Raw genomic sequence first — 121,896 nt, 5'->3', positions numbered from 1 at the left:
ACGCCACTCTCTCACTTTGTCACAGCTTACCCTTCCCCCCCCCCATATCCTCAAGTCCGTTCTCTAGTAGGTCTGCATCTTTATTCCCATCTTGCCCCTAGTTTCTTCATGACCATTTTTTTTTAGATTCCATATCTATGTGTTAGCGTACAGTATTTGTTTTTCTCTTTCTGCCTTACTTCACTCTGTATGACAGTCTCTAGGTCCATACACCTCACTACAAATAACTCAGCTTTGTTCCTTTTTATGGCTGAGTAATATTCCATTGTATATATGTGCCACATCTTCTTTATCCATTCATCTGTTGATGGACACTTCAGTTGCTTGCATGTCCTGGCTATTGTAAATAGAGCTGCAATGAACATTGTGGTACATGACTCTTTTTGAATTATGGTTTTCTCAGGGTACATGCCCAGTAGTGGGATTGCTGGGTCGTATGGTAGTTCTATTTGTAGTTATTTAAGGACCCTCCATACTGTTCTCCATAGTGGTTGTATCAATTTACTTTCCCACCAACAGTGCAAGAGGGTTCCCTTTTCTCCACACCCTCTCCAGCATTTGTTGTTTGTAGATTTTTTGATGATGGCCATTCTGACCAGTGTGAGATAATATCTCATTGTAGTTTTGATTTGCATTTCTCTAATGATGTTGAGCATTCCTTCATGTGTCTGTTGGCAAGCTGTATATCTTCTTTAGAGAAATGTCTATTTAGGCCTTCCGTCCGTTTTTGGATTGGATTGTTTGTTTTTTTTAATGTTGAGCTGCATGAGCTGCTTGTAAATTTTGGAGATTAATCCTTTGTCAGTTGCTTCATTTGCAAATATTTTCTCCCATTCTGAGGGTTGTCTTTTCGTCTTGTTTATGGTTTCCTTTGCTGTGCAAAAGCTTTTAAGTTTCAATAGATCCCATGTGTTTATTTTTGGTTTTATTTCCATTTCTCTAGGAGGTGGGTCAAAAAGGATCTTGCTATGATTTCTGTCATAGAGTGTTCTGCCTATGTTTTCCTCTAAGAGTTTGATGGTGTCTGTCCTTACATTTAGGTCTTTAATCCATTTGGAGTTTAATTTTTGTGTATGGTGTTAGGGAGTGTTCTAATTTCATTCTTTTACATGTAGCTCTCCAGTTTTCCCAGAACCACTTATTGAAGAGGCTGTGTTTTCTCCACTGTATATTCTCGCCTCCTTTATCAAAGATAAGGTGACCATATGTGCATGGGTTTATCTCTGGCTTTCTATCCTGTTCCATTGGTCTATATTTCTGTTTCTGTGTCAGTACCATACTGTCTTGATTACTGTAGCTTTGTAGTATAGTCTGAAGTCTGGGAGCCTGATTCCTCCAGCTCTGTTTTTCTTTCTCAAGATTGCTTTGGCTATTCGAGGTCTTTTGTGTTTCCATACAAATTGTGAAATTTTTTGTTCTAGTTCTGTGAAAACTAGAACAGTGGTAGTTTGATAGGGATTGCACTGAATCTGTAGATTGCTTTGGGTAGTATAGTCATTTTCACAATGTTGATTCTTCCAATCCAAGAATGGTATATCCCTCCATCTATTTGTATCATCTTTAATTTCTTTCATCAGTGTCTTATAATTTTCTGCATACAGGTCTTTTGTCTCCTTAGGTAGGTTTATTCCTAGATATTTTATTCTCTTTGTTGCAATGGTAAATGGGAGTGTTTTCTTAATTTCACTTTCAGATTTTTCATCATTAGTGTACAGGCATGCAAGAGATTTCTGTGCATTAATTTTGTATCCTGCTATTTTACCAAATTCATTGATTAGCTCTAGTAGTTTTCTGGTAGCATCTTTAGGATTCTCTATGTATAGTATCATGTCATCTGCAAACAGTGACAGCTTTACTTCTTCTTTTCCAATTTGGATTCCTTTTATTTCTTTTTCTTCTCTGATTGCTGTTGTTAAAACTTCCCAAACTATGTTGAATAATAGTGGTGAGAGTGGACAACCTTGTCTTCTTCCTGATCTTAGAGGAAATGGTTTCAGTTTTTCACCATTGAGGACAATGTTGGCTGTGGGTTTGTCATATATGGCCTTTATTGTGTTGAGGAAAGTTCCCTCTATGCCTACTTTCTGGAGGGTTTTTATCATTAATGGGTGTTGAATTTTGTCGAAAGCTTTCTCTGCATCTATTGAGATGATCATATGGTTTTTCTCCTTCAATGTGTTAATATGGTTTATCACGTTGATTTATTTGCGTATATTGAAGGATCCTTGCATTCCTGGGATAAACCCCACTTGATCATAGATGTATGATCCTTTTAATGTGCTGTTGGATTCTGTTTACTAGTATTTTGTTGATGATTTTTGCATCTATGTTCATCAGTGACATTGGTCTGTAGTTTTCTGTCTTTGTGACATCTTTGTCTGGTTTTGGTATCAGAGTGATGGTGGCCTCACAGAATGAGTTTGGGAGTGTTCCTCGCTCCGCTATATTTTGGAAGAGTTTGAGAAAGATAGGTGTTAGCTCTTCTCTAAATATTTGATAGAATTCACCTGTGAAGCCATCCAGTGCTTTTAATTTTAAGTTAAATCAGGGACTGAGATTGGGTTGAAAGCTTAAAACAAAAACCTAAATAAAACAGAGCAAGAACAATTACCAAACTTCCCTCCACCCAACACCACAGTCTCATTAAAGAACGCAAGTCAAAACACAACAAGAGAGGAACCGCATACTCTCAGTGTGGAGGGTATTACTTTAAGCTGAATCAACTTAGCTTTGTGAAAAACTCATTATATTTTCTTTATTTTTTACATTTTGCCTTAGACCAGGGAACACTTGCTTCTTTCTTCATTTTTTCCACATAGTCCGATGTTTGGAAATCAATTTTTTAAAGCACGTAATGGGAAAAAAAATTAAAAAGCCATTATGTTAACAGAGTCATGCCAATGCCCAGATTCCTAAGGCAGCGGTGGGAGCACATAGAAAGAATGGAGAAGGACTAGATTTGAAAGCTCTGCTCTTGGACTTGGCTTGTTTCAATTCTGTTTGAATATTCAGCCTCTGTGGGCTCAAAACAACCCCTGATACAGGCAGGTACCTCTCTTGCACCTTCTTTAAATCCAAGCTCATCTCTCCCGGGTAGAGACTAGACGGAAAGCTCTTCTTGTCCTCTGCCTGCAATGTCCTCTCTTCGCACCTTCCCAAAGGTGCTTTGGAGTCCAGCCCGGGTCCTCCCCCCAGGGAGCCCTGGGACCTCCCTCTCCACTTAGCCAGCCCCTCTTCCTTCTCAACTACCTCCATCCCGTCTCACATCCCTCACAAGGGTGTCCACTGGTCGAGAGCTAGTGACGACGTCACTCACCTTCCTCTAGGAGAAGGAGGGGAGGGGCGTACTCAGGCTTAGGCTGCCTTCTCCTCCCCAGGTGGACATGGGCAGGGCTTAGACTGGGGACCAGACTGAGATGCCCTGGCTGTCCCGCCTACCCTACTTGGAGGTGGTTCTCTCACTTTAATCCACATTCCTCTCTGGTGTGTTTCTGCAAAGTCTCTGGTCACACTCCAGCACTGCCATTACTGCTGATGCCATGTCTATAAACATGATGGTCCTGGGGCTATATTAAGATTTTATGAGTCTCTTTGTAAAAACAGATGAAGAGATTCAGTGTGAAATTCTTCTCCTTTTTAAAGTTTCCCCTTCCCCTCAGCTCCCATCAGGCACACCAACCCTGGCCCCAGTTGGCTTCTGCTCTGTGATTTGCAAATTAAAGTAAATGCTGCTTTTTCTGGAAAGAGATGGGGTGGGCTTCCCTCCCTTCTCATCCAGTGTTACTACAAGATTGGGTTCCCGGTCCCATTTTTCTTGGCACACAGGCATCAGAGAGGCTTTCTAAATGGTGTGCTTTTCCCTCCCCAAAGCAAGCACGGCCCAACAGCCAAGCTGCACTGTGAGAATGTGCTAGGATGACCAGCTGGCCTTGCTTGCCAGCGACACCCCAGGTTTCAGCACTGAAAGTCTCGTCCGGTAAACTCTGGGTCCCAGGGAAACCTGGGAAGCTTTGTTGTCCTAGAATAAAGGCTTGTTGCTGAATCATCAAATGTTAGAGCCTCTGAGCTCCAAGGATTTCCAAATGATAGAGAGCTACAGAATCCTTCTTCCAAATGAAAACTTACAGGAAGAACACTAAGCAAACAGGCTGGAGCGCCTCCAGTGGACAGAGGGCAGGAGCCTGCAGACCATCTCACCTCCACTCTGTGGTCCTGGAAGAATAAGGCATCAGCTGGGACACTAGGACTCCTCTGACATCATCCAACCCCTACCGGGCCCCCAAGAAGCCCAGCGGCCCCAACTCACCCCAAACTGGATGAGAAACCGCAGCCCCCAGAGGGAAACGCTTCCCCGTGGTTGGAGACCGTGGGGCTCAGACGAAGGACTCCTCTTCCTTAAAAAGAGGCACCGAGATGCACCAGCCCACACCCTTTGCCAGTGCCCTCTCCGACCTCCCACGCATCTGCTTTCTAAATTTGGAACAATCCATGCGCTCCAAACCCAGTCTCCGAGACACCACCACCTAAAACCCTCACACAGACATACCCCCGGGGCCGTGGCTATTTAAGGGGGGCCGGCCACCCCGCTGCTCAGGGACTCTGACCGGCCATGGCTTGGTTTGAACAGATGGAAGAACAGGCGGTGCAGGGGGTGTGGTCTGCGTGTCTACGCTGGGCTGTCCGCACTCTGCGTCTCCAAGGTTAATATCCACCTTCTTCCAAAGGCCGTGGGTATCTACAAGCTTCTGCTCCCACCTGATACCCACATCTTCATGTTCTCCCCACACGAAGCCTCAGCACGGTGCTGGGTCTGTTCTCTCTGCACTTCAGAAGCGGCTCCTAGCTTTACCCTGAACCTGGAAACCTCCACCCTCAGTCCACTCCCTGGCCAGCCCTGCAGAGCCTCCATAACAAAACATGGCCTGATTCTCGGATTTCGGGAGGACTGGCCAGCCTGCGCATCTCCCAGCCTTCACTGCGCTGGCACTCAGCCACAGACCCTCCTGCCCTGGAGGGGCCCTGGGCTGGGGAGCACCCCTCGGGCTGAACCTGCAGCTACTTCAGGGCAAGAGCAGGCTTTCTTGGAAACATGCATCCAGGGTTGACAACCTCCTCAAGGGCTCTGAGCAGGGGCGCCCCCTCTCCATCTCCCCTGGGAGTCCTGCTGTCCCCACAGGGCTGGCCGAGGCTGCTGTCTCCCTGAGAAAGGTGCTTAGTGGTAAAAGATAAACGAAGCACATTAGAATTTTCAAGAGTTTATTTGAGCATACATTGATTAAAATCAAAGGGGTTAGGAGCACTCCACGGACAGGAGCAAGGGAGGTTTTCATAGAGAAGATGTGGAAACAAAGCAAGGAAGTAATGAGACTGGCTACAGCCTGCCTCACTGGCGAAAAGCTAGTCGGCTGTTTGGGGTCGGTTGTTCTACGTCTCATCTTCTCCTATTCGAGTGCATTGTCCCCGGCTTAGGTTTCGGCCAGCTTACCTGGGCTACCGGTCTAACGGCCTCCTTGTTTAATTACTTTTACATCAGTGACATGAACCTTTAATTCCTCACGCTAACCCTCAAATGGTCAGGACCTGTGAGTGGATGTCATGATAAAAGAACTGTGAAGAAATCTCAGAGATTTCTTTTTATCATGACAACACCGTGAAACAAGTTGCAGTATGAGCCCCTCTTCCGTTTGTAGGTGGAGAAACGGGGGTCCTGATCTGCCCGAGCACCCCGCCCCGCCCACCTCCCCGCGCATGCGTGAGTGCCACGTGCCTGACCTGTGCTCACGGGCACCGGCCACCAGCGCCGGTTCCACTTTGTAGTCTGAGGTGAGCCTCTGCGACCGGCAGAGCCCTCGCGTCACCCCTCCCCCAGCCCATGTCACCCATGACCCCAGGGTGTCCCTACGATGAATGACTCAAGCAGGGAAGGTAGGAATCTGTTTCTCCCCCCTTGTCCCACAGCCACTCCAAACAGTGGCTTCTCTCCACCCCAGGCTTCCTTTTCAAGAGGGTCGGAGCTCCTGCCGCGGCTCCCGGATTAACCAGAGGCTTCCTGCGGGCCTGCGTCCGTCTGGCGCTTTGCCACTTGCACGGAAATCGGTACCAGAGACGGGGGCCGAGTCAGCAACGGAATCGAAGGAAGCCCCTGGGACCGCAGATGGGTCTCTGGAGGCCCCGGTGAAGCCCCCAGCCCCACAAGGGGCTGGGAATCCGGCCAAGTCCCTCCCCCCACCCAAGGCCTGTTTCCTCCCTGTTAGATGGAAAGCCAGACCAAATCACGTCCACCTCTCTGCGTCTAGCCTTCTCGTTGTAATTAATATTTCAACTGATCACATGAGTCAGAGGAACCTAAACAGAATGAAGATGATGAAGCCAGAAAGGTTTGGTATTGGAACTCACCCAGTGCACACACCATGGGATCATTCCCCCATAAAAAACCGATCGAGACGTGGTCCGACTCAGCAGAGGCCAGCCCGTATTGTTTAAGCAGAGAGGGAACGGGAGCTGCTTCCAGTGAACTTTGTTGGAAAGAATGGCCTGCCCAGGATGGGGTGGGGTGGGTCGGGTCTCAGGGGTAAACACCGGCTGGGGGACTAAAGGGGCCTCGTGCAGGGTCCAGTTTGGGTCCATTGACCCAAACGGAGGACGCTGCTGCCCGGGCATCATGGCATCCTCCGCCTCCTCCAGGCCCCGCCCACCTCTGGACACGGCTGAGCCCCGGAGGAGCAGCCCCTGCCAGTGCCCAGGCCATCAGGGCGGGCAGTGGGGAGGCTTCCCGTCTCCCGGTAGCTCTCAGTAGCTTTGCATATCTCTGGGGACTTCTGGAAAGATCCAGACCTATATACAATTTCAGGGTCTCCTTACTTTGCCAGCATCTGAGACTGAAATTCAACCTCTAAGCATTTAAAAGAAACAAGAGGAAAACTCAATCCCCTTTCCTTCCATAGCACGCTGGGACAGAGCTTTGCGGTTTCAAATCTCCTCAAAGAAAATACAGCAACTGCGGTGGATGGAGAAGCCCAGAGAGCCAGGAGGGGGGCAAGTGTTGCCGCCTCTGCCTGCGGGCTGGCAAAGCCCAGGCACAAGCGGGTTTCTGGTTGTGGAGTGGGTCAACCCTGGCTCAAAGCGTCAAGTGGAAAAACAGAACGTTCCACAGTTTGAGAAGACTTTGTATCTATTGTGAATGAAAAATGTCGCCTGCAATATCAGTAAACAAGGGCTGTTGCAACCATGAAGCCACTGCCGCTGCCCCCAGCGGTGAGCCCTCAGGGGACTCAGGATGGGAAGGAACAGAATACTGGCCCTAGACAGCTAAGGTGCACATCAAGGAAATGATTTCAGTGAGCCCAGACGCTTGCATCTTCCCATACACAGAAAAGTGTTAAATTCATTAACTTGAGTTATCTGGTTTTCTTTTAATTAACAATAATCTTTTGATGTTTCGACTACCCGGTATTTGTTGCAAAATCCCCTATATATCCTGGCTCTTCCCTTACCTCTTGGGAGCAGTCGCTCTGAGCGGTGTGAGAAGCTGCGTCCTGGGCTTAAGTCCTCAGTTTGGGCTGCCAAATAAAACATAGTTCTCAACTTTTAGGTTGTGCTTTTTTTTTCAGTCGACACTATCCATCCATCTCTCACAGATTACATAACAGGTACTCTTCTAAGCATTTCTCAAATGTTAACTGATTTAGTTCCATTTTACAGATGAGAAAATCAAGGTGTGGGGAGCTGAGGTCCCTTTGCTACTGGTGGAGCCAGGAGTTGAGCGCAGGCAGGTCTAGAGTGAGGGCTCTGCCCTCTGTGCCAGGCTGTCTAGGCAGCTGGGGCCTGGAGCCGAGGTGGGCAGGGCTCGCTCAGGGCTGCCACGTGGGCTCAGCGCCTGGAGCTGGCTAAGAGACACAGACACAGCGGCGACCAAGTGATTTGGCCTAGAAGGACAGCAGGAGGGAGGGAAGGAGGGAACAAGCCCTCTCACAAGACTCCAGTCCAGTACCCCAGGCCCCAAGAGCCAGGCCAGCCAGGACCAGGTGGTGGTATTGGACAGGCACTGTAGGAAGGGAGGGGGACCTGGCTGAGAACTGCCAGAGAAGATCTTCTCTTTGACGGGGAGCAAGTCTTTGGAGAGAGATTCCAGCATCCTTGGACTCTGCCTGGGAAGCAGCTGCCTCTCATTCCCAGCAACTCCAGCACATTCCCAGGTTCAGCCTGCCCTCTGCTGGGCCTGTTGGGGGACGAGAAGACAGAGCATCCTCGGGTGGCTTCTCAGAGGCCCAGGCTCGTAAACTGAGGGGTAATTCAGAGAACTGCAGTACAGTACTGCTTACACGTTTATCACCATTCTAACTACTTATTTGGACTGAGAACTTTTAGTTTATTCCGCTTGTCAGTGAAACCGTTGCTTGAATTGTATAAAATGTGTGAGTGGCACATTTCTGTCACAGCTGGGGTCAGGGAGGGGAGTGTTGAGGGGCAGGGGTTAGAGCATTGGGCTCCAGGTCACCTCCCCACCCCCAGCATGTCAGGGCCATTCAGATTTACATGGAAACAAGGGTATTGCTCTGCTTTCAAAGTTAGAGCCACTTGACCCCCTGCTGGCAGATCCTTAATAAGGGACCTTGTGATGGAAGACGTGGTCCAGGATCCAGGGCCATTGACAACCAAGACCTAAGAGCCCAAAACACTTGACTTGGGGCTTAGCTGAACCCTGGGGAGTTAGGAACAAGGGTGACAGTGTGTTAAGGCAACAGCATGTTGCTAGTTGTGGGAGATTTTCCGCCCTGGTCATGTCACTGTTTAAGTCTGGCTCCATCTTTTCCAAGCTCTATAAACCCACTCTGATCCCACAGGATGGTTACAGAGGATCAGAAGTCCAGCTGACTTGCCTCTTTTCATGCCCCAAACTTAATCACCAATGAAATCTCAGCTTCCAGACAGACTGGCTTCCAATCAGCTGCTAATATTTGAGTAACTGTGGAAGAAAGTCTAACTTGGCATTCCCTCAGCCAGGACCCTGGGTATTCGTTTTCTAAACCTAGACTTAATTTGACAGTCAAGTCCCTGTTTACCTAAAAGCAGCGAACAGAATCCCATCACCTCCAGGAGGGACCCTGTGTCTCAGCTCTAGAGATGCTTTCTCTTTCCATGGTCCCTGTCTCCTCCTGGCTCACGTCACACCTTTGCTTAAACTCACCCATCATGTATTCCAGTGACCAGAAAAAAAATTCCAGTTCCTTTTGTGACCAACCAGGCCTCATGTTCATCCAACGTTCAGCAATATCTTCTGAGCCCCAGCCATGCGCCGGGTGCTGGCCTGGGAGCTTGCAATAGGAAATGTCAGGGAGCGACAGTCCAAACTCCCCCCTCCGTGGAGCTATTTAGTGGGAGATGGGAAAACAGTAAGCCAACTTCATGAGTAAATGATGAGCATACAGAAGACGAGAAGTGCTGGGACATAAAGAAGCAGAGGGAAGCAGCACTATTTACAATAGCCAGGACATGGAAGCAACCTAAATGTCCATCAACAGGTGAATGGATAAAGAAGATGTGGTACATATATACAATGGAATACTACTCAGCCATAAAAGGGATGAAATTGTGCCATTTGCAGAGAAGTGGCTGGACCTAGAGACTGTCGTACATAGTAAAGTCAGAAAGAGAAAAACAAATATTGTATAACATCGCTCATGTGTGGAATCTAGAAAAATGGTACAGGTGAACTTATTCGCAAAGCAGAAATAGAGACACAGATGTAGAGAACAAACTTATGGATACCAAGGGGGGAAGGGGGGATGGGATGAACTGGGAGATTGGGATTGACATATATACACTACTATATATAAAATAGATAACTAATGAGAACCTACTGTATAGTACAGGGAACTCTGCTCTGTGGTGACCTAAATGGGAAGGAAATCCAAAAAAGAGGGGATATATGTATACGTATAGCTGATTCACTTTGCTGTACAGCAGAAACCAACACAATATTGTAAAGCAACTATACTCCAATAAAAAGTATTAAAAATTCAAAAAAAATTTTAAATAATACAATTTAAAAATTCAAAAAAAAAAAAAGCAGAGGGAGAGGGATCCAGAATGCCAGGGGATGGCCAACAGGTGGCCTTGCTGCCAGGTGACGGGGCACATTAGCAGTGCAGAGACCCCGAGATGTGGACAGCCCTGGGGACTGAGGACCAGCCAGAGCGCCCGGGGGCCTGGGTGAGGGCGTGAGGGGACATGGCAGGAGCCAAGGTCGCAGAGGATGACAGCAGGCCACGCAGGGCCCCGGGGACCACAGGAAGGACTCAGCAATCATCCAGGCGAGGGGGTGTCTTGTCAGGGTCCCAGCAAAGTGACAGCCCCCAGCTCACCTCTGCCAGGCTCCCTCTGGCTGCTGATTGTAAAGGCACAGGGGTGGGTGCTGAGGGCAGGGAGACCACTGCCCAGCTACTGGGGAGCAGCGTGGACGTGATGAGAGGGGGTCAGAGTCTGGGCTTAGTTGAGGGATGTGCCCACGGGATCCCCGGCCAGAGGGGTGTGGCATGGGAGAGAGCCGAGGACGGTTCCCTGCTGGGGGCCTGGGCCACGGGAAGGACAGAGGGGCTGGCCCCTGAGGCAGGGAAGGTGGTAGGCTGGCAGGTTTTCGGAGCGGGTGATGGGGAAGGTCAGGAGGCTGAGGTGCCCACTGGACCCCTGCGGAGGAGGCGGCCGCTCTGGAGAGAAGTCCGCGCCCCACCTGACACGTGGCCTGAAGGTTAAGTGTCAGCCCAGGCGGCGTCCACTCCTCTCCCTCCCCTCACCCTGAGCCTGGCCACCCACATGTCCTTTATCACTGCAAACGTCCAAGCTCACTTCCCGCCCTGGCCTCCCGTCCAGGCAGCCCCCCATCCACCCGTGCTCTCCCGAGGCGCCCCGTCTCCCAGCTGCCGTAGCACCCGGTAGCCCTTGACGTGACCTTGAGTGCTTACACGGTGGTGCCCAGCACCCGCCCCCAGGACAGCATCGGCTCCCAGAAGACAGACACTGGTCTCGCTACGTTCCCGCCGCCCGTGGACACTCAGTGGCTGAACACGGCCCACCGCCCCCCGCAGGCCTCTCTTTGCCCTCTTCCCCTACAGCCACCTGCTGCTCGTCTGCCAGAGCATCCCGGAGGTGACCTGGGCTCCCGCGGTGAGGCCCAGGGACCCAGGTGGTCACCGCTGCTTTGGGGGATCCTAATGAAAAGGGACCTCCTTCCCGCACGCTGCAGGACCCTGCCCGGCGGCCTTGGGGTAGAAGACCTCGCCATACACACTCACACGCACATTCACACTCACACACACACACACTCACAGGATTTAACTCTTTTTTCCTCCTCCCCCTCCCTTTCTCAGCCCTGGCCCGAGGGTTTGCTGGGGGGAAGGGACTGGAGAGGCCTGAAAACCCAGCTCTACCCGTGTGCATTTTTTAAACGTAATGCAGTATGTTAAGTATCAATTATGAACTTGATGTGTGATGGGGAGTGACGTTGACACTACTTTAAACAGTGGAACCACTGAACAGGGACACAGCAGAGGATATAAGCTTGGCCTTTGGGAAGTGTGTCCTGTCCAGATCCCCGAGCCAATCCCACAAATCTCTCAAATTGTCAGGAAGACATTGAAAATGAAAACAAACACAATAGGAACAGTGCAAACGTATATAAATATATTTTGGGAGTGAGGGGTGGTAAGGATGTTCTGAATTTCAGCATCCCATTGTCACTGCAAACCCCTGACGAGGGAATACCACAGTGCTCAGGGCTCCGGGCTCAGGGCAGGAAGCTTGGCCGCCAGCTCGCTCCTCGCAGACCACTTCCCAGGCCCCTGAGGTCTGTTCTCTGCGGAGAGGGGGCCAGCTCGGCGCACGGGGTGCTGCTTCATCTTTTCTCCTGGCAAGGACGGTCAAACTGTTTGGGTGCTATTTTTAAATATTTAAATAAATGTCCTCTATTTCCCAGCCTAGGAAGCAGCCTCGGGGCAGAAGGGGAGGGGGTCTTCTGTGCCACCGTCCCCCCAGGCCTCCCCGCCTTGCCTCACACTGGAGACACAGTGGTGAGGACAGGGGCCTGAAGATGCTGGGCACCGAGGGATGTGCATGTACCACCATGAGCTGCAACCAGGGAGGTGCCTGCCTTGTCTGAGAACCCCGCCCTTTGCCCTGCTGGTCTGTGTTTATGGAAAGCTTTCCATCAAGTCCTTGTCCCTCCACATACACTCAGGCCACACAGATTTCCTTCCAGGTGTCGGACGGGAAGTGGCAGCAACGAGAAGAGGGACTCTGTCCCCGTGCTCTTCAGGGACCAGGCTTGTCCCCCAAACGCTGCAGGTGCCCCCAGCCATGGGGGCTGCTGGGAGGCCTTGCCCCTCGAGCCCCAGCCCACAGCCAGCCAGGTGAGCAGGACCCAGCAGAGGGACAGAACAGGAGTCCATGGCTCTCCACTGTCCTGCAATTCCAGCCACCAGGCCAACCGGGTGACCGGACCAAGGGGGTTTCCAGAATGCAGGACTTTCAGTGCTGAATTCAAGAAAGTCCTGGGAAACCGGGACACGTAGGTCACCCTAGGGCCGACCTAGCCTCCAGCCACCCCAAATGTAACTCTCGAGATTTTGTTTCTCTTGGTCTCTCTTTGTGTGACTCTTTCTGGATCCCGGCGAACTCTACTGGGGCAAGAATATGCCTTTGATGCTTATAAGCCCAGAGCCACTTATAAATTCCTAATTTGGGGCCAGCGGTTGCTCCAATTTAGCTCCTGGCACCAGGCCCGTTCAGCTCCTTGAAGTTCAAGGTTACTGCAGACAGAAGGACGAAGGAGGCCCTGTGCCTTCTGCCTGGGTTTTTGGCAAGCTCTCAGCGCTTCTCCTGAGTGCACCAGGCCTGGTCATCTTCCACGAGGACGGTCGCTGCCTTTGTTTCCAGCCCCTTGCCTGATGCTCTCGGTGAAGTTGACATGCTCGGTTCAGGAGCACACGTTCCCCGTTCAAGTTCAAGTTCAAGTTCAAGTTCAGCTGTTGAACATCCCTCTCTCTGCTCCTCCTAGGAGGTCTGGAAGGGAAGTTCCTGTTGATGAAAGAACACGTTGTTGCGTAAATTTCTGAATTTTTTGTTTATTCCCAGCCAAAGGCTCTTGAAGTTAAAAGCCAGGATTTTGCCACCTGCACACTTTCCTTTGTGACCTGCCCCCGGGGCAATGTGGGCCTCCTGACCAGCAGCCCAGTTCAAGGGTTTGGGGGTTAGAAGGAGCCCATCTGTTCATGTATCACAGGTCATCCTGCTGGCATGACACAGGAGGGCTCTGATCTATCTGCCCCCCTGGCTAACTGAATGATTTCTGTGTCTTCTCCTCCCTGAAACAGATGAAATGCAGTGATGTACCCATTCCTCACCTTTCCTGTACCTGACCCTTTGCCATGACACTTTCAAGGCCCCCCACTGTGGGCCTGGCATCCTGCCCCAGAGATTTCAGTCTCTGCCCCATGACTTGCTTTTACCAATGGGATTTTAGCAAACATGACAAAAGCAGAAGCTTGAAGAAACACTTGCATCTCTCCCTCACCCCCTTTTGCTTCTCAGCCTTTTCCACAAGAACATGCCCAGGACAGCCTGCCGGAGGGTGGGCCATGTGGGGTAAAGCCAAGGTCACCAGTTGTCCCAGCTGTGTCCACCCTGGGTCTACCAACCTGCAGCCAACTGGCAGACATGTGGGTGAGCCCAGCCACAACCAGAAGAACCGTCTGGCAGAGCCCAGCCTAAGTCACTGACCCCCAGACTCATAACCTGTTAAATCAATGCGAACAGTGTGACACTGAGGTTTGGTAAGGTTTTTGTTATGCAGCATCATCGTGGCAAGTGATGACAGATTCACTCCAACTCCAGCTGCCAGAGGAAGCTTTCAGTTTCTCTGAAGTCTCAGGACCCAGCATGGTGCCAGGTATGGTTTGAGGCTGAAGGTGGAGATGGAAAGAGCCTGGGGTCGGGCAGACCAAGAGTGTGGACCTCAGGTATGACTGTAGCAAGTTAGTTAACCCCTCTCTAGACTGGGGGCACTACTGATACTACTGATCCTAAAATTCTAATGGCTACAATGTATCGTGCAGTTATGCCTCTGGAATAACGGTAAGAGCTTTACCGTTGGATTTTCACCACAACCCTGTCACGATATGCCTCTTTTTCAGAGGAAGAAACTGGGGCTCTATGTGGTGAATTGGTTGGGCCAGGGGCACACAGCACATGCTATACTAAGTTTTGTTTTATGTGTGTTTTGCTTTGAGCAGCATATAGAATTGTCTATATAATATGACTCAACTAATCAAAAGTGTAGAAAAATAAGATTGGAAAAAAATATGACGATAGCAGTTGCCACAGAGTGCAAGGGCTTTTTTTTTAAATTTAGTTTATTCATTCATTTATTAAACAAATGTGTTTTTTAATTTTTTTTAATTAATTAATTTATTTATGGCTGTGTTGGGTCTTCGTTTCTGTGCGAGGGCTTTCTCTAGTTGTGGCAAGCGGGGTCCACTCTTCATCGCCGTGCGCGGGCCTCTCACTATCGCTGCCTCTCTTGTTCTCTGTGGAGCACAGGCTCCAGACGCGCAGGCTCAGTAACTGTGGCTCACGGCCCAGTTGCTCCGCGGCATGCGGGATCTTCCCAGACTAGGGCTCGAACCCGTGTCCCCTGCATTCGCAGGCAGATTCTCAACCACTGCGCCACCAGGGAAGCCCAAACAAATGTTTTTTTAAACACCTGTTTCTTCTAGGCATTCTTTCAGGCATTGGGTATGTGGCAATGAACAAATATATATATACGTGTGTGTGTGTGTATGCATACATGTGTTTATAATATATGTATAGTGTTATATGCATAGTGCTGGGTGTAAATGCCCTCTAGAAACTCCCATGGGCCAATACTTACAGTGATTTGTTGGATAAATGGCGTAACTCCCTGATTCGATGAATGCAAAACGCTGAGCTTTGTGTTCTACGCCAGGGTCCAGAGTCTCCAACATGAGCAAGCTTCATTGGCTTAGTACAAGGTCTTGACATATTTTTCTTTATTTTTGTAGTAACTTAAAATGTTTAATAAATGTGTATTATCTTTTTAATAAGACATATCATTTTTAAACATTTCTCTTCACACGTACTTAACTGTGTATTCTATACCACGTGGCCAATGACAGTACGTCCTTCATATTTTCTAATTGTAATCAGTATAAGGTCCTTTGGCTCAACCAACTGGAAGACTAGTTATTATGGATGACTTCCTCCTAAAAATATATAGAAATGCTGGTAAAATATGTATTAGGATAGGAAAGGTTGGGGTAACATATAGACCCCCAAATATAAAATGGTTGAAACATAATACAAAGGGACTCCTGTTTCTTGGAGATCTTGCAGAGGACCAATACTGAGGACAACAAGAAGGCTGATGGCACACCAAGAAACATTTGTTTGAAGGCATTGGAGAAGCAATCAAGCCTAAAAGGCCAAGGTCCTGCACTGGCACCTTGAACAAGCTTCATTTGCTGAGTATTAGGTCTTGACATTTTTTTCTTTATTTTTGTATTAAACTTAAAATTTTTAATAAATGTGTACTTTTCTACTCAGGGCACTTGGGAATCCTGGACAGAGCAAGAGGCAAGGGGTCCAGGTTAGAGCTACCAGGGGAATCAAGGAAACTAACAAAGACGCTGGTAGGCTTATGGACCTGGAAAGACAAAAATGAGATTCTTGGGGGTGGCAGTGGGGCAAAGAACTAAGCCCAGCTCTCAGTCAATTTCCCCCTCAAAATATCTGAAGATTTCTGAAGCTGAACAAGATGAAAACTAGAAAGGTAAACACAGAGCCTGAAAAGTAAGTGAAGTTTTTTAATTTTCTCACTGTGCTGAGGACACAAGGACTAGAGTTCAGGACCTATCATGGGGCAAGAGCCCTGATGAACACACCTTAAAACCATGCTGTAGGAGCAGACATGAGCAGAGGTGTTCCAATCCTGCCACCCAGCCCTGAGTAGCAGTACTTGAATAGCATCCACTCAGTTCCTGATTGGATTAAGATGACTAAGTCCCACCCCTACACACACAGTTTATCCACCCATCAGAGAAAAGGATGAATGATGCCCAGAATTCAATGAAAAATTACTAGGCATGCCAAGGAACAGGACCAAATGGCCAAATACCAGGGGGAAAGGGAAGGGGAGCAGACAACATTAAATAGGTACAACAAATAGAAAGCAAATAGTAAAAGTGTAGCTATAAATCCAAATATATTAATCGTTAAATTAAATGTAAATGGACTAAATACTCCAAATAAGACTAAAACTTCACATCAGATTTTTAAAACTTGTTTATATTTTGGTTACAAGAGATCTACCTCAAAAACAAGCAAAAAATGGTGAAAGTAAAGGTTGGGGAAAAAAACTATGCCAGATAAGCACTAAACCAAAAAGAGAAAGAGACAAATCTATAATAATGTTAGAAGACATTAGCACATGCCTCTCAACAAAAATAGGAAAGCAATAAGGATATAAGTGTGAACAGCACAATTAGCTTGAACTATATTACATCCAACAATGACAGAATACGCACTCTTTAAATGCACAAATATTTAAGAAAATGAACCATATGCTGGGTCACAAAGCCAACCTCACAAATTTTAAAGGATTTACATCATTCAGAGATGTCTTCTGACCACTGCAAAATTAATCTAGGAATTAATAACAAAAGTTGACTAGAAAATTCCCATCTCTGCCCTGCTAGCCATCTCGGCACCCCCAAAACATGTCAATTTCTTTCTAATTCATAGGCAAGTTTGAAAGAAGGAAGGAGGGCACTTCTTGAGCCAGAAATAAAGTAGGAACCGCAAGCCAGAAGGATCATTCATGAGCCAACACCACAGAAGCCCAGGGAGGGGTCGAATATAAATATGTGTCCTAAGGGCTAGGGGCTGGGTTTTAACACTCAGGGAAGAGAGGAAATACATCCCTGACATAGAAGAGGCAGAGGTGAACTGGGTACTCTGAATAAAGTCAGGTCCCTGGAAGACTGGCCCTTCCTTATAAGAAAGACTCAGAAAATACAAGCGCAATCTCAGGAGCAAAGCTTGACTCTGCTCAGAAAAGATGAGGGTGCATAAAAGTTCCCATTAAAATTGGAAGCTCCAAAATATTGGCTCTCAACTGAAAGTAGATATGAGGACCAATGCTATTTTAGTTAATTGAATGTTAGACCGCCACACTGTAGGAAACAAATAAGTATCAGATAATAACCATCCTCTCACTGGGCTTTTCAGTGGTTTTACACATTATGGACAAATGGAAAATGGGATAAATTGTGCCAGATTTTTTCCAGAATAAAACATTTTTTGGAGAATAAAACAAACAAAATGGAAGCTCCAAACCCACCCCACCCAACCAGATGGACAGTTTCAATTTATACTTCCCATAAAGCAAGGACATCTCAAACCAAAAAGTTATTGCAAAATTTGTTTTTAGAGAAATGATCCCTTGGATCCAGACCAAAGCAAAGATAAAATCCTTTCCTGGAAATACCTCCCATCCCAGGGCATGTGGGCCTCCCCTAGAAAACAAATGGTAATACACCCCAAGAAAAACTCAAAATAATTTTTTAAAATCACAAAATACACAAGGAAACAATTCACAAGGGAAAGTCAGCAGATTAAAAAATAAACAGAATGATTAATCCCCCAAGCACTTATAATAACGGTTCAAATGAAATAATAAATCATGTTTAAAATGTTTAAAATGATTAAAGACATAAAGAAGGAATTAAAAACCATATTTAAGGGACTTCCCTGGTGGTCTAGTGGTTAAGACTTTGCCTTCCAATGCAGGGGGTGCGGGCTCGATCCCTGATTGGGGAGCTAAGATCCCACATGCCTCATGGCCAAAAAACCAAAAAAGCATAAAACAGAAGCAATATTGTAACAAATTCAATAAAGACTTTAAAAATGGTCCACATCAAAAAAAATCTTTAAAAAAAATCTAAAAAACAAGGTTCTATGAAAAAATAACAGATGGACTTGAAAATGAACCAAATTGACATTCTACAATTGAAAATCACCCCCCAAAAAAGTCACTTAAAAACTAAAAAATTAATAGTTTAGAGAGCAGAATTGGTGACGTAGAGAAATAGAAAGATTTGGTGAACTGAGACATAACTGGAAGGAAATTTCACAGAATGCAGTGCGGGTATAGAGGTTAAACATCCGAAAGAGACTGACAGGTGGGAGAATGGGTGAGAAGGGCCAGGGTAGAATCCAGTGGGGGCCCTGAGGGAGCTGGGGGACACTGAACATGCCCCGCCCGACATCAATTCTCCATCCAGCTCATAGCAGCCTGCCCATCCCGTGGCTGGAGGGGGGCACGTGACAAGTCCTGGCCACTGAAACATGAGCAGCCTGGACAGGGTCACCTCACAGCTGAGGCAGGGGCTGAGAAAGTCACATGTTCCAGAAGGGGCAGCCCCCAGCTGGGGAGGAAGAAGCCCCCCCTGGAGCTTCTGGGATGGAGAAGCCCGAGGAAGAGAGCTGTGAAGAAGCAGAGTGAGGGGTACAACTGCGGCAGGTGCTAATAAAGTGGGCTGGTTCTCTTTGCTTGTTACCCAGTCCTGAACATCCTGGCCCGGTGAGCACAGCGATGTATCCGGGTTACGCTAAGCATGGCTTGTCATCGAGACCCTGGACCTTCCCAGAGCTGCACCGTGGCAGCAGCTCCAGACCTGCCTGTTGGAACCACAGCCCCAGCCCAGCACAGCCTCACCCTGTCCGGCATGCACCTCACTGCTGGAGGAAGAGCAAGCCGGGAGGAAGGAGGAGAAGGGATGGAGAGAGGAGAGAGCAGAAACAGCTGGAAGGCAAATGGGACAGGGGAGAGGTCAGGTCTGCCTGGTAGACTAGGTCAAGAAGAGGAGGACCGGGCTTCCCTGGTGGCGCAGTGGTTGAGAGTCCGCCTGCCAATGCAGGGGACACGGGTTCGAGCCCTGGTCTGGGAGGATCCCACATGCCGCGGAGCAACTGGGCCCGTGAGCCACAACTACTGAGCCTGCGCGTCCGGAGCCTGTGCTCCGCAGCAAGAGAGGCCACGATAGTGAGAGGCCCGCGCACCTCAATGAAGAATGGCCCCTGCTCGCCGCAACTAGAGAAAGCTCTCGCACAGAAACGAAGACCCGACACAGCCAAAAATAAATAAATTTAATTAATTAAAAAAAATAAAAAAGAAGAGGAGGACCCACTGCCACGTGGAGGTCCCAGACCTCAGCTCGTCTACACTAAGGCAGGACGGAGGTCAGCACAGGACACCCCGGGAGAGGGGGTCCCCTAGGACCCCTGTGCTCCTCCCCCACATCTGGGAAGGACAAGGGTAACAGAGGAGCCTGCCTGCGTAGGGCTGAGAGGCCACAGAGCACTGCTTATGGAGGTGGGGCCTGGAGCCGGGAGCCAGGAGGGCCATCTTGCAGGCAGGAGAGAGGAGAGCCCAGGAAGGTGGTGATGCTGGGAGGAGTGGAGAAGGCAGAACAGGGACGGGTGAGGGTGGAGCTCTGCAGGTCTGCAGGCAGAAGCTTCAAGCCCAGCCCCTTCCCGTCACCAATACTCCCGCGTCTGAGGTCCCCCTGGGGCGGGTGAGGGCTCCCCCAGGGCCCTCTTGAGCCATGCACAGTCCTAGGAGGGTGCCCGAGACCCAGGTTCAGGTCAGCTCAGGACAGGGTATTAGGAAGGGTGGCACAGAGGACGAGGGTTGAGAAGGGGAGGCCTACGCGTGGGAAGGATCAAGATGGGGAGAGGCTGGGGAGGTGCCTGACCACTACCAGTCCTAAAGGGGCAGAAGGGTCTCAGCTCAGCCCACTAGGAGCTGTGCTCTGGCCGCGCCAGATAGAGCGGCGGGAGCACCTGACGGAGAGCCAGGCTGGCCCTCTCCCAGCCGTCCTTTCCCTGCAGGTGCTGTGGGTGTGATCCTACACGGCCTGCAGGCCACTCGGCGGAGGTCGGGGCGGGGGGAGAGCCTGGAGACCAAGAAGCACATGTGAACACCTCTGGGGGCTCCTACGACCATCCTTCTTGCCACATAATGGCACCTCCAGAACAAGGCTCCTGGTTGGCTGATCTGAGACCACAGTCCTTCCACCCTCGGACGCCCTCTTATTAGGGTTACTGCTAGTCCCCAGGAGCTCCCTGGCCCAGGTGAGCGTTGAGCAAGAAGGCAGCGGAGGGTCAAGCGGGCCATCCAGATTGGTGATGTGCATCTGCCAGGGTAGCCCTTGGAAAGGCGGGCTGAGACAGGCCCCCTGGGTGCAGTGCCTAGAGAGGACACACGGGGGCAGCACAGGGCTGTGTTTCGGTGCCTTCTGCTCCCAGGGCAGCCATCCTGGAATCCCAGAAGAGTGGGGGGGTGGGGGGGGGGCTTGCCACTCGCGGCCCAACCCCTTCTCCAGACACTTCCTCTGCAAAATACCTTGGGCTCGTAAGCAGCGTGGGGAAAGTGTCAAGTCTTCAAAAGGCGACAAAGAGTAAGGGCAGATCTGAAAGGGCCCCTTGAAATCCTCCAGGCCCCCACCCTGCTCAGTAGCTGGGGAAACAGGCTCAGAGAAGTTAAGTCACTGGCTCAGTGTCATCCAGATCCCTAGCTCCCAGGTCTCTCTCTCTAGGCACTCACTGCCTGCCTCTTGGGGACATCACTCCACAGCTGGGGTATCTGAGGGTGGGGGAAGGAACAGCCTGTGTGCCCCCAGGATTTGCTGTCTGGGTGCGAGATGAAAACACACAAATGACTGCAGAGTCACGTAAAAAGTAATCAACACCACACAAGATGGGAGAGAGACTAAGAAGGGGAAGAGGCCTCAAGCAGGTCAGGAGGTGGGAGGCAGGAGGCAAGGTGGAATCCAGGAGGCCAGCATGGAGGAGGAGGTAACACTTGCCCTTGGCCCTGGGGTGGGATAAGAAGCTGGCTCAGTTGAACAGTGGGGAGGGTGGGCCCTCCTGGTGGTGCACTGGCTTGAGCAAAGGCACGGAGGCAGAAAACGTGGAGCAGAGGAGAAGCATGTGCTCTCTTAGGGGAAGAAGGAGATTAGAGGCCAGAGAAGTTCGCCTGCATCCTGAGGTCTTGTGCAGGCTGCCTGGGTTGCTGCCTTTAGAACTGGAGGCTGGCCTGGCCGTGGAATTTTCCTGAATTCCACTATGTTGAAAGTGTAGAAAACGGCAGTTCTGCAGATTATCTCACACGGAGGCGGGAGTACACAAAAGATCTCCATGGTGACCGTGGCCCCTCATTTGGGACGTCCAGCTGCCCCTCGGAGATGTGGAGGGCAGCTGCCACTCCCCATTCCTCAACCACAGCTCCAACCCACAGCAGCAGCAGCAGCGGCTGGCCACGGGGGGCCACGGCGGGCCACAGGGGGCCCCTGAACAACCTCAGAACTGGCAGGATGGGACCAGCCCAGGATTCCCAGGCTCTGAGAAAGCCTCAGACGGTGAGACGGAAGGGCCCCTGGAGCAGCTGGTCCCACCTGTTCAACCTCCCAAAAAGTCAGGGGCTCCTCCTGAGGGTCAGCACACACGCAGCTCAGCTTCCTCCCATCCAGGTGGACACAGGACACAGAAGGGATGCAGTAAGAGGGCGGCAGAGGCCAGGATCGAGTCCCTGCCCAAGGGCCCCTGCAAGGCTGGGCACCGACGGGGTGCCGGGAGGTGGGGTGGGGTGCTGTCTGGGTCAGCTCTGCTGCTTCCACAAGAAAATGACCTTGAAGAGGCCACCTGGCCCTGACCTCGTCCCCAGTGCGTGTGTCGGCCTCCCAGCCCAGACTGTCCCAAAGGTACCAGCAGCCCCCTGATTTCACCTGAGGCTCTGCCTCCTTAGAAACTCAGAGACTTCAGGGACTCAGAGGTGAGAAGTGCGGGTGAAGACTCGGGCCCTGGAGATCAATAGCCCTGAGATCAAGGACTAACTCTGCTCCTTAGGGGCTGCGGGCCTGGGGCTCGTTGTTTGGCCCCTCTGAGCCTCAGTTCCCCCACCTGTGCAATGACAGAACCAGAAGAAAGATAGGGCCTCTCTCCTAGGGTGGTGGTGAGGATCTAAGGCAACACGTGGAGCTGCACTGAGCCCGGGGCCTGGCGCTCAGCCTGTGCTCAGTAAACAGCTGGCACCCGTGTTACTGCTGTCACCACTTACGCCGTAGATACCTCTTATCCGGCCTCCCCACTGACAGATGCCTGCCTCCTCGTCCCCTAGGCACCCTTGCTGATGTTCCGGGCATGCTCAGTGCTCTCGGCCGTTCTGCAAAATGCCCTCCAGTCAATTCTGAGTTTATTACAAGTCAGTTATGTTTGTTCCCAAGTCTTTCTTATGCCAGTTGTGCTTGATATTAGAAATATGTGATTTAATAAATATAGAAACCAGCAGTTCTCAAACTGTTAAGAATGAAGACTCCTTTACACTCTCAAAAATTACTGAAGATTCCCAAAGAGCTTTTGTTTAGGTGGTTCACATCTATCAGTATTTACTATATTAGAAATTAAAGCTGGAAGAATTTCAAAGCCCAAGCACGGTCCACCAGGCATCAGAGTGGGCCTCAGCCGCTGGACATGATCACTTGTACATCATGAGGGAATGAGGGGATAAAGGGCGAATGACGTCTTGGTATGGGCTTGCAGAGTCTTAGTTTTGACTGGTGGATCTCCCCAAAGGGCCTCGAGGGTCACCCGCATCCTTGGACCACACTTTGAGAACCACTGATGGAAACAAATGAAATACAGGTACAAAACATGAGCCAATCTCTAGCAACCAGGTCAGAAGCTTCGGAAAGTCCCAGCACACGAGGGGAATAACCACACATACGACGCAAGACTGTTTTCAGAGGCTTCGCAAGGGCCTTCCTGTTCTCAGCCCCCTTTAGAGAACCGAAACCGGAAACCAGCGCTGATGCATCGTGATGCAGTTTCAGCCATAAAGACGACCCCAAACTCCAATCTGCAGACTTACGTTTGGGCAAAAGGCTTTGGCCCTTTTATCAAAAGACAGACAAATTAGTGTACTTTAAATATTTTAAGGAAAAATAAAAGGTTTAAGAAATGTATGCGTGGTTCAGTAGGATTTACAGATGCTCTGAGAAGTCTGACCCAACCCAGCCCGTCCTCCCCAGCGTGGACACCAGCTGCACGCCTCAGCCTGGCCTCTGACCATGTGGCCTTTGGCCTTCCCGCCTCCCGCTTCACGCAGACTGGGCTCCACGAATATGTGGTGAAAGAACCAGTGAAGGAATCACTGAATGAGCAGACGATCAGCCCCCACCCACCCTAATGCCTGGCCCAGCGCCTCGTGCAAAGGAGACGTTCAGAAAACCCTGCTAAAAAAATTAAATTTTGACTCTTTGCAGACTTTCTAGCTGAGTGTGTTCCCTGGTGCCTCTGAGGCCCACAGGAGGGGCTGAGCCCAGGGTCAGACCATCCACTTCTGATGTGACTCTGAAGCCCCCCGCTACAGCCAGCCCGAGGTCCTGTGAGGTCAGCCTGGTCCTGGGAGTGGAAGGCTTAGCCGGCCAGGGCAGGGAGGACGCCTCTGGCAGCAGGACTCTCAGCTGCGAGACCTTTTTGGCAAAACAAAGCCACGTTTATTTCCCTTTGTTTTCCCTAGAAGCCCCAGTCACCACCTAGACCCCTGGATGGGCAGGTCTGCAGAAACCTCTGCCCCAGAAGACCCAGGAACTGCTGCCCCATCCTTAAGGGCATCTGAGATGAGAGCTGACAGGTGAAATGCAGACAGGCTGCTGGGGATGGGAGCCTGATGGGGGAGTGGGGGGGGGGTGTACGCTGTAGCACCATGGTTAAAATCATTGACTATGAAGTTAAAAAGTGAAAAATCTGAGTTGACATTCTGCTCTTTCTGGAGATCGGAGCTGTGTGACCTCAGGCAGGTGTGTAGCCTCTCTGATCGTCACTTTATACTTTCGTGTACCATTGCCTCGTTAACTCCCAACACCCACTCATGAGGCCCACAGACCTGCAGATGTGGAAGGGACCCGCAGTGTCCCCAAGGTTATGGGGTGGACACAACCCAGACCTTGAACCCAGCTCATCTGGCTCAAGGCCCAAGGCTCACCCCTTCCCCACACTGTCTTGGGGGAGCCGAGTTTGATGGGTGCAAGTCAGACTGTCCCTTTTAGGAGAAGACTGGTGAAGAAAGATGGCTCATGACTCCAGGAGAAGATGCTGGAAGCCTCCCCATCTCGATTCCCTACACCCAGCCTTTCTCTGCTCTGTGAGAAGGGACTTGTTCAGGGAGCTGAAGTGCTGGGTCCCCACTACCACCTCAACGTGAGGCCTTGGGAAAGTCGTGAGACTCAGAGAGGCCCAGGCTGCGGACTCACCTACTTCGAGATCTGACCGGGGCCTGATCTCAGAGGGGCTGCTCAGAGCACACAGAGCCGGGGGTGCCCCAGAAAGCCCCAGGAGCCCCAGCGGCCTCCGTGCTCCCTGTGCCACTGTACCCACGGGGTCCTCCACCGTGGGAAGGGAAGACCCCTTCCTACTCTCCTCTGTGCCCCAGACTCGGAGCTGGGCACCCACAGAGCAGGGCGGTCACACGGGATGGACCACCCTACTCCTTGCTTCGCCCCAAGCGTGCGGGTAATGAGCACAGGTGCAGTTTGGGCGGGTCCTGGGCCCCCGGCAGGAAGACTCGGACACTCCCAGCTGGCGGCCGAGGAGAAACTGTTCTTCCTCGGGGGCCTGCTGCAGTCACTGCGATGCCACCACTTCCGCCTCTGTGGCGTCCTCGTCACCTGCAGGCTTTCAGGACAGCAACCTGCAGGCCTAAGAGACCCAGGACTGCCCAGCCTCCGCCCTGCCACTCGGAACCTGAGCAGGGGCAGTTCTGCAAAGGATGGGAACCCCGAGGGGGAGGGACGGGAGGGCTAGGGACAAGGGCCAGGCTGACAGCACGGGGCTTCGGGAGCAGGGACAGGGTCGAGGTCGCGGAGTCAAGGCCAGCTCGGGGGCCATCAGGCACGAGCACGGAAAGTGAGGTTGGAGGTTGCCTTCCAAAGGCATCCCTGGAGCAGGGGGCCACGAGGCCACTGGCCCCCGAGACTCTCTCAGGGGCCCGCAAACATGCTAACCATGTTTGCTGTTTTCACAAGCTGCTCCCTTGGGAGCATAACTCACTCAGAAGCAGCTGAACTGGAGAAACTCGAAACTGCCCATGTGGCTTCTGTGGGTCTCCTGAGGGAGAAAGAACCCTATCCGGGCCTGGGGCCACCACTTGGCTCACTCGGGAGAAGCATACAGAACAACAACTTGCCGTTCACCCCGTCCCCCTCACTCCAGTCACAGGGTCCTGCCTGGACAGGAAGATTCGCCACCTCAGAACAGACGTGTCGGGAAGCTCAGCCCTCTGCTAGGCACTCAGACCTGCGTGGGCCCCTCAGGGCACAGCCGAAAGGGACAGACCAGTGGGCACCCACTCCATCCTCTGACTGCCGACCAGCCTACTGGACCCACCCCCCTATTGCTGGCTGAATAACGGCTCCCAAAGGTGTCTGCGTTCTAATTACTGGAACCTATACATGTTACGTTATCTGGCAAAAGGGGCTTTGCAGATGTGACCTTGACGATCCTGCGTTAGCATCCTGTGGACCCAGAGGCATGGCAAGGGTCCTTGCAAGAGGCCAGAGGGGGAGAAGCAGAGAAGGTGACAAGACGAGGGAAACAGTGTCAGAGAGAGTCTCAAGGTGGAGGAAGGGGCCACATGCCAAGGAATGCAGGTGGCCTCTAGCAGCTGGAAAAGGTAAGGAAACGGATTCTCCCCAGAGCCTCCAGGAAGCGCCAGTCCTGCCCACCAACATCCTGACTTGAGCCCCGTGAGACTGAGCTTGGATGTCTGAGCCCCAGACCTGTGAGGTAATGGCCTTGTGGTGTTCGGTTCAAGCCACGCGGTCTGGTGTAACCTGCTGCCGCTAACTTAGCTCTGCAGGCAGCCCTGCCAGGAGCAGCTCTGGGAAAGTGAGGTCTTGAGCCCAGAGTCTCAGCAGGATCTGCCCACAGGGAGAGGATTCTGGAGCAACAGAAAAATACCCGCCCACACGCAAGGCCTCTCACGGCTGGACGAGGCCCAGCTTCCTCCAGCAGCGCGTGGCCTTTGCTTCAATTCCCAAACTGAGTCATCTGGGGAGAGGTCATTCCGAGGGGAGGTTTACACGAAGACGGAGGTTATCCTCGTCAGGACGTTCCCTGAGAGCTGGTTCCCGAGTCAGGGCGGGAGGTGGTCCCACAGCAGAGAGGGTTTTGGACAGGCCCCGGGGGAGGGAGTCGTGCCATCAGCCCTCCACCCACCCGTCTGTCCCGACCCCTGTCTCCCACCGGCCGCTTCTCCTCCCAGGCACAGCATCTTCCCTGCTGAGTGAAGCCGTCCCTGGTTTTGCCATCAGAGCTGGGGTCCTCCTCATTTCCAGGCCTGGACTCGCCAGCCCCTCTTCCCCCAGCACACAACCATGGGGGGCAGTGCTGGGGAGACACTCGCCCAGGGTGAGTCTTCCCAGAATTCGGGGACCAACCCAGGCTCCCCGCTGCCCCCAGGATGGCCCCGGCTTCCAGAGCCCCGAACTTGAGAGGACCTCATCTCTCAGGCTTGCCCTGGCTGCACTGGGGGCCTTGAGCGTCCAGTGACAGTGCCGTGCACCCAGTGACACCAGGGGTCTCAAACTCGCAGCCCCCAGGGGCCAGGCGGGCCCCGGGAATGAGGGCAGCAGCCTGCTGGGAGCAGCAGGTCCTGCGGTCACCTAACCATCAAATCTAAATGTCTGAGGATGTCGTTAGGCCCGTCTGTGGGTAGGGCTGGACGTCGCCGCCCTGACTCCCGCCCCTGGCTGGCCTCACCAGGGCGTCCGTGGTAACGTCTGATCTCTCCCGCCTGCTCTACTCTCTCGCACCGTCACCACATGCGGCGGGTCCCCTGCGTACCGGGTGCACATCACACGCAGGTGAGACACAGAACTGCTCCCGTGGTTCATTCACGCACAGTGGACGCGGCGGAAAACCTCCCACAAGTGCTCTGACGGCTCATGAGGAAGGGCATGCACCCCGGGTCCCAGTCACAGGGGCCCACATTTAATTATGTTCAATATTAATAAACGTACAGCACAACAGTGGTTCATTAACATACCTTACGCGACTAAGGGAGTACAATTTGATACAACCCGATGCACAGCTTTGGGGACACAAAGGAACTTCCAGACCGGGTCGTGAGAAATCCTCCATTTCACTTTCGTTCGGGATGACAGGCTCGAGGACCACGGCTCGAAAGGGCAGCTGTGCTGTCACCAAGAGTGGGGCCTCGAGTGAGAGAGAACAGAGGAAAGCAAAGGAACAGACAGACAGCCCTTTGGAGAAAGGCCCCTGGAGACACCGGGTCTGCACGGCGCTGATCGGCACCAAGGGATCGTCTATAAAAAGATTTGTATAGTAAACCAAATAATATTGGAAATAAGACTTTCAGTAGTACTTCTGTAAGAAGCAGAATTACGTTACATGTTGTTCACATGCACGGGGGTGCGTAAGAAAAGTCCTTGTAATTACAGTCGGGGCCGAAGAGCAAAAATCTGGGCTGAAAGTGACAAGCGAACTGCAAGAGAAATCAATCCATGAAGGGGTGTGTCCAGAGCGGAGAAAGCTGACCAGCAACAGAACTGAAGGGAGCCCACTCAGAAACGCACACACACACCCACGCACACCGCACCTGCACTGCAAATAAATACACACGCACATGCAAGTGACGTCCCCTACGGCACCTTGTGCTCAGGCCAGGTTTGCCTGCTGGCTGCTGCTCCGAGGGCCACCGGGAGAGAAATGGGGGCCTGTCCCTGAAAGCGGGTGTTCAGGCCCATGGCTCCTTCACAGCAGAAACAGCCCGGCCGTGCCATTCAGAGCCCTCCACACGCCTTCAAGTGGGCTGAGCATCCCATCTCCAACGGCACTAGGGCTGGACAGCTCAGCAAATCCTCACTCCCACGACTGGCGGCTGGGAGTGCGGGCATTTGCATTCTCTGACTGGTGTGCATCCGGGACCTCGACTTGGGGAGCTCTGATTCGCAGAAGCTTCCCTTGACGACCACGTGCAAGGCTTGGTTGGGGTCCCGCCTGGGGCTGTGCGCAAGGACTGTGTTCAATCTTTCCCATCACCTCCAAGTAACAGCAAGACCTTCAGCCCATCCAACAGTAAACCAGGATGCCAAGTGGCCCAGGAAGTTCTGTCAAGGACACAGGTCCCGGCATTCTCGTTCCAAATCCCAGCACAGCATGCCTGGCCCAGGCATAGCTCACGTACTGTGCTTCCGAATCAGAAAAAAGCATCCTACAGTTCGTTGAGTGAGGAAGGACCTCTGTCCACACACGGCGGAGAATGTGCTAACAAGTTCACTTGGGAGGAAAGGCAGAGCAGCGGAGCCTGTCGCACCTGCAACTAAAACCTCAAACGGCTGCGGTTCTCTGAGGACCTCAGATGCACGGCGACGGCCAAGATGCCCAGATTTTCCATCAGTTCCTTCGAGGTGCTCAGTCTGGCATTAACAGCAAAACTTTCCCTTCCGATTTTAAACTGAAGTTATATTCCAATTAGAAACTGAAAAAAACCTTGAGAAAACATCTAAAGGGCCAGAAAAGAAAACTCCAGCCAGTGAAACGTAGAAAGTGGTTTGTTTTAAATGCGTTCGTTTTCTGTTAAACATAAGTGAAGTCCACAAGGCCAGAAGGGGAGGAGGTCCCAGACACAAATGTGCTACCAAAAATCGACTTTTGTCTTTTTTCTCGTCAACAGTGAAGTTAACAGGGTTGAAATCTGAAGAGACGGAAGGGCTGACGTTGGGGTAAAAGGGAAAAAAAAACGAGAGCCGCCATTCTCCGCCAAAATGAGGTTAGTGATCCAGACAGAGGGTTTCGAAGCTGAATGTATAGTGTACGTCTGGCCAGCCCCGGGGCGGGACCTCCACCCAGAACTGTCAAAGCCCAGACTCCACGCTTCCCTCCCGGCACCCAGCCCAGCGTCCGCCGGCCTCATCCCGGACCCCAGCCACTCTCGGAGCAGAAGGGGACCCTTTCCCAGGTGGAATTTCCAACAGCCTCCATCCGAGGCTCGGTGAAGGGTCCATCGCCGGGCTGTTTAACATCACAAAGGAAATTCTGAACTGGTTTCCATAAACGTGGGCCGGGGAAGGGTTTTCTCCAGGCTCTGAGCGAAAGGGTTCCCCACCAAGAGAGATTTTCAAAGCATGGAAATCATGGTGGCAGCGGGAACCCGGCGTCACGTCTTCTTCCACAGGAAGGCCTCGTCGGCGAGGACCTGCGCCAGCCGGGCGTTAAAAGGCCCGTAGAAGTCCCGCAGGAGCCTCTGTGTGACCGGCCACATGGGCCCCAGGTTCCGGTCCTCGGGACGCCGCGCGTTGGATGCGGGGCTCTTGGTCATCAAGGCCTCTTGTTTCTCACTTAAGGGCCCTGGAACACAAAGGAAAGAGCCTATGAGGCAGGAGGCAAAAGAAACTTTGAGAAAATCCCAGCCGTGCTTCCTGTTGAGACAGGAGTTTCCCGTAAGAATGTGTTTGGAGGTTCAAATTCTTTGGCTGGATCCATTTCTGAGTGGCTGAGGGTGGAAGGTGGAAATTCCAGTGTGAAAGAGCAGAGATTCTGTGGTCCGGTGTGTTACCCCACCCTTGGAAGCAAGGCTGGGGCTCTGGGGCGCAGTTTCATTTCCAACTGCCCGTCAACGGGACCCAGCCTGTCCTTGGGTAACTGGGCGACCTGCCACACACAGTCCCTGCACGCAGCCTCTCCTGCTCACCAGCCACTGGAAGTCTGCCCCCACTGCTTCTACTTCAGGCCGATGCAAAGGGCCTCCTGATGGGCCCATATTTCAGCCTGTGTGTCGTGCTGTGAAGTGGCCATGGGGGAAGGGGAGAGACCACCTGTGCCCAGAGACCCCCCCACTGGCTGAACCTCCACCTGCAGCAGGCATATCCACGGGGAGAGGCCGGGAACCAGCCAGCTTGTGCTGCCCCCCGAGGCTGCCACTTCCACCCTCAGCCCTCGGGACCGCAAGCCTCTCACTGGCTTAACCCCCGGGACCACTGCTCAGGCCTCTGTGCCCCGGGCCCTCGCGATCAGTCTGAAGTCCTGAGCCCATGCACAGAAAAACTACATCCCAGTGTCCTCGGGTTACGTGACAGGGAAGGAACAGAACTGGCCTTACTGTCCATCTTAGGGATTAAAGACAAGCTCATGAATGTGACAGAGTCTACAGGTGGCCAAATCAAAGAAAAATGGTTCTAGGCCTTACAAGGAAAAAGTAATCACACTCCACCACGTTACAAGCTCTCCAAGAAAAGGAAAAAGAAAATCAAATGACAAAAGGGTCCCGAGTCCCAGTGGTGGGCAAACAGATTTCAGGAAAAGTTCAATTAACAAAATTCCCAGGCAAGCTCATGAGACAGGGCCGCAGGGGCTTCTGGGGAGGAATGTGCAGGGTGCCCCAGTCTCTCCAGCGGTCCTGGGTGCCGCCTACGGGGGAGCACCCTGCACCCATGGACACTCCTCCACCAGCCGTCACCGCGGCCAGCGACTTGGCCTGCTGCCACAAAGTGCCCCTTGGGACTCTGGCCGGGGGCAGGCTCCCCTCCCTAGAGGCCCAGGAGCCCAAACCCAGCCACATGGCTGTGCCTCCAGGGGTTCCCAGCAAAGCTGAGACGAGCATCGACCTGCCCATCCCCCCCGACCCCCAGGCCCTGAGGCCTCTGCGAGACGGTCCCAGGAGCCCAGACACCCTGTCCACCCTTAAGGCGCAGCTCACACCCTCCCTTCCAGGATCGCTTCAGCGGCTGGGCCCCCAAGTCACGTGTACGGACCCACCGTGAGATCGCTAACCTCCCCCACGTCACTCTACCAGTTACTCGGTTATTCGAGCCTCGGCTTCCTCCTCTCCCTCCAGTGAGGGAGCTCCCAGACGAGAGGCCACCTCTTCCTCCCCAGAGACGGCTCCCCACACCACACGCGAGGCCCCGTGTGCACGTGGTGTTTGACAAACAGGCACTAACTGGCCTCCCGGCTCAGCCCCGCCCTGCTCGGCTCAGGGGTCTGCGTGGGACGCGGCGAGCGCCTCACAGAGCCGGTGTCCTCGGAGCTCGCGCCCTGCTCCGTGGGCCTCCAGTGCGACATTCATACCGAGGCTGAGAAACTGGAAGACCCTGTGCATGGTGTGCTTGACGTTAGAGGCGTGGTCTTCCAGGCGGAGAATGAGGAACTGTTCTTTATTAAAGACCGTGAGCCAGTCCAGAAGGTACACGGCGTACAGCCCGACCTGCAGCCTCACCTAGGACCGAAGAAGGCAGGCGTTAGTTCAGGGGTAATTCCTCTGACACCGAAGGCGCTTTTCCAAACGTATTACACACGTCATTATAAACCAACAGTGAAGCGTTGTCCCAGCGAACAACTGCCTTCAGAAGTTGGATTTTTTTTTTTTTTTGCGGTATGCGGGCCTCTCACTGCTGTGGCCTCTCCCATTGCGGAGCACAGGCTCCGGACGCGCAGGCTCAGCGGCCACGGCTCACGGGCCCAGCCGCTCCACGGCATGCGGGATCTTCCCGGACCGGGGCACGAACCCGCGTCCCCCGCATCGGCAGGCGGACTCTCAACCACTGCGCCACCAGGGAAGCCCCAGAGGTTGGATTTTAAACGCCACGTGTTCTTGCTTCTCCATGCTGGGTTTGGTGTCCCCCGCACAAAGGATTCCCACCTTCAGGGTCCCATGCCATCCTCAGGTCAACCCTGCAGGTAGCTCCACACCACTTCATAGTGAGGAGTGGGGAGAATGGAGAGGCCAAGGTCACACCCACAGATGGCGCGAAGGTTCTTTGCACATATCCCGGCTGCCTCAGCTCCTATGCCCAGCGCAGCACCGCCGTGAGAAACAGCGGCAAATGCTCCAGCAACAAGCCCCGAGAGGGAACAGCCAGACGCCTGGCGCCACACGGACGTCCCTGACCTTGAGTGTGTGAGCACACCCCAATATAAGCAGAGCTGTACGAAGCCATCCCTTTCTGCCTACGCGTCGGGGTCCGTCCTCCTCCTGTGCCTTGTCTCGTGCCAAGCTGCAAGCATGCGTGGTGAAGCACGAACCTGACCACAGAGAGGTCTGGCCCTTGTCCTCGGCTCCTGGAAGATGATCTCTAGGCCACCTGGAATGTCCTGCCTGGTAAGGGTATCTTGCTTGCCTCGGGGGGTCTGGCCACTGGACAGTCTAACAGTGTGAGTTATGATGCGGGCTCTGGGCCACGCAGTACCGGCCTGACCTCCAGGAGGGGCTGGACAGTAAAGGTCGGTCAGGCAGGTACTGCGTGAGGGAGCCTCAAGAAGTGCTTGGGACGCCAGAGGCTTGGGTGGGCTTCCCTGGACGGCAACACTCTGCGTGTATCATCGCATGCTTACGAGGCTGAGTTCAGTCTGTGACCCTTCCCTGCTGTAAACCGCAACCTCGAGTGTGACAGCCATCAGCGTGTCTCGTGATTCCTGCTAGTGAATTACTGAACCCGACAGTGGTTTGGGGGACTGCACCCAGCTTGCACATGGTGTCAGAAGGAAGAGCGTCTTGGGGACTGCCCCCTCTAACTTCAAAGTGGGCTCTAAACTCTTGGCAAGCTCCAAAAAGGAACAGGCCCCTCCCTCTCTGCTCTGAGGCCCCCCTTCTCCGGCGCTCCCACCCCTGCCCCTACCCACCACGTCCTCTGGGACCCGGCTCCGTGTCCTGCCTCTGGCTCTGCCTCGCTGTGGTCTTCCCAATTGCTTCTCATTTGCCCCCGTCTCGTCTCTGTTCAGGCCGCATCAGCGCCTGTCTGGCACTGTCACAGCCCCCTGACTGGCGCTCCCACCTCTAGTCTCTGAGCGTGAGCTTCCCACGCCAATGCCTGGCCTCGCCTGGCTCTCCACGTGGGGCAAGTCCCTGGTCTGACTGGACTCCTGGCCCACCCCCTCCCAGCGCCCAGTCTCAGTTCCTGCAGCCGACGCTTTCACATCCTACTTCCTCTCCTTCCCAGCTCGACCTTGAGCTCCTCCAGGGCGGGGACCAGGCTCTTCCATCATCCCAGCCGCAAGTGGCCTGCGCCCAGCCACTCACACTGAACGCGGTGGCAACAATAAGACGGTGAAAAATAGGTACAGACGCTAGTTTCATCTCTCCTAGTCTCACTCCATTTCATTGTTTTTCTAATTGTGTGGGAGGTGGTGGAGGAAGAAAAACAATTAGAGGGGAGAAGCTGTCTCCAAAATCCATCAGCTGCCTACAGCCCTCAGGTTGTCACTACCCTGGACACCAGCTCAGGAAAAGACGTCAAGCTGGGCCAGAGCTAAAGAGAAAGTGAGCGCGTGCCAGCCTCGGAAATAAATACCCGCGTCGCCTCCAACACAGACAGACCGCTGCGAGGACACCTCCTTGTTAAGTCCTCGAGAGCTGTTCGGCTCTTCGTCAGCCTCCCAGGCCGGCCCCTCCCAGGGAGGACCAGCCCGATGAGCTTTATATCTTCCGGGGAACCCGCCTTTGCTGCTCAGAACCTTCTAGAAGGAAAGGAGCTGGGAGTTTGCGGCAGGATGAGGGTGTTTTAAAGTAGCTGCCGAGGTCCCTGCACCTGTCCACGGGTGACAGTATTTCCCTGAAAGCGTGTCTGTGTCTTCGTGGGGGGAGCCCCCTCCACTGGCCCAGGCCTCCAGTAGCTGAGTCTTCTTTGCCAGGAGGGCTGGTCCGGCAGCGGAGGGGCCGTTGGGGGCAGGCAGGGAACAAACCTGGGGGCTCTTCAGGGGAAGAGAGGTGGGGAAGCCTCCCCTGGCCCCCTGAACACTCCATCCTCTGGCTCACTCCGACCCCCAGCCCCCTGACCAGTTAAGGGAAGCGCCGCTCACCTCAAGTGACAGTGTACAGTGTGCGCAGCGTAACTACTAACAGACCTAGGACAGGCCCACTCGACACTTTTTCCGCACCCTTCCCCAGTATCGGCCAGAGAATCAAAATGGAATGAACATAAAAAGGGTATTTAGGGGAAGTGCCCGATACATTTAAAATTTTAAAACACCAGAGCGGAGAGAAGCCTTTGAGGTTACCTGCTTCAGCCGCCTCTTGATGGAAAAAACAACCAAGGCCTAGGGAGTGCGGGGTCCTGCCTGCCCAGGGTCAGCGGAGAAGACCCTCCAGAGCCTAGTCCTGAAGCCAGGTACTTGCGCTTGGGGCCTGTCCCCCCCGTGCTGGGAAACAGCTGAGGAGCCAGTGCAGGGTCTCCCCTGACAGGCACATGCCAAACCTCTCTGGTCCCCATTAGGGATTTGGTTGGAACTCTCTACTCAGCCTCTCCACTAGTTTCACTAACTCCCCATTCATTCATTCTGCAAATAATCTAGTGCATCCTGCACGCCAGGTACCCTGCTAAGCAATGGAGAGACGTTGCTATGTAACAGATGTGGCCCCTGGCCACGTGGCGCTTGTAATCTAGTGGAGACAGAGCTAAAATGGTGAAGAAACAATGATCTATAATCGCCAGTTGTGACACATGCTGTGGGGAAATGAATAGTGTGGAGAGAGAGAGAACAGAAGGTCAGATTGAAGCCAGACCTGAAAGGTGAGGAGTCCTGCAAAAACCAGGAGAAGCATGTGCCGGGGAGGGGAGTGTGGAAGGCTCTGGAACCAGGCTTCTCCAGGCCAAGCACAAAACACACCCACCTGGAGGGCTGTTCAACAGACTGGACTGATGGGCCCACCCCCAAAGTTCCTGATTCTGGGGTCTGAGGCTCAACCTGAGACTTTGCATTTCTGGCAAGTTCCCGGGGGGACTGATTTTCTTGGTCCAGGGAGCACACCTTGCAAAGCCCTGCTCTGAGGCACGAGGACCTAGCAGGAGAGAGCGTGGCTGGAGAGCAGCAGTGGACAGGGAGGCAGGGGAGGTGGCCTGGAGGAGGTGGACAGGTGGGCGGGGCGGGCTCGTGCGCTCAGGGGCCACAGGAAGGCAGGGAAGATCTTAAGCGGGGTAGCGCCCCTCTCCACGTACATATGAAAAAGATGGGCCTCCCCGCACTGTGGTTGAGCTGGGATTCACAGCTGGAGGGAAATTGCTTCTCTCATCCCAGAAATGAAGATTCACCCCGAAGAGGAGGGTTTCCAACCGCTCTTGCCTTCCTGGCTCTTCCCACTATGCAGGAGCTCTCCAGGGACCGAAGGGCCACAGCGATCCGCATGACCTCACGGCCCCGCCATCGCCATCCTGTCACTGATCCTGCCCTGGGGTCTCATTCTGACCAGAGATGCCTCGTCATCCTCAGCAATTCATGGAATTGAATTAAAAAGTATGTGTCTCCCGCCGGTTCAAACCCTCCTTTTTAGGAGCCAGCTAGGGAAGGTGGAAATGCCGTGAGCCTCATCAAAGGCCATGGGACCTGGGATTAAACCCTGAGCCTGCCCATCACAAGCTACGTGACTCTGGGTGGGAGAGTTAACCTCTGTGAGCCTCTGTGTCCTCATCTGTAAAATGGGCTTGGATTTCAGGGAAACGGAGAGGACTGAACAAGATGATGCCCTGCAAGGTGCCCCTCATCCTCTCTCTAGCAGGAAGGACAGAAGTTAATCACTGGGGACAACTCTAGACCCTGATCAGCCTGGAGACAGCACCAAAGGAGTCCACATGACAGACCTTGCTAAAACTAGCCCTTATTGACCACTGGCTCCCACATACATCTGTCTTCCCACAATTTGCCACCCTAGAAAGTCAAAGTCCTTTTCCTTTGTCTTGTCACTTCTCTACATATTCATGGTTCTCTTGTTAAGACGCTATATAAGCCCGAGTTCTAACCACCCGCCCGAGTTCTAACCACCCATCCGAGTTACTCATCACCGGGGCTCCCGTGGATATGTGCACGTGTGCATACGCATGTGTTAATAAACTTCTGTTTGCTTTTCTCTTGTTTATCTTCCATCAGTCTAATTTACAGGGCCCCGGTCAACGAACCTGAGATGGGTAGAGGAAAAGGATTATCTTCTCTCCCCCTACACGCGAATGAACTACCGCTCTCTAACCCTTACCACAGCCTAGTAAAGCAGTGCTATTACCCCATTTTATGATGAAGCAACTGAGTCTCAGAGAAGCTAAGACAACTGCCCAGAGTCAGCTGCCCGAGTGGGAACTGAACCCACACCACTCTGGCTCCAAAGGCCACTCCTTCTACCCCACACCCCCAGCCAGATTCTGTGTCGATCCTCTGTGTGCATCCTCCCTGCCAAACTATAAATTCCAGCGGGACAGCCTGGAATCCTACCTACGGCCTCTGTGCATCCTGCCAGATAAGATGGCCTAGATAATGAGGAAGAGGGGGTGAACCCTCTTGACTTTGAACCCCACCGCACCTGGGGGTTCCCAAGCCTCCACCTCAAGCAGATCTCACCACATGGCACGCTCAGCAGAGCAAGGCTGTGGACCACGCTCCGGGGCAGGTGACATATTAGCTTCGCTGAAGAAGGCTTACCCACTGCGGCAAACCTGCTGCAAAGGCACTTGGGACAACCCCGGGTGCTGTGCAGCAGAAAACCATCCCTTAGCTAAACCGTGCTGAATTCACCACTAACAGCTTCTTGTGCTTAAAAAAAAAAAAAAAAAAAAAAACGGGCAAGAAACTTACAGCTATATTCCTGAAGGCAAACAAGAACAAAGAAAAAAGGGATCAATGGAAAATATGTTTCCATTAAGACCCTGTCGGAGACACTGAAAGTCACTGGTGGGTAATTTTTTAAACCAACAAAACAATCCAGCATTGGAGAGAACGCTCTTAAGACAATCAGAGAGTTGGTCTGCCAATCCTAATTGCAGGGTGTGCTCTCGGAGCCTCACTAAATAGTAATCTTCCTAAATGCGCCCTCATTCTTTCGCAGAGGGAGGAGAGAGCATTGTAACTGGGAGATCGGCGCGGGAGAAAGCAGGGAGCCAGCTGAAAGGTCCATCAGCTTCTACAGTTTTTACAGCCATGAATATTTGTTTTGCATTAGCCACCGCTCAAAGGCACAGGGAGAGGCATTTGCACATTAAAATGCTTCTCTGTTTATCTGCTAAAATCCCGACGCACAATGCCCTCGCATGATAACCGCCGAGCAGCCCCTCCGCGTACGCACAGGCATGGCGTTGTTAAGAGTGTTGTTGTAGACACAGGCGCGCAGTGAATAACCCAGCACGCAAGTTTCAAACAGCTGCAGCGCTTCTGTCACTTTCTCATGGAAGTCATCTGCAGATTTATTCGAACTTGCAAAGTAGAGATAGTCTGAATACAACCTGTGAATAAAACAGATGGGTATCTTTTACCACCGGGAATGTGAAATCTCGACGTCTGAGTGACAATGGAAATCTACAAGCAATTACATGACCTCATTTGGTTCATTAAAACACAACCATTCCTCTCGCCACCCCCCCCCCCCACGCCCCACCGCCCCGGCAGAGAGCCACTTCCTACCACCCTGGACACCCTCACCCTTCCCAGGGCCACCCGCTCTCCTGGCCCCAGACAAGCCACCCGTAGTCTCTGTGGTTTCTTTTTTTTTTTTTGGTTCTTTCTAGGCACCTCAGGCCGTGACTGTTTTCACAGTAACAGTGAACTTCGAAACACCAGATTACAAAGACCGTACAACAGCAGAGAGAGGCCGTGAAAATTTTATGTCCCCTCCGGTTCCTCTCTCCTCTGCTGGCGGCAGTAATATCGGAACAGCTGTCGCTCTCCCCGTATTACAATTCCGCGTGAAATTCCCAGCCCTTACCACAGACTCTGAACGTTAAAACAAAAATTATGAAACGTATCTTTCTAGGTTGATAGGGACCTATTTTTTAACATAGTGTAAAAATACCCCCATGTACGCATGCAGAGGCCTGTAGGCCTACATGTGTGTCCACACACATGGATCTGTTCACACAAACCCCACCGCACGTATGTAAAAGTCACCCCTTTGTTTCTGTCTTATGCCTTTTTCAATGCACACCCTCTAGGGCCCCCCACTGCTCTGCCCGACACCCTGTACTCACACTCAACCCCCAGCTGCCCAGAAACCAGTGTTTTCACACAGGAGCAGACAGCGTCTCTCAGGTTCCTCTGAACATTCTTCCCAACATGGCCTTGAGTTTTAGACTTCCTTGTGGGTCTCTGTATCGCCAAATTTCAACAAGAATCCTGCTAGGTCCGTTTAGCCAACCCCGCCCCCCTTACCCCTGCTGTTTCTTCTTAGTAACTTCCCATCCACCAACCCACATCCTCCTTGGCTATAATTTCCCACTCTTCCTTGTATTTGGCGTTGGCCACAATCTCATTCCCCTACTGCAAGACCCGACCACAGTGGTCACTACACCTATTGCTACAGCCCTGAATAAACTCTGCCTTTTACCATTCTTTAACACGAGTCAGAATAATTTTCTTTCTTTCTTTCTTTTCCGCAAATCTTCTGAAAATATACTTTACTGGACTTTCAACATTACAGACAGATACTTTCTTTTACCATGGGATAATTCTTTTCTTATATCAAATAAACAATAAGTAAAACAAAACAAGTTACAGCACTGTAATGAGCACAGCTTTGTTTTAACATTTTTGGCCCCAGTTTCCCCTGTGGTCTAACTTTTGATGCCCAGGCCCGCTCTCTCTCCCGTACTCCAAGTCATAGCGGGGAGGCGGTGTCTAGCATTAAATTCGTCTGTAAAACAGGAGGACTAATTGTGCTTTCCTCGTGGCGTAGAAACAAGATAATCCATAGAAATCCCAGGGGTGACCCTCGTTATCAGCTGCTTATATATCCTTCCAGAAGTTTTCCGTGCACAACATATATCTGCATATTTTGTATTTTTTTAAAACATAGATGTATCAGGTCATATTGGATGGGATCAGTTAATGTATCTATTATTACAGCACTCCCCTATTTATTTAATTTGGGGGAATTTTGAACATCCGTAAAAGTAGATAAGATAGTACATACACAGCAGCCCAGTATAAACCTTATTCCATTGTCACCCAGTAATTTTTTCTTTCTTTTTTTTCGGAAGGGGGGCCACGCCACGTGGACTGCGGGATGTCAATTCCCTGACCAGAGATTGAACCCGGGCCACAGCAGTGAAAGCACCGAATCCTAACCACTAGACCACCAGGGAACTCCCCAGTCTTTTTTTTGCGGTACGCGGGCCTCTCACCGCTGTGGCCTCTCCCGTTGCGGACGGAGCACAGGCTCCGGACGCGCAGGCTCAGCGGCCATGGCTTACGGGCCCAGCCGCTCCGCGGCATGTGGGATCTTCCCGGACCGGGGCACGAACCCGTGTCCCCTGCATCGGCAGGCGGACTCTCAACCACTGCGCCACCAGGGAAGCCCCCCACCCAGTCATTTTTTACATTAACAGAACTTCTGAGTTCTGTTGTGAGTGTCCTATGCCTTTTTCTCCTCTGTTTCTGCAGGCAGAGAGGGTAAGTCTTTATCTTTTTTTGCTTTTCAAAAGTCACCCCTTTGTTTCTGTCTTATGCCTTTTTCAATGCACACCCTCTAGGGCCCCCCACTGCTCTGCCCGACACACTGTACTCACACTCAACCCCCAGCTGCCCAGAAACCAGGCTGATTCAGAGCTCCCTGCTCTGTGGTGTCACGTTTCTCTCTTTCTCAGCTCCATACTTTCTATTCTGCCAACTTCTCCAACCTATAGCTTCCCTCTTTCCAGGGAAGGAAATTCAGCAAATCGTATTAGGTACCCACAGGTCTGGGGATTATAGATGTGCACTGCTGACTGCACCCAGGGCTTCCGTCGTGGCACTCAGCCAACCTCACCCCTGCAGAGACGGCAGTGCCTTTGGTGCACGGGGCAGCTGCAAACACTCCTTCTCCAGCACCCCTCACCTCTCGCTACAGCTGTAGGCGTTTCCAAAGATTTCCTAAAAAGAGCAGAGCTTCTCAGGGACCAGACTGTCTTCCCCTCTGGCGTTTGGCACAGTGCCTTCTACACGGCCCTTTAGAAATCATCCGCTGCCAGTGTCCACAGAGGACACCTCTGAGAAGTCTTGAGATGTTTGGGATCTGCTCACAGATTGCCTAGAATCCGAACACACACTGGAAAGTGTTCGTACATCTCAGCCTGGTCAGCCAAACCTCCAAAATGACTTGCTTCAAGACGAGTCGTTAGAGATGCTCAGGTGAGTAGATCCTCCCCCAGATCCATGTTCACCCAAATACAGGACCCAGATGACACTACATTTGTCCCCCCATTACAAGTGTCCCCCCACATTGGCTGTGCTCTTTTCCCCCTTCAAAAACAGGACCTCCATCAAGACAAACATGGCACCTGTCACTGCAGGGTCGGTCGTAGTATAATCTAAAAGCTGATGGATAAACGCCAAAACCAGATTTGCACGGACCTCAAAGTGCAGCTGAGCTGTACGCAACTGGGCACCTTGTGGCAATGGGTCTGAGGGAGGTCTCTTCTGGCTCACACATTTCCTAGGAGTGCCGTCGATACTACGACTTTGCCCAAGAAAGACGCCTCTGAAACTGTCATCAAAATCTGTGCCTAATTGGAAGTCCAGGTCCAGAGTTCTTACCAAGGACTCCCACACAGCTATCCAAATTCGCTGGCAGAACTGGAATTCTATCACGTAAACTGCCACTTAAAAACCCACCCCTCGGCTCAAGCTTTCCGTGCTGAGTTTATTTTGTGGTAATAACATTTCTTGTAGGCGTGTGGCTCATAAATAAAACAAGAGCCTCTCAACCTGGCTGAATTTTAAACACACAGTAACTTCATGAAGAATAGTAACTTCATGAAGAATCTCTCCATACAATTCTTCAGAGATCAAGAAGTAGTTCTAGGGGACAAACTGGGACGTGTTCAATGGTCCAACCAGGCCAGCCCAGGCCCACCAGGGTGAGAATACTGATCGTCGTCTGTTTGGGGTACAGTGAAATGAACTCAGGACCCCACCTTCTGTGAATCAGGTTCATGGCCAGGCCCACCTTCTCGGGAGGGTGAGGGGAGATTTCTCCTGCCCCTCAGTCCCCCAGGGACCCTGGATCTGCCCACAGGGTGGGTGGGGGGCTTCCCAGAGCCCACACACATGCTGGGATACATGTCTGTAACAAGTCCTTCATGCCCTGTTTGAGCAGGGCCCTCTCCCCTCCCCCTCTCCCACTTGGAGTCTACAGATTTCCCAAAAGATAGGCCCAAGTCCTAACCTCCAGTACCTGCAAATGGGATCTTATTTGGAAATAGGGTCTCTGCACACCTAACTATGTTGAAGACCTCCAGATGAGATCATCCTGGATTTACGGTGGGCCCTAAATCCAAGCACTGGTGTCCCTATAAGAAGAGGCTTGGACAGGGACACATGGGGCAAAGGCATGTGAAGACGGAGGCAGAGACTGAAGAGTTATCTACAAGCCAAGGGATGCCAGGATTGCAGAAGCCACAGGAAGCTGGGGACCCATGGAATGGATTCTCCCTCAGAGCTTCCAGGAGGGACTAACCTTGCCAGTACCTTGATTTTGACCTGTGCCCTCCAGAACCATGAGACAATAAGTTTCTGTTGTTTTAAGCCACTACATTTGTGATAATTTGTTACAAGAGCCCCTAAGAAACTAGTCCAGATTCTCAACCCTGATTCCCGAGGAGTCATATTTGCCAGCCCTCTCTCCCACCCTGAGACCCTAGAAGAGTGACCTGTGTGTACAGGAGGACGATGGCCACGTGGCCAGCTCTTCTGCAGAGAAATATGAAGGAGGAAAAGCAAAACAGGACCCTTACTTTCCCGGAGGGCACTACTGGGTCCTCCCGAAGAATCAGGCTGGTGCTTCATAAGAATGTCTTCAATGAACAATACTATGATTTCCCCACAACTACTCTCTAGAGAAAAAGAGTCAGATAATGACCTTGGATTAGTGCAAGCCACTTGGATGGACTAAAACCATTCAGAAAACGTTGAGAAGGACAGCAAATATATCATGAATAAGTATCCAAATGGACCTCCAAACGCTAGAGTAGGCATGAAACGGAGGAGCACCCGAGGGTCCTCGCCCCCCGTGTCCTCGCCCCCCGTGTCCTCCGCCTGCCTTTTGTCTGTAACCGAAGAATAAGTTTAATCAGAGAACTGAGAAAATGCAGAAACAAAGGAAAACAGTCCAACAGACTAAGTAATACCAGTTTAGTCATAAAGCAAAGCCAAGGACCTTTAGTTCCTCCTCAAGGGCTACAGATCATATTCTGAGCCACATCCTGCGAGCTGTCTTATAGATACTGAAACCCCCGCCAGGTGGAGGAATGATGACCAGACTGTACATGATGACCAGACTGTAGCCACGACATAAGCTGCCACAATTCCGAGAACTGGCCTCAGGAAAATGGGAACAAACCGACCCTAGAACTGAAGATTAACTGTACTTAAAACAATCAAGATGATGCTGGTCAGACCACCAATGACCAATTTCAAGATGACTGTCAGAGGTGGCTGTGCTGTTTCTGCACGCAGCCCCCTCCCTCCATCTATAGAAGCTCTTGCCCCCGATTGTCGGGGGAGGGGGAGTTGGCCTTTGGACAGGCGTCCGCCCTCCCCCACCCCGCTGGTTGCCGGCATCCAAAGTAAAGCAAACTTTCCCTTCCACCAACCTGGCCTCTTCATTGGCTTTCGAGCAGCGAGCAGCCAGACCCCCACTTTCGGTTACAGGCGCACTCACGTAACAAGTGGAAACGTAAAGAAATCAGCCTAAGTGTCCACATTTGAGTCTTTAAAACCAACTGTACAATGATGAAGTAGGGGAAAGAGGCCAACCTGGAAAATGCACAAGGGGTTTAGTTGACATAAGTATATAACGAATCCTCACAGAACTGCAGGGACACTGACGTGACTCCGGATGCATTAATAAAAGTACGGCCTTGAGAATGTGGGAGGGTGTTGCTTCCTCCACCCTGGCAGGTCCCAGCCCCAAAGGACGCTTGCCTTCAGTGCTGGCTGACAGACAGTAAGGGGGAAGGGGCCGTTCCATCTGGAGAAGCAGGACTCAGCAAAAGGGATGCCAGCTTCAACAGCTAAAAGGGTATCCGGAGCTGGGAGAAGACATGTCCCAGACTCCTGAAGGACTGACCCTAGGTAGAAGGGTCAGGAAGAAAGGCTGGTTTGATCCCGTCCAGCATGGCGGAAGCGGCCCCAGCGGCAAAGGTCAAGGCTGGAGGGGCTAAGAGCTCCCTGGCTGGGTGAGGGCCAGCTGACCCGATCCCCGCCCCCAGCCCTGAGTTTTGGTGCTGCCAACCCCCCTCCTGCGGGACCACCTCATCTTCTGACTCTCAAACCCTCCCAAACAGATGGGTGTTATATGTGGCCAGAACTGTTTCCAACAGCAATTCCAAATATAAGTCCAAAGATATTCCAGGCCTCTGTGCTGCGGTTATGTTGAAGGCCACTGGGGCGGCCCTGGGACGGCAGGCCTGCTCATGGGGGTGAGGTGCCTCTTCTGTGCGGGGCAGAGGTCCCGGGACCCCAGCACTGCTGGGAAGGGGAGTGGATGTGGCAGGGGCTCCCTCCACCTGGTGCCTCTGGAAGGGATCGCGTCTCTTCCCAAGGGAACAGAGGAGTGGCCATCAGTGAGCTTGCAGGTCTCAACATGTAAAATCTTGGTGGTTACCCAAGGTCACAGCTGAATGCACCCAACAGTGACAGGGCACTGCTCTGAGCCCAGGTGAGCAGAGATGGGTGTATTGATCATCTGGAAAACAGGGGCAACCACTACTCCGTGGGCCCCTCCTCCAGCCAGGCTCACTCGAGTGCTGTACAGGTTCAGCTCCCAGAATCCTCTTGGTGTCCACCCGCCGCGTGCCTGCTCGTGGCTACTGGGGGCTGCCCTCCCCCCGCCCTGTGCTCGGCACTGCACGTGTATCCTCCTTCCCCGTTCATAACCAGCCTTTGAGATGTGCACAGTCGTTACCAGTCTTACAGAGCTTCCTAAGGTCATGCGGCCCAGGAAGCCTCAGGGCTGGCCCCAAACCCACCCAGGCCTGCCTGACCCCAAAGCCCACTGACCCAGCAGGACCTGGCCCAGCCTCACAGTCTAGGGATGTAGCCAAGTCAGCAGCTGACTTGAGTGGGGCACTAGCCAGCTGATGCTCTGGGGGTTTTGTTTGTTCTTAAGATTTTACTGTTTTAGGTGCAGAGTGATTTGGAAGCAAGAGTCAGTTCTGTTACAGAACTACTCAGTAAGTTACAGGAGACTGAAGAGCAGTCGCACGTGTAATAGAGCAGCAAACATTCAGGACGAACAGGAGTGGCGCTGGCGTGACCAGGAAAAGCAGATGCGTTTACGGAGCACCGCACGGGCATCTAGAAATCACAGCAACAACAAACAGAGGTTCAGGTACCTGTCACAGTTTCCGTCCTCACTTCCTGACCTTTCATCACTTGGATAAGCTACCATTCATTGGTCACTGCAAATAGCTCATTCGATTTTACCCGTCTGGCTCTGAGAGGACAAGGTACACGTTGATCGGCCTTCCCTCAAGGCGGGGCCCCTGCAGGTTCCGGCTCGTGCGTTACTTGTTCAGTGAGACCACCCCCTACGGCGGGTTTCTCCTCCTTTTGTGATATTTTTGTTCATACCATGTTTAAATTGAGAGGTAATCCACACACTGTAAAATTCACCCTTTTAAAGTGAACGATGTAGTTGTTTTCAGTAAATGCACAAACTTGTGCAAACACCAGCATCATCTAACTCCAGAACATTTTCATCACCCCAAAGGGACTGATGGCTTTCACCTGTCAGTCCCCAGAGGGCCTGGGTCAGAAGTCGCTCAGATCCCCCAGCCCAAGAGGCCCCCAGAAGCTCGAGCCTCAGGGTCAGGTCCGCCCAGCCAAGTGCAGGCTGTCGGAGGCCTGGAGCTTCGCCATCTCTCCTGGCTTCCGCTCACCCCTCGGCCGTCTCAGGGAGGCGTGCTTGGAGGAAAGACCCGGGGCAGATGCTGAAGCTGTGGACGGCTGGGGGAGGCCACGGCTGCTGGATGGGCTCACCCCAGGCCATGCTCGCCCCGGCCTCCCTGTGCTCCCGGAGCACCTGCCGGCCAGCCACATACGTGTGAAAGGTCACATTTCATCACCAGCAGCCCCGCAGCGTGGGCTCACTCACATCTTCTAATCCACCCCCTCCCCCGTGAGAGCACAGTGTTCCGCAGCTGTGGAGGGTCACATACACATGGTTACCAAAGTGACAGCCAGAGCAGCCCGACATTACTCTCCATTTGCTGGCGTCCATATCCAAATCACTGATTGATCACTTCCCGACCTCCGATACGGTGTCATCAATAATGATCATATTTATTTTTCCTACAGGAGAAAGTACCCTTTAATGTAGCTGGGAAGGAGGCCCTTTCGTCCACTGAATCACACACCGTGAACATCTCATCACGAGGAACACTGAAGCAGGACTGGCCAGAGCAGCTTATTTGGAGGAAATGTCTCGAGTCACCCAGGCTGTGCCTGCGGGTGACACTGATGAAGTTCATTTTCTGCCAGAGAAGAACATACAGGCTTGGGCCTAAAAAGGTCCAAAGGGATGCAAAGCTTCTGGTTCATGGAGGCTGCCTGGGCCAGGTCTTCTGCTCCCCTTCAGCACGAGAGGGGTTCTGGGTCACCCCCACCACCACCGTTTCTCCCTGAGCATCCAATCACGGGGCCTTGGTGCACATCCACAGAGGGAGGCAATGCCAACATCCTCTCTACCTACGAGCCCGGTATGTCTCACAAAGCACTTTCACTTGATGCGCCCGTGATCCCGACACCAGGTGTCTCTACAGGTGAGGAAAGGCAGGCGCACAGAGGACAGGTGGGGTACCCCTGGGTAAGGCAGCAGCGAAGCCAGACCTAGATCCCCAGGTGGCGGACCTCATTGCAGAGCGATGGCCACCACTCCCCAGGCTGGCCGGGCTGTGACACGGGCCGCGTTCACTCATCAGCCCCGCACTCTGGGTAGCAGACGTCCCTGAGCTCCACCTGGCGGCCCAGAGTCAGCGCTCCGTGCCCGCATCACCTTCCAATCTCTGCAGACCGAGGACAGCGCTCGTCAGCACACAGAGCCTCCCTCTGCAGACCAGCCATGTGGGAACACTCAGGTCTGCCAATGACTTCGTAAACACTTCCCCCAAAATAAACAGCATTCCACACACAGGAATTTTCAGCACGATGGTTTTTCTCCCACCAACAAGAAGATGCGGTCCCTCCCCAGGCGGTCACTCCTGAACGGCTTTCAGAGAACAGGGCGCGTGGCCCCAGCCCGGAGCCAGCCAGCTGCCCCTCCCTGCCCTGGGCAGCTCACAGCGCAGCTCTATCAAAGTGACCTCACATACAAAGGGCCCATACAAAGGTGTGTCAGTGACACCCAGACGGGCAGCTTCTGAGAAGCAAAATGCCTGAATTCACCAGGAAGTTAACAAGCAGCTTAGGACGCCCCCCAACAGTCTTCCTCAAGACCGCTGCCTTAGGATTCCTAACCCTCCAAGGTCTTAAAGCGGGAAGAGAGAAGAGAGCAGGACCTGGAGGGGCGGGGGAGTGGAAATTGATCTGTGGCTGTCGTCACGGCCTTTATACTCCAGCGCCCCTACACCCCGCAACTGCATCTCTTGCCCACAGGGGAGCTCTCCTCATCTCCCTTTGAGAGAGTTTACATTAAAAATCAATCTGTCGGTGCTTTTTAATCCTCGTGCAAATCTGTTATAGAGAAAACATCTCACGGCCTTGGAGCGCCAGAGCTCCTCTTCTGCCTGAGAACACGTCTCTGGCACTAAATCGGTGCTTCCAGAGACCTGGAGAAGTTGGGCTGTTTGGAGAAGGTTTTCGGCACCTGTTGAGTCACAAGAGAGATTCTCGTCCGGAGTCAGAGGTCCACAGCACTTCCGAAGCTTCGATCCGGCTCAGCTCCCTCCTACAAGACCTGGTTACTGCCCTGGGTCAGCATCCTGATGCCGCTGATACGGAGATAAGTGAATGAGCAGAGTCCAGGCTTAGGTACCTACACAGACTGGCATCCTTACTGCTCACAGAACTTTGCAGAAGTGGGGAGCCATCCTGGTCCTGGCTGCAGTTCAGTCCCTTCACTGAAAAGCCCTGCCCCACCCGAGGTTCAACCTCCCCAGGTCAGACACAGCCAATGGCTGGTGGGTGGGAGATGCCTCGCGCAAGGGCCATCTCAGCTGCGCAGCTCCCGTGGGGCTGGCTGACACCTCTGTTGTGACCCCTCCCTCTGTCAGTCCTGCCCTGTCGCCCCTCACAAGGTTGTCCCGAAAGCACCCATAAACCTCCTGTACACAAAATGCTGTCTCAGAGTCTGCACCCCACTAACTGACCTACAACAGAGGTGGAAAGCTTGGATCCTTGGTCAGACTGACATGGGATTGAATCCCGGTCTGGCCACTTATTAACCAGGTGACGGTGGATAGGTGACTTAACCCCACTGAGCCCACACACCTCACCGGTGACGCATCATGACAGCCCTCTCACCTGCTTGCAAAGTTCAAAGGAGGCGATGCCTGAAAAGGGCTTAGCACAGAGCCAGGGTGGAGTAAGTGCTCAGTTAATGCTAGGTTCCCACCCCTCCACTGGATGAAGACTCCAGGAGGGCAGACAGGAAGGACTTTGCTCTCCAATCCATGCAGTGCATCCAGCACATCAAGGTGCTCAATAAACGTCTCGTGAGTACATGAGTGCTTAGTTTGGTTATTGTCATTATTTGCCACTAATGTGGCCTAACAATAATAGCTAATAATTATATAATATTTACCATCTGCCCAGCACTGTTTAAACATGCTACACGCATTAAGTCATTTAATTCTCACAACTCTAGAGGTAGGACTATTTTCCCCCATTTCACCGATGAGGACATGAGGCACAGAGAGGTTGAGTAACTTGCCCAAGGTCACACAGCCAGTGAGTGGCAGAGCTGGGGTTCAAATACAGACCATCTGGTCCCTGAGGCTGTTTCTCGACCACAATGATCCTGGGTCCTTGTTCACCACCCACACATGCCACCAGCCACTCTGGAGATGGAATGAAATTCATGAAAGGTTCAAGGTTCTAGTCCAAAGGTTCATCCCCACTCATTACTCTCTGTTTGAATGAACAACGGTACATAAATGGATGCATTTCATTTAGAGCTTCATTCCTTCCATTCCTAGTTTACCACCATAAGTAGAATAATTATTTAACCAGCCCAGTGAGTTGTTAAAAGAAATCAGTTTATAAAAGCACAGGAAGAAGAAAACTCCTTAGGTTCCAAGGTTCAAAACATTTGGGTCAAAATCAAGTTCTACTCTTAATGGAGCTGAGCTCTCTTCCCTTCTGACTTACCTTCATTAACCGTGAAAACCAAAGGCTCCTGAGGTGGTCATTTCCATGCACTGTGGTAAGACTACACCCAGAATTAAGACCGAGACACAGAGACGGTAAAGTCCGTGACCGATGGCGCAGGACCACTCTCCGAACGCCTTCTGAATGAACTACATTGGAGACAACCACCTCTGCATTAAGAGTCAGCCTCTATCAACCGTCTCACAAATGAAGAGACAGGAGGCCAGTGTGAGCACTGTTGAAAAGAAGTCTTTTCCACTTAAGCACTGAACTAAATGAAGGAAAATCCTGCTTGTAATTGGTGGCTTCTTTTTAATTAACTGGGCCGATTTAGCCTAGTTAATTCAAATTAATTAACTTGAATTTTAAAGTATCGTTATCTCTAACATAGAGAAACTTGCAACAGGAATTCCTGGCTGGCCCTTTTGGCCCTTAAGAAACATCCCATCCGCTTTCCACTATTCTCTCTTCCCCTCCAGAAAAATAAATGGACTTGCTGTTTACAACCTCCGCTGGAAACTTGAAAGTGATTGATTTGATTTTGCTTACAATTCTAACATTTTCAAACCCTCTGCCTTTGATCAGTTATAGAAATAAAGGCTAAATGTCAATCTAAAACTAGAAATAAAGGTTTCTCCCCACTCCTCTCCGAGCCTACCTGTAGAAAGAAAGAACAATTTGGTCCAATCCCACTGGCAGCAAGCCACTCAGGGAATCTCGCACTTGCAGAAGTGCAAGGTCACGGAATGGCTGAAGTGGCTAAAGGCACAGGACCCAGTTAGACTAATAGAAACCTGGGTCCCAAGTGTTTGTTTCTTCAAGAGTGACCTAACCACCCAGAATTTATCATCCTTTCTGGTTGGGATGGGAAATAAGCCAGTCATTTCAGGCCATGAGTCACGGAGTTCAAAAAAGAAGAAATTCCTATTGTTACATACTTTTATAAATGTTTAAAAAGCAATAGAACAGCTGCTACTGTCGGTAACCCACACAGAAAATACACACATGCACACACGCTCCCCAACGCGTGTGCGGGCCCTGCCACTACACACGGTGCTACACCGGTACTTGCTCTTCTTCCGGCTCTAAGGGTGTGCTTTCCTGGAGGAACAGAGAGCGGCATGGGCAAAGGAGGTGTGCAAGGTAACTTCCTTTTTAAAAAAAAATATTTATTTACTTATTTATTTATTTGGCTGCGCCGGGTCTCAGTTGCGGCACGCGGGATCTTTTAGTTGCGGCATGCGGGATCTTTTAGTTGCAGCACGTGGGATCTATTTCCCTGACCAGGGATCGAACCCAGGCCCCCTGCATTGGGATCGTGCAGTCTTAGCCACTGGACCGCCAGGGAAGTCCCGGGAGGCAACTTCTAAGATGGTCCCCAAGAGCCTCACTTCTTGGTATTCACTCCCTGTAATCTCCTCCCCTTGACTATGGCCTGGACTTCGTGACTTGCTTCTCATCAAGAGAACGTGGCAAGGGTGATGGGCTGTCACTCTGGTGCTCAGATTACCAAAGATGAAGGCTTCCAACTTGGTAGCAGCTCTCTCCTTTGATGACTCTGATGGAGCAAGCAACCTCTGATGTTGTTGAGGCCCAGTGGCAAGGTACTGAGGGAAGCCTCTAGCCGACGGCCAGTAAAGAACGGTGGCCCTCCTTCCAACAGCTCTTGAGGAACTGAATTCTGCTAACAACCACACAAGCTTGGAAGCAGATCCTTACCCAGTCAAGCCTTCGGATGAGGCCCTGCCCTGGTGACACACTGACTGCAACCTTGGGAGAGACCCTGAAGTAGAGGATCCAGGAAAGCTGTGTCAGGTGCCGACGCACAGAAGATAGTGTGAGATAGTAAGTGTGTTGTTTTAAGCAGCCAAGTTTCTGGGTGATTTGTTACGCAGCAGTAGATGACAAATACAGTAGGCAACCCCACGACTGGGTCAGCTTCCTGATGAGGCTGTCACCATGGCAACCTGCCCTTCTCCTTGGTACCATCACACGCATCATGAGAGTCAATGTCTCGCTTTCCTGACAAAGTACAGCTCCTGGAGGACAGGCACCTACACATGTCTGCTCAGCACCGAGCATGGTGCCCAGCATGTGACTGGGAATCGGAACATTTTAACTGATGAGCTCTTTCTGTTAAGTGAGCACCAGGAAGTTAAGAACCTTCAGTTTCTGGTATAAATAGAGTATCTGTTCCTCAAAAAAAAAAAAAAAAAAAAAAAGGAAACAAGAGGACACCATCTTGGGCCCAAGAGCCTTCTAAAAGGGGGATTTTGGGCTGGAGTCTGAGAGGAGAGTCAGGCAGGTCCAGCTCCCCACTCAGTGCCTGAACCCAGGCAGCATGACGACCCTACCTATTAAAGGCTCGCCTTTATGGTGCGTGTGTCCTCAGAGGTGGACTCAGGACTGTGGAGAGAAAGGGACACACTCAGGGAAGCTGGCCCCGCTCTCCAAGAGAACATGCGGTCCTTCCCTTCGTGCTCTCCATTCTCCCTACTCAGAACCCTCCTTCCCCTTGACCACCTTGCTACTCTGTTCACTTGGCAAACTCTTACTCAGCCCTCAAAACCCCGCCTGGCCTCAGCTCCTCCAGAATGGCCTTTCTGGACCCCCGACTAGGAGCTCCTTCCCTCTTTGGTGCCACACTTCGCCCTCCCTCCCCACCCAGGCTGAACCGCAGACGGTAACGACCATGGCCACGCCTGTGAGCACCCCATCCCCAAGCCTCCCACCTCTGTGCCCAGGGAGTGACAGAGGCTGAAGTTTCACCCTCTTGGCCCTCTGGAGTCAAGGCAGTGTGACCTCCCACAGAAGGAGGAACAGGGAGATGTGACAGGAAGACACTGGACGAGCAGCGAGCACCCCCGAGAGAGAATGTTCCGGCCTCGTGAACTGCAGCAGGGGCGGCCCGGGGGCGGGGGCGGAGGCGTGGCAGAGCAGCGTGAAAACACCTCAGTGGGCAGCGTGGGGTCACTTCATCACCAGGCCTTTCAAGGCTGACGGTTATGTAATCTTGTCCACACAAGAATATGACTGGTTTGTGTCAAGTGTTCTCAAGCCGTGGGGGACCAGCCCACGCTCTGAGCAGAAGGGTCAGATTCCTGCCTCCCGAGGTATGGGAACTAGCAGGCAGGACGTGGCAAGCTACTCCGAGGTCAGGGCTGCCTCCTTAGCAGAGCGGACGGATTCCCGAGGCTGAAGGAGGTGCAGCATGGAGACAGGCCCCATGGTGCGACACAGGAGGGCTGCAGGGGTGGAGACGGAGCAAGGGCCATCCAGCTCTCTGACCAGATGACTGTGGTGCGCGGGGGCCATTCGGAGATGCCACGATGGGGACAAGGAGGTAAATCAACAATTCGAAGTGAAAGAAGCAAGATGTGAGACTGCACATTCACACAGCTGCACACCACACGCACACACACACACACACTACACTTATCTACAAAGATACGTACTTTGGAAGAAACTAAGCAAAATAAAAATAATGACTATCTGGGTGGGAGATTATAGGTGTTTTTAAAATTGTCATCATCGGCAAGGCTACGGGGCCAGGAATGTATGCCATCCAAGGAAGGAACTGGGGGGTGTTAGCGTCCTAGGGCTGCTGTAACACTACCACAGACTTGTGGCTTATTACAGCAGGAATTTCTTCTCTCACAGTTCTGAAAGCCGGAAGTCTGAAATCCAGGTGTCAGCAGGGCCGGTTCGCTCTGGGGCTTCTGAGGAGAATCTGTTCTGGGCCTGTGTCCCACTGCTGGGGCTGCCGGCCTCCCCGGGCAGGCTCGGCTTCTGGCAGAATCACTCCAGCCTCTGCCTGCATCCTCACATGTGTCCTCCCTGTGTCTGCAGGTCTCGGTGTCCAAATGGTCTCTTCTCATAAGGACACCAGCTCTTGGATTAGGGCCCACCCTCATCCAGTGTGACCTCATCTTAACCTGAGTCCGTCGGCAAAGACCCTATTTCCAAACAAGGTCACATTCACATACATCTTTGTGGGCAAGGGTGTCATTAATTAATGAAACCCATAACAAGAGGCATTTAGCTCAAAGGAAAATAAGACACAGGGCTGTGGCCGCCGTCTTCAATGTCTGGCAGGCTCTTCCGTTTAGAAGGATTAGACGTGGCCTGCGTAGGGAAGAAATGGGTCCGACGTGTCGATGCTTCCAAAAGACAGACTTGGGCTCAAAACAGGAAGGATGCTCTCTCAGAGCTGTCTGAGCAGGACTGGCCATTCTGGGTGGGGAACTCCTGGACCACACTGGAGCCTCTTATCTCTGGTGTAGGGGTACTGGCCGGGGTGGGGGCGGGGGGCAGGGGTGGACTAAATGGTTTTAAAGTCCTGGCAGCCCTAAGACTCTGCCATCCGCACAGGCGTCGTCAGTGACTCAGCATCACCCAGTGCCAGCCTGGCCACCCTCAGACAACCCTCGGTTCAATACCGCGCTAGCCTGGCCTCATCTGCACCGGGCACCTCCTGCCCTCTGCAACAAAGCAGCTCTGTCTGTCGTTTTCTGCCTTTTGGTGTCTCAAGGAAAGGTGGAGCTTGCACGTTCAGAGCCAACAGGATAAAGGCATCAATCAAGTCGGGAGACAAGGAATTCTAGGAGTTAAACCCTGCGGAGAGCTTCGATATCCCCAATTCTAAGGGCATTTTTCATGGCCGGACATCACCCAAGGGGCATGTCCCGAGGTCAGACCGGCCGAGGCCGCAGGCCCACAGACCAGGGTCAAAATGGCTAAGGAAAAAATCCTCAGTTTATTTAGATGCAGTGAACATTGCCCCAAGAATAATGTTTACATAAGCAACAGCAGTAACATTGCAAGTTAAGCTTGTTTATTTAAAAAAAAAAAAAAGCAGCAGCAGCAAAATCTTGTTTCTGATGAGAAAGAAGACTGTTCTTCAGAACTGCCTTTTCTTTTCCCAGAACGAAAAATCTACACTGCTCACCTCTCCACAGGGTCCCTCAGCATGACGATCAGTTTCACGTCTGGCTGAAAGGCGTGGATGAAGTCCTGGGTCAGAAAGGGGGGCTCGCCATCCGTGCTGTTGTCGTAGAAGAACGTCCAGGCGTTGTTATCCCACATGGTGGAGGCGCTGGCCTCCCCTGGAAATGGAAAACGAGTGAGCAGTGCTGAGTTACGGGCTCCCACAGAGCGGCCTGAATTAGGGGCCAAACCTGGCTGTGATACCTTCTTAAATAGGTGTTAGCGGGTGAGCTGGTCTGCCACGCTGGCAGACGGGACTCCGGGAAAAGGAGGCTGATGACCACCCTCTGCTGCCGTGTCACCCCCTCCCCTCTGTGACCTCCATCTGGAGATCGAGGTGATCCACGCAACACTGAGCACCCCTCTTCCTCCCAGCTCCTCTCTCCAGGATGTGCCAAAAAACCTCTACTAGCATCTGGCCTCCCAATTTCACGATGTTTAACTTGCTAACGGTGCATAGCCCTGTGGCATTTTAAGGGCCCGCTGAGACTGTACTAGATGGTTCCCTTCAGAAAGTATCAGGGATGAAGGAGAAGTTCGGGGATCCGAACTTCTGGGTTAATCATTTTGCTCCTTGAAATTGCTGTGGCGGCCTTTTTCACTGATCATTTACTTTTCTCCCTCTCAATGACAGTTACTGCTTCCGGCATTGTTTTTATCCTCATTTCTCATTAGGAAACTGCACGCAATCTGCATCAATCTTCCCTTGAAATCACAAGGGTCGGTCCCAGTGCACACTCTAAGACCAAACGAGAGGAAGGCTTTGCGGGAAGGCTCATGCGACCTCGGTCCTGCGTGCCCATCCACCCCGTCACCCTGCACACAGGTGGCATTCACTCAGTGCTGACTGCGTGAGCAGGAAGCTGGTTCTAGCCCCTGTTTGATCACAGTCTGTGTGAATGAAGCATGATAACGTTAAACACACATTCTAGGACAGGGGAAAGGACAAGACACAGACATTTCAACATTTCTATCTCAGATAACTGAACCAATTCCCTGACTTTTTTTTTTCAGGACCATCTTCAGAGACTTAGAAAGAAAACAAATCAATCAATTAATTATACCCTCGATTTCCCAACACTTTACATGGCATTATATGATACATCTCCAAGTCACTTATTCAGTGAAAATCTGAGCCAAAAGACTGAGTCTCTTTGATCAGTGATGAGCACATCACAGTCATGCAGAGTGTTAGCAGGGCCCAATTTATTCTGTTGGATGTGCAATCATGTCCAGGTGAGCATTACTATTCTGATCTTTATTTCTATTTTTTTTAAGAGATAATACCATAGAATACAGAAAAAACAAGTCAATCAGAAGTCCTTTGAAAATTCTACTCACAATGAATAAGGGAATATTAGGACAAGGGAAGTATCTAAAACTTAGTTGGCACAAATTTTGTCAGTCCCATAAATGAACTGGTTCTATGCTTGTCCATCCACCCATCCATCTATCCATCCTTCCTTCATTCATCCTTCATCCATCCAGGCAGAAAGCTCTGATTTGGTGTCTAATATGTGCCCGGCACTATGCTTGGCACTGGGGATAGATGCAGGAAACAAGACAGACCCTTCCCTCTCGAACCTCATAATCTAGGGGAAGATCAATAATTCAATAAACAATCAGAGCCCCACGTGAGCACTTTGACAGGGCAGAGCCGGGTGGCCATGAGAGCAGAGGCAGGGGCCTTTCTCTGCACTGGGGAAAGGTTCTCTGGCCTTTCCCCAGCCCAAAGAACCCAGCCACTTGAGTCCTTCATGACTCCAGCCATTAGCCCAGACCATTGAGAAAAGGCCCTCTCTGACCCATCAGCCAAGATGAAAAAAGACCAGTATGCTTCTACCAAGGATCTAACGAAAGAACTGAAGCAGAGTTCAATCACATTTCAGGGCTGGGAAGAGCCCAGAACTGATCTGGCCCAACAAGCCCATTTTACAGATGAGCAGACTGAGTTCACGAACACAAAGACCGACGTGTCACATGGCACAGAGCTGGCTGGTGGCGCGATCAGAGCTGGATGCCAGCTTTCCATCTACCGTAAAATTCAATAAACTCTGCTTCAAGTGAACATCAGAGCTGTAGATATATTCCTTAGTTTTCATTTCTAAATCCAGAAGTAAATAAAATTAGGAAACCAAACTGAAGCCTTCCTTTTTCATTCATTATCTTAGGCTCTATTTCTGGACCCTAGGATGCATATTTTTAGCTCTTTCCTAAGAACATGAGATTTTCCCAGAGGCATATGGTATGGGAGTCACAGTCAAATATTAATTAAGATTTGTAATTTGAGGTGTTAGAACTCAAGGCTGCAAGAAAATAGCTAGTAGCCAGTTCACACTGGGTGAGAGGGTGTGATCTCATCTGGCTCCTAGGACCTGATTTCTTTGAGTTAAAAATAAATAAATAAATTGGGGCTTAGGCATGTAAGCCTGTCCCCCTGGATATGGGAGTCAAGTAAACATCCATCTTTCAAATGGTTGATTCCAATTCCTTTTAGTCACTAATAGAGTCACTGAATTTAGAGAATCAAAACATAACAGATTTAGGAGAATAAAAAAATAGATCACTGCCTCAGGTAATCAATTTAAGCAAAATATGTGATCAATTTCTCCCTTTCAGAGGTGTAAGTGGATAAATGTCTTCTCCTAAGCTGAATCCAATAGAGAGAGTGAATAGATATGTTTTTTATAAAACACTCTTGTGAATTTTTTTAAATGACTATTAATCAAACCACCTCATTTTGAATGTCTAAAGGCATCAGCTTGACAAGGCCTAAGCTTTTTCAACAGCAGTTAGTCACCCACGATGCAACAGGGCGGCGTCTGTTTCAGGAGAGGCCACCTCCGTCTTTGCAGGGTCCCAGCGGCCAGGGAGTACAAAAGCCCCAAGAATTAAACTGATGACTAACTGGTTCATTTTACATTCATGATCCCCCAACCAAACGTACTCAGGTGGGTGTATCATGAAATCAAGCATGCAAGCTTAATTCAAGTAAACGCAAAGAAATGGCAACTTTTCCAAAAAGCCAGTTCCGGTGTGCTTGAGTCTCCACAGAACTAGAGTCTACTAAACATTTCTGCTTTATTGAAGTTGCACGAGCACTATGAACCTTTTACACGGGGGTGAGAGTGATGGCTAGCGGGGAAGTGCATGCACGGCAGCTGCCAGCAGCCATCCTGCAAATGCTCGCAGGTGTAGTGAAGCCCGGCCTGGCCCGGGGCAGAAGCAGGGGGGCCCTCGCGGGAGTTACACAGACACCATACCGATAATGATTCTATTCATCTTGCTCTGTTCCTTTGCAGAGCTGGCCTGCAGTCCTTGATGAATCTGGTGTGCAGCCAGGTCAAAGAGGTCCAGATAATCTTCCACGGGATAGCGGTCCCGCAGACCATCTCTCAGGCGGACGATTCCTACAAGAACCAGGAAGCAGGAGTTAGGACAAAGCTGCCACGGCTGGGCTGATGGCTTCTGGGGAGTGACCACAGGGGATGGAAAGGTCCAAGGGCCCAGCTGCAGCAGCCAAGGCTCAGCCTGAGGAGCTGCAAGAGAGGGAGGGGCGTCTGTGAATGGGCCATGATCCTTTAACTCACGTGCACTTCGAGGGGTGGAATGCACCACCATTAAGCTGCACGGTAGCCACTGAAAGGCTGGCAGGCCTGTTCAAGAACTAGAATAGAGTCTACTCGGAGGGACAGAGAGTTTGGGGCCGGTTAACACGTGCACCAGGTGAGGCCCCCCCAGGGGCGGGGCAGCAGCGGTGTCAGGATACACACATTGGATCAAAAGAAAAGGCAGCCCATCGGAGGGGCGGCATCCTTTGAAGCTCAGATGAGCCTTCTACACCAGGGCCGAACAGCATCTTCCTGAGGTTCTATTCCATCAAGCAGTCTGTCCACCTGTCCAAACAATAAGGGGAATCGACGGTCCCCGGACGGACACCTGGGTTATTCTGGCATCAGCCACATGCAGCCTAAATTCTGCCCTTGCCTCTGAAGTGGGTACATTTCACTTGAAAATGTACTGACAACACACTGCCCTAAACCCCAGCCACCAAGGTTAATGGAAAGTGGAGAGAGAGCATCCGGGGCAAAACAGCAAGAGGTTCAAAGTGACACTGGAGCCCAGACTCCAGAGGCCCACATGCCCCCGTGCCTCTCTCTCCTCTGCCAGTGGGAACCTGGTTTTCACGGGGGAAAATGGTGAGCTGCGTAGGGGAGGCCGCTCTTCAGACGAGTAGAGAAACCCTGGCTCCCACAGCTGCCGCCGCCAAGCACAAAAGACACATGTACGCTTGCTTCTGTTCACTCCAGGAGGAACAGCAAAGGGATTAAGTCAAACGTTTGTCGGGAAACACATTGAGACCAAACACAGAGTTGGTCTCAACTTAGGCTGTACTACGGAAAACGTTCAAAATTCCCTTCCAAGCAACCTAGGTCCTTTGCACGGAAACCACCCTCGACGGCTTCCCGAACTTTGGCGTTTGTCATCCCTTACCTCCAGTGACCAAACGTCTCCTGGCATAAGGGAAAAGGTTAAGGAGAGGAAACAGTGACCCAAGAGCGGATGGGTGGCTCGAGCAGAAGGCAGCCTGCATGCCAACCCCGCGGGAAAGGGGTGGGGTGCTGTGAGCAGGGTCTCCCAGAATTATCTCCCTGGGGCTTTCATTCTGACCCTGCGAAGCCGAAGGGTCAGGTCAGAGAAAAGAAGCCCGAAGCAGCTTAATGACAGGCTCAGGGCCCTGGGATGAACCGGCAGGAAGCGGAAGCCCCGCTCATGCAGCCGTCTTTCTCTCTCCTGCCACCTCCGGGGGTGGGTGTGTGGGTGCCGGGCTCCAGCAGGAACAGCACGGAGTTGGGAGCTGGATGCGCAGCCCCCGACAGACGTTCACGCGGCCAGCACTCACCACTCCCGGGTGCTGCGTGTGCCCTTCCGAACAAGAAGAGCTGCTGATCCTGACCCCTCGCCCTCGCCCTCCCCACCGCCGGGGCTGCATACATGCTCACCGGGTGGTCGGGAGCTGGGTGCTCGGTCCTGCTGGATGTCTGCGTGGGGATCCCTAAACCAGAGAATTGTCAGATCTCTGCATCTTGGCATGTTTTCTCCTCTCCCCGCCCTGCATCCCTCCTGGGGCCTCGCACAGCCCTGCTCGGGTCAGTCTCAGGGCTCCCACGCCAACCCTGACCATGACCCCGAACCTGACGGTGACCCCTGATCCCGCCACCGACGTGCGTGTAAGGAGCGACTGGATGAAGGAGGCAGATGCACCGGGCTTGGTGAGAGACCTCCACGTGCACCGTCACCACGGGGACCGGGGACCGCGCTGGCACGCACCGAAGCGCTTCCGGGTCCACCAGTGCGGCTCCTTGATGGCGGAGAACTTCACTTCCGGGTGCAGCCGCAGGCGGTCGTAGAGGTCGGTGGTGCCGCACTTGGGCTGCCCGATGATGTAGAAGTGCGGCAGGCAGCGGAGGCGGAAGTGCTTGCCGTGCGCGTGGGACAGGTGGCCCCAGAAGGCCTTGCGCAGGGCGTCGAAGGTGGAGCGGAAGCGCTTGGAGTAGAGCACGTAGGAGTTGGTCAGATAGGGGTCGGTGGTGTTCCTCCCCGTGAACTCCTCGTACCAACAGGGGCTCTTACTGTTGGGGAGGAATTTGTGCGGGATGACTGAAAACATCTGCGGTCAAAAAGACAAAAAGGGGGAGAGACGCACCGAGGGGAAAACATTAGCACAAGCACATTCTGTCCACAGTGTGATCCTGTCCTGAGACTTATTCCAGCGTTCACATTGAAACTATTATTGGATGACGACTAAAGACTAAAACAAAGCAAAACTTGGTAAACAGCCAATGACCATGCATTTCCTTAACCCCAAATAAAAATAAAATTTGGAGAGAATGAAAATAAAAGTTCAATCAAACTCCATTCTACCATGATTTACCTTGCACACACACACGCACACACACACGGCAATCTAACTAAATTAAAGAGTTGGAACTTTTGACTATGTAGCTGGATATTTAAATGGCCGTTAGAGGCAAACACTGTGATTAGGACAGACTAGAAACAAGATGACGGTAATCTACAAAAGCAACTTTAACTGCCAGGGCCACATTTCAAGCAAAAAGTCCCGGGAAGGAATTATTAGGAGGGGCGTCCTTCAACATTGCTTGCTGCGCCATTCAGTACAGACTTCCCTTCTCTGGGCTAACTGCGTGGACACGGACCTCCCAGTGAGCTCTCATCCATAAGGCTGTCAAATTACCATTGCTACACTTGAGAAATTTTTGGTCATTTTCTTCCCAAAGGTGGTGACAGGAAAGGAAGCAGCAATTTTTTAAAAATCAGTCCACAGAAATGAGCACCAGGCTACTCACGTGCAATTCCTGCTTCTTGAGATCTTCCACGTCTGGGAGCTGTCTGGTTGTGAACTCAATCCTGGCTGTGATGCTGCTGATAATTAATTTAATGCTTGGATCGTCCTTCACGTACGAAATATTATTTACAGAGGGTTGGTGATGATGCTCTTTTGTGTCACTCGGATTTTCACCATCCATCAAGCTGGGATTGCTGGGGAGGGCTCCGTAATGGAAAGGTGATGAGATCAGAAGCTCTTGGTGGACCCCAGAAAGGATGTAAGAAGCCATCACCAACGTCATTATTATCAATCCAAAAACGAGGCTGCATCGCTTCCCCTTCTTGAAGCGCAGAAACCCACTCCAGCTCTCATTCCCTTCAGCCCTCACTTCGAGAACGGCAAGCAAGTTCATCTGCTTACCGTCCACTCGAAACACAATTTTGTTTTCTCCTTTGCACATGGGGCACTCCTGGCGACTGTGATGGGGGCCTCCTCGGCAGCTGACCTGCTGTGTGTGTGCTTCGTCGGGCAACAGCTGGATGCAGCAATTAATGCAATGCCTCATCGTAATGCCCTTGGGCTGCTGGCCCGCCGAGCCATGGGCGAGTCCCCAGGGAGTCCGGATGCCTGCAAGTCGTGCTGGAAAACTTCAAGGACGTCTCGTGATCACATACAATGGTTGAAAGGCACAAGCAACAGAAACAAATATAAAAATGATCAGGCGCTAAAACACCAGAGAATGAGGATGCGTGTTCTTTGGTTCGACTCCGAAAGACAACACGAATGATCTCCAATTGTCATGGTCTGTAAGAGCCACTGCAATCCTGGAAAAAGCCACAAGGTCGGGAGCAATTCTTCCTGTCCTTCAGGTTTTTCCCATGGCACCAAATGAAGTGGAGGAGTTCTCACTGGAGAACATGGGAACACCCCAGGGATTAGAAGATCTCATGGCCTCAATGAAGGATGGATTGGCGCACCACCCACACAGAGTCCATGAAGATTTCTTCTTTTACAGCCTGTGTTCCTTTGAAATGTTTCCTCTTCAAAACCTTTAAGATGTCAGATTGCCTAAATAACAGAGAAAAGAGGTTGTATTACATTATGTGATGATAGCAATAACCCTGGGACCATCTTCCAAGGAGAGACGTTCACGCTTCTTTTCCACTTCTCAATTTTGGCCAAGCTGACTGGGTCACAAGCAAGTTAATCATATAGGATATATGAAAATCATATAGGATAAAGGGAGAGGTTTCGGGTCTTTGGTGCTTGGCTTTGGAGTTCAGTCTCTGCCTCCAAATGTGGCCCCAACACCAGCGCCACCAGCACCATATTAAACACCTCCTACTTTGCACAACCCACATATTCTGTTATGCCTTTGCCTTGACACATCTAAGTGACTGGATCCCCCTGTCCTAGGACTTGCAGTCATTCTCAGATTCATGCACAGTCAGACTATGAATTTGAGGGATGAATTGAAATATCAGTGCTGTTAAGTCAACAAAAAATCCAAGAAGGAGGATGTTTAGGGTGGGAGCAGGCAGAGAAAATGGTTTTTACTCTCCCAGTAGCACCAATAGTCTCTTAACCTAGAGCTAACATTTATTACTAGCTTAGGACACAAAAGTTAATGAAAATTTAGAAACACTGAAATGATTCTCTCCTTCAGTAGAATGTATCATATTAAAAATTTTTTTTGACTTTAAGTAATTAAGCAATTAAATCCAACGTGCAGTATTCCCCTGAGCAACACAACACTTTAGACCCTAAAACAATTTTTCACTTTCGTCATCCTGGGGAAAACATGACTCTTCAAAATCCATTAACAGAAAATCCTGCGGTTATAAAATGTATTGTTGCCCAAATGACACTTCTTTGTGGATGTTGTAAAAAGAGCAAAGAAGGAGACCTACTTAGTTTGCAGCAGTGGTATAACAATGCTAACCAGCTAGCTATGTGACCTTGAGCCAGCCATATAAACTCTCTGAGCTCTGGTTTCCTCACCAGTCAAATTAGGATAAAAAGTACCTCCCTTTCAAGTGTGTAACAAGTAGTATATCAGCTAACGCATGTGAAGACTTTGCATAATGCCCACACATATTGAGCATCCCATGAAAGGGAGATAATAATAGCATCATCGATGACTATTACTCTTATTTTTTAATTGTCAGTGAATGCCAAGAACATCTGAAGTGAATCAAGGATGGGTAATCCCATCCCGTTATTTTTCCTTAGCACCTCAGAATCACCCAGGGGTGGCAGACTCACCTCCAATTCTGCATACACACACCCCTCCAACAATCCTAGAGAAGGTGGTATTAACTATCCCTGCGTTAAGCCCCCCTCCCGTTGGCTGAAAGGCTGAACAATCAGAACTCACCAGCAGAAATATTCCCTCCCCTTGGACCGAAAGGGCCATGTCTTGTCAAAACACAATGACCAAGAAATAGCCAAGCAGTTTCCTAAAACATCTTCCACAAAATGTCCTGCATGTTGTCCATAGGTCAGTGCTTAAATTACCTGGAGAAAAGGTGAGATGGACCAAACTACACAGACTTCTTTAGAGTAGGATTTTTCACAGGAGAAGAATATAATACACAACGTTTCCAAAACATAATTGGCCAAAGAACTCTCACTACTGTCTCAAGGAAGCAGTTTGAGGAATGCTAGCGAGCAAAGGCTGAGATACGGGTCAGAGCAGTTCTGAGAAGTGCAGAGGAGCAGGGGCTGTGGGAGGGTTCGGCTGGAACCAGGCCAGTGCCTCGGGCCGCCACCCACTCATCCCAGAGAGCAGTGGGAGGACGTGCCGGGAACCTCAAGGCTCAAACCTCTGCCCCCAACTTGTTCAACCACCCCTGACCCATCACTGGGTACAAACAATTCTCCCCAACAGGAGAAACAAGAGGGCAAGCTCCCCTACTTGGGAACCCACTCACTAGGCCAAGAAAACATTTTTCACACGCCAAAAACAAGGCCACGTGGGGTTAAAATAAGGCTCCAACCAGCATCGCAGCGGGGAGCTGGTCGCACCCTTCTGTCTCTCTGGCTACAGGAGGCCTAATTCAATTTTTTTCCAAACATGGTCTTTGAAGCTCCAAGACAAGAATGTACAAAATCTGGACCCAACAGGATGGGCAAAACATTCCTCAACAAGAACAAAGGTTTCCTTTGACAAGCAAAATAAACAAATAGACCTGAGTAGGCAGAGACGCGGACAGTCTCAACCGAGAGGCCTGGGACGTGGTGAGCCAGAGGATTTGTCCCCTGGGCAGGCTGCACCCTCCAGCCAGACCTCCCACTCCACGTCTCACTTTTTTTTTTTTTAACATCTTTATTGGAGTATAATTGCTTTACAATGGTGTGTTAGTTTCTGCTTTATAACAAAGTGAATCAGTTATACATATACATATGTTTCCATATCTCTTCCCTCTTGCGTCTCCCTCCCTCCCACCCTCCCTATCCCACCCCTCCAGGCGGTCACAAAGCACCGAGCTGATCTCCCTGTGCTATGCGGCTGCTTCCCACTAGCTATCTACCTTACGTTTGGTAGTGTATATATGTCCATGCCTCTCTCTCGCTTTGTCACAGCTCACCCTTCCCCCTCCCCATATCCTCAAGTCCATTCTCTAGTAGGTCTGTGTCTTTATTCCTTTCTTACGCCTAGGTTCTTCATGCCACGTCTCACTTTTTAAATGTAAAACGGGGAGCAGAGAACTGGGGAGACAATTCCAGATGCCTTAAGGGCCTCAAAGAAACACTCTCCTATAATTCATTCATTCCTCCCTTCTGTGATTCACCAGATCCCTTCTGAAGGTAGATTGTGCACTGGGCACTGCCCGAGATGCAAGTCCAGGTGTGGAGGCCTGAAACCAGCATGCGATGGGGGCTGTGATGTCATAAAAAATACATGTTCGGTCTTTGTCCCCTGTTCCTGGCGCAGAGCTTCTAAAACGCTTGGAACTTCCTGAGTGATAGGGGTGACAGGGACAACACCTTTTGTTATTCATAACAAGCCCCTTTCAACCACACCTCAGTTTATGCTTGTGAGGTGACTATTGCTGGGGCCCCCAGAGAGCTTCAGGATGGGGCTGGTAGCCAGAAAGACCAAACCTTGATTAGAAGCTTGGAACTTTCAGCCCTGCCTCTCCAGCCTCCAGGAAAGGGAGAAGGGCTAGAGATTGAGTTAATCACCAATGGCCAAAGATTTAATCACTCATGCCTACACAATGGAACCTCCATAAAACCCCCTAAAAGACAGGATTCCGAGAGTTTTCTAGTTGGTGAGCTCATGGTAGTGCTGGGCGGGTGGTGCAGCCAGAGGGGGCGTGGAAGGTCCAAGACCCTCCCCGCAGACTGCCCCGTGCGTCTCCTCCATCTGGCTGTTCTTGTATTATCTCCTTTGTAATAGTCAGTAAGGCACTCTCCTGAGTTCTGTGCATTATTTTGGCAAATTATGGAACCTGAGGAGGGGGCTGTGGGAACCTCTGAATTTGCAGCCAATTAGGACAGAAGTGTAGGTAGCCTGGGGACCCAAGACTTGTGACTGTGGCCTGAAGTGGGGGCAGTCTCAGAGGACTGAGCCCTTGACCCGTGAAGTCTGTGCTAATTCCAGGGAGTTACTGTAAGAATTCAACTGAATTGTAGGACACCAGCTGGTGTCTTAAGAGTTGGAGATTTTGCTGGTGTGGGAAAAAACCCCGAGGGTGCTCTCTTGGAGGAAAAAAATGTAAAACTATCTTACACTTACAAATTCTATCAAGACATATGGCCAGCGTATAGCATGTCAAATACTTGATTGAAAACAACAGCCAAGGCTTCCCTGGTGGCGCGGTGGTTGAGAATCCGCCTGCCAATGCAGGAGATGCGGGTTCGAGCCCTGGTCTGGGAAGATCCCACATGCCGCAGAGCAACTAAGCCCGTGCACCACAACTACTGAGCCTGTGCTCTTAGAGCCCGTGAGCCACAACGACTAAAGCCCGCACGCCTAGAGACCGTGCTCCGCAACAAGAGAAGCCACTGCAATGAGAAGCCCGCGCTCCGCAGCAAGGACCCGACACAGCCAAGAATAAAAAATAAATAAATAAATTTATTAAATAAATAAGTAAATATAAAAACAACAGCCCATATAACCAGGTGAATACATTGCTGTGAGCCTTTGTAAGTGCAGGACCTGGAGCTTGGAGGCTTCCAGGCCACCCTTGTCAGCCTCGACAGCAATGGTGCCGGAGTGACCATGACAGGGAGGGCTTTTCTCCACCAGGAGTTAGGGGCTGCAGGGCAACAGACAATAAAAAGTCACAAATGAATAACACCATCTCAGATGCTAATAAAGGGTAGGAAGAAAATATAAAGGGAGAAAACAAGGAAACCCTTGAACAGGAGCTCTCAATGCCGCACCAGGGCCGGATAATTCTTTGTTGTCAGGGGCTGTTCTGTACACTGTAGGATGTGTAGCGGCATCCCTGGCCTCCATCCCCTGGGAGAGCTGATGCCTTAGAGGAAGGGGAGATAGAGTAGAGAGGATGGCCAGGGAAGACCTAACTCAGGAGGGGACCTCGGAATGATGAGAAGGAAGCCAGCTACGTGGAGATCAGGGAAGTAAAGACCCCATGAAGAAGAGAAGCTGGAGATCAAAGCCCATGGGGACCGCCAGGAGAGCAGACCGCTGGACTATGCGGCAGGTGCGGGCGGGGGAAACGGATGGGAGAAAAGGCAGGGGCAAGACTCTGGAAGGCTGGGTCAGGGCTAGGATTTGTCCAAACACAAAGAGTATTTGTATTTGCCCAAATACATAGATGCACACTATGTATGGTTTCAAAAAGATCTTTAAAATAAATATAACTATGAACATAACTCGGTGAAGAAAAATCAAATTCACGTGACTGGACTGAAGGGAAAATGGATTGCTGCTTTCTTCCTGGATTGGCCTTTTCCATATGCCACCAATCATCCCAAGAACAGTCATTCCGAAACCTAACACCCAGGTTATTCTTTCTTAAGAAATAAGCAATGGATATCACTGCACTTCACCTGTCTGGAATGTCCACGTTTTGGTGCCAGTGGACTCAGATGAGAGAGGACCCTTGGTGCTCCCATTCAGGTATTAAACCAGAGTTCTCAGGTATACATTTCAGTGAGATTGCTCCCCAGCCTGGGCTCAGCACTGTGCCCTGTGCATGCAGGCTGTAATTGTGGGAACCTAGTACCACCGTAAGAGATCACATAACTGGTCCCAAAATAGAAAGCGTTCAATTACCCAGCCCTGGCTAGGATGGCCCCTATTAACCTAGGCACCCCGAGCATCATTAGCAAGCCGTTTATAACAAAGCTGTAATCGAGAGACCCAGATATACCACTTCAGATTAAGTAATTGAATGCCCCCTCAGTGTAAGATCGATAAAGGGCATCCAATTTCACCCCAGGAAAAACTTATTAAATTATTGTAGCTCGAAGCTGATATGGCAGAAGAAAGATGTACAAAACTTCCAAAGAAATCTGGATGAATTTAAATAAATAGCTTCATTTAGGTGGAACATTTACATCTGCCCTCTGGGAGTAGAGAGGAAAAAAATAGCTAATTACATTATTTTAGTTTAATGTTTTAAAGGAAAAAAATTGATGGGTCTTAATTAACCTTTACTAAAACACAAAGCCTTTTTCTCATCAGTATGTCTAACTGCTGACACTTCTCTTTGGGCTATGCATATGGAAATAAGTTTTTTTCAAGGAATATTAATCAACAAGTGACAAAAGGAACATCTTTCACATTTAGAGTTTGTCACTGGGACTGAGACGAAAGCTAACAAGACTGGAGGGTTCTGGACAAACAACAGATGATCAGCTTCAATCTCATACCTGGATTTTATGCCTTTGACCACATCACAGTCAGTGAACAGAATAAGGCTACATTCCTCAATTAACACTCATTGGCCGACAGCACAGTGGGAAGAATACAGCCAGCAGTTACGTGGGCCAGGATGCTAAAGTTGTGTCCACCTAGTGACTGCAGACAAGTCCCTTAAGTGATCTGGGCCTCTGTACTCTCAAAAGTCCTTGACGATAGTAACAGATCACATACAGCGCTGGAGCCTGGGTGCTCACGCAGGGTTACCCGGCTTTGACCTTGAGCAAGTCTACTAAACCTCTCTCCTCCCGTTTCCTTGGATGGAAACTGGGAATAACCTTAGGGTCTATATCATAGCACTGCTGTGAGCATTACATGAAACAATTCACGTCAAGTGCACAGAAGTGTCTGGCTCACAGTAAGTGCTAAATAAATGTTAGTTATTATTATATATACGTAGTCCTGGCCCACAATAAGTATTGGATAAGTAGCAGTTTATTACTATTCACGGCAGATTGCATTTTGGTTCCAGTTTCTTATCTCTCCCTATATTTACCACCTTCACCACATAAATGACATTGCAGCTCCTCCGATCAAAGGAGTGGAATACATTTCTCCAGCCTTTGGCTTGGGTTTGGAAACTGCTTTGGCCAACAGAATGAGGCAGCAGTGATAGGCCAGTCCCAAGCCCAGGCCTTAGAGGGGTCGAGTGTGTCCGCCTACCCTCTGCACCTTCACCCTCGCTGTGGGAAGAACGCGGCAGCTTGGCCAGGAGGATGAGAGACCCATGGACCGGAGCCGCCTGGCTGAGCCCAACCTGGAACAGCCAATACCCTACTGACCCCCAGCCAATCTCTACAGACATATGAGAAATAATAAACGGTTTCTGTTTTAAGTCACCGAGTCTTGTTTTGTTATGTGAGAAATGTTAACCGAAGTAAGATCCCAGGAAGAGGGCTGGGGTTGGCGGTGTGAACACAGCCTGAAGGGGGCTAGTGCACCACGGCTGGCCGGGAGGGAGTCCGGGGAAAAGTCTGGACCTGCCTAAGAGGCAAGAGACCACTGTTTCGGGGCGCGTGAGGAGAGGGGATTCAGAGCACCGCCTAAACGAGCTCCAGAGACGGGCACGAGCCGCGGCTATCAGCGTGGACCCCAGAGACGGGCAGGAGACGCTAAGGCTGCTGCTGCCGCCACCCAGAAGCCTGTGTGCGAGCACAGGTCACTCTCCACACCCCCCTTCCGGGGAGCCTGTGCAGCCCGCCACTGCCAGGGTCCCGGGACCCAGGGACAACTTCCCCGGGAGAACTCACGGCGCGCCTCAGGCTGGTGCAGGCCCTCCCCGCACTCCGTACCCCTCCCTCCCCCTGGCCTGAGTGAGCCAGACCCCCCTAATCAGCTGCTCCTTTAACCCTGTCTGGTCTGGGCGGGGAACAGACGCCCTCAGGCGACCTACACGCAGAGGCGAAGTCAAATCCAAAGCTGAACCCCAGGAGTTGTGTGAACAAAGAAGAGAAAGGGAAATCTCTCCCAGCAGCCTCGGGAGCAGCGATTAAATCCCCACAATCAACTTGAGGCACCTGCATCTGTGGAATACATGAATAGACAACGAGTCATCCCAAACTTGAGGCGGTGGACTTTGGGAGCAACTGTAGACTTGGGGTTTACTTTCTGCACCTAATTTGTTTCTGGTTTTATGTCTATCTTAGTTTAGTATTTAGAGTTTATTATTATTGGTAGATTCGTTTATTGATTTGGTTGCTCTCTTCCTATATCTATATATAGATATAGATTTTTTCTTCCTTTTCTCTTTTTGTGAGTGTGTATGTGTTTGCTTCTTTGTGTGATTTTGCCTGTATAGCTTTGCTATAACCATTTGTCCGAGGGTTCTGTCTGTCCTTTTTTTGTTTTTTTGTTTTGAATATAGTTTTTAGCACTTGTTATCATTGGTGGATTTGTTTTTTGGTTTGGTTGCTGTCTTCTTTCTTTCTTTTTCTATTTCTTTTCAATTTTTTAACAATTTTTTAAATTTTTAATTTTAATAACTTTATTTTCTCTTCCTTCCTTCCCTTCTTTCTTTTTTTTCTCCCTTTTCTTCTGAGCCATGTGGCTGACAGGGTCTTGGTGCCCCAGCCAGGTGTCAGGCCTCTGCCTCTGCCGTGGGAGAGCCGAGTTCAGGATATTGGTCGACCAGAGACCTCCCGGCTCCACATAACATCAAACGGCAAAACCTCTCCCAGAGATCTACATCTCAACACTAAGACCCAGCTCCACTCAATGACCAGCAAGCTACAGTGCTGGACACCCCATGTCAAATAACTAGCAAGACAGGAACACAACCCCACCCATTAGCAGAGAGGCTGCCTAAATTCATAATGAGGTCACAGACACCCCAAAACACACCACCGAATGCGGTCCTGCCCACCAAAAAGACAAGATACAGCCTCATCCACCAGAACACAGGCACCAGTCCCCTCCACCAGGAAGCCTACATAACCTACTGAACCAACCTTACTCACTGGAGGCAGACACCGAAAACAATGGGAACTACGAACCTGCAGCCTGCAAAAAGGAGACTCCAAACTTAGTAAGTTAAGCAAAATGAGAAGACAGAGAAACACACAGCAGATGAAGGAGCAAGGTAAAAACCCACCAGACCTAACAAATGAAGAGGAAATAGGCAGTCTACCTGAAAAAGAATTCAGAGTAATGATAGTAAAGATGATCCAAAATCTTGGAAATAGAAGAGAAAATACAAGAAACGTTTAACAAGGACCTAGAAGAACTAAAGAGCAAACGAACGATGATGAACAACACAATAAATGAAATTAAAAATCCTCTAGGAGGAATCAATAGCAGAATAACTGAGGAAGAAGAACAGATAAGTGACCTGGAAGATAAAATAATGGAAATAACTACCACAGAGCAGAATAAAGAAAAAAGAATGAAAAGAATTGAGGACAGTCTCAGAGACCACTGGGACAACGTTAAACACACCAACATTAGAATTATACGGGTCCCAGAAGAAGAAGGGGGGAAAAAAAGGGACTGAGAAAATATTTGAAGAGCTTATAGTTGAAAACTTCCCTAATCCCTAATATGGGAAAGGAAATAGTCAATAAAGTCCAGGAAGTGCAGAGTCCCATACAGGATAAATCCAAGGAGAAACATGCCAAGACACATATTAATCAAACTATCAAAAATTAAATACAAAGAAAAAATATTAAAAGCAGCAAGGGAACAACAACAAATAACATACAAGGGACTCCCCATAAGGTTAACAGCTGATCTTTCAACAGAAACTCTGCAAGCCAGAAGGGAGTGTCAAGACACATTTAAAGTGATGAAAGGGAAAAACCTATAACCAAGATTACTCTACCCAGCAAGGATCTCATGCAGATTCAATGGAGAAATTAAAACCTTTACAGACAAGCAAAAGCTAAGAGAATTCAGCACCACCAAACCAGGTTTACAACAAATGCTAAAGGAACTTCTCTAGGCAGGAAACACAAAAGAAGGAAAAGACCTACAATAACAAACACAAAACAATTCATAAAATGGTAATAGGAAATACATATCGATAACTATCTTAAATGTAAATGGATCAAATGCTCCAACAAAAAGATATACACTGGCTGAATGGATACAAAAATAAGACCCATATATATGCTGTCTACAAGAGACCCACTTCAGACCTAGGGACACATACAGACTGAAAGCAAGAGGATGGAAAAAGATATTCCATGCAAATGGAAATCAAAAGAAAGCTGGAGTAGCAATTCTCATATCAGACAAAATAGACTTTAAAATAAAGACTATTACAAGAGACAAAAGAAGGACACTACGTAATGATCAAGGGATCAATCCAAGAAGAAGATATAACAATTGTAAATATTTATGCACCCAACATAGGAGCACCTCAATACATAAGGCAAATGCTAACAACCATAAAAGGGAAATCGACAGTAACATAATCATAGTAGGGGACTTTAACACTCCACTTTCACCAATGCACAGATCATCCAAAATGAAAATAAATAAGGCAACACAAGCTTTAAATGATATATTAAACAAGATGGACTTAATTGATATTTATAGGACATTCCATCCAAAAAAAACAGAATATACTTTCTTCTCAACTGCTCATGCAACATTCTCCAGGATAGACCTTGGATAGATAGATAGATCTTGGGTCACAAATCAAGCCTTGGTAAATTTAAGAAAATTGAAATCATATCAAGTATCTTTTCCAACCACAACGCTATGAGACTACATATCAATTACAGGAAAAATGTAGAAAATACAAACACATGGAGGCCAAACAATATGCTACTAAATAACTGAGAGACCACTGAAGAAATCAAAAAATACCTAAAAACAAATGACAATGAAAACATGACAACCCAAAACCTATGGGATGCAGCAAAAGCAGTTCTAAGAGGGAAGTTTATAGCAATACAATCCTACCTCAAGAAACAAGAAAGATCACAAATAAACAACCTAAACTTACACCTAAAGCAATTAGAGAAAGAAGAACAAAAAAACCCAAAGTTAGCAGAAGGAAGAAATCATAAAGATCAGATCAGAAATAAATGAAAAAGAAATGAAGGAAACAATAGCAATGATCAATAAAACTAAAAGCTGGTTCTTTGAGAACATAAACAAAATTGATAAACCATTAGCCAGACTCATCAAGAAAAAAAGGGAGAAGACTCAAATCAACAGAACTAGAAAGGAAACAGGAGAAGTAACAGCTGACACTGAAGAAATACAAAGGATCATGAGAGATTACTACAAGCAACTATATGCCAATAAAATGGACAACCTGGAAGAAATGGACACATTCTTAGAAAAGCACAACCTTTCAAGACTGGACCAGGAAGAAATAGAAGATATAAGCAGACCAATCACAAGCACTGAAACTGAAACTGTGATTAAAAATCTTCCAAGAAACAAAAGCCCAGGACCAGATGGCTTCACAGGTGAATTCTATCAAACATTTAGAGAAGAGCTAAACCTATCCTTCTCAAACTCTTCCAAAATATGGCAGAGGGAAGAATACTCCCAAACTCATTCTATGAGGCCACCATCACCCTGATACCAAAATCAGACAAAGATGTCACAAAGAAAGAAAACTATAGGCCAAGATCACTGATGAACATAGATGCAAAAATCCTCAACAAAATACTAGTAAACAGAATCCAACAGCACATTAAAAGGATCATACACCATGATCAAGTGGGGTTTATCCCAGGAATGCAAGGATTCTTCAATATATGCAAATCAATCAATGTGATACACCATATTAACACACTGAAGGAGAAAAACCATATAATCATCTCAATAGATGCAGGAAAAGCTTTCCACAAAATTCAACACCCATTTATGATAATAAAAAAAAAACTCTCCAGAAAGTAGACAGAGAGGGAACTTACCTCAACATAATAAAGGCCATATATGACAAACACACAGCCAACATCGTTCTCAATGGTGAAAAACTGAAACCATTTCCTCTAAGGTCAGGAATAAGACAAGGTTGTCCACTCTCACCACTATTATTCAACATAGTTTGGGAAGTTTTAGCAACAGCAATCAGAGAAGAAAAAGAAATAAAAGGAATCCAAATCAGAAAAGAAGAAGTAAAGCTGTCACTGTCTGCAGATGACATGATACCATACATAGAGAATCCTAAAGATGCTACCAGAAAACTACTAGACCTAATCAATGAATTTGGTAAAGTAGCAGGATACAAAATCAATGCACAGAAATCTCTTGCATTCCTATACACAACAACAAAAAATCTGAAAGAGAAATTAAGGAAACACTCTCATTTACCACTGCAACAAAAAGAATAAAATACCTAGGAATAAACCTACCTAAGGAGACAAAAGACCTATATGCAGAAAACTATAAGACACTGAGGAAAGAAATTAAAGTTGATACAAATAGATGGAGAAATATACCATGTTCCTGGATTTGAAGAATCAATATTGTGAAAATGACTCTACTACCCAAAGCAATCTACAGATTCAGTGCAATCCCTATCAAACTACCAATGGCATTTTTCACAGAACTAGAACAAAAAATTTCACAGTTTGTATGGAAACACAAAAGACCTCGAATAGCCAAAGCAATCTTGAGAAAGAAAAACGGAGCCGGAGGAATCAGGCTCCTGGACTTCAGACTATACTACAAAGCTACAGTAATCAAGACAGTATGGTACTGGGACAAAAACAGAAATATAGATCAATGGAACAGGATAGAAAGCCCAGAGGTAAGCCCACACACGTATGGTCACCTCATCTTTGATAAAGGAGGCGAGAATATACAATGGAGAAAAGACAGCCTCTTCAATAAGTTGTGCTGGGAAAACCAGACAGTTACATGTAAAAGAATGAAATTAGAACACTCCCTAGCACGATACACAAAAATAAACTCAAACTGGATTAAAGACCTAAATGTAAGGCCAGACACTATAAAACTCTTAGAGGAGAACACAGGCAGAACACTCTATGACATAAATCACAGCAAGATCCTTTTTGACCCTCCTCCTAGAGAAATGGAAATAAAAATGAAAATAAACAAATGGGACCTAATGAAACTTAAAAGCTTTTGCAAAGCAAAGGAAAACATAAACAAGACAAAAAGACAACCCTCAGAATCGGAGAAAATATTTGCAAATGAAGCAACTGACAAAGGTTAATCTCTAAAATATATAAGCAGCTCATGCAGCTCAATATCAAAAAAACAAACAACCCAATCCAAAAAGGGGCAGAAGACCTAAATAGACATTTCTCCAAAGAAGATATGCAGATGGCCAACAAACACATAAAAGGATGCTCAACATCACTAATTATTAGAGAAATGCAAATCAAACTACAATGAGGTATCACCTCACACCGGTCAGAATGGCCATCGTCAAAAAATCTACAAACAACAAATGCTGGAGAGGGTGTGGAGAAAAGGGAACCCTCTTGCACTGCTGGTGGGAATGTAAATTGATACAGCCACTATGGAGAACAGCATGGAGGTTCCTTAAAAAACTAAAAATAGAACTGAACTACCATACGACCCAGCAATCCCACTACTGGATATATACCCTGAGAAAACCATAATTCAAAAAGAGTCATGTACCACAACGTTCATTGCAGCTCTATTTACAATAGCCAGGACATGGAAGCAACCTAAGTGTCCATCGAAAGATGAATGGGTAAAGAAGATGTGGCACGTATATACAATGGAATATTACTCAGCCATAAAAAGAAATGAAATTGAGTTATTTGTAGTGAGGTGGATGGACCTAGAGTCTGTCATACAGAGTGAAGTAAATCAGAAAGAGAAAAACAAATACCATATGCTAACACATATATATGGAATCTAAAAAAAAAAAAAAAAAAAATGGTCCTGATGAACCTAGGGGCAGGACAGGAATAAAGACCGAGAGGTAGAGAATGGACTTGAGGACATGGGGAGGGGGAGGGTAAGCTGGGAGACAAAGTGAGAGAGTGGCATGGACATATATACACTACCAAATGTAAAATAGATAGCTAGTAGGAAGCAGCCACATAGCACAGGGAGATCAGCTCTGTGCTTTTTGACCACCTAGAGGGGAGGGAGGGAGACGCAAGAGGGAGGGGCTACGGGGATATATGCATATGTATAGCTGATTCACTTTGTTATACAGCAGAAACTAACACACCACTGTAAAGCAATTATACTCTAATTAAGATGTTAAAAAAACCTTATTAAAAAAAAGAAAAGAAAAAAATGTAGGGAGATTTGGTTAATCTTTAAGATGTTACTGGATAATATAGGACTGATAGTGGGTGGTTATTTTCTGTTCCTATTAAGGGAAGAACAAGTGTAAATAAGCTTTATTATCAACCAAAATGATTAAATTTAAAAGAATCGCTTAACTCAAAAAAAAAAAGTTAACTGATACACTCTTCTACAGGTTACAAACAATAGATGTTACTAAATTAAGCTGGTATAATTATACATTTAAGAGTTCCAAAAAGTGTCTTTATCTGAGTAAAGTGAGCAATTCAGGTCAAAGCAATTCATCCAAAGACCCAGTGAATCAACTGAACCAATGCTGTGGCCTTGAAGGATGCTTTGGCTAACACCAGAAGCAGATATGCCAAAATAATGCTGGAAACCCAGATGGCAGCTGTTCCCAAATCAAGACAAAACCACCCAAATGTCACACATCAGGTTATTTTCTGGCAAAATGTGTATTTACAAGAACCACAGCTGTTATGTTTTAGTTATCAGATGACTGACCACATTTTCCCCAGTCCCCGATGAAGAACCTTCCTCCCTGCCTATTTTTAGAGTCACTATAATTTCCTCCTTGCTCCTCTCCTTGAGCAAGCCCTTCCTGCATCCTGTGCTCATGCTTTCCTTGCCAGGTTTCGTCTTTCCTGATGACTAAGACACCTTCTGCATGCTTTGTCTAAAACAGGGATTCTCAAACTGTGACCTGCAGGATCTTCCTGGCTCACTCAAAATGTGTGTCATACAAAACACAGGCAGTTTTTTAAAGTTCTTTTAAAAACATACTTGACATTAAGTTCATCATCAACATTTTATTTGTGAGTCATGACCACTTCACATGTTTTACAGTCTAGAAGACACATTCTAAACTCTTATTTCATTACATAAAATATATCTTTAAGAAACAGGCATTTTCTCTGAGACCAATTCTCCACAAATCTGCAGCCAGCTCCTCCTCTGCGTCTGGCCTAGGGAACCAAATGATTTGCAACTCGGTAGAAAGTTGGGATGTAGCAAAAACGTTCTCTGGGCAGTCATAACAAAGCCTTACAGGAGTCAGACTGCCCAAGGTCTCAGGCAGACTTGCATTTCAATCCGACTCAAGTCTGTGCCAGCTTTATGATCTCAGGTAACTAACTTCACCATTCCGTGACTTTACTTCCTCATCTGTAAAATGGGAATAAAACTATCTCCTCCCAGCATGGATGTGAAGAGGAAATGAGATAATATACAGAAAAATGCTTAACCCGGCATCTAGCACACACCAAGCCACAATAAATGATACGTATTCTTTGTATTATTATAGGAGAGGCCCTCAGACCTTCACTCCAGGCTACCTGCTTTCAGTGTATATACAGTTCTAGCATAGATGTCTCATTTTCCTGTCTGCAGCTAATCTGAAGTAATGAGTGAAAAGAGGCAGGTGGCAGCTACAGGCAGGCACACAGATGCAGGAATAACAGCGAAGTTTTATAGTAGAAACAAGATGTTAAAAAGCAGAGCTGACTGGGATCATGCAGGTGCCTCAATAACCAGGGTGGGGAGCCCTGGAGAGCCTGGGGCAGCTGTGGGTGTACCCTGGGAAAAGCTTACCCCCCTCACAGTGACCATCTGTCTCCAACAAGGCAGCGCGCCACGGGGTGTGGCCCCTGAACTGAGATTCCCAAGCGTGGTCCCCATCCGACCTGACATTCACCTGGCTGGTAACCCCGGACAAGTCACTGCATCTCTGAACCTGTACCTTGTACGTAAAATATGGAGTCGGGACTACCTCTTTCAGCCCTAACACTCCTGAGTGGATGATTTGCAATTAACTGCTCCCTAATAAAAACCCAGTATCGTCATCTATGATGTCTTCCGGCTGCTAAGAAGCCAACAATTTTGCAGCCAGCACTGAAAAGCGGGTGCAGTACTTGCCTTACGCTAGGCAAAAAAGCTGGACAATTAACCCCCAAACACACAGTGCAGTCTCCTTGTTAGTAGCCCACACCGGTGAGCACACGTTTATCAAGCACCCACGGTGTGCCGGGCACTGTGTTTGTTGAAGCTACAAATATGAAAAATGCACAACCCAGGTCCTCTGTTAACATCCCATCTAACTGCAGAACAAGGGCTCCAAAGGCTCCAGAAGAAAGCCCACACTCAGAATCATAGATCCCTTCCAAGGGCAGCCCCAAAGCCCACCAGCCCCTGAGCATCTGCAGAGCTGGGAAACCAGCGCTGGTTCAAAATGTACCCTAACAATGGAGCCGCCTCATTGACCCATGGGATATCCGACAGCTGAAGGCGGGAGGGCAAATGGGATCCTTTTACTATCCCCTGGGATGGCTCACTCTCCCATAGGGTAACCTGCTCCAGCACCCTCGTGCAACCACCAGATGTATGGATGACACCCAGACAGTGCCCCAGTCTCTCTAAAATGCACAGAACGACCAGCGGCAGGGTGAACGAGAGGCTGCCACTATGTTCACTTTGCACGGTCATCCAGCAATCTCAATGGGCACGAGATTCTAAAGGTCTTTGTGACACAACCGACAACTTTCTTTTTCTGAAAGCAAACGGGAGGAGAAACTATTTCTAACCACTCATTTTATTATTTCCAGTAGTAACTGTAATGTAAATTGGTGCTGGATTTAGGTACTTGATCTTCCACTCAAGCCTGTACACCTACGGCGGTGGTTTTCCATTAGAGTAGAACCTACTTGAGACAAGCTTACCAGGTTGCTGTGAAACCCACCCACCTACATGGCTCTCGGCAAGAAAGCAAGGACAGTCCTATAACGTAAAGCACGTCAAGGAAGCAATGTGCAGTCTGTTTGAAGACATTTGAAATTAGAAATGAAATATCACTCTCTGTGCAGACGAGGATGTATACTTCGAAACACGGGCCCAGTTTAGGGTTTTAAGTGACTCCAGGGACGGTGAAAAGAGAAGGTGACAAATGTTGATCCAGCCCCTGCCACGCACTGAAGCACCACGCAAGGTCCTTTCTTGATGGCAACCCTCTGAGGTCAGCACTGCGACCCCCAAGTTAAATGCAGGAAACTGAGGCACCACAGGGTTAAAAACGTCCCCGGAACCCCATGGCCAGCCAGTGGCAGAACCAAACTCCAACCACAGGTCTGTTTTGGCTGCAAAGCCTACGATCCTTCCCCATACCACACCATTATGTAAGATGGCAGCTCCGGGGGAAACCTGCTCAGAACTCGAGGCTCAAAGAGCAGCAAGGTCAGCTTTCACCCAGCCCACCGGCCACCCTGTCTCCCAGGCAAGGAGGTGTGGCTGGAGCTGGGGACTGTCCGATTGGACTGTCAGCTCTACAAGGACAGGGTCAGTGATGCTCAGCCTGAAATCAAATCAGTGTAGGTACTAGATTTCCTTGTACATCAACCATGCCTGGCACGGGGGCGGGTGCTCCCTGAATAGTTCTTAAATTAATGAGCGAAGGAGCAAACTCTTGGCAGAAATCCAGGACGGGGCTCTTGCCACTTAGTGACAACAATAAAAGTGACATGAGCTACATTTATTGAAGGCCTTCTGGTGTCCAGACACCAGGCTGGGATTTATATGCAGAATCCTGTCTATACTTCATGATAATCTAAAGGAAAGCCCAATTAGTACTCCCATTTTACGGATGAATTTAATTCTATACACCTCCTCCCCGCCGCCCCCATGACTCAGAGTATAGGACAGAGAGCGGGCCTGGGGATCAAAAGACCTGGGTGGACCACCTGCCACACCTACTAACCAGCCATGTGACCATAAGCAAACCCCAGCACCGCTTAGACCCTCATCCTCGTTTTCTCAAAGTACGACAGAGTCCAGTGATCTCAGGAACACAGGTATCTGATAAATTCTCTTATTATTCTTTTTGCACACTTTCAAGGATTCAAACATCTGCAACAAAAAACCTTAACTACTGCGGGGGGGGGGGGGGGGGGAAGTCACACATTTTCAGACTAGTGTGTCCTTTTGGCTCTTGTGTAACTAGACCACAAAGATGAGGGGTAGATTCTAGCTGCCTTCCAACAATTCTTCCTTAACAAACAGGAAAATGAATGAAAAGGAGAAGTGGTTCTAAGTATAATGCAGAGACTAAGTATTAGGGCCAAAAGGAGCAAGGGGCTCTGCCCCCCCTCACTTGGGTGCCCAGAACCCTCTCACCTGCTTTGATGTGACGTCAGGAAGAGTGAGGAGGCTGCCAAACATCGGAAGATGACCAATCCAAATGTCCTTCAGGACGGGCGGAGGAGACAGGTCTTGCCCAGACACGGAGCTCACTGTTCAAAACCAACTGCGAATAATGATTTCGCAGCTGTACGAGGGACCTACAATGAATACATTAGAGGCGGCACAATGAATGGGGAGCAGCTGCACACTCCCCACCAGATGGCCTTGCTGATCTGAATAGTTTTAAACATTGTTTTATTTCCAAAGATAAGCAAAATAAGAATCTGGTTAACCCTTGAACAAGAAGAACCGCCTGAAAACACTTCTTTGGAATTTATGTCTTTTGGATGGAAAAAGTGAGCCATCTGACTGAACTGCAGTGTCCCCTGGAGGGTTATAGAACAAGGTGAGGGTAACATGGGATTTCTCCAGGACATCCACTGTCTACCCACAGACAGGTCTAGCTCTCACGAGGTGTGGCAAGAGGCAAGGACAGCAACTCCAGCACCGACACCAGCTTGGGTGTGTAGACCCCAGGGCTGTGGGGAGGTGTGTGCCAGGCCCCCAGGGCTGTGCAGAGGTACTCCAGGAAGCTACAAGACAGTTTGAAGCTTCCACCTTTAAAATATTTAAGCATTTGAAACATTGTTTTTAAATTGTTATGCTCAGATACAGAACTAAGATACAGAACTAAGTGACACAAAATCTACAATGTTGCAGCTTACTTAGGTGTATGCAAGCTGCTTGCCGGCAGCCTAGGGCACTCCAGTGAGAATTCATTATCTTCTGCCTTCAGGGTCTCCTGGAGGTGAGTTTGAGAAGCACTGATACAGGGCCGGGGCGGGGAGAACTAACAAGAACTGAACACTTGTTCCACGGCAGGCACTATGCTGCCTCTCATCTACCCCGACTTTGAGGCGATGCTAAAAGTAGATGCAATTGCTCCATTTTGCAGGTAAGAAAACTGAGGCTCTGGGCAGCAAAGTGGCTTGTCCTAAATCACACAGCAAGTAAGTGGCAGATCTGGATTCAGACACAAGCTGAGGGACTTCCCTGGTGGCACAGTGGTTAAGAATCCGCCAGCCAATGCAGGGGACATGGGTTCGAGCCCTGGTCCAGGAAGATCTCACATGCCGTGGAGCAACTAAGCCTGTGCGCCACAACTACTGAGCCTGCGCGCCTAGAGCCCGTGCTCTGCAACGAGAAGCTACCACAATGAGAAGCCTGTGCACTGCAAGAGTAGCCCCGCTTGCCACAACTAGAGAAAGCCCACGCGCAGCAACAAAGACCCAACACAACCAAAAATAAATAAATAAATAAATAAATTTAGAAAAATAACACAACCTGAAGCCCAAACTGCCCCTCCCCGCAGGGAGGGTGGGACCCACATGCACATTACAGTTTCCAATCACTCTGCTTCCAACTTTACTTACATAGTGTATTACTTTTATAACCACGAAGATGAGAAAGATGAAACAATGATAATAAATACTGACAAACAGGAATGGCAAATAGAAAACGGGCTGGTCAGTGCCTTGTGACCACCTAGAGGGGTGGGATAGGGACGGTGGGAGGGAGACGCAAGAGGAAGGGGATATGGGGATATATGTATATGTATAGCTGATTCAGTTTGTTATATAGCAGAAACTAACACAACAATGCAAAGCAATTATAGTCCAATAAAGATGTTAAAAAAAAAAAGAAAGCTAAAGAAAAGAAAATGGGCTGGGCCAAGCTCCCCAGGACACGAGTTCCCATCTCTGAACCTCAGTTTCCTCATCTGTTGAAAATGGGTGCACTCTTGCCTCTCTCTGCAGATCAGGTGGCACAAGGGGTGACAATGAGGCTGCAGGGCTATACGAGGCAAGGTGTCATGGCACGGAAGGGGTCTATGCAAACTGCCAAATGGCAAGTTACATCCAAGCCCCACTTTATCCCCTCACTTCTCAAGTTATCTCTGCATTAATATCCCCCCCACCGGATATACTATAATGCTTGACTGTTGTAAAAAAAAATCCAGTTCCCATCGAACTAAGAATGACATGCCTGGGAGTGAGTCCAGGAGGGACATCTCCCTTGCCCTCTCTGCCACAGCCATGAAAATCCTGGAGCCGACCACAGAATTCCCCAGAGTGGGCATCCATGTCTATAAACATGCACATTCCAAAAGAGTACCAAGGGACAACACGCAAAAAGGACAGTGGGACCCTAGACGACAATTTCTCATGACTGACTGTTCGCTGAGGCCAAATGAGCCTCTAAATTTTTGACACAGGATCCTGCTTCACACGGCCACACAGGGTGGGAATGGGCACGTTGCCCCCATGGAAAGAGAAGCGCGGTGGTAGGGACCAAAGATGAAAGTCCATACCCCAGAAGTATGTGAACACACACACACACACACACACACACACACCCCTGCCCATCTGGTTGCTGTGTGCCCTTGTGCAGACCACATTACACTTCTGTGCCTCAGTTTGCTCATCTGTCTAATGGAGACAACGTGGTGCTACCTACCGCCAGGGAGCTGTGCGGATCAAACGGGATGGCCCGTGCAAAACGCCTCTACAGTGCTGCCAACACCAACCCCCAACCCTAAACTCCATAAACAGCAAGAACCACCACCACCTCCCCCATTTCTCTTCCTTCTGTCCCTCCCATCTCTGCAGACAGGATCTCAGCCCCGCAGTACGGACTCTCACCCGGGGCACGAAGACCCAGCCAAGGCTGGATGCAAAATAGGAAGAAGGAAAGTTGCAAAGGCTGTGTGTCAGCAACGTCTGATCGAGACTGACTGAAATAGGCCCTGTTCTGCAGTGACACGGCGACAAACACGCTGGTCCCACCAGGACACCCGGAGCCAAGAACTAGATTTGGGATGCAAGGAAAGACCCAGAGAAAAAAATAATTTAAAAAATGGTTGTTTTAGCCAATATTTTATAACTATAAATGGAACATAACCTTTTAAAAAAAGGTAAATGGCAACCAACATATATGCAGTCGTACCAGTTAAAATAATTGCAAAATAAAACTCCTTAGTATTCAATAAATAAATCATTTAAAATGGTAGTTTCAAACTCTCCTTCTAATAACTTCCTTGACACTTTTAGAAAAGAGACCCAGTTTCTGATAACCCCACTCAAATCTGAAATCCAGATTCCCAACCTCTGTAGAATAAATAGATCAAGTAAGTATTTATTTACAGACATATCACCCAAGACGCTAAACACAGATCAGTCTGTCGAAAAGGAGTTCTTTTCTCTTCTCCATTAAGTAGAGGCGTTCAAAGTGTTTGGTGGGGTATGATTTCTTTCAAAAAACATCTCTCCAAGTTTTGATACTTGAAGCTGGAGAGGTGGACATTCAATAAACATTATAACAAAGGCATGCTCTCCAAGAATAACCATGTTTCCCTGGAGTCCGTTAAGATGCTGCTTCAACAGAGCCCTCCACAGCTGCCCTGCTGATGGAGAGGACTAGCCTCCTTCTGCAACGAGGTAAAGCAGAGTGGGGACAGGAGAGCAAGCAATACTCGGTATAAAAGCAGACACCTGGGCTGCACGAGCTGCCCTGCGAACTCAGTGCTACGTAAACAAGTAACCTCTTGGAATTAACCCCGGAAGAGCGGAATCTTTTCCAGAAAGATCTGGAAAGCGTTCAGGCCTCATTCCGAAGGTTGGGACTTGTTTGCAGAGAGCAGACTTCTTCCTGGGCTAAAAAAGTCTCAAATTTTTAAAAACGGCCAAAAAAAAAAAATCCCCGTAGCTGATTTTCTGTCAAGAACTGCTCTGGTTGGTTCAGATAAATATTTGGCCAAAGCACATAGATGTTCAGACCTAGAGTCAGCTCAGAGTCGATAAGAACTTCTCCCGACACAATCCGAGTGCCCACGTGATGACATGCCCATCCTTCCCGGGCCCAGCAGAGGCCATGGAGCCGCCAAACGAGCACTGGACGTGGTGTCCACGGGGACACACGGCGAGCAGAGCAGAAACACGCCTGACTCGATGGCTCTTACACCACAAGGTCCTGAAACAGCTGCCCGGCTAGGTGACCTTGGGCCGGCCGCCTCACCTGCAGGCCACCTAAACTCCGAGCCCCAGTCAGCTGCCTCGCTGTGAATGGGGACATTCACCACCCAAGGAAAGAAGTGGGACTGGGCCCCGCACGGGTGCTCCCTCTGCTCCTCCGGCTATTGTTATCCCACCGCCTCTGTTTCTGTCTGTCTCCATCTGCATCCCCCAGCCTCCCTGGATGGCCACCATCACCACCAACACTGGTCTGCTTGACCTATGAACTCCCGCTCCCCGTTCCGATGTCAGTCAAGCTCCCCCCTCCCCAGCCCCCAGACCAAGTCAGCCCCTGCCCTCAATCGCCAAACCCCTTCTACTTCTCATCTTCATGTGTGCTTACTGGGCTGATATCTGCCTTGACCACTGGGCTATAAGCTCCATGAAGGCAAGAGTGTCTCTTCTGTTGACTTTAATAAATATTTCCTAAAAAAGGAAATTAGAAAGGCAGGCAGGAAACAGGTAACACTTACACAAATATAGCACAGTCATAAACAGAGAATTCCCAATGATGGGAAAGGCGGGGGGGGGGGGGTCATGTTCAAAACAGGACTTTAAATTCTGCAGGTTTTTGAAGTCCGCCTCTCTAGAATTAGTCCCTATGGCACTGAAAACCCATTTCCTGGTATCTCTCGAGCCTGCAGCTGGCACTGGTTTCCATGGTGGGACTGTCTGGTGGGCTGGCCCCGGGCTCTGACACCCACAGAGCTGCCTCCACCCGCCCCCGGTTCTGCTAGAGCAGAAGCAAGGGCCTCCAAGGGCCCGGAACGGGATCTCACTCCCCCAAACCACAAGTGTACCTCCCTGCCTTTCTAAATTAGCTTTCATCCACAAGAAAACATCAAAATGCTATGTCTTAGCAAATTACATGATTCTTATCTGTGGCAGGATGTTTTGTGTTTTTTCCTTTTTTTTTTTTTCCATTTTGTTTTGTTTTTACTCATTTTCAGTTCTTATAACCCCTTCGGGCAAATTTCTGAACGCGCTCAGTCTACCCGCTTCTCAGCACATGCCACAAAACCCCAGGACTGAGCTCAGAATAAAAGGAAGAAAAAAAAAAAATTCCCTCCTCCTTTTGGATCATTTTCATTCCTTTCCTGTAAAGGAAATCTGGAAATGTTTCAAAAACATCAAGTACTCAGAATCGACTAAAAATCCAAATTACCTTTCTCCCTTCTTTTTTCCTTTTCTTTTTTTTTTTTTTTTTTTTTGTCTCCTCAGGTACTTTCCCCCCATCTATATTTAAAAGAGATAAAAATACCAATTACTATGTAATTAAATGAGTTCTTCATTAACTTGAAGGATTTACTGGTTTTTATGGGTGGGAGAAACCAGATTTTTAGGTTAAAATAATTATTCATGGCATTACAGAGTTCCAGGGCTGGAAAAGTTTAAGTGTCAACCAGTTCTGTTCCAGCAGGTTAGGACGGACGCTTCCGGAGCCTCTTTAGTGAACCCTCAATAGGTCTGTCACTGCTTCTGCCTCTGTTTCCAGCCCTCACCCACTCCTCCTCCTATGAAATTGGCTGCAAGAAACAAGTTTACGTTCTCACAAAGCAATCTGGGCTGACTTTTTTTTTCTGAGTGTTCTTACCCTGGGATTATTTTCACTTTCTGATGACAAAACAGTTTATAACATTGCTGGACCGTCTTTGGTTAACTCAGTTCTTCTGAGGTTTTCACACCCTTTTTTGCAGTTGTAAAACCTTGAGCAGAAATGAATGATTATGAACAGACTCCAAAGATGCTTTTCCCTATGAATGGCCGGTAGCATTCACTTTACAATGGAAAGGAGATGGAGGCATTTCAACTTGGGGAGGAGGGGGCACGCCTACCTGGACTGCCAATCACCTCCCTCCCAGAGGGGTGGGTCGACACACTGGCAGCTCCTTCTCAGGGCTGCCGCTCCCGGGTCCCCTTCTGGTCCCCTCACAGCTTTCTGGGACCAGGCAGGGCCTTTTGGTGACAGCAGGATTGTGTGAGCACGTACCAGGGGTTCAACCTCCTCTTGCCCCATTCATCCCCACTCTCACTCAGATCTGACCCAAAAGGTGGCTTGTAGCCAGAGCAGAGGAGCTGTCTGCACATCCCAGAGTAACTGGCTGGGCTTCTCAAAGCATCAGTGGGTATGCAGACCCCACTCCCTAGTGATGTGACAACAGCACTCCACACGTCACGTTCTGCACTTATTCCGGGGATACGATCACGTGTCAGGACTCTTGCAAGCAGCATTCTTGAAGTCTCTTTAAAATTCTCTTTGGTGATCTCAAAGAAGAAATTAGGAAAAAAATGTCAAAGGTAGCGTGAAGCTCTTAGATATTTATCTTCTTTGGATATTTCTGGCCGGTAATTTACATTCACATCATTCAGTGAAACCACTGGCATCTTCAGACTTGTCCTGACCCATCTGTTCAGTCATCAGTGCTGGGCCTTGAGGAGGGATGAAAGAAAGGGCAGAGTTCCCTCCTGCCCTCTTAAGACCTGCAATCCAGTTAGGCATAGAAGCCACCAGAACAGAACCTCAGAACCAAAGCCAGGCCCCTGAGAGATCATCTTTTTAAAAGTCTTCATTTCCCAGGTAAGGAAAGGTCAGGGAACCTGCCCCAAATCAAGCTGACTTTTAACAAACAGGGCATTTGCAGGAGATTATATGTTGGGCAATTAAACTTATAACTGGAAGCCTAATTCATCAACTACTTTGGGCAAACAAAGCTAGAAATATAAGGTAATATCGTTTCCCCAAGTAGAGCTGGGTTTTCAAATTTCATAAAAGGTTGTGTCCAAACATGTAAAATGAAAATGACGTATGGAGGCAATTATCCAGTTACTTAACGTCAAAACTCCCAGAACCTTTGCCTCAATTAGTGAAATAACTGAGGCCAAAAAATGAGCATATGGCTAATTCCAGGAATAGCTGCCTCCAGACCTCACCTTCCCTGGGGGTCAGAGGCAGAGCCCAGGCAGTGGTGGAGGCTAGTTGCCACTCGTGAGCAGTTCCTGGGGAGCAGGCTGGTGGCTACGAGCACGGGGGGCATCCAGGTGGCCAGGGTCCTCATCCCGGCTCCACGGCCTGACCCCAAGCACACTCCAGTTCCCCATCTGATAAAACAGGATGATGATGATAATGTCTAGCCTAACAGAACTGTGGGAAGGGCTGCGATGATGCATGGAAAGCGCTGAGCAGGAAGCCTGGTACCCCGTAGGTGCTCACTATTATTCCTATTACCACCTGCTTTGAGGGTCTGTGTTTAGTGAACATGTCGGTATGTCTTTGGTCTGGTCTGTGTCACACAGTTGCATGTTTCATGCTGGCCTCTTCTAGAATGCCAGCTCGCTGAAAGGTATCAGAAACGAGTTACTTTGTTGTCTGTTGCAACAACTGATCCTTCATATTCTAATCTAGAAAAAGAAGATCAAAGCACATACATTTTAATGTCTGCTAAGCCCGTTGAAAAAGAATTGCTTCGCTTTTACTAAAAATTCTGCTTTCATATCACCTGCCTTGATAGCCTTACTCTTAAATACAAAAAAAAATAAAATCAGAAAGAGAAAACAGTTATTCTTTTAAAAAGACCTTATCTTGTGAATAACTGCAAAGCATTCGCAAGAAACATAAATTCCATTTAATAAGAAACATAAATTCAATTCCATTCTAATAAGAAACATAAATTCAAACAATAAAAACAGGATCATTTTTATTTTAAATGTTAGGTCTGATGGTATTTGGGGCCCCAAGCCCACAAGGATGGCAGAGCAAGGAGATAACGCAAGCTAGGAAGAAAGTGTCTGAACAGGTCTGAACACGTCCCTCTCTGGGCCAAGCCGCGGGCAGATGTGAGTAGACACGACCAGTCAGGGTGGGGACTCTGCCTCTCAGCGGTGAGAAGATGTCCCTTGTCCCTGCATCCAGCTCAGCATCGTGCCCCACAGGCCCCTCCCATGGAGGCAGTGAGTTTGAAATTCGGGCTCCCCGGGGCAAAGGTGCAAACTCCCCAAACCAACACTTCACTTGCTTCCCCACATCCCATGGTACTCCTACATACATGGAGAACTGGGTTCAACCGAATCCTGCAAGTTCAGCTCTAGCACAGATCAAGGCCACACAAACCATAAATACAGCCAAGAAATGCAACAGTCTTGTGAAGTTCAAGTTCATCCCTGCAGTCTTCAGACACCATCTGTGGTGCAGAGGGTGTGACCTTGCAGGAGTCACGAGGGCTGGTCCTCGGGAGTTGGGCGGGGGAGTCTCTGGCAAGCTGAAGGGTGCCCCACCTCACACTGTGATGGAAGCAGAAACGCAAACAAGCAGGGTGCAGGACCTGCGGCCGGGGTGGGGGGGGGGCGCTGAGAGGGCGGGGGAGCCGGGTATTTCCCCAGAGACCAATAGGACCGCACGACTCATGAGTTTACGGCTTCAGGTTGTAGAAATTTGAGTCACTGCCTTTGAACACGTGAGGCAGAGCAGAGGACCAATACACCAAGACCAGCGTCCTGGCACGAGCTCCCACCAAGGGACACCTGAGCACAGAGGCCAGCCTGAGGCCCTCCCCAGCCCACCAGCTCATCCCTGCCTAACCAGACCCCATCCTCCCCGCTGAGGGGCACAGATTTCTCTCTCTCGGTCTTGACTTTGACATTTCCTGTTTCCCTAGGGTCTGATCAACCAGGATTTATGCATGAGGTCGCATTAAGTGTGGGCTATAACGATTATGAAGAAGTCACCCCAAGATGGGCGTTCCCCGCATCTAAGCTCCGGCTGTACCCCCGTCAGCCGTTGGACTCTGGCCACGTGGCCCCACCTGTTTCCAGGGACCACATGAAAATACTGGTGTCTCCAGGGTGCTGTCAGAGCAAATGGCAGACCACGGTGGAGGGAGGGCTTGCTAGAAAGGAGAGGTCTGTACAGACAGGGAGAGTTCTCTTTTCTCTGCATAAAAGTTACGGTGTCAACCAATAAACAGTTTTTAAAGGAGAAGAAGACCCTGCACTTGGAGTTTTAGACTAAACACAAGGTAGATCCGAAGTTCCTAACCACCTCCACATCCCGCGCCCATCCACTGAGGCACACTCCAATCCCCTGACCCCTAAAGACCATATTTTTTTTTTCTTTTTTTGTTGCGGTACGCGGGCCTCTCACTGCTGTAGGCTCTCCTGTTGCAGAGCACAGGCTCCGGACGCGCAGGCCCAGCGGCCATGGCTCACGGGCCCAGCCACTCTGCGGCATGTGGGATCCTCCCGGACCGGGGCACGAACCCGTGTCCCCTGCACCGGCAGGCGGACTCTCAACCACTGAGCCACCAGGGAAGCCCCCCCTAAAGACCATATTTGACCCTCAGATGAAGACAGTACGGTCCAAGTTAACCCAGTCAACAAAGTTCATTCAACCCCTACTATGTGCCGGGCCCCAGTGCAGAGCCAGGGACACGGCAGTGAACTGAACAAGGCCATGCCCAGCGGAGCCTGCAGGCCAGTGGTAGAAGCATCTGGAATCCCACGAAGAAGACAAATGTCAGATGGGCTGAGTTCCAGGGGTGAATACGAGCTGCTGACAGAATAATGTGCTCACCTCCGCATCACCACCCACCACACTTCCACGGGACTCCCTCCGGGAACTCCCACTGTCCCCCAGAAATGGGGGTGGGGCGAGGAGGGAGGCAGAAATGAAATCGGATTCACTTTCTGGACCACATTTCTGTAGCTTAGAGTTTGGAGGGGCTCTCCATCCCGCTGGAGTAGAGATTTAGGTTAAATTTAATTTAAAAGTCAAGGCAAACTTCTCAGCTTGGCTCGTGGCTGGTCGTGGCCCATCCAGCGTGACGGCATTGCAGGTGGGCTCATTCATGTGCTAAGACTTCCTTCCTAGTCAGGAGCACCAGAGCAGATGCTCACTTCTAAAGGCACCACCAGAGAGAAGTGGCAGGAAGGACAGAGCCCCCGGACAGCTCCCCCTCTTGCTGGACAAGGCACCCTTGAGGCCAGGGGTGTCATCAACCCGAAACCCCACACCCAGATGAGCGAAACAGTGGGGGGACAGGAGGGGCGTCGCTCATCGTCTCCTGTTCCCTGGCCCTCCGGCTCAAATCCCAGGAGGGAAGGGGAGAATGCCCAGAGCAGCGGTGCCCAAGAAAGAGAACATGAGCCTCACACCCAAGTGTAAAGGTTCCATATGAAGTTCATTTCCATATATTTTATTCAACCCAATATATCCAAAATAGTATCATTTCAACGTGTATACAGTATAACAGTTATTAATGATGTAGTTTACATTATTTTTTAACATCTTTATTGGAGTATAATTGCTTTACGATGGTGTGTTAGTTTCTGCTGTGTAACAAAGTGAATCAGCTATACATATACCTATATCCCCATATCTCCTCCCTCTTGCGTCTCCCTCCCACCCTCCCTATCCCACCTCTCTAGGTGGACACAAAGCACCGAGCTGATCTCCCTGTGCTATGCAGCTTACATTATTCTTTTTCATGCTAAGTCTTCAAAATGCAGTGTGTACTTTCTTTTTTTATTTATCTATCTGTTTATTTATTTATTTATTTTTGGCTGTGTTGGGTCTTCGTTGCTGCACACGGGCTTTCTCTAGTTGCAGCGAGCGAGGGTTACTCTTTGTCGCGGTGTGCCGGCTTCTCATTGTGGTGGCTTCAGTAGTTGTGGCATGCCGGCTCAGTAGTTGGGGCTTGTGGGCTCTAGAGCACAGGCTCGGTAGTTGTGGCGCACGGGCTTAGTTGCTCCGCAGCATGTGGGAACTTCCCGGACCAGGGCTTGAACCCGTGTCCCCTGCATTGACAGGTGGATTCTTAACCACTGTGCCACCAGGGAAGTCCTGTACTTTCTCCTTATAGCACATCTCAACTTGGATGCTAAATTTTCATTGGAAGTACTTGATCTGTATACAGATTTTATAAAATTTACAGTTGAAAATGGAGAGGTACATGCCCAAGATGCTCCAAACATTCTTAAAGGTCTTCCAATAACTGAACTGCGTATATGTTTTTAAATTTAAATTAACTAAAAGTAAATGCAATTCAAAATTTCGGTTCCTCGGTGGAATCGAAACTAGTCACATTTCAAGTGCCCACTGGCCACATGTGGCTCATGTTACCAGCCCAGGCAGCATGGATACGGAGTATCTCCACTGTCCCAGAAATTTCTACTGCTCAGGACAGGGAGCTTCTTGAGGGTGAGGTCTGTTTCTTACTTCCTTCATTCCTCTCCTTACCTGGCCTCCCAACAAAAGGCACTGGGAAATCGCTGTTTCCCAAAATTGATGTAAGACTCCTAGGGTACTAGATAAAACACAGCTTCTGCAAGAGGGAGGAGACATGGGGACATAGGTGTATGTACAGCTGGTTCACTTTGTTATAAAGCAGAAACTAACACACCATTGTAAAGCAATTATACTCCAATAAAGATGTTTAAAAAAAAACCCAAAACAACACAGCTTCTACCCCTGCCCCAGATCTTCAGAATCTACTGCAGGCAGGGGGAGGTAGATGGGCAATCACCCCAGGTGACTTTTAAGCCTCAAGCCAATGGCCACAGATTTTCCTTCTTTCCAATACTCCCTTATCCAGCCACGGCCACTGTGTGAGTCGGGAATCTGATGGAGCCAGGGCAGCCCATACACCTTGGAACTCAGCCAGGGCTGGCCCTGCACTCAGGGACAGAGTCTTTTCTCCTTGAGTTTCCTGTGCGTATCAGGGACACCAACATGCCTGTGCCCATAGCTCTTGTCAACACACAGGGACGCTCAGGAAATGTCAGCTGCCTCTTCTCACTGCTCTGGAGCCCCAGTCAGCCTGAACATCAGCCTTGGGGGAAGGAAAAGCTCTTTCCCCACCTTGAACGTGGGGTGGGAAAATCTGGCCGGTCAGGCTACACGAAAGGAGGGAGTGTGCAGAACCAGTTGGTTCTGGGACTGGATTGATTTGCAAATAAAATCTTTCTGAGTGCTGGTAGCCCCTTCCCCCTTCCCCTGCTCCAGGAGGGAGGAACCCCAGGCCATCCACTTTCATCTCAAAGATCAGCCTGGAGGCTCCACTTCAATGCAAGCAGACACCCCAAAGGGCAGTGACTAAATGCTGGATTCTGGGCTCTTCCCAGACACCAACAAATCCCCATTCCCACGTTCAGGCACAAAGACTGGCTCCAAGTGAAACAGGACCATGGGGTGCAGAACCCCAGGAGGGACGGACATCTCTCTGGGGCATTGTAGGGATTCTCTACCCAGTTCCCAGTTTATCCATTCAATGCAAACCTGAGGAATAATCAGCAGTTATCCCCCGGGGTTTTTCGGAGTGGGGAGCAGGGGGTAAACGGGAGTCAGTCTCACGGCATGTTTTTTCCAGGCTCTTACTTCATCTTTCAGGAGACTCACATACTGCTGGTGGGAATCGTATCTGATACAACAGCTTGGAAAACTAGCCACATCTACTGACGCCGAGCACACTGATTCCCAAAGACCAGCAATTCTGCTCCTAGGTATGTGCCCAACAGAAACGATCCCAACGCTGATCAAAGGCAGGTACTAGAGTTAGGGTGCTCAGAGCCCCCGCTGTAAGGCCACACTAAAGCCACACGCAATACCAGGAAAGAATCTCACAAACGTAGTACTGAGTGCAAGAAACTGGACACAGAAGAGAACATTCCACATTGTTCCGTTTATATAAAGTACAAAGAACAGGCGAAACCAGCAGAGGCCGTGGGGATCAGGAAGGTGATCTCCCCTGACTGGGGGCTTCTGGGGTACTGTTGACACACTTGACCAAGGTGCCGGTTGCACAGGTGGGTTCTGTTTATGCAAATGCACCGAGCTGTAAGCATTTGGTAGGTGCTCTCTAATTAGGTCTGTTACACACCATGGGGGGAAAACGTTCATAAAGAAAAGAGAGTTAGAATGGGCGGTGGTAGGTTTCTGCCCCAATAAGAAGCCAAGAAAGAAGCAAAGGGCACGCAGGCACGTTGACGCGGGCGTGAAGGCGCCCACATGCGTGCAATCCAGCTCTCTGGCCTTGCAAAGGGCAACGTCCTCCCATCAGGTTGACCCCCTTCTCCTTTCAGAGGCACCAAACCAAAGTCACCTCCGCTCATAGCCACTCAGGGCTGATTTTATGACCCAGCTCACAGTCCAGAGGATAATGACCTCCAGTTCCCAGGTTCGAAGGGTTTCCAGGGTCTTAAAGGGCTCCATCCAGGGTGGACTTGGCAAGGAGGCCGACAAACCCCGGTCCTTCCGGGCCACGTCACGCGGCCAGCTCAGCTCGGCAGCCACCTGCAGGCCGGGCACACCCCGGCAGGCGTGAGGTCTAAAGTGCGGGCTTAAAAGGGCAGTCTCTCATGTATTCTTTTTGCCACTTTCCATAGAGGACTTTCTGGGGCAGAAGCTGCTAGATCAACAGCAAACCCAAGCTTTCCTGCTGGGCCCCCAGGGAAGGGAACTCGCTCTTTGAGCCTGGGGAGGGTTGGAATCAATCTAGTGCCCAGGAACCAGAAGCCCACCACATTCTCAACTTTTTTTTTTTTAGCTGCACTGCGCGGCTGTGGGATCTTAGTTCCCTGACCAGGGATCAAACCCATGCCCCGTGCAGTGGAAGCATGGAGCCCTAACACTGGACAGCCAGGGAAGTCCCCACATTCTGAACCTTGAAGAGGAAGAACCCCAGGTCCTGGCACCTCCCTGGGATGCATGTGCCTCGAGCTCACCACGACCACCCCTGTCACTCACCCAACATCACAGACTCTGCCCCTCCAGGAGGCCTTCTAGAACCTTCCCTCCCTCCCCTCTGGGCTCAGAGCTTCCTTGGTTCCCCACTCTCCTCCAAGTTTCCTCCATCATTCTCTGGAACTCTCTGACGCCTCCCTGGTCACGCTGGCTCAATGCACCAACAGGCACGCTCACATATCACCCCTGCCCCCCCTCGTCTCCCCCTGGCACCCATCACAGTTGAAATTAAATAATCATTTGACTCAGTTTTTGTACCTCGTCCACCCAATAGAACCCAAGCTCCATGAGGGCAGGGACCGGGCATGTCTTAGCCACCACCGGCTCCCAGCAGCCGATGTTTATTTCCTTGTCTGTGTCCATCTGTGGGTTAAGGCTCAGAGTGGGGACACCAAGGCATTCCCAACACTTGGCTGTCCATCCCTCTTATTTCTCCCTCTCCTTGACATCTCCTGTAGAAAGAGTGGTGTGCAGCCGTGGGGCAAGCCCTAGAATCAAATCTCAGCCCAGCCACTGCCAGCTGGTTGACCCTGGGCAAGTTACCAAACCTCTCTGAGCTCTATCTACCCCTCAGGGCTGGAGAGGAGACTGACTTGGGTTAATCACTGACCACAGTGTCTCAAACATGATAGTACTATTTTCTTGTATCTTTACAGTTTCCTTCCATTTGAGGACATTGTCCAAGAAGGCCAACTCGCAGGCCAGAACAGGGATCCAGCACCTGATTCATTCATTCATTAACAGGTTCCACTCAGTGCAGCTGGCCTAGGCACGGGACACAGTGGGTGGACACCGCAGACAAGATCCCAGCCGCTTCGGTGTTTGTGAGGTTTTGCAGAGGGGAGAGGTTGTTCGCACATTCATCTTTTCATGTTTCTCTCTCTCTCTCTCTCTCTTTTGGTTTATGCAACAAGATTTTTTCCCCAATAGCTTAATTTAAACCCAACATATTATTTAAGTTATCTAAGACTCCCGCACCAGGTAATAAAAATATTATAGGTTTTTTTCCTATTATTTTTCTTTTCAAAATAAAAACAATGATTTCAGATGTCTTCACAGGGAAAATGAATAAAACCAGCTTTCGTCTGCACACCAAGGTACTATAACTTGTCATTTCCTGAGTAAGTTAAGTGCTGGCTGAGTGTAGCCTTGAAAGGGAGGACCTGATTCCGGACACCCAGGTACCACAGACAGTCTTGGGCTCAGCAAGGGCAGCTGTGGCCTCCAGAACCACTGGATTCCTGACCAGCAGTCTCTCCCCAGCCAGGAGATGTATAAAAGACGGTTTCTTTCTTTCTTCAAGCATCACAGCCCCATTCAGACCCATCAGCTTGAGACAATGAAAGGAGAGCACAGCATCCCGGCTCCCTTTGATCTCACACCCCCGGAGACCTCTGTACAAACTGAGAACAAAAGGCGGGGAATCCAGTGGCAGTCCCCAGTAACTCCCCCCGAGACGTGCCTCTGAAGAGCTTTCCTTAGGAATTCTGAGCAGAGCAACCCCCAAGCTCCTCCCCCAATAAAAAATAACTTTAATCCTCATTCAAGATCACCGGTTCCAATTTAAAACCTGCAAGTCCCGGCTCTCCTCTGCTGGAACCTCCCGTCTCTTTGGCAGGCAGCCCTGGATGCCACTTTCCGCTTCTCCACCGGCTTCTAAGTGGAAAGAGGCACCCGCTGAGCCTGTGCAAGTCCCAGCTCCACACGCGGGAGAGAACAAAGACTTAACACAAAGAAGAACTGGGCCTTCCAAGCCCTGCAGCCACTTGCTCCAGAGGAGGGATGCTTCAGGCGCTGGAGTCTGTTTCCTCGCCAAGATGCGCTGTCCGCCCCCTCCCACCCCCGACTTTGCACACTGGCTCTCTCTCCAGGGTTGGGAAAGGTCGAGGGTGACCTACAGTGGTCCTGAGATCCTGGACCTCTCCAGAGGCCTTCCACTCAGCTGGGAGGGCAGAGCCCAAGCAGTGGACACCAGAGATGAAAGCCAAGATAGGATGGAGCTGGCCCTCTAGGGACCGAGGCACAGGGTTACAGAGACACACGTTAACCATTGCGAGGTGCTGGATTTTGTCAGCCTTTAATATTCTGCAGTGAAAAATCACTGGCTTTAGACACACACACGCACACACACAAAATCTAGAAGGGTTTTGTACTCTTCTCCAAGCTGAGCTGTCAGACAGTAGGATTTTTGGTCCTTGTACCTGTCCATGCTGAAGAGTCCAAAGGTGGATTTTTCCAGATTCCTGATGCATGGAACCTGAGAAAGCCACATAAAATCCCACCAGCAGACCAGGACAACCCCTCCACGAACCGATTCAGCTCATCAAGTCTCTCCCAAGCACGTACAGGGGTCAAGAACCCTGCCAGAGCCCACAGAGCACACCTAGGTGACATGGCCACAGCCCTGTCCTCCTGATGCTTACAATCTACTGTTCACACAAGTTGCTACAGGTCAAGGTGGTCTAGGATGAGCATGATACAAGATGCCCAGGGACAGCTCCAAGGGCTGCAACCCATGCAGTAACACAGGGCCCGGTGCCCACAAGGGCCCCACACTTCGTTTAATGCTCTACTGTCCCCATTTTGAAGTTCTTAATAATTTTTTCATAAGGGGCTTACATTTTCATGTTGTACTAAGGCCTGCAAATTATACAGCCAGTTCTGGAGATACCGAAAGAGTAATACAGTCAGGATTAAACGGAGAGAGAAATCACATCCAGAGAGCTTCTCTTATTCCTGGTACATGTAACAGCTAAAGTACAAATGAATACTTGGAAATGGCATTACACCCTCGGTTTACTCCCATCATTGGTTTAAGTAGAGACCTTTCCAGGGTCACTGCAGAATCAGAATCTTCCATACTATACCAAGAGGAAAGTTAGCAAAATCAGTTTCCATGAGCCTGTTTATCATAACTCTGGTCTATAACAGCATCTTTTCTAATGCAGCTCGGCCTGACGATTTTAAAACTACGGGGACCTTTAATTTATCAAGCTAACGTGATTACAAAGCCGTCCCAGAGTCTAGCCATCTCAGAGGCACTCAAGTGGAGGCCCCGCCTGTGAAATTTATGACCTGAAGCTTACGCTCTTCCAGTCCCTTTAAATGGGAAAATCTTTACCTTAGTTGAGGGATGAACTCATTCCACAATCTGAAAAAAAAAAAAATTAAGCCCTTCCACAAGTGCTCCACTCTGTTAGTTTTTACAACTCGTCTGCAGACAACGAGGTTTAAATACCATTTACCAACAAGCTTCATTTTAACCTTCCTTTGCGGAGGATGCAAAATCAATTACGTATCTGCTGATAACGTCCTCGCATCACGTTCTGGTGGCATCTCACGATTAATGCAGTCCATGAGGCTGGCCGTAAGCAGCTTCACACAACACCTTCTGGTTATTACAAGCATCACTCTGACCCAGAGCTGAATGTAGGGGGTTCAGACACAGCACAATGCATGGGGATTTTGCGTCTTTAAGAAATCAGTTTGTAGATGGTTTAATTAAAATACACCAGAGCATAATTCAATTGGAATTGAGGTTCCCATCAAACCAAATTAGGCAGCAGAAATCTTTCCAACCTTAAAAGTCCCTACAAGGGACAGGGTAGAAATTTCACTCAGCTATTTGGAGTGTTTCTTCCTCTACTGATATAACTGTTTTCACCAGTAAAACCAACTGCACTCAAAGACAGAAGGGACATGACATCTTCTCAGCCAAGCCCCTCGTGTTGCAGGTGAGAAAAGAGGCTCAGAGAAGTCAAGTAAGCAGCCCCAGGACACAGAGCAGTCAGTGAGAACTGGGACCAGAGATGCAGTGGCCTGAAAAAATGAGGGCAGGGCTTCCCTGGTGGCGCAGTGGTTGAGAGTCCGCCTGCCGATGCAGGGGACGTGGGTTCGTGCCCCGGTCCGGGAAGATCCCACGTACCACGGAGCGGCTGGCCCCATGAGCCATGGCCGCTGAGCCTGCGCGTCCGCAGCCCGTGCTCCGCAACGGGAGAGGCCGCAACAGTGAGAGGCCCGCGTACCGCAAAAAAAAAAAAAAAAAGAAAGAAAGAAAGAAAATAACTTCTGCTCTCAAACCCTAGTGAGAGGACAAGGAGGATGGCGGTTTTCTTTGCTTCTCACCAGCCCTGCTTTTTGAAACTGCAGCAGCCGTGGGCCAGCCGGCAGGGAACAAGGGTTCTTCACCCAGAGATGAGACAGTGAGAAAGCAAAGCTGTAAAGGAAAATTCGGGGGATGCAGAACAGAAAACAACGGGCATCAACCCAAGGGTGCTATGAACCAAGTCCTCTGACCAGCTCTCCCAAGCCCACCTGATCCCATCCCACCAACTGATCCCCTCCTGGGATCTTGGCATTGGCTGTTCCCTCTGCCTGGGATGCACTTCCCGAGCTGCAGACGGTGGTGCCTTCTTGTCATTCAAGAATCAGCTTAGATGCCACCTTTTCGGAAAGGCCTTCTCCGATCACCCAGACAGTCACTTCCCATCCCATAGCACTTATTATTGTCTGTTCTCTGATATTCGTGAACTCATCCATGAGAATATACACTCTGTGAGTGCAGGGACCCTGTCCGTCTAATTACTGCTGGATTCCCAGCTCCTAGGACAGCACTGGGCACACGGTAGGTCCTCAATCACTGGAGGGTGGCTCTTAAAGGGGGTGCAGGGCTTCCCTGGTGGCGCAGTGGTTGGGAGTGCGCCTGCCGATGCAGGGGACGCGGGTTCGTGCCCCGGTCCGGGAAGATCCCACGTGCCGCGGAGCAGCTGGGTCCGTGACCCATGGCCGCTGAGCCTGCGCATCCGGAGCCTGTGCTCTGCAACGGGAGAGGCCACAACAGAGGCCCGCATACTGCAAAAAAAAAAAAAAAAAAAAGGGGGGGCTGCAGAGCCTGAGTCAGAAGAGTTGAAGATGAAGGGTCAGGCTCTCAAATGGTCTTCGTTAACGAAGTTGAAGGATCAGGGGCAAGTCATTTCACCCCCCAGGTCTCGGTTTCTCCAGCTGTAAAAGGGGGGTAAGCAGGACAGGAAAACAACCCAGACGACCGGTAAGACCCTTGCCATTTCCGCACTGTGGGTCGAGGTTTTCAATCAATCAATGTATTCTTGCCTTTCCTCCTTTCATCCATTTGTCCATCCATCCAATCATTCTTTCCCATAGGCTGGGTCCTGGAGATATAACCTTGAGTGAGACACACCTCCTATCCTAAAGGGACAAATACCTTCTAGTGGCAGAGAGGGAAAGGAGGTAATTCCTGCACTGACCAGCTAAGGGCCAAGGAGACTCCTGGGTCTCTGGCTGGGCCATTCATGCAGAGAAGGAAACCAGAGCTAAAATCCCACAGATGCTGCAGTGATGGAACATGTATATTAGTTACATCCAGGGAATCTGATCAAGGAACCCAAAGAGGGTCACAGTTGAGGACAGCTTGAGGACAGAAGAGGATCACTCCTGAGATTTCTGCAGATTACCTGTCCCCCATCTTTGCCATGGAAGGACTGGAAATCCTCCTCAGGGGAACAATTACAATCACTGCTACATTCCATCTTATTAACTAAAGAGCTTAACACACACACCCACGTACGAACATGAGCACATGTGAGCACACACGCACACAGAGATGCCCTGGGCCAACCCCTGAAGAACTCATGGAGGACTGCAGTATATGCATATTTCTTTCAAAACGCCCCACAGGAGTTCTGATGTGGCACCTGGATTTAGAGTCAACGAGCCTCCTGCGAAGTTTCCTTCTGATCACAGTTGTAGAGGTCAATGATAACAGCGTGAAATGTATCCAGGAGGATCTTAGCAGGTGAACTTTCCTAAGCATCGAGAACATTGCAGTCACAAAACAAAAGCTAGGCGCTTCCCTGGTGGCGCAGCGGTTGAGAATCTGCCTGCTAATGCAGGGGACACGGGTTCGAGCCCTGGTCTGGGAAGATCCCACATGCCGCGGAGCAACTGGGCCCGTGAGCCACAAGTACTGAGCCTGCGCGTCTGGAGCCTGTGCTCCCCAACAAGAGAGGCCGCGATAGTGAGAGGCCCGCGCACGGCGATGAAGAGTGGCCCCCGCTTGCCACAACTAGAGATAGCCCTCGCACAGAAACGAAGACCCAACACAGCAAAAATAAAATAAATAAATAATAAACTCCTACCCCCAACAGCTTCTTTAGGAAAAAAAAAGCTAGTCTGGGTGGGGCGGGGTGTGATGAATTGGGCAATTGGGATTGACATGTATACACTGATGTGTATAAAATTGATGACTAATAAGGACCTGCTGTATCAAAAAATAAATAATATAAAATTCCAAAAAAAAAAGAGAGACAACCAAAAGCTAGAGCTAGCTGAATGATAAGGTTCAGACAACAGACTGTTGATTGTTGGGGGGTAGGGAAGGCTGAGGGGAGGGGAAATGAGTGAAGGTGGTCAAAAGGTACAAACTTCCAGTTATAAGATAAATAAGTTCTGGGGAATCTAATTTACAGCATGGTGACTATAGTTAACAATACTGTATTGTTTGTTTTGTTTGTTTGTTTTTTTGCGGTACGTGGGCCTCTCACTGTTGTGGCCTCTCCCGTTGCGGAGCACAGTCTCCGGACGCGCAGGCTCAGCGGCCACGGCTCACGGGCCCAGCCGCTCCGCGGCATGTGGGATCTTCCCGGACCGGGGCACAAACCCACGTCCCCTGCATCGTCAGGCGGACTCTCAACCACTGCGCCACCAGGGAAGCCCTGTATTGTGTTTTTGAAAGTTGCTGAGAGTAAATCTTAAAAGTTCTCATCACAAGAAAAAAAAATTGCAACTACGTGAGGTGATGGATGTCAGCTAAACCTACTGTGGTGATCATTTTGCAATATAAACATGTATCAAATCATTATGTTGTACACTTTAATACAATGTTATATGTCAATTATATCTCAATAAAACTAGAAAAAAAAAGGAAAAAACTAAAGCTAGTCTGGGGATTCAGCTCAACACCCCGGGACACACCCCCAGCCCTTGCAACACACCCACCCGGGAAAGCTGCCTGCAGGTCCCGCACATTTCCTTCCTTGCTGTGGCCCAGCCTAACTCTTTCAAAAACAACTTCATAATGTACCCTGGAGTCACAACCACAGCCCCTTGTTTATGGGCTTGGCCAGATCAGATAAAATTTCATTCTCTGAATTGGTTCCTAATTTAATTACTCTCCGGATAAGCGCTGGCCTCCCGTAGCTGCAGGGGAGGGACTCAGAAGGCACTGGCGCCAGGAGCCACGAGCTGCAGTTCTCGTTTGGCAGCTGGTGGAGGATGAGTTGTTCTGGGGCCTTTGCAGATCAAAGGGGATTAGAATAGTGGGCTTGGGCCAGGCGGTCACCGTCTGTCCACCCAACCGGCCTGTGTTTATTGTCCCCAGCCAATCAAGAGGGTGACCTGCGGTTTTACTAAGCGCTCAGGGAAAACGTTCAGGGTAACTGGACTGACTCTGAAAACCCAGATCCAGTCCTGACTCTGTGTGGCCTCTCTGGGCTTCGGTTTCCCCATCTACAAAATGGGGCTGGACTATGTTTCCCTGAAGCCCTTTCCAAGCTCTAAACAATTCAGGTGGGGATCAGTACCTCATCTGAGAATCAAGCCTTCTCTAGGGCCAGGGAAAAAGCATATAAAAAAGTAAATGAGGGCTTCCCTGGTGGTGCAGTGGTTGGGAGTCCACCTGCCGATGCAGGGGGACGCGGGTTCGTGCCCCGGTCCGGGAGGATCCCGCATGCCGCAGAGCGGCTGGGCCCGTGAGCCATGGCCACTGAGCCTGTGTGTCCGGAACCTGTGCTCTGCAACGGGAGAGGCCACAGCAGTGAGAGGCCCGTGTACCACAAAAAAAAAAAAAAAAAGTAAATGAATCTTATTATTAAAAGCAAGTAAAAATACCTCATAAATTTTAATTCTAGAAATGGAAACATGTCCACACAAAAACTCATAAATGAATGTTTATAGCAGCACTATTCATAAGGGCCAACAGGTGGAGAACACCCAAACGTCTATCAACAGATGAATGGATAAATAAAATGTGGTCTATTCATACAATGGAATATTATTTGGCCATAAAAAGGAATGAAGTACTGATATAAGCTACCATATGGATGAACCATAAAACATTATGTTAAGCGAAAGAAACGAGACCCACACAAAAAACATATTATATGATTTCATTCACCTGAAGTCCAGAATAGAGAAATCAGTAGAGATAGAAAATAGATTCCTGGTTGCTTAAGGCTGGAGGGTGGGGGGTGAATGGAGAGAGAGAGGGCTGATAGCTAATAGGTACATGGTTTCTTTTTGATACAATGAAGTGTTCTAAAATTACATGTGGTTCTGGTTGCACATGTCTGTGAACATACTAAAAACTACAGAATTGTATACTTTAAGTGGGTGAATTTTATGTTATGTGAACTACATCTCGTTAAAGCTGTTTTATAAAAAGGACAGGGTGAATGGGCAAAAAAGTCTGTTGCATGATTTGGGAGATTGGGATTGACATATATACACTAATATGTATAAAATAGATAACTAATAAGAATCTGCTGTATAAAAAAATAAAATTCACATTAAAAATACCAGATGAGAACTTCGTAAAATAAATATATATACACATAAATACATGCACGCGCACACACACACACACACACGTCTCCCTAAACAATCCTGTACCTTCATAACTGATCCAAAGGTACATAAACCCACACACACACAGAAAAAAAGAAACTGCTGACTTAAATGTGGGCAGACCTGCATTTTCCTATTGATTTGTTTCAGTTTTAACAGCCAAAAGCAAATTTATTTTCTACCATCTAAATGGCAACTGAGGTTTCATCTACTTTCCAATACATCACTTTTATTCTCTGAGCCAGATTGTGAACAATGCAAAAGGTCCATGGATTCTCAGCTGTCGACCCACGGGCAAAAGATTTTTTTTTTCCTGCAAACTATTTCCAATAAAGAGGCCACATTTGTTAAGCTCACTCTTCCCTTTTGTACATCTTTCCATATCTAATTTCTCACAGAAACTGCTACAGAGCAGGTATGAACAGCTTTTCAAAGCTAGGGCAGCACAGATATCAGGCTGATCCCACTTGCATTAATCGGAGCCTTCTTTCATCCTCTCGTTTACTGCCGCTGATAACTTTCTTAGCCAAGTTCAGTATGTCCTAAAAGCAGCTGTTTCCTCTGACTTTCAAAACAGTGCGCTTGGATTATTGGCCTGAAGTGGGGTTGGATGGGGCCTTCCTGGAACTATTATCTTTATAGAGAATTGTGACAGAATAAGGGACGGTCCCATCAGTGAAGGTCAGGCTACAGATGACCAAAGAGAAGGCAATCGTGAGCTTCCCACGGTTCAAGAACACCCAGCTACACAGGAAGATAGTCCTCCCGAAGGACTCACCATTTCTAAGCCCAGATGGTGTTTCTTTCAGACAAGAAATACTGATGGGTCAAAGTAAGAGACAAAGAGGGGAAGTTTAGTGCTTAATGCTGGATGGTACACAGGCAGCGTGGGCCTACAACTCAGCTCTCCACGCCCCTCCCCTCAGACCACCACCCTGCTTTACTTCCTCCCCTGGATGGGGTTCAGCATCCTGGGACCCCAAGCAGAAAGATGCTTGAAACTCCTATAGCCAGGACACCATCCCCTTTGCAAGACAGAGAAGGAGTCCTGCTACCTCAAAACTGAGTCCCAGTCCTAAGGCAACAGTGTCCAGTGGGAGAGGAGGTGTTGGTCCCACCAGAGAGAAGGGCCCTGGGCTGGCTGGGATGCCAGACAAAGGAGGTCCTGGTAGCAGCCAAACAGAGGCCAGAGTTGGGGTCCCCGGCCCTGCCAAGACCCCCCCTGGGTCCCCACTCATTTGTCCTTCACCCTGTGATGATAGGGAGGATTCCAGGCGGGGGATAAGCCTGGATTCAGGGCTGGCTTATGGACTAGGTTGGCCCTCTCCAACAGACCAGACATCCCCCCACTCTGTATTTGTTGAGACTCTGGAGAGAGGCTTTCCATCGAGGGCTGCCAACAGAGAGTTTGGAGAATAAACCCACCCAACACACACACACACACACACACACACACACACACACACTCTCTCTCTCTCTCTCTCTCTCTCTCTCTCTCTCTCTCTCTCTCTCTCTGCCAGGAGCAGAGGCCCTGGCCCAGCCCGACTGCAGCCCCCAATCTCTCATTCCAAAGAAGAGGGCGGAGACCAAATAAGCGGTGATATCCTGCCTCCAGCAAATGTCTGACAAATCTGCACTTTTCTTCATGGAAAATTAAAAAGCTAAACTGCCCCAAGAATCTGATGGAGGATGACAGCCTCCAGGGGCCCTCAGAGTTCATCCTTGAACCAGAAACGAGATGGCGGAAAGAACACCAATCCCCGCATTCTTCTCACATCTTCCTACGGCAACAGCAATTCTGAAATCAGGCGTCTGGTTACATGACCCAGAGATGAGCCAGCTGCGGCCAACTCCCACCTGGATGTCTAGGAGACTGAGGACGGAGAAGCCGGCCGGTCCCACGGGACCTGGGCCAAAACTTCGCCCTGCCCTGGGGTGGTTGCAACTTAATAGCGTGATCATAAGTGTCTGTCGGGAAACCCAACTACTTGGCCCAATTCCCTGGGGCAACTCCGCTTTCTTGTAATCCTGGAGATCCCTTCTGTGCACAAAGCAAATACGGTTCTGTGTGTACATTTGGAAGACTTTACATAAACAGGTTCTTGAATCAGAGGCAGTAATCCTCTGTAGACCAATAGTCTGATTTTTGGTTTGGAAATTATGGTCCCTATAAATACATGCCGGGACATACTTTATATTTTTAATGCAAATATTTACATTCCAAACAAAGGAGCATGGAACTTAAAGACAAGCTATTTATACTGGCCATAAGAAACACTAACGGCCTCAACATTTCTTTCCTGAGTAAATGGCTCCTGACTTCTATTCCTGAAATACCAACCAAAATTCCATAACGTTTATCCCCAAGACTCTCAAGACACAAAAAACTGGGCTCACTACCTTTTAATAGCCCAAAACTCTAGTGTCAGGAAATCCAAGGTTATTACATTAGGCTCTTGACTCCTGCAGAAATTTAGCGACAAGCATTAACTCTCCTGCACCATATGCTGCCGAATTGGGGATACTTTTCCGTCTTCTGGATGCACACCCAGAGGCCCACGTGAAATCCATCACAGCCCTTCCTCCAGGACTAGCTGGCTTTTGAGCATTCATTCAACTCTCGCGACTGAGTGGGCCCCCAGACAGCCTCATCACCCTTGAGAGGTTTGCTGGGCGTGGGTGAGTGGACCACACACCCAGGAAAACTAGAAAGAACGTGGTACAAAGTAGGTTGAGTTCAATAGCGTAGAATTGCAGACACTCAGAGGAGGACGGTAACACCTGGATGGGAGGATATGGAGAGATGGTAAGAATTACTGGCAAAGCTTCCCGAAGGTGGTGATGGGACGGGGGGCCGGGGGCTGATGAAGGTTCAGGCCATGCAAAGAGGAGGCTGGATCCACAGTTCCCCCCTGGGATGAACCGGGAGGGAGAACCAAGAGGAGGCAGAAAAGGCTCTCCCACTCAGGCTACCAGGCTGTCAGCCAGCCAGTGGCTCCGGGGGCACCCCCGCCCCTTGTAAATTACATGTGTGTCACAAAGGCTAATCATTATCTCAATCTGGCTAATCACTGCCATGCTCTACAGATAACAAGGCCTGGTTAACAGGCTCACTTCCTAATCTCAGTGTCCCCCTCAATATCCTTATCAACTGCATATCTAATGCTGCCCTTATCAATTTATGCCTAATAGGTACCACGTGCCAGCCCCAAACCCCTGCCCCCTGCCCCCGTGGGTCAGGCCCGGGGCTAAGTACTTATTATTTGCTGTGTGTGGAGGCGGGGTGGGGGATGGGGGGGTATCGTCTTGCCCACTCCTGATGTTTCTTCCTCGTGGAGACAGCGCCACCTGTGTACCACCACCTGTGTCTACACCTGGTGGTGTCCATCCACCCCCATCCCAGGAGTGTGCAAGGAGGACCTAGACACAGGTAGCCTGGCCTTGCCTCTTCCCACACAGAGTAGGCACTGCCCCCTGCTGGCTACCCTGTGGAGGAAGGGGGCCGGCCCAGGGAGAGGCTGCCGCTTTCCCACTGGACCTGTGACTCAGGGGAGGTCAGCCGGCCTAACTGCCCACTTCTCACTTGAGGATTGCGATGCCCACGTGCCCACCGGTTCAATCACATTCTACTATGTCTACTTCAGCCGGGAACAAACATTGCATTTTTACCTCCACCTATCTTTCTCCTCCCCTCTCTCTCTGTAAGTTCAGAACTTGGCCAGGAAAGAGGGGCTCAGTTTGGGGAGCTCCCTTGAACCCTAACTTGTACTACTGGTACTCAAACTACACTACAAGGACAAGGAAGAGATTATTAACCCCACTTTACAGGTGAGGAAACCGAGGCACAAGGAGATTAAACCACTTGCCCAGGGTCATGATCAAACGCAGGTCAACGGGGTGCCCAGGCTCACCCCACCACCTCCAAGGGCCTATACAGGATTCAACACCCAGGCTAAAAGAACATCTCCATGATGGGCACCAAACATTTGGTTGATTGGAAAATGAAGGTGCTGGCCGAGCTTACTTCATCCAGCCCGAGTCAGTTAACGTGTGTCACGAAGGGCAGACAGAGCTGCCCAGACCCCTTTCAACAAGGGGTGAGAAAATAACACACCTTCACAGACCTCTCAGACTCTGAAATGCACCTTCTAACATCACAGCAAATGTGCCACGGGCCCCGGCCCTGGGGGCAGCTCCCTACAAGGGCACAGCAGAGTGGGACAGAACTTCCCCCCAAGATCCAGGGCTGCCCCGAGAGGGACAGAATTGCCAACTCTCATGTCCTTTCCCCCTCAGAGGCCACTCCACTATGTTTTTGACCACAGGGAGCAAAAAAGGCCAGCAAACACATACCCCATTTCAAGAGAAGACGTGAAACCACCAGGTTCCCGCATATCACTAGAAAAAACAATTGCGCCTGCCTTGTAATCTAATTATTTGCCCATGCTGGGGTATTTTCCAGGCACCTGGGTAACTAGGCTGCCTGTTTCAATATTTTTATCACAAACACGATTCTGGAAAGTGTCCAGGTTTCCATTATAATGATACTCTCTGCTTTTGAGGATCCACCAGCCTCACTTTCTTCAGAGACCTGAAAGGCCTGGACCAGGACAAACTCTAGAAATGTAGCATAGGTGTCAGGGAGAGCCTGCCCCGGCAAAAAGGGCCCTCCCACACCTACTCAGGACTCTCTGACGCTTACAGTGGTGCTCAAGATGTAACATTCAAAAGCCAGCCACCCCAGCACATTTCCTGGTCTGCCCTGGGCTTAAGCGCATCTCATGGGAGCACAGTCAAACTGACCTACAGCCTGTCCACAGCGTTCCGCTGGAAGCATCCCAGAGGGCAACTGTGGATCCAGGCCCCTCTTTGCACAGATGAAGAAATAGCCCAGAGAGGTGAAGCAACCAGCCTGACTAGAATCCAATGTGTCCTGGGGCTCCCGGCCTTACGGGGTGTAAGAGAAGTCCTCTGAGGTAGAATATGCCAGAATTCCACCCCCAACACACACCAAGAAATATACACATCTACATAAAAGACTGTACGTGCAATTTCAGAGGGATCAGAGACGTCCCCCGTCCCTGGTTATGAGCTCTAGAGCTAAAGAATACCACAAAAGCCGATGTTTCTTAAGCACTTACTGTATGCCAGGCACCGCTCCAAGTGCCCGGCAGGTATTGTCATGTAGAGGACCCCAGCTCTCAGGCCAGGGGTGAAGTCGCCCCAGACCACTCCAATGTCAGAGTCGCTAATGCAGACTCCTGCCGCACTCTGGGCAGCACTGTGGAACTCCGACTTGCAAGTTCTGCCTCGCCTACTGCTCTGAGCGCTGCCTCTCAGCTCCCACGCACCTGGCCCTGGGCCTGCACCTGGAAGAAGGCATCAATGCTGCATGTAGCTGCTGCTGATGAAAGAGGCTGCTCGCGTTTCCTGTACATCCTTTTCGAAATCAGCAGAGACTGAGAACCTGCTTTCTCCTGCCACCTCCCCGCCCCTTACCACTTGCTGATTCACGCCCGCCTTCCCCTTCTAGAGCCAGGATTGTTTTTCTCCCCCTCCAGCCCCATTTCCCTCCTTCCTCCACTGCCATTCCGTGCTCCTAGCTCCTGCACATCCGGATGACTGAAAGCTTCTTCCCTGTGATTTCCAAGAGCCTCCCTGCCCTCTGATTGAGACACAGGGGGACACCTGTCTGACCTGGCTGGCACAGGGCCAGCTGGGAACCAGTAGGGGCCCAGCAAATGACAGCTGTTATGACCAAATGTCTTCCTCCCCAACCCCCGTACGTAAAAATATATATATATTCTGTATTGGCCCAAATCCACAAAAAACCTTTACTTTTCTTCCTAGATATGGAGACGGGATACTCAGTAGACAACTCCCACCTCTATGCTTCATTTCATGCTGTGAAGACACGGGTCTACACATAAATCATCTCGTCCCAGTGCTTCCTTTTAAAGGATGAGCATCTCAGGAAGGAAATCAGACCCCAGCACTTGAGAACAACAACGAAAGACCCTGTGCAAGTCCAAACAGTCTCCCAGGACGTCGTTAGCTAAGTGAGAAGACGGGCTCTGGATTCACAGCAAAGCAACACAGTTCCGGCGGAACTCAGTCGACATCACCTGAGCATCCTGACTTTCAGGTGGATGTACCGTTTTCACCAGTGGCTGCAAGTGTCGCTTCTAAATCACGTGCTGCTAAAGAGATGCCCAGTGACAGAGTGCTCACACGGTGACACTGCCAGGCCAGCTACGTTTCAAACTAGTTTCTGTTTTTAGAATTTAAGGAAACTCCTCTCTCATACAAATGCATCCCAAATGACACCTGGCAATCCAGGGCCTGCTGAGACCTGGGGACCAGGACAGGGTCTGGATACAGGGACAGGAAGCAAGAGTTCCCACCACAGCGAAGGTCTATTCATCTAGGAGTTTCCAAGAGGCTCCAGTCCAGCAGGGTGGGATGACAGAGCCAGCCCAGGAGCTGGAGAATCAGAGACCTGGTTTGACTTTCCACTTCTGGGCTGTGTGACCTCAGACCCACTACTCCGAGCCTCAATTTCCACATCAGTAAAAGGAGACTCTCCTCCTATACAACCCACCTCTCACTTTCCTTGCCTTACTGTCCTGCCCACCTTTGAACGCAGCTCGCTGTTCATTTGTCCATCAGGTACAGGCATTTTTGCCTGCTCCCTTCCTCCGAGGGCTGGGTCTCTATCTTATCATGGTGTACTATTTGATAATGAAATTATATAAAAAGTTTTAGGCAGGGTGTCTCTTTCCACATGACAAGAATTCAGCGCTTTGCAAGGCAGAAATAGAGACACAGATGTAGAGAACAAATGTATGCACACCAAGGGGGGAAGCGGGGTGGTGGTGGGATGAACTGGGAGATTGCAATTGACGTATATACACTAATATGTATAAAATAGATAACTAATAAGAACCTGCTGTATAAGTAAATAAATAAATGAAATTAAAAACAAAAGAATTCATCAAATAGCTATTGAATGGATGCATGACACACGGCACATGAAGCAGCCGGGCACATGGCCACAGGCACATCGGGCTCCCGTCAATTCTCAATCCCTCGGCCTCGGGGAGATGCGATCCCCATGCCCCGTCAGGTGTCACAGGTCTCTGACAGTGGGATGCCCTCCCCAGTACACAGACACAGGGCCAGACGTCAAGCTTCAGACCTCCTGGCAGAGTACTCACCCCACCCCCTACTTGTAGCACTGGAGCCCACACTTAAATGTCCAGGCTCAAGAATTCTCTTGAGAAGTAACAAGACCTGTCAAGTCGATTTTTCCCCCCCAACTGGCTGGAGCTGAGCCAAAGCTGCCCTCCTTAGGTAGGGCATGTGCTCACCTGCCCAGGGCAGCCCCAGAGCGTCTCCCCTCTCCCCATCCCCCAGAGCTCGCCTGGACGCGGATGCTATCCATGCCATCGGCAGATGCCAGGCGGATGCTAGCCGGGTCACCTCCAGCCAGGCCCTAGGTGGCCTTGGACAACCACAGTCTAATCACAACCCAGCCCTAACCTAAAGCTTCTGCTAGTGCAGGTTCCAAGAGCCTGGGGCTCCCATGGCCCAGCTGGTTGACTTGGAGTTTCTTTTCTGCTCCTTCTCCAGACACCAAGTAAGCAGAGTCCACTTCCCAGCCTCTCCCAAACTTTCCTGTAAACATAGCCTCTTCCAGATGCAGGGATTAATCTTCTCTCCTTCAGGCCAGCAGAAAATCAAATTCCTCACCTCTTCTGGCCAGGGGCAGCAGCAACAGAGGAGAAGAAAGGTGCAGACACAGAGGCCTCACGGCATCCACAGTGACGGTGCTGGGATGCCTGGCCATCTAACCATCAAAGAAAAGCAAGGCTCACGTGGGATCCACTATGGACAAACCCGCCTCTCCACCTCCCACACACAATATCCTGGATGAATTAACCCTGCTCACTGCAGTCATACAATACCCAGAGAGAAAAAACACAAAAACATCATTGAATTTCCTTCAGAGGGCCCTAGAAATGGTTCTCCCGGGAAGCTGGACCTGGGAGGGAAGAAGAGCCCTGCAGCTCCACTTCTGGCTCAACTACGCACCTATGCACTGAGAGAGACCACGGCAAGCTGCTTCACCTGGCTGGCTCAGTTTCCCCATGCAGCAGGAGGCAAGGAAAACATTTTCCTGCCAATCTTTCAGGAGTATTAGAGACAAAAACGTATTTGATTTAAAACTACCTCATAAAAAGGCATTTTTATGCCCATGCTATTTTAAACAAAATCATATATGATTTGCACCTCAAGACGGCCTGATTCAACGTACAGTTGGTAAAATTAATAAGTGCCACGTTCTGGAAGGGAGGGTTCCTGATTTTGCACCATTTGGGAAGGGGGCGGGAGCAGGAAAGCTGGGCATGGAAAATGGTGTGCGAGGTTCTAGAGGAACTTGGGGCAAATCTCCAGGCCTCAGTTTCCACCTGGACGCCTCAGCGGGTGCACGTGCCCCCGGGCTGCTTTCTGCTCCAACACCGGCTGGCTGGCTGCCCTCTCAGGAACCGCAGTTGAGGAAAGAGGAGCTGGGGCCCTGCGAAGCCCTCGGCTCAGCCTCACAGAACAGCGCGCCACATCCCTTCCCGGGGCGTCCTGCGGCTTCCTGGACATACAACTTCATTCCCCAGAACTCCGTGCCATCAACTCACCCAACGTGAATGCAGCGAAGGGCCTCGGGGAACCGGAAACTGGGAGCCGGAGGAGCGAGTCTCAGCCCCAGGCTTTGCCGCCTCCTTCTCGAACCTCCCTGCTCGAGGCGCGGACGTCCAGCTGCCTACAGCCGGCACCCAAGCCCCAGCCTTCAGTCCACACCCGCCGCTCCAGCCCCGCGGGCCGACCCCGGGCGCTGGGCGGACGGGCAACGTGGGCACCAGGACCGCGACGGGGCGGTCGAGCAGCCGCGCCCAGGACCCTGGCGGCTCCAGATCCTAAACACACAAGCACACACAAGCGCGCGCGGCGGCCAATCCGTTCGCCCGGAGGAGTCGGAAGGCGCTTCCACAGCTCTTCATTCATTTCCCCAAAGGCGAGGTTCCCTTCTCCCGGTCGCCTCCATCCCAAGATCCTAGGGGGCTCCAAGGGGGCCAACTGCGCCACGAGCCGCCCGCCATCCGCCCACGGCCGCCAAGTCCTCTCCACCCGCACACACAACCCAACAGACTCGGGCTCCATCACGATCGGCAGCGTCGCCCCCGCGCAGGGGCCGTTGCCACCCCGGCTCCCCACAGCTTCGTCACCCCGCAGCTCCACCGCCCGGCCGCCCCGCCGCGCCACTCGGCTCAGACCTGCAGCGCTCGGCTCGCCGCGCCCAGGCCGGCCGGGGACGCCGCCGCCGCCGCCACCGCAGCCGGGAAGCGCCGGCTACTCCGGAGTCACGCCGCCTCCTGAGCTGGGAGGGGGCAGGGGGCGGGGAGGAAGGAAGAGGGAGCGGGGAGCAAAAGTTCAGGACGCCCCGGGCCTCGCCGCGCCCCCGTCTCCTCCCAGGCCCGCCCCCGCGGTCCCCCTCCCGGAACCCGGTCCCACAGGCTTCGGCGCCCGGGACACCCCCAACACACACCAAGCCTCCCCTCCCAGTGTGGCCGCAGGACTGGAGCCGGGGCGAGGAGGCGGTTCTGAACCCGAGTCCAGGAAAGAGTGGCAGATGCACACCTACCTGCCTCGGGCCGCGCCTGGAAACTTCCCAGAAGTGCGCCGGGAAGCGGAGCGCAAGGCTGGGGAATCCCCACCCCCACCCCCATCCCCACCCAAAGCGCGCTCTTAAGGAGAAAGCACCGATCTGTCGGTCCGTCGGTCCTCCGCCTGCAGCGCGCCGCCCCGATTCCGACTCCTGGGGTCGTTTTCCTGGACAGCCACCCCGTGCGTGCCCCGTGGCGTGCGCCCCCCGCCGGCCTCCGGCTGTCCGCGGCGCCACCACCCCGCCGCCGAGTACCCCGTCCCCGAGCTCCGACCGCATTTTCCCGAGCCGGGGAGGGGGGCGTGCGACCCTTCCCGCGGGGTCCCCAGCGCGCGGGGCGCCCAGAGCACGGCCAGAACCGGCGGCGAGGGGACGCCCTCGGCTGGGGGCCGCGGTTGCCTCGGGGAGACTGGGCCGAGGGTCGCGGGGCCCAAACCTGCCTCGGCTCCGCGCGCTCGCAAGTTCATTGTCTGCCTGGGCCGTCGTCGCCGCCGCCGCTGCCGCCGCGCCGGGAGCGCCGCGGGGAGTGAGGCTGCGCGCAGCCTCCGCCAGGCCGGACTCCCTACGCCCAGCCCGGGCCGCCCCCGGCGCTGCCCGGCCAGAACGCGGAGGGGCGCCGGAGCCCGGAGCCAGACACCACCCGCCGTTCGTCGCCGCCCCCTCCGCCGCGCCTGGCACCCAACTTGTACCTGAGAAGCCCGAGTCCAGCCCGGGAGCCTCTTCGGCTCCGGCTCCGCGGGAGCGCGCCCAGCCCCGCGCCTCGAGCCCCTCATCCAGGGCGCGTCAACCTGACTCCCCGAGCGCAGGGAGGAAAAGTTTGGGAGTGACGTGCGGATGGCGAATGAAACATCCGAAAAGAACCCTCCCCCCGCCCCATGTCGCGCTGACACACATCAGCTCGAGTCTGGAATGTGAGAAAAAGGCGTGTGCGCGGAGCGGTGGGTTTGGTTCCCGCCCCCTCTCCTTCCAAGTAAACACGGCTTGTGCGATGCGGTGATTCCAAATAGAAAGCAAACCGAAACCCCTAAAGTCTGCCAATGACACCCTGCCAGAGACATTTTTAACGAACTTGGCGGTCTGGAGCCAGCCCATACGTTGATATTCAAGGCCACGGCGCTGGTGGGTTCCGCGCCCTCTGTTGTATTTTTGCATCCCGAGAAGGCTCTCCCGGGCTCTTCGGCCCAGCCTGTTTGCTTCCACGGTGAGGGAAGGCTCAGCGGGACCCCGAGCCCGGCCGGCCGCAGTGGCCCAGGGGGTGGCAGCTCCAGGAAACCACCTGGGCTGCCCGAGGTCAAGGAAGCGGCACCAGTGGTCGACTCCGGGCTCTTGAATGGAGATACCGTCAGTTAAAGAAAAGACACTTTGAATTCTGGAAGACTCGACTCAAGCCCAGTCTCTCAGGAAACAGGTCCAAGGGACAGAAAAAAAAAAAATCCTTGTTCTCAGTCACATAGCCTTTTGCCTGCCCGTGTCCCCATGGCTACAGTCCAGCATCTTGTCCTCAAAGCAACAAAGCAACCAAGAGTGGAGCTAAAATGCTCTCTAAGTGTCAAGCGCTGGCCCACCGCTGAGGGATGCGTCCGGAGGGTGCCTTTTCCCCCTTTCCTCTCTTTCTGGAAATACGTGACTTTGATCGCTTGAGGCTTCATTTCACCCCCCCCCCCGAAACTATAACCCACCCTGAGGTCATAAACTTCGGCTCGGCATCCACGGCAACTAATGCAGAGGTCACAATCAGAGGATTATAACTGCAGATGGAAAGCTGGGATGAGAGGGGAATTCTTCAGAACGGTATCTTGTTTTCCTGCAAATAATGCCTCTTACATAAAATCTACGAAGAAAGATTAATGCAGCAAAGAGACCAGCCTTAGAATCTCAGACTAGATTGCTTTTTCCATATAGACTCCACTTGGTGGTTTTTGTTCATTATTATTTTTTTAAACAAAAAGCTTTTTCTGAAAGTACAATGAGCTGCTTTTTGCAGGGTTCACAATTCCCAGTAGATGATGAGGCCGTTTTTCAAGGTCTTACCCACGTTGTGGCTTTGGGGCTTATTTATTAGTTCCCAAGAAAAGCCAGCCTTTCAGTAAGGTTTATATACTCAAGTAATTGCCTCGGGGGACACAGTGAAGGGTGCTGTTAAAGAAGGCTGGTTGTGCATGCTTCTGCAAGGGAGGCCCTGGGCCAGGCAGCTGTCAGACCAGAGTGTGCAATGGGTTTAAACAAACACAGGGAAGGTTCCGTGGAAACACAGAGGAGGAAATCCCCTCCTGTAAGCGAGTGTGGAACCTTATTCCACAGCCACACATACCTCGTCTTTCCTCTCCTCCCTCCAAGTAAACACACCACTCCGTTGTGGAGACAGCGCAGGGCCCACCCAGATCTCACTTTCAGATTCAGGTGTCAGAAATCTCAGTTGACTCAGAGCAAACTGTTTTTAAGTAAAATCATGGTGCCGCTTTGATATAATTCCACCAGGGACTTTCTAAAGGTATTTATATACGTGCCTGAGATTAACTGGATGACAATTTTTCCCCTCAACATTAATTGCAAAAAAATCACCCAAGAATTGCCCTTGAGTCTTTTATTCTGGAGAGTTGAGAGAATACCCAAAGACCAGACATGTGAGTGACTGGGTGGGTGAGTAGATGGATGGGTAACCGTGAGAGAGGCTGGTGCCAACATGATATTGGCAACTAATGGGTAAAAAAAATACAAGTAATTTAAGAAAACGAATATCCCCTCACCATATGCACACGTAGGCCTCCATAATTCTGGAATTAAATTGTCTGGCTTCAACCCCTACTGCTGACACAAACGAGCTGAGTGACCTTGGGCAAGTCATTTCTTTCTTTGCCTCAGTCTGGAGCCTATAAGACCCCTACAAGCAGTAAATTGAATTATTGACCCCATGGGGGTATTACACTTCTACATCTTTGTCACAGCCTCATAGCACATGGAATGTGCTTCCCCATCCCTTGACTTTGGACTTGATCATATGACTTGCTTTAGACAATGAGATTTTGAAGGATGTGACTGAATCAGAGGCTTGACATGTGTTGCAGGGCTGGGCTTGCTCTCCTGTGCTTTGGATCCATAATGAGAAGAACGCATCCTGAGAAGCTGCTGCCTCTTCCAGCAAGGCTCCAGAATAAACACACGTGGAGCAGACCTGAACTCAACTTGCAGCCTGGAGCCAAGTGACCCAGCCTGGATTCAGAACTGCCTCCGCTGACGTACAAACACATGAACAAGGGGAAAATGCTTGTTGCAAGCTATTGAATGTTGGAAATTTTGTTACATAGCATTATTGTGGAAGTGGCTGACTGATACATTCCCTCAGTGGGCTGGTGTGAAGACTAATGATACAGTGTTTGAAAAACATTAAGCATAATTCTTAGGACCTAGTAAGAGCTCAGAAATATTCGTTATTATTTGTAATCAATATTACTGAAAGTGGTCTTGCATATAATAGTCACATAAGAACTGTTATTGAACTGGTTAATTGAATTAATGGATAAGTATTACTTGAGTAAAGATTCTATGAGAATGCAAGCATATCAGGAAATTGGAAGACCAGGGACCTGCCATGATCCCCAAGCTACGTTCATTCATTCAGCAGACACTCCCTGAACCTCTGCTCTGTGCCACACACTGGAGTGAATGTTGGAGCCACTAAGAAGATTAAGTCTCCGAACCCTGCTAAGGATGGAGAGCTACAGATCCCCGCCATGTGACAAACACTGCTAAGTACTTCCCCGTGCTACATCATTTGACCTTCACAACAGCCTTGGGAGCCAATATTATTTAATCCCCATTTTTCAGATGAGGAGACTGAGGCTCAGGAAAAAAAACAGCATAGGAAAAGACCAAAGCCCACTCCTATACCTTTAGTGTGCACTCGTGCCAGTGAATTCAAGTTCATGGTGGGCACACCCATCAGGTAAGCGCAGTGAGAATAAAGAAGTAAACACAGCTGTGTCGATCTCCAGGCGTCTTATGTGCAATTTGCTTAAGAAATACTGAAGCTTGGGGGACCCAAGTTCTGCTTCTGCCATCAGCTGTCTGGAAGCCCTTGAGCCCCTCTCTGACCCTCAGTTTCCCCACCTGGAGGGGAGAAGGACCTTGAAAGCTGCGGCTTTGGCATCTTCTAAAGCTGTTGATTCAGGAGGCATTGCTGTTGGAAGTTCATTTTAAAGGGATTAGGGATGGGAATCACAGTGCCAGGAACTGGCCCAGTAATTTGAAAGTGGGGACAACAGACCACTTAAGGGTAAAGGAGATAAGGTCGGGCCATGGGCACTGCTCGTTACAAGCCCCAACTCAACAGCCGCAACCCTGCCTTTGGTCATTCCACCATGTGAGCACTGAGACCAGAGCATTTGGGGTCTTCCAAGAAACTTCTGTCAGAATGGAATGCCCCCTCTTAGATGTCAGAGGACTTAGTTTTCAGCTAATGCCTTACTTTTCAGTTAACACTTTAGCAGAGACTGGGATGAAGTTCAATTCACATTCAGCTTATTCCCCAACTCGAGGTTGTTTCCAAGGGGACAGCATTGAGGGGAGGGGACTGCCAGAGTCAGAGTTCCTGTGCTGGGAAGGGCTGCACCTGAGGGCCATGGGGCCCCTGGGGATCAGTGCACAGGCTCTCCAATTTGTTTCGTTGGACCTGGCTTCAGATCTCTGCCACCAGCAACGACCTGCTTCCAGCCCTGTGACTTTGACGAATTTAGACTGCTCAGTAACCTGCAATGCATTTCAATTTCATAAATTTAAAAATACTGTGGTTAGACAGATCCCTTCTGCAGTAATGCATCCATTAAGTGCACTTGAAGCCAATTTTGGTATGCTAATGCACCACAAATCAACGTGAAATTTAGGTTCTTGTGAAAATTTCCTACACTCGATCCAAAACCTCAACCAGATTTAGGATAATAACAAATTCCTTAAAGCTGCAGACTTCAACTCTGTATTGAAACTTCAGTGAAGAGAGCAACGGAACCAGTTTTAAACAAACGTCGGAATGGGTGTGTTTACATGAGCGCTGCCTATTCTAACGGGGTGCCCCCCGGGGGTCAGTTCACTTACTCTAAAGATGATGCCACAGCTGGAAGGTTTTAGAGCTCTATTCTGAGTTCCCTCCAGGGAAATCTGTAAGCCCTCTGAGGACAAGAACAGGGTCAGGTAAGTCTCTGTATTCCCAGCCCCTAGCTCAGAGCCTGGCACAACGGACACATCCAGTGAATGACCCAGTTGGAACTTCCTGGCTTGATTAGCGACTTGTCCACCAAATTATTTTCTAAAATCAAATGCCTTCCCCACCAGTGAAGACTGGGGATCTGAAACGCACAGGCAGAAACCTCTGAAGGAAAATCAGATGAAGACGCTAAGTGGTTTTAGTGATGACAGCATCATCACCTCTTCATCCTCCACGAGTGAGCGTATGGCCAGTAATTGGTGATAAAAAGAACCTACAGGTGATGAAAGAGACATAACGTCATTGTTATCACCACCTAAGACTGTTGCTACCAACTGTTGGTGGGCATCGCCTATCAACTGGCTGTTTTTAGCTGCATAATAGACATTTCGCCAATAAGATAAAGTTTACAGCTGGTAGCATTTTCACTTACTCGCTTCTGTCATGAAATCTCCAGCCCACCTAACAGCAAGAGTGAGCTGTTGACTTAGTAAATTTAGAGCAGCGTTGCCTGCCCCAGCTGTGAAATACCTGAACCTTCTAAACTCGTTTCATTGTCCTGGTTGAGCATTTAATGTCGTCACATGTTACAAAGCCCTGCTTGGGAGGAGGAGGGGAATGACACACCCACACGCAGAGGCTCCAAGCAGCTGTTGGTGATTTGCACCCCTTTCCTGCCCAGCTTTGCTGCTCGGTTCAACCCAGACCTGCTTCACCCCTCACAACCCCTGGCTCTCTGAATGTCCCCACCACACGCCTGCCCAGGTGCCTGAGGCAGAGGCCCCAGGGTCATCCTTAGCTCTTGACTCTGTTACCCTCAGCTCTCATTAGCCACCGTCATCTTCTCAACCCGGCGGATCTCAGAAGCCTGGGATGTTTTTAAAATGCAGATTCCTGGACCTCAGTACCAGAGATTCCATCTCAGTGGGTCTGGAGTGAGGCCCCAGGATCTGAAACTCTGGGGGTGGTATCTGGGGATCTGTATGTTTAGCAACCCTCCCCCACTCCGTACCCACTGACGTCTGAGAACCACTAGTTTGGACACATCTCGCCTCTCCCTTGGGTCTGTTGCAGTAGCCTTTAGCTACACTCTCTGCTTCCTTTCCTGACCTCCACTAACTGGTTCTTTCTACATGCGTAGCCAGCATCTTTCCGACACACAAATCTGAGCATGTCAGCCCCCATAATAAAACACCTGTAATACCTCCACTGCACCCAAAGGTGAGTCCAGTCCACATTGCCAGGCAGGGTCCAAGGCCCTGCAGCTGTGCCTCTGTCACCCTTCCCAGTTCTCACACACCCATCAGCACCTTTCCCACTGCTTCCCAAAGTGGCTCAGGGACAATAGATATGGTCGTTCTGAGATGAGTTCTGGGACAATGGCATCATGAAACATTCCCAGGGACTTTCTGCTCTTGGATGGAGGGTTAACTAGAGAAAAGTTGCTTCCTTAGAAGTTTCTTTGATGACATTAAAACCCAGTGTGAGTGTGGCCCCTTCTCCTCCCCAGGCCTTACATCCCTGCCCATGACATGGGGGTGGAACTGGATTATCTCTTGGGACCAAGTTCTCTCCAAAGTGTCATTAGAATCTTGATTACCCATCATGAGAAGTGACAGAAGGTGATCTGTTCACTATCTGCATCAGTCTTCTATAGCTGTGTAACAAATTACCCCAAACCCAGTGTCTTAAAACAACACCTACTGACTACATCACTGTTCTGTGGGTCAGATGTCTGGTGGGTTCTCTGCTTCAGATCTCACCAGAATAAAATCAAGGGGACAGCAAGCCTGGGTTCCTATCTGCAGGTCCTGTGGAGAAAGTGCTTCCAAGCCCATTCAGGTTGTTAGCAGGATTCATTTCTTTGTGGTTACTGAGACCCTCGCTTCCTTGCTCGGTGTTGGCTTGGGTTTGGTCTCTACTCTCAGAGGTCACCCTCATTTCTCCTCATGTGGCCTCCTCCATCTGTGAAACAGCAACAGCATTTCAAGTCCTTCTTGCTCTTGGGACCCCTTTGCCTTCTCTTCTGCCTCTTCAGGGCTTCTGTGATTACATTGAGCCCACCAAGGAGAATCCAAGATATTCATAATGCAGGATAATCTCCTTATCTTAAGGTCGACTGATTAGTAACCTTAACTACAACCGCAAGGTCCCTTTTGCCATGTAACCTACACGTTCATAGGCATAACACTGGGAGCAAAGGTGATGGGGGTCATTTAAAATTCAGCCTACCACACATCAGTGTCAGGAAATCCAAAAGTCTAGAGGCTCTTGCCCGCATCACTTCTGCAGGGAACGTTTCCCGAGTGGGTCCAGGGACACCACTCATGAGCTCCCAGAACAGCAGCCTTGCCCTCTAGAGGCTCACAATCTAAAAGGACACAGACAGGGAGAACCAAGTGTCAAGCCTGTGCCAGCGCTGGGGCAGGGGCCCGGGGGTGGGGGTGGGGCAGCTTTCTCATGCACTCAATAAGAAGCTGGCCCGCATAAGCATCCCCAACCCCCAGTCATCCAGGGAGCTCTCAGATTTTGCTTCATCTGGAGCAGTGATTCACTTGCCACGTTCTTTCAATACGCTCACATAGAAGCAATTTACATACTGAAATATATACAGATGAAGCTGTAAGGTGGCTGGGAGTTGCTTCAGTAATGGGGTGTGGGAAGAGTGTGGGGCACAGAGAAATGGCAGGGGCCACGGGCTGATGACGGTTGGAGCTGGAAGGTGGGGTGTTGGGCACCCATCTCTATTTCTGGTCTGTGTTCGGAAAGCCCCACAGTAAAAAGAGTTTAAAAAATATACTTATAAAAGATGAGTTATTTCCTTATGAATGGAAAGACCACTATCATTCACCATAAAAATTTGTCAAAAATTAAATATAATTAAAAACACACACACACACACACACACACACACACACACACACAAAGTGGTTAAATTCCAGCCAGGTACTGAGAGGTATTTTCTCCCTGTTAATACTTGCTGTTAGGAAAATTAGCAAGTGTCAGAGTTTAAGGACTGGGACGCAGTGAGCTTTCTCACTGGGATAGTTTTTAAGAGGACTTAACAATTTTCTTTAAATCCTTCTGATATAACTTTCCCAGTAAGCGTCTCCATTATGTTTAATGCCTGGTCCATGTATCCCCCAAAGTCCCCTGTGGTCTGGACAAGCTCTTGAGGCCCCTCTGGACCCTGTGGTGTCCCAGACTGTGACTGTGTGTGTGCAGAGAGGGCGTGTGGACGGGGAGGGGTCAGAGGGCGGAGAGGAACAGCCCAGGCCACCAGGGAGAGTCCCCTTAGGTGAAGAAAGCTTGGGCTCCGAGTTTGCCCTCCTCTGACCTTGGCACCTGAACCTCTTCTCCAAATCTCACTCCCCTCCCCACTCAAGACTCAAGACCCAAAGCATTTCTCATACCCCAACCCCAACCGCAAGCTGACCCTAGGAAAGAGCCTGGGGGCCTCCACACCTTAAATGAATGTCTAATGAAGGCCATTCTCCCATCCCCAGGTCTCAGAGGAGACTGCAGTTAGCTTTTTTATCTAAGTCTCAGGCATCCTGAACATTTGAGGAGGTTGAGATGGGAGGTTCTCAGCCAAGGCATGACTCGAAGGCCTAACCCATGGGCCGCATCAGTGGAACTAAGAGGCTGGATCACGGCAAGTCCCTCCATGCAGAATTGAGCTGTGGGCCCTTCTGCTCAACCGTGAGGTAGGCCTGATGACTTCCTGGCACTTTGCAGTGACCTGGTCTCCAACCCACCCCAGTTTCCCAAGGACACGGGCAGAGCAAGGAGATGTGCCAACTGCCTGGCTATCCCGTGGCCACAGGGGAGGGAAGGGGAGAGAGTAGGACCAGTCCCTCCCCGGGAATACAGGGTGCTCTCCTGGCCTCACGGCTGGACACAGACAGGGGAAGAGGATGTTTCTTGCACACCTGTCTGTTGCCAGGCACTCTGCTGGGGGCCGTGCACATTCCTTCCAGCCGAGACACTGTTGAGGGGACGAGAGGTGGGCAATGGGGGAGGGTGGGGTCTGGGGCACTGTGGAGCATACACCCCCATCAAAGGAGACAGCTGGGTCTCAGCTCCTGCTAGACAGGTCATGGGAGCCAGAAATCTGAGTTTTATTGTGAAATAGCACAATTTTAAAGGTAATCTTGGATTGGCAACTAAATCAGAGAAAAAAATTATATGGCAAGTGGGAACCAACCCATTCAGATTGCAGGAGAGATGTCCACAGGCTACCACTTCCGTAGCTCTGTACCAATGGCTCCTGACACTTCAGCAAGCTGTTTCTGTGAAGGTCTGGGAGGGCCTAAGAGGTTATCATCCCATTTTACAGGTCAGAAAACTGAGGCTCAGATAGTTGCCCAAAGGCACACAGCTTTGCAAATAGCAGAGCAGGAGATGGGGTGGGGCCCATTGCCCCTTGAATCAGTGCTCTGTTCGGAGTACACCCCCCCCAAACTCAGAAATGGACCAGATGTCACCTGAGAGTCCCATCCAGAAGGTTAGCTCTGAAAAGGCTGGAGCACTCAGTCAGGGGTCTCCTCCAGGAACCTCAGGGGCCACCAGTCACCTCACTCCCGGTTTGCATAAGTACACACCAGTGGCACACGCCAATGACTGAAAGCATTCTCAGATGACAATGCTACGATTACAGTCCTCAGAGCAGTTTTTCATTTCTCGTGTATTCCCTTTTTTTGCCTGGCCAAGCCAGCCTGTATCATGGTAGCTGTGATGTATCTGGCCTCTGGTTGGCCCGCAGGAGGGAGAATTCTGGGAGGAAGGAGTCAAGCAGTGAGAAGGGTCTGGACCCAGAGACCCGTGTGCGCTGCAGCATATGCAGGCCTGCTGTCCCTCTTTCCTGAGCCATGAGGACCCACTGTCTTTGCGCCCAGGTGAGGGAGGAACTATTTTTCCACAGGTGCCCACTGGGGGCTGCGTCGGAGATAAGCCGCCTTCTCCATCCACTGATCTCCCCGCAAGGCTGGGTCTCTGGAGTCCTGGGTGTCCTGTCATGGGGCTCCCCTGAAACCAGCCTCATGCCGGGCTTCCCTCCTGCTTCACAGGGGCCCAGGACCCCCGAAGTCCACCCCGTCGATGCTCACCTCAAAAGGAGCCGAGGGGTGCCTCTCCCCCTTCAGGAACCAGGATGCAGACATTTGTACAATGCATCTTGTCATCCAGACCAAGTCATCCCTCCTCAGGCCGTGATCAGGGCCTGCAGCGGCTGGTCTGTCGGGGTCGGTGTAAAAACAATTATTTCTTCTTTCAATTCAGCCGGCGAGCTAAGCTGATATTTCAGGAGTCAAGGAGTCAAATATTCATAGAAATGACTGCATGATTCTTATTTGGAATATTAATTATGTGACGGGAACAACAGAACCAGTTTTTGTCTTTTTTTTTCTGTTAAGCCCCAGTGAAGGAGCCGTCCCCAGACTGCTAAAAGCCTAACACAGATAAACAAGGTCCCACAAGCAGCTGCCTGACCTCAGTCGGGACTTGCCCCTGGTAGAGGCCACGGTAACAGCACCAAAAAAAAAAAAAAAAAAAAAAATCATACCTGGAGTACCTCCAGGGCTTTACAATTTACAGACACTTTTGCATTCGTCCAGTCCTTTGGGCCCCTGTACCTAACTCTTAAAGATCTATATGTGACATATTAATGCACCATTTTATAAAGAAGCAGTAGCTCAGAAAGAGAAAGGGTCTTGCCCAAGGACTCAGCTGAGAAGTCCTAACTGTAAAGCAGGATTCAATCCAAGGCCAATGCTTTCCCTACTACACCCTCTTCGCTCAGCAGAAAAATCTCAGCCTCATCGTGGCCCTGAGGAAAGTACATTATTCCATCCATTTTGTACATAAGGAAACGGTAACTGAGAGAGCTTCACCTTGGGCCCTTTCCCAAACCCCCTGTAACATTCACCCACCCATCCTTTCACCCTAAGGAGGCTCCTGGCACCCTAGGACCCTGACCCATTTTTCCTGGGATAAGGGACCCACAAGGGTGATGG

At 50.1% G+C, this 121,896-nt stretch overlaps 1 protein-coding gene across 15 annotated transcripts; it reads right to left on the bottom strand.

The window, feature by feature from the left end:
- Positions 1 to 11,657: 11,657 nt before the first annotated feature.
- On the bottom strand, positions 11,658 to 111,513 carry CHST15 (carbohydrate sulfotransferase 15). Of its 15 annotated transcripts, none has more exons than XR_012326859.1 (10): positions 83,760 to 85,989; positions 78,519 to 78,682; positions 59,760 to 60,808; positions 58,720 to 59,059; positions 56,652 to 56,798; positions 53,351 to 53,507; positions 37,190 to 37,346; positions 31,219 to 31,366; positions 27,801 to 29,499; positions 11,658 to 13,071 (listed from the first exon to the last, which is right to left on the bottom strand). XR_012326859.1 is itself a non-coding variant. In XM_073793828.1 (10 exons), exons 4-10 carry the CDS (start codon positions 60,303 to 60,305, stop codon positions 29,309 to 29,311), a joined length of 1,686 nt encoding a protein of 561 aa, XP_073649929.1. In that variant the 5' UTR covers positions 60,306 to 60,808; positions 78,519 to 78,682; positions 110,297 to 110,400; positions 111,375 to 111,513; the 3' UTR covers positions 27,076 to 29,308. The 15 variants fall into 15 exon arrangements, 13 of the variants coding, with proteins under 13 accessions (XP_073649929.1, XP_073649930.1, XP_073649932.1 ...); XR_012326860.1 differs by lacking the exon at positions 11,658 to 13,071 and adding an exon at positions 13,606 to 22,749; XM_073793828.1 differs by lacking the exons at positions 11,658 to 13,071; positions 83,760 to 85,989 and adding exons at positions 110,297 to 110,400; positions 111,375 to 111,513 and having other exon boundaries at positions 27,076 to 29,499.
- Positions 111,514 to 121,896: the final 10,383 nt, after the last annotated feature.

The sequence above is a fragment of the Tursiops truncatus genome, chromosome 16 (assembly GCF_011762595.2).
Source record: "Tursiops truncatus isolate mTurTru1 chromosome 16, mTurTru1.mat.Y, whole genome shotgun sequence".
Taxonomy (NCBI): Eukaryota; Metazoa; Chordata; class Mammalia; order Artiodactyla; family Delphinidae; genus Tursiops; species Tursiops truncatus.
This window is presented reverse-complemented; position numbering and strand designations above follow the sequence as displayed.

Bases quoted from the DNA above. Each gene is read 5' to 3' on its own strand.
- CHST15 (XM_073793828.1), bottom strand. From the start codon at position 60,305: ATGAGGCATTGCATTAATTGCTGCATCCAGCTGTTGCCCGACGAAGCA. The intron at 37,347-53,350 runs GTGAGCAGTGTA...TTTTATTCACAG, and splicing joins CTGAGGGACCCTGTGGAGAG to GTTGTATTCAGACTATCTCT. The intron at 31,367-37,189 runs GTGCGTACGCGG...CTTCGGTCCTAG, and splicing joins CTCTTAACAACGCCATGCCT to GTGAGGCTGCAGGTCGGGCT.